At 37.2% G+C, this 144179-nt stretch overlaps 2 protein-coding genes across 2 annotated transcripts; one reads left to right on the plus strand and one right to left on the minus strand.

The window, feature by feature from the left end:
• Positions 1–19157: 19157 nt before the first annotated feature.
• Positions 19158–23393, plus strand: LOC127105300 (thylakoid ADP,ATP carrier protein, chloroplastic). Its single transcript, XM_051042468.1, has 10 exons — positions 19158–19615; positions 19712–19768; positions 21315–21377; positions 21461–21517; positions 21599–21682; positions 21874–21942; positions 22016–22128; positions 22224–22393; positions 22650–22728; positions 23008–23393. The coding sequence occupies exons 1-10, from the start codon at positions 19274–19276 to the stop codon at positions 23114–23116; spliced, it is 1143 nt and encodes a 380-aa protein (XP_050898425.1). The 5' UTR covers positions 19158–19273; the 3' UTR covers positions 23117–23393.
• A 909-nt stretch (positions 23394–24302) lies between these two features.
• Positions 24303–83615, minus strand: LOC127104826 (receptor-like protein 9a). The gene is given in 7 exon segments (XM_051041973.1): positions 24303–25796; positions 25798–26608; positions 46911–46979; positions 54708–54783; positions 59747–59910; positions 68909–69052; positions 83186–83615. Coding segments are annotated over 7 exon segments (2991 nt in total). The 5' UTR covers positions 83595–83615; the 3' UTR covers positions 24303–24478.
• Between the last annotated feature and the right edge of the window lie 60564 nt (positions 83616–144179).

Consider the following 144179-nt stretch of genomic DNA (forward strand, 5'->3'; position numbering starts at 1 on the left):
ACAGAAGTTAAGGGCAATGGCACCTCCTTTCTATCCTCCAGCATGACTGCGTTGTATCGGTAGGGAACAACTTTGTCTGATACATACGGGATGGGACCCGCTGGCTTTATTACAAGAGCTGGCGATGCTTTCTTCTTGCTGCCATCATACTTGATAACGACATGCTCAGGAATTTTAAACACAGGGGTGATAACATCGACTTCATCCTCATTACGATTCTGAAGTATTTCAATCATCCCTTGATCTATCATCTCTTAGATGTCCCTTCTTACCTGATAGCATCCTCTCTCATTTATAGTGCACACCTGGCACCTATCATGGTTATGCTCGTAGTGGATGTGTTCACACAACAGCTTATGCATCTCAACCAAGGGCTGCCTTATGTCATTCACATAAAGAACTTTGTACTTGCAAGGGCATCCCTGGACCATGTTAACAACTTCTTTCCCATGCTCGGGCAATGGGTTCTTCTTTACATTTGGACCTACGTCCTCAAAAAACAATATCCCACTTCTCACAAGGTCTTGCACATTGGTCTTCAATGGGTAATAGTGAAGGAGAATTGCGATCCAAAACGCAGCGGAAATTAAAATTTTCTCCTTTAGAGATCCTTACGAATGGTCATGATCAGTGATAGAATATTTACCTCTTGTGACGATTGAAACCTTTGGTGCAGATCTCTTGTGACGATCAAAACCTTTGATGCAGATCCACGGAGCGATCACGAACGTTGAACGATGACAACGTCTCTACTCAGTCCACACGAACGGATTCCTTCAATCACAGTGCTAGCTGGTACGAATGAAGGCTTTGAGTGAGAGAGAGAGAGAGAGAGAGAAAACGAAATTAATGCAACCGCAATGAATGCTTCTGCACAAGGGTTCTATTTATAGAACCACTTGTGTAGGCTTCAAGCTAAAAAGCCCACTTAAGTGTATTTTGGCCCATATCTTATAATATGCCCAAAATCACTTAAGCCCATGGTACCTTACCATATTTCGTATTCTACTTAAGTACACCGTACCTTTACGATGTTCTACAATTCACTTAAGGGCACCGTACCTTACGGTGTTCCTTAGTTACTCTATCTCTCATCAATCCGTCCTTTGTGTGTGACCCTGTAGGTTTTCGTGACGTTGGCAATTATATTAAATCACGCATTTAACATAATAAACAGTGAGCGGTATCTAGCAACACATCACTGCTACCCAAGACACGAAAATATCATGTGATCTGACAAAACCTTCTGTGATAATACTTATGTGTATAATTACCCTTTTGCCCTTATGTCTATATTGAACACAAGGCATAGACCGTGTCATCCTTGTCCAGTTCAATATTGGGCCCATAGACATTTATCCTGTTATGCAGGATGGGCAAATTCCATCTAGGTCACTCATGTCCCTCAGCATGCTTCGTGGAGTACCCATCAACTGTCTTTATGGTTATCCAGTTACGGACAACGTTGGATCAGCAATAAAGCACTCGACTCTACATCTAGGGTCCATAGTGGTTTCAGGTCGAAGAGTGGTATACACCATTATCACCATGAGAATAACTTATGACACATTGCATAACTTTCTATATAGTATTCTCATAGCGGGTCAATCCGGTATAAATATTACTCCTAATATTCATACCTATGTTTAAGACTTGATAACTCTTTATCCATGATCCATGAAATGTGATCATCAGTCTACAAACATAATAGTCTTAATGCTTTAATGTTATCCCACTTCACACTAAAGCTCGACTACGGATACTTTAAGAATAGTGTCCTTATGTTTAATGTGCTCTCATGATTAAGTCACACTTAATACATTAAACGGACTATCTATTCCAGGGACTTTATTAATCAACCATAATAAAGAAAATGCCTTTTATTATTAATAAATAATTCGATACAAGTACCAAAAGTATTGGCCTCAAGGGCTTACACCAACAAATAGTTCTCCACATCATGTCCGGGAGCACTAGAATGATATACACAATAAAGTTTGGGCTTATACCACCATTGAGGATTGGTTGGTACAGCGGGAGGATGTCGTGGAGTTATCAGCTTCCTATCGATCAAGGAAGGATAAAGCTCAGCATATGTCATCGGAATCGGGTCAAAAGTTACCCTCTTCCTCTCGTAGTTGCTGGTACTGGTGTTATTATTGTTACGAGGCTGGTAGGCCTATTGTTGTTGACGATGTTGACGTTGTTGATGAACTTCTCTAAAAGCAGGTGCTATATGAGCCACCTGGTGTTGGTTGTTAGTTTGACGGACTTCCTTCCTTCTTACAGGGGGCCTTCTTTTAACATGAGAGGACACAACATGAGTCTCTCCCTCTTTCTTCCTAGCAAAGTCTCCATACTTCTTTGTTGAGGAACCATCCTCTCGAGATAAACGTCCTTCGCGGACCCCTTCTTCTAATCTCATCCCCATATTCACCATTTCGGTGAAGTATGAGGGAGCACTAGCAATCATTCTCTCAAAATAGAAAGAGCTCAAAGTCTTTAGGAAGATCTTTGTCATCTCCTTCTCTTCCAGGGGTGGCACTATCTGAGCTGCCAGTTCTCGCCATCTCTGGGTGTATTCCTTGAAGGTCTCCTTATTCTTCTGGGACATTGCCCTTAATTGGTCCCTGTCTGGAGTCATATCCATATTATATTTATACTGCTTAACGAAGGCCTCGCCTAGATCGTTGAAAGTGCGGATGCTTGCACTCTCCAGCCCCATATACCACCAGAGTGCAACACCTGTTAGGCTATCCTGAAAGTAGTGAATCAGTAGTTGGTCATTGTCAGTCTGTGTTGACATCTTACGAGCATACATCACAAGATGGCTGAGGGGGCATGCATTTCCCTTATACTTCTCAAAGTCAGGCACTTTGAATTTAATAGGGATTTTCACGTTGGGCACTAGGCACAACTCAACAGCACTTTTCCCAAAGAGGTCATTACCCCTCAAAGTCTTCAGTTCCTTGCGCAGCTCAAGGAATTGATCTTTCATTTCATCCATATTCTCATAAACATCCGGATCCTCAGACGGCTCGGAATGATAGATGGTGTCTTCAACACGGGGAAGGGTGTGCGCAACGGGAGGTGGCACAGACAGGACCGGGCTAGATGCCGGCATAGAAGCGAGAGTAGGAGCGAAGCCCTCTGGCATGAAATTAGATGGAATTCCCCAAGGGAACCCAGCTGACATAGTCGGAGCGAAGTGGGTTGTTGCAGCAGGCGCAGTTGAAGTCGCTATCTCAGATATGATCGTCCTCGTGGGAGGAGTTACATGAGTTGGCGAAGCTTGGCATTGTGCGGCCAGGACTGACTCCATCATGGCAGTCAGTCTGGCAATCTCTTCCTTCAAGTCTCTGTTTTATTGCTCGAGATGTTCCATTATGTTCGGATGATTTGCTCTGGTATTATACCGGTGCATCAGCTTGTCTTCAAAATAAATGAAGAGCAAAGAGTTAGACCACTGATCAAAAGCTTGGAACAAAACCTGCTTATGCATATGATGCATGCAATGTTTGTGCATATGATTTGTTTTTTATTAGCGGAACTTTATAGAGATCTATTTGCAAATATTTGAAAATATTAAACTTTTTAAGACATATATGGAATACTCATAGTAATAATATTTGGAAACTTTTTACACCAAAGAAGTAATACAGTTTTTGGTAACCAAATACAATACAAAAGAAAAGGAGAATGAACATCCTATAGAGCCCTAGAAACAATCGTCCAAAGCCTTCGAGATTGGAAGATAGGTTGCACAAAGCCTCTTCACCTCTCTCTCATAAGCTGCTTCCATATCGGCCTTCTCCTTGGCAAGCTGATCATACTTCCTCTTCCAAAACCTAGATGAATGAGGAAGAAGATAAGTAACCACATCATCAGGCTCATCAATAACTTGATGCTTTAGAAACTCTATCACTGCATCCTTATCTTTGAGTTGCTGAAGAAGTTCCTCACGCTCACGAACCCATGCACGCGAACGGTCTTCATCTCTCAACTCCTCTACTCCTTGGTTTAGGAGGGTTGAAGGCCCAACCATAACCATGGGGGTAGGTCTTGGATATTCGTATGACATTCGGTACTCAAGAGCTCTCTTCCTCACCCAAGCGGTGTAAGCCTCCAAAGCAACACAGTTCTTCGGACCAAGCTCATTCCTCCCTTTCCTATGAACTTTGCGCCAGGCGTGGACCATCCTATCCTTCAAGTTCTGGGATCTTTACCCTCTTGAAAGAACAAGCCTTCCAACAAAATATTGTTAGGTTTATCCTTTAAGGGGAACCCAAGATGACGGCGAGCCAAAGCAGGATTGTAGTTAATTCCACCACATGTACCAAGAAGAGGCACATTGGAGAATTCAACACAAGAATCAATAATCTGAACGCCATCATAAACACGATTGTACCAAGAGATATCATCATTAGTGAGAGACATGAGTCTCACAGACCACCGTAGACATCCCTTGTTCTCCTTGAAGGCAAGCATCTGAGGCAAGTGCGAAATAAACCACTTGTACAACAGAGGCAAACAACACACAATGGAACTACCACCCTTTGCATTCCTCATATGCAGAGAGAAATAAGTGTCACCCAACAGAGTCGGAACGAGATTAAAAGAAGAGAAAATCCTAATAGCGTTCACATCCACGAAGTTGTCGATGTTGGGAAATAACACTAGCCCATAGATGAGGAGTACAAACAAGGCTTCAAAAGCTTCTTCACTCATGGCCTTCCCAAACAAAGTAGCTTTGGCAATCAAAAAAACAGATGGGAGACCTTGAATTCCACCTTTGGTAGTCATATTAGCAACAATGTCAGATACATCTACATGAAGCGTATCAGCAATCTCTTGAGAAGACGGAATCTTTTCCAAACCACTGAACGACAACTGGTCAAGAATAGGTATACCCACATGATAGGCATACTCCTCAAGTGTAGGCAAAAGTTGGAAATCCAGAAAAGTGAAATACCGATATAGAGGATCGTAGAACTGCACCAACACACTCATCAGACCTTCATCCACCTTAGTAGAAAGAATAAACAGAAGTTTCCCACGGTGAGCTTTGAACTCCAAGAGCTCTAATACATAAGATGTCAAACTCCTTAACTCTTTCAAGTCGGGTTGTCTGAAACTGTACTTCTTCGTATTCCTTCTTTGCTTATCCATGTCTGAAAATTTGCAAATAAACCTCTTAAGTTCCTTGAAAACTTTTATTGTTGATGATATGGATGCATATGAATGCATGAATGCATGGATGCAACAATCACACTCAAGGATCAAGCAAGTCACACCAAACAAAGGTCACGGGATGGCTCACGTCATTGTCAATATCAATCATCCATTTTGGTAGATTATGATTTACACCTTATCAATCATCCATTTGTTGTAAGTCACGAGCATGGAGTCTCGGTTAAGAACCACCAAATGGGAGTGTACTATGGTTAAACCTGACAATCATGTTCTAAAAAGGTCCCCATAGTCATCATCTCATTATTCGGATATTATCGGATAAAATGACTACTCGTCCTCCAAAAATATTCTCAAGAGGGACTCTTATGAGTGTAGTATCGTGTAACAATCGCCTCAAGTCTTACACTTGAACGACCTTCACACTACGTCCTAAAATAGGCCAAGATGGGCTAGGTATCTAAGGTCTTTGGCTTCTAAGGTTTATATTGGAAAGAGTAATGCCTACCCACGACTACTCGTGTGATATTATTGATCCCAACAAGACCTTCACTAAGTGAATGGGCTTGCAAGTCAACTTGTTAAGGAATAACTCCACACAAGTCAATAAGATTATGCCATTCTCCTATCATAAGTGCACTCGAGTTCGGGTACAAAACTCATCTCACAAGAAACCACCAAGCATACAAGCAATTAATATATCAAGCAATTCATACATTACAAACAATACAGTCATCCCAAATTTGCACAAAAATATGTCACCGATAAATATAAACCTACAACACACATAAGTAAAAAGTAGGCTAAACCCACTAGGAAGCATGTCCCCAGCAGAGTCGCCACTTTTCTGTAGCGGAGTTTTCGTTACCTTTAGGTTTATTGACTATACCAAAAGCAAACATACAATTCGAGTCGCCACCGCACTTTTATTTGTCCAAAGGAAAGGCTAAAAAGCGAACAAAAGCCAAGGTAAGAAGTTTTTCAAATCAAAAACTAATAAAAATGTCAGAGATTCGGGTAAGGGGGTTGGTTATGAAATGGGAAGGTTTTACGCACCCAAAACATCCTTAGTACTCTAAGGGAACCCTTTTTGCAAATATGTGTTGTAGGTTGGTATTTGTGAAAAGATTTGTGCAAAAGATTGGAGGGATGAGAAGAGAATAGATTATATTTACAATTTTTGTTTGAATGGATGAACCCATTGCCTACGTACCATCACAAAGGTAGGATCAAAACCTCGTAGTTTGGGGTAAAAATCTCAAAGATTGGTGAATTGATTTGATCAAAAGCCTTAAGGTCTTTTGTTATCAAATGGAGAAAACTAAACCTAAACCAACAATCCACCATGTGAGGAAGGCTTCAACATACTAGTGAGGGGTTAACCCTATAATAAGTATGGAAGACTTATAATCCAATCACTAAGGATAAGGTGAGGTTTACATCAACCACTATGATAACTCAAACCCATGACTAATGTTTTTGAAAATGTTTAATGAAGGTGGCCATTGGAACCATAAAAATAACTTGAAGTGAGTTATATTTAAAAGTTAGAGGTATTTACAAAATGAAGTCAAAGTTGGATTAAGATTCATTCACAATGAGTATTAATGAAAAGATTTTGAAAAGTCAAAGGCATAAGGCCTAGATTTCTAGTTTGAAAATAATGTCAAAGTTTTGAAAACGATTTTGGCTTTGGGTTAGAGTGGAGAGAAGAAGAGAAGGGCTAGTCCTAAAGTATACAAAGATAAGAGAGAAAAGATAAAACCCTTGGAGTTCCTTTTCTTGAAATCATAGAGATGATTCAAGATGCTCCTTTCCTTTGGACTTAGCACACAATTAAGAAATTAAACAATTTAGATTCAAGCTCATAGGATCTTAATTTGGCTTGTCTCTCTCAACTTGGCTACTCATGACAATGGTCCTCTTTACTATCTCAAAATGGAATCCCTATCACACAAGATCAAACATCAAAAAGTTCACAACACAATAAGGGGAATGGACAAAGAATAAATTTAGATGAGAAGTCCTTTAAAGTCAACTTTTGAAATTTAGCATTCTAAAGGCATGAGGCCTAGTTGCTCTTCAACAAGTTTAACATTCTAAAGACATGAGGCCTAGTTGCTCTTGAACTCCTTTAAGCATGGGTATGTCCTAATTCTAAGTCCTTTCTCCTTTTTGCATTAGGTTCACATAAAACAAAGACAAAAAAACACAAGATAACAATATATTTATATACAATAATGAACTCAAATGAGCAAAGGAAAAAGTGACATAAAACATAAAATATGTGCTCAAGTGAGCAAAATAAAAAGCAATATGAATAAATGAGCAAGAAGTAAATTGCATTAAAGTAAAGGGCAAGAAATTAAATGCTCAAATTAAAGTTAGTAATTAATATGGTTATGTTAGTTTGTCATAAGACAATGTAGCACTATGTTAAGCAATCGTAAGTGGACTAATGTAGTAGTCACACCTATCTGAGGCCGGTCAATAAAACTATATGCAAATAAACACAAGTTAGAGATCATGACTAGTAAGTCAAGCTCCACAAACTTGTCATGCCAAAATAAAAAAAGGGAAGAGCCTTGTATGGACTTTAGGTTTTTTGCTTGACCAAGAAGCAACCTATCTTGGACACAAAACAACTCACTTGATCTTGGATCAAGTTGAGTTTGGTTTGGATCAAAGAAGGTTAAACCTCTCATTTGTCAAGACCCACCATAAGACATTAACTCATTGGCCAAATTATAAAAAGAAAGGGATGAAGATGAAATGAATGGAAAGAGAATTCAAGTATCAAATTCAATTGATCAAATGTGAACCAAGTCATCATCAATCAAAGCCAAACAGAAGAGAAATGAAGATTACAAGTCAACAAGTCAACCATAATTTTTTGGTAATTTTTGAATTAAAAATAAATGCAAAATAAAATAAACAAAATATGGTCAAACCTCAAATTTAATTCAAATTAACTTCAACAAGTCCAATTAAATTCTCATAGGTCTAACATGGTCAAACAAACTTTGACCAATTTTTTCAACAATATTTGAAATAAGAAACTATTTAAAAACAATTAAAAATAATGGAAAATAACACAATATGAATTAAAATCTCAAACAAATCTCAAATCAAATAAGAAATTGATGAGACTATTTTTCATTAACTTATCATGATCCATAAATGTTAGGAAAATATTTTTGGATTTTTCAAATATCAAAAAGTATTTAAAAATAAATTAAAACTATAAAAAATCAAATAATTCACAAAAAATATTAAATGAAGTCACAAAAATAATTAAAAATCAACATATGAAACTAGACTTTTCAAGATTTTTTTTGGCATTGGTCTCATATTTTTGTGACTTCAAATAAAATATTTATGAATTTTTGAAAATAAAAGGAATTAACTGAAATTAAAAGAAAATAGGAATAATAGAAAAATCCAGCGCCACAAGATCAATTCATTAAATGATGTGGCAAAGATCAAAGGCTCAGAGGCGTGGATGCATGGTACGCTGGAGTCAAACGCGTGACATGTTGCATTAAAATGAGTAAACATCAAGAATGGTCCAGATTATAACGTGGCCAATCAATCCAAGGGCTGGAAAGTGCACACGTGGTGATGGTGGTGGAAACCACCATCTTCTCCGATGAGATACCAGATTCCGGCCACCATGCGCAGGGAAATTTTTTGTAATGAAAATGAAATGTAAGGACATCAAAATGAAGCTCAGGTGATGTACATCACCACTGTAACCATGGATCATCCTCACTCTTCCTATCTAGAGAGAAATGTGAGATGGAAGATCATGGTATGTCAACTAAAAATGCTTGAAATGGACAATTAAGACCACCACTGGCCTGTCTCAAGTGAGAGGACTTCAGAAAACCACATAAACCAAAGAAAATCACATTGAATTGCAAGATCTAGATCCATAAAGTTTGAGGTTCTACCTCTAAAATGAAGCTTTTAATGCCACGAATTCTACAAGATCTTGATCTGTTTTTGCTTTGGAAGTGTGATGGAGATGATAGGTTAAGGAATTGAGCTTTGAAAATCAACTAATGATGTTGAATTCAAGCTTGAAAAAGAGAGAGAAAACTGAAAATTCCTTTGGTGAGGGTTGGGATTTCAATTCTGCAGCACTTCAGGTCTCCACTTGGTTAAAAAATGAATGAGATTGAGCACTTATTTATAGCTGAAATGTGGCTGAGATCATGCTTCCCTCGTGTGTATGGGATTTGAATCTTCCTTGCATGGGCCTGTATAGGCGCATGTAAGGCCCAATGATGGGTGCAAAAGCAAGCTGAACTCAAATGAAATGGAATTGGATGTGTAATTGAAGTGGAATTGGCTTGCACATGAAGTTTCAACATGAAATGCAAAAATGAACATAAAGAGAAAGCTCTTCGAAACTCGCACATGGAAAGTCCAAAAAAGTCATGTGAGTAATGGTTGGAAAGCCCTTGAAATAAGTAACAAAAGTCATGTTGGGCAAAAATTCATTTTACATTTGGAAATTAGTGAAAACTGGCTGTGAAAGTTTTGGCACAAAACATGTCTAAGTCACCCTTTGAAAATTTTCACCAAAAGTAAGCCTCTTCAAGCCCCTATGTTTCAATGATGCAAGCTTCAAATGGAAAAACCTAAAACATCAAAGTTGTGGATATTTTCAATATTCTCAATATAGACTCAAATTTTGCATCATTTGGATTTTTAATGAAAACGTTATGGGCATTTGAAGTTGGGCACTTTTTCAAATTCAATGACTTAGGTCCAAAATGACCTATAATGTTTTGTATTATCACATGTATTTCTTTTAGTATTATGAAATTTTGTCCAACATAACATTTTAATTATACATCTTAATCTTTACAATGAATTTGGTATCACCTCAAAATCATAAAAAATAAGGAAATTAGGTCCTTGGGAAGTTGACCCAAAATTACAGTTTCAGTCAAAATGACCTATAATGTTTTGAAATGAATGATGACCTTCCAAGTTTCAAATCGATTTTTGATGAACATTAAAGTTGTTCATATGGTTCTAAAGAACATTTTTTATCTTGGGGTCATCATCATTTGACAAACACATCAAACGTTGTATCTCGGTGGATCTCAATTTAATCAAATGACTTGACTGGTCAACTTTTCAAGGCCAAACTTCCAATCTTGATGAATGAATGATTTAGGGGCCTCACATAGGCTCATATATGCATAAAATAGTGAATTAAAGAACTTACCTTGATTAAATTTGATCATAGGTTGAGGTTGCTTCATGGACAAGGCACAGTTAAGGCAAAGTTGAATTAGGGTTTCCTTGGGAAACAATCCTCAAGCCCTTTGGGTTATCTTGATCAAATTGGCAAATTGAGATACTTGGGAGACATATATGATGATTAGGAAATTTGTGGACCATTTCCATGCTTTTTCTCATCTTCATCTAGCCATTTCATTGAGCTTAGGAGCCTCCTATGAGCATGGGAACACATGATCACTTGAGCTTAAAAAAAAAGGGTTAGTGACATATTTTTGTGCTTTTGGTTAGTAATCAAATAAGAAAAGCAATAATATACAATACAAGCATGCTTGGCGGTCTCAAAACACTCAAACAAGTCCCAACCCTAGGGTTAAGGAGCCAAACATGCTATGATCCTTGAGGCAATGCACTGAGAAAAGATATGATGCCATGAGGGATCTTAGGGTCAAAATTAGGGTCTTACAGTATCAAATACTGAAGAGAAGAACATTACAAGTAGTTATTTTACATTTAGTATAAATAGGAGTTCTGGTGTTACGATTCGAGGTGTTATGTTGAATTCACTACAAAAACTCACAAACTCAAAGTACCCAAGCGAAGCGAGAAACGAGTTTATCTGAGCGAAATGTATGATTTTTGAACACCATTTTATTTAACGCAAAATTTTCACTTTAATTTATCTTCTTTGCAGTCCTACTTTCATTTCTTTGTTATTTTTTGTCACTTTACATTATTCTTTTATAAAGTTTGTCACTTAGTAATAGTGAAATCCCTTTATTTTTTCAAACAATCTACTTTTTTTGCACTTTTTTTTTTACTTTTTTACGTCTAATTCCTTTACTTTCCTACACAAATCTCATAAAAATATTTAGTACTATGTCCTAGGATTATCTGGTCAATGATGTAAATAACCTTTTATAAGAGACTAGCGCCTATTTACTAAACTTCACAGTAAACAAATTGGAACATCCAATGGGACTCTGTGCTAAAATGTTTTCTCTATTGTAGATATTAGATTTTTATTTTATAAAGTGTTATGCGTACATGAAATGTTATGAATATTTGCATGCATTTAAGAAGTGGAAAATCTTTACGAAAAGTGACGTGTCCTTCTATGGATAACTCTAATTCACAAAAACAATCCTCAAAATGTAGTAGAATAACCAGTCGTATCGACGGTTGAAAAGGCAATTATTTTAACGCCTGTTAGGACAACCGTTCATGTGGTATCATCAATGCCAGTTGCATCGATACCGTCTTAGGGGATGATTCCCACAATGCAGCCAGGGAGTTCTCCTTTTAACCTTACAGTTGTAAGACCTGTGTTTAGTTTTTTGATGCCAATGAAATAGGGAGTACTCTTATGGCATGCCAATGTCGATGATGACTATCCTTCACACTAACATGTCAATATATAGTGATAATGCAATATCCATTGGGCCATCATTTAATCCCTATAATGCCTATGCTTCAACCACAAACAATATGGTTCAACTAGGAGGGATATGTTATATCTCTCAAGTGTCACCATCATTAAATACGACATCTATGATGGCTATGAGGCAACATATGGATGAAAGCAATCTTGAAATGGTTAATACATTAACCCAACAAATGGGTACAATATTCAATCCTCTGATTACAAATATTAACCAAATATATGAGTTGTTAGTCAATCAAATGGGTATAACAGCCAACTTTTTTGGCACACCTCAGATTCAGACTCGACCAAACCCTTAAATATCAAATGTTAGGCAAGTCAAACACCTGAAAATGGGATGGCCCAAGTGAACTTAGGCCAACATCCAGGATTTCGACCACTAGAACCTACCCTAAGCGCTTCAAAATGTTCAACAAAATAACTTTGGGGGGCGTAACAATATAACTAATGTGGTCGAACAAATTTTGTCCCAGAATGTCCTTAATGTGGGTCTCCATATACCCAATTTCATATCCCCTTTGTTAGAATACATTTGACAAACATAACTTTCTAGGGGACGGAAAATTCCCAAGTTCGATGGTGACACTAGTGAGTCTACAGTCGAACATGTCGCTAGGTATCAAACTGAGGATGGCGACATAGAAAACAATGAGAATTTGAAAATGAAGTATTTTCCCAATTCTCTAATGAAAAATGATTTCACTTGGTTTACCACACTTCATACGAACTTGGAGTCAATTAGAGATATTGTTCCATGAATAATTCTACATAGGCCAGTCAAAAATAAGTCTTAAGGAACTGGCTAGTGTTAGGCAAAAAGTTCCTGAGTCGATTGATGACTATTTGAACAAGTTCAGACTTCTTAAGGCATAATACTTTACACAAGTCCCTGAATATGAGTTAGTCAAAATGGCTGCATGAGTGTTTACCTTGGATTTTGTTAAACAAGCGCCAGTCTTCCAAAACTGATAATTTGGTTACTTACATGATTAACTAGATTGATCCTAGAACATATGTGTATAATTCTTGTTTAAAGTTTTTCTTACTAGTAAGTTCTTCGAAGATAATGTTGAATTTAAAAGTAATGCCAAGAATATTTTTGAAAAGTATAAAGAAGGAAAATAATTTTGACGGGAGTGTAAATGGAATGAAAATGACTTTAATGTAAATAGATTGACATTGAATGAAAATATGGTGTTTCATACGTACATATTCTCAGAATATCTTTTCTCAATAACACTAGATACTTTGAGTGATTTTAAGTTTGGTACAATATTGAACACCCCAAATCCTAATGATAAGACTCTTATTTATACTACTTCGACAGTATCGTAACAAATGGTTTTTTCTCCAGAAAATAACACCTTCTCGCTTGCATGTGTTTCGCCTTTCATAGGCCTCCACGTGTCCTTTGAAGGAACAGATAAGGACAAAATATGGTTATTAGCCTCGTTTTGAATTATCTTCGTCAAACTCATCTTCGAATCATTTCAGAAACTTCTAAGTCCTATTATAATGATATTTCGACAGTATGGCAACTTCTTTGCCAAGTTCCAGTCGAAAGACTTTGCCTAACTTCCTGTCGAAGTCAACTTGGATTTTCCAAATATTTCCTTAAGTTTTATACTTGAATTTTTATATCTTTTTTAGCGACAAAATTGTAACTAACAAATTGCCCCCCAAAAATGTATTTTTTGGCCAAATGGAGAAAGGGACATTTTTTGAAAGCTTTGACGCGATAATACTTATTGCTGTGACATCATGGTCATCACAACCACTTTTACAAAACGTATCATCAGAGACGTGTAAACTACAAATACCATCATCTTCCCTATATTGTGGGAGTAGTGTATCAACTAAAAGGACAACGCCTGCTCAACCAATGAAAAACATACACGCGTCCCATTACTCGTTTCACTTATCACTACAAAGGAAATGTGAACAAAATTTTCTCCCTCTATAAATATTATTCATCTTACTCCTTTGAAAACTTTTCCATTCTTGAGCTTATAACCTCTAATTCTATTGCGAGTCTTTCTTAGAAACAACTCACACAAGCTTTTCCTCTTCCAAAGTTCAAATCTTCAACAATGGTGTCTTCAAAAACCAAAAACAACAAAGCTGGCAAGCAACAAAAGGATTTCTTATCACCAGTAACCCAGATTGCAAAACCATCGCTGGTAGGAAATCCAGAATGCGTTCCTGAACCTCCTCTCCTTAAAGAAAAGCAAAAAATCTAACAATCTCATGTATTGATTCCTCTCACAATTGCTGGTAAAACTCATGTGTATATGGGTCCCTTGCTTGACCCTAATGATGATGCTGAAAAACTCAAAAAGTTTTTCCCTACTTATCATTGTACAAAATCCTTAGCCAGTAAGCCAAAAACTGATGATGAAGATAGCGTTAAACTTGATTCCCAAGTGAAAACTGTAGACGATAATCAGGCAAAGTCTTCGACTGAAGCCTTAAAAACAGAAAAGCATATTAATCTAAACTATATGAGTGAAGCTCTTAGAGTGTTTTGCTCTTGCCCTTTGTCAAAAGACCCTAAACTCTATCTCGCTTGGCTTACCAAGTTTGAGAAGGAGAAAGCCCAATTTTGGAAAGAAATAGGTATTTATGACATGATTAAGTTATCGGTAGTAGGGCCAGGATATAGTCAAAACATGTTAATAGCCTCTTTATATTTTTGTGATAGTACTCACAATACTTTCCATTTCCCCTACGGAATGTTGACTCCTACCCTTTTTGACATTGCTGTTATCGTTGGTTTTCAACCAATTGGAGAAGTCTTTGACCCAAATGATATGAACGAAAACACCTTCAACTTTGATACCAACAAGGCCAACTTTACTCACTATATATCTGACCATCACAACACTAAAATGATGAAGTTTCTGACGAAGAGAATATTGCCTTCCTGGAACTTTGGTTATCACGCTGTATTTTCTGCTCAAAGTCTCTTCAAGTGGCGAAGAGACTTTCAACCTTGGCGAACCAACTGCATGTTGGACACAATATCTTCCTGAGTCAACTGATATTGGGTTCGCTTGATGAGTCTCTAGGAGAAGATATCAAAATTTTGAAGACTTATCAACCAGGGACAAACCTGCTACTGGCTGGCCCATATTGGTTACTCCAATTATGGTTAAATGCCACTTTTGAGCCTTCACTCCCAACCCACAACACCATTAATGAAGAAAATGAAGATATTAAGAACCTGCAAGTTGAAGGAACACACATGGTTCATCTGACCCCAAATGACGAAGGATCAAGCTTACAAGCTTCTTTTTCTAGATATGTGATAATGTTCACAAAACACTACAACTTCACTCCTTCTATGGCTCCGTTCACCGACAGAACCCATGACCCTCAGTGGTTCACCAGAGAATTCCCTACCCCTTCAATCAATTAGGAAACCGAATCCTTGTCCATATGAGAGGCGTTTCTCACCCCTAGGTTGATTACCTCCAGACTTAGACCCTCAAAGAACCAGATAACCTTGGTTAGCTATCAGCCTAATCTTGTCTCTCGAAAATTTGGCCTCATCCAATTAATGCCCAAATCCCTCTGTGGCATAAAAATCACTCTCTGTCTTTAAAACATGAGGTTCACTGAGGATGAATGTGACAAAAATCTATCTTTGTATACCGAAGTTGTTAAACTCACTCCCATCTCTTTTCGACCATCATTTTACTGTACATAAGAATTTGACATTTGATGGAAAAACTACTACACCAACAAAATATTCGACGTCCCTGCCCTTACTCAACATATAACTGATGCTTTTACTTATATACAGGATATGCGCAAGAAATGTACAACAACTCATATCACGGATATTTAAGCATTCCATAAATACTTTGAAATTGTCTACATGCCTGATAACCTCAGTCGAACCATTCGTGAGGCAACATTTATTTTAAAAGAAAAGTTTATAAAGAAACTTTCTAACTTAAAATACCTTTGTGCATCAAGCGCGAAAACATGTATGAGTTAGCTTTTAGACTCCAACCACCAAAATTCCCATGATTGCCAAGCGTTGATCTTGGCTTAGCATTTGGACCTCCATTTCCAAAATGGTTCGTCTGTAGGAATCCAATAAAATTCCTTCAACAAGATTACCCAAAACTTTCCAAACGGGTGGTTTCGGCTAAGCTCACTCCTTGGGACTCGAACCCACTCCAAAAACCGTCACTCGTATGAGACTCTAACCCACTTAGAGTATCTTTCATTGTATGGGACTTAAACCCACTTAGGTGTCCACGTCTCTATGGGACTCGAACCCACTTATGAGACCTCTCCTCTATGGGACTCGAAGCCATTTATGAGGCTCGAATCATTGCTGTCACATCCATAATTCTACTTTACATAAGCATCTCAATTGGGATGTGCACAATCAAGGGTTGTTTCCGAATACGTGATTAGGTTCCAACATCAACGTGATTGCACTCATCAATCACTAGGTGATCACATTCACCAAAATTCTCATATTATCTCAACATGTTCCATACAAAGTCTATTGGTTCTTAATTCAAGCAATTACTCGTCCACGGTACACACCGAGGTACCTTCGTGTCCAAGCATCACCCCCTAAGTCATTTTCATAACCTAAGTTATATTTCTAGTTCATTCACCCAGTTACAAACCTAGGTTTACCTCATTTTCCATCATAGTTAATTCAACCATTTTGCATTCAACACAAACAACATTTCATAACATAGTTCATAACATAAGCATAAGAGTTCATCATTACTCCTCAAGCATTAATAAACATAAATGCATGATTTTGCTTCATAAAAAGATAGAGCACTATATCAACTTTCCAATACATTCAATCGTGTCTCATTTCGAGTTACGAAACCCAAGATACATTATTTCAATATTGTTGAATTTCTCATATCAACAGATCTTGCTAAGCGAGAATCTCACTCGCTCATCGAGATTGACATCACAACAACTCCAAATCTCACTTTAAAACCCCTTTTTCTTCAATCCTTAACCATCAAAGCCATACCCAATCATACCCTATCATACTCAATCATTTCATATCATGAATTTAATATCATATAAGAACACATGTACAACCATAGTTCATCATTTCTTAACATGATTTACAAGTAAAAATCCTGATTCATTACCAATATACAATTGGAACACAAGTATAATTTCCTCTTACCAAATGGTAGAACATTGGACTAACCTTCCAATATGCCAAACTTCATGTCAATCGAAACTATGATTCTCGTTTTATGGCGGAAATATGGAATCAAAATAACTTTTAAAGTCTGAGCACTCTCGCTTATCGAGCCCTGGCGAGACGTCAAAGTCAGCTCTTAGCAAGGCTCCAACGAGGTCAGGAAGAAATGCATTTCCTCTCAATATCCCTTGTCTCTCTTAGCAATGACAAAGCGATCTCCAAGTGATCATTCGCTCAGCGAGGTATCTCTCTAGCTTAGCAAGAATAACATAAAAGCTTCTACTACAGTTATTGATATGCTTGCTTAGTGAGCAGTCCTCTCGCCTAACAAGAGTTTTGAAATAAAGGTAATAACAAAGAGTAACATGTTGGAAAAAATGAACACTCAACATTATAATGACATGGAATCAACACAAACAAGCACACAAGACAACAAACATCATCACATATCATTATATGGAATCAACAACATCAAGTATCATGGGTCAACACTTAAATCATACAAAACAACAAGTAGAAAACATACGAACATCAATTTTCATGATCAAAGTAAAACACATAAACCCTAAGTTCCCATTCATGAATTTTCCCTATCCAAAAGCTATATCTATCTAAGAATCCACCTTGATGAGATGAAGATGATGAAAGTTGAAGATGAAATTGGTGATGATGATAGTGATGATCATTTGTTCCTCTTCTTCCAAGTTTTCTTTTCTTCTTTATCTCTTCCCTTCTAAGTATAAGATAGAAAAATGAATGACAAAGGAGGGGGAAGATAAATATCTAAAGAGATATTTTGTCCCTAACAACCATTTATCATTTAATTATTATATCAAATGTCCTTTCTTGTACCAACTTTTACACATTAAGATAATTGAGTAAGGATTAATCTTCTTCCGAGTCCACTAATTACACAACAAACTACCGAGAAGGTTAAAAGATGATTCGGGAAAAGATGAAGGTATCACATAGTGGAAAGAAGAGTTGTCATGATAAGCGTAGAAAGGCACTCGAATTTCAGGAAGGAGGCCATGTGTTCTTGAGAGTCACTCAAGTGAATGGGGTTGATCGGGTGTTGAAGTCTCAAAAATTTACACCTCCTTTTATTGATTTGTATCAAATCTTTAAACGAGTCATCAAAGTTGCCTATCGAGTCGCCTTACCACTATCTCTCTCAAATCTAGTGTCTTTCATATTTTTCAATTCCGTAAGTATGTTCCTGATCTGTCCCACGTGATTCAACTAGATGATGTGCAAGTGAGAGATAAGTTGACTTATGAAGCATCACCCTTGCAAATTGAAGATCGTTAGGTAAAACACTTAAGGGGTAGAGAAATTCCTTTGGTGAAGGTTGTGTGGGGAGGATTTGTTGCAGGGAGCATAAAGTGGGAGCTAGAGAACCAAATGAGGAAGTCTTACCTAGAGTTTTTCCTTTCAGATAAATTTTTGAGGGCGAAAATTCTTTAAGTGGGAAGAGTTGTAATGCACCGATTTTTATTCTCGTATTTTTTAATTTTATTTGAGCTTTTAGAGTCTGTTTTAATATATTATATGTTATATATTACTATCTTTGTTCTTTTATATAAGAGACAATTCATTTTTTAAATTTATTGAATAACTAAAGTAATTGGTTGATTTATATACTAGATATATTGATTATTCAATATAAATTATTTATTAAAAAAGAGAGGTAGTATATCAAATCTATTATTTATATCATTTTTTGAATCTTAAAAAAATATAATTTATATTTTGAATATCCAAAAATTAATCCAAATTAAAATGCATGAAATTAGACCGAATCATATTTTTTTAATGAATTAAGATACGTAAATAAATTTATATTTAAATGGGATAACTCAAAACCGATCGAATTCGAACCACGAAATATCCTTATACAACCCTCCTTTTCTTTATATTTTAAAATTCTTTATCTAACCATAATTTTAAAATTGAAACTTGCTTTCAAATAATGTTATTGGATTAATGTATGAAAATATTTATATTGAAAAATTATCTCTAATTTATAAAATTATTATTGTTTAAAATTTGTAGTTTTGAATAGACATTAACCTGTGAGTGTGACTAAGTAAGATTGTGATTTGAGAAATGGTGGAAATGGAAATGAAGCTTAACTGATTCTCAGATCTCTTTCAATAGTCTCCATCCAGTTATTCTTTATGACAGACACAAACACCAAAACCGCCGCCACGTGGCGCAATATCCCGAACCTCCTTCACTCCTCTTCTCACGACGTCGTTTCACCCAACCACCTCTTCAACGATGCCGTCTTCAGTTTCACCGGCGGAAATGCCGTTCGTCCTAAATTCGCCAGCGTCTCCGCGTCGCAAACCAAACCTGGCAAGGAATTCAGGCCGACGGTGGCTCAGCTTCTAAAACACCCGCTCGCCGTTGTCGCTCTTGTTCCCAAAGATGCCGCTCTGTTTCTCGCCGGAGCTGTTGCTGGTGCTGCTGCTAGGACCCTAACTGCTCCACTTGATCGTATCAAGCTTCTCATGCAGGTTGATTTGCGCTTTCATTTGTACCCTCACTCGGCGTTGTTGTTTTGGAAAATTCTGTTTCTTTGATGTTCAGGAAACGACATTGCGTTTTTGCAGACTCATGGAGTGAGAATAGGTCAAGAAAGTGCGAAGAAGACAATTGGTTTTATTGAGGTACTATAATTACCCAATGATTTTTCTAGAAATGTATAAAATATTAACTTGTTAAAACAAATAATCATTCATATTATCAATATTTCAAATTCACATTATTGACTTAGATTCAAATGCATAACTTACAAGTAACTTAATGTCATTTTAGTCAATGCAAATATCAACAAAGAGATGAATCTGATTAATATTTTGTAGTTTCAAGAATCATTTTGGAATATGGTTAATGTAGAGGACTAGGCTGAAAATCATACAATTTTAGCGATCAAATTGAATATGCGCTGTTGTAAAGTAGGTTGTCAGCATTGCTCTTGTCACTTATAGGGTTCAAAATGAGTTATAATTTAATGTTAACTAAAGTACTTGATTCTTTGTAAAAGTTTATGCAGTGCTTGGGTTATACGTGAAAGTTTATTGTTGAGTTATGTGTTTGTAAATGCTTGACAAAATAGGTTTGTTTCTGGTTAGTGGTTAGTAAGTTGTTTAAACTGTTTCAGTATTTTCTCTTCAAAATGTAGTAGACTGGTTAAATTAAATGGTTAATACTTTTAGCTGTTGAGACATTAGGATTGTTGTTATTCTACATATGATCATATCTCTTATTGTTTGTGTTCTCTTCCCGTTATTTTGTATTGAAACCGTGTAATTCAACATAATAGTAGCTATCTATAAGAGAGGAACATGTCATTTTTTTGCTGTGTTGGCTGTTTTGCCCTTGGAGTGTAGTTTGGATTACAAATTAGTCAAAGAGAGTGGATCTTAAAATATTACCACCATTATGGAACATAAATTCTGAATTGCCAGTCATTGCATGGGATTTACGATTTGTTTTCTTTCTTTCCATGTTAAATGCTAAGGGAGTTAAAAAGAACATAAACTATATGAAAGTCATATCTACGATACATGACTTATATTTTCTGTACTCCCTTTGTTACCATCTTTGACATCTTATATCCGAGAGCTCCTCAAATAACTTGGAATTGGAACTTGTTTCCCTCAAATGAAGTCTTTAATCTGCATGTTCTGCAGCCACTGATCCTGTGATTCACCCTATGCTAGACTTGAGTATTTATTCCTTAGAGGAAAAGAAAGAGAGTAAAAACTGTTTATTACTAGATAGGACTTTCACATGTTTATTGTATTTTTTAAATTTGTGATAACATTTAACATTTAAAAGTAAGTTGTAAATCTCATGCACGACTTGTATTCCATGATTATGTTCTAGATGTACGACTTGCCTTTGATTAGTAATTGTTTTAAAGTCTACGCTACTTTTGTAATTAGTATTCCAGTTTGCACTCTAAAGGTTAAAAGAGCCATCAATTTGCCTCTAATTTTCTTTTCGACACAAATTAACTCTTTTTTTTTTCCAAAAAATTAACTCCTTTCGTCAAGGATTTTACATTTATTTTTCTTGTACTGTAAGTTAATGGCCTCCACAAACTCCTTGATGATAACTTTTGCCCATATTTGATGGATTTGGCTCTTTCCTTACTTATCAGAACATGACCTATAAATTTATTGGAGCTTACGTTGACAAGATCTGCAGGCAATAACAATGATAGGGAATGAAGAAGGCATTAGAGGTTACTGGAAGGGTAACCTACCTCAGGTTTGTGTCACTAGGTATTTCTGCATATATATCTCTTATAATGTTGTGTAGTCTTTTTTATTTGTTTTAATGTTTCTTTCCAGGTTATTAGGGTTATACCTTATAGTGCAGTCCAGCTCTTTGCTTATGAAATTTATAAGGTTAATCACTAACTATCTTTCACGAGTTTGTTATACCAAACATTGCATGCTCAGGTCTAAGTTATACTTTTGGATTTACAGAAAATATTCCAGGGAAAAAATGGTGAGCTCTCTGTTGTGGGAAGACTTGCAGCTGGTGCTTTTGCGGGCATGACATCAACTTTTGTAAGTAGTTCATTGTGAGACCTATCCTTATATGGTTTACAATTGCTATTGAAATGTTTATGTTTCCCATTGAAAGGTTTAGTGCTTGTATTAACTCTTTTGAGCAATTCTTTTCTTTTTGTAAAGTAACTTTTTCTATTTATCTCATACATCAAATGTCAATATATCTTTCTTTGTTTATATCCATGTAGATAACTTATCCATTAGATGTCCTGAGATTACGATTAGCTGTTGAACCTGGGCGTCGAACAATGACAGAGGTATGAGATTAGCCTGTTTAAGCATTTTCCTTAGATCTCCTTGATTTAATGAACCAAATTGTGGCTTTTCTAGGTCGCCTTGAGCATGGTAAGAGAGGAAGGTTTTGCATCTTTCTACTATGGCCTTGGGCCTTCTCTTATTGGAATAGCTCCATATATTGCAGTTAACTTTTGTGTTTTTGACTTGTGAGTTCATTAGTAATCTCTTTATCTTTTAAGTACATTGGAGTTTGGATGTTGACATCGAAAATTAAAACATCCTAACCTTGTATGCGTAATAGACTAAAGAAGTCGTTGCCGGAGAAATATCAAAAGAGAACTGAAGCATCTCTAATCACCGCCGTGCTTTCAGCATCTCTTGCCACACTTACATGCTATCCTCTGGACACAGTTCGAAGACAGATGCAACTGAAGGGTACACCTTATAAGACAGTATTAGATGCCATTTCAGGTTAGTTGGGATGGCTCAACTTTTCTTTTTCTAGCCTCATCATTTTATAGCGCCATGGACAATCCTATATTTGTGCATACATTTATAGTTTAATAATTTGAGTTAGTTAGAAATGTATAAGATTAATTAATTTCCTTTATTGGTGCAAAAATTGCAATATTCTTTGGTTGTAAGCACATACTGATGGAGAGTTGTTGAAGTTTAAATACTTATGTCTTCACATATAACTGTCGTATTAATTTTTTGGTTGATGCAGGTATTGTGGCACGGGATGGAGTTATTGGCTTGTATCGCGGATTTGTGCCTAATGTCTTAAAGAACCTACCGAACAGCAGGTATTTGTGATCTCTTTATTTCTAATCAATTACATTTCCTTAAATTCCAATTTTGTTGATGGTTGATACATAAATAACATCTTGTGACGTTCAGTAAATTTGCTGAAAAATAAGCAGAAAACATCCTATTTGAAATTGATTTTTTGTTTAAGATTGCTATTCCCAACCCACTAAGAGCACACACAGTCACACACAACACAACTATGATATATTTAACTAATACAAGTAATTTATTTTACTTTGAAGTAGATTGTGATTAGTTACCTGATATTTTTGCAGCATCAGGCTTACCACATATGACATTGTCAAACGATTGATTGCAGCTAGTGAGAAAGAATTTCAAATGATTGCAGAGGAAAACCGCAACAAATTAACGAAACATCCATAGCCAATGAAGGTGAACTTAGGTTATATATTGATTTAACCATATTTTCATGGTGAACATTTTTTTTGCAGAGTAAATGCTGCAATAAAGTCATCCATTATTTGTGGGAATTGCTTTAGCCATACTGCTAGCAGTGATATATCATTATATCTTTAGAAGGGCGTCTAAATTTTGTAGGACACAAATTTGTTCTAGGTGCACTGTATTGCTCTATTCTTTTCCTTAATGTAGTTTAGCTGTAATTTATTTATTAGATAAATTTAATGGAAGTTTTACTAAATGATATGGGTTAACTGATAAGTATGATTATCTCTATTGGTTTCATCCCTCTGGGTCTAGTAGAAAAGCAAGGAATTGTAGAGACACAATATTTATGTATTTAATGAATATCTAACAAATAATTGAGCACCGATGTAATTGGCCGGACATGCTAGATCTATCAGAAAACACTTTTGTTGTGTTACAAGTGATAAACTGTGTGCTGGTCAAAGAAATGTGTGAACCGTTGAGAATTGATTTTAGTTTTGTGGCTTCTGCACTAAGCTGTTCTATTATTCGTGGCACAATATCAACTAGTTCATGGATACTTCTGACAAGTTGTGAAAACGAAACTGGTTGCAAAACAAATATCAAACACACAGAATTAAGAAGAAGACCATGGATGAAGAAGGCCAGCATGGATGCAAGATTATGAAAATAGTAGAGTCAATGAAATTGATGATCGGATTTCTCATTTTGCTTTATTTTCAGACCATGATCCCATTTCTTTTCATGATGCCATCAAAGAGACAAAGTGGAAGAAGACCATGGATGAAGAGATTTAAACAATAGAGAAAAACAACACTTTGGAATTAACAAATCTTCCAAAGGGACACAAATCTATTGGGGTAAAATTGGTCTATAAGACAAAATTCAATGCAGATGGTAAGATGGATAAATACAAGGCTCGATTGGTAATCAAAAGCTATAAGCAAGAATATGTGATTGGTTATAAAGAGGGATTTGCTCCGGTGGCTAGACTTGACACAATCGAATTGGTTATTTTAGTTGTAGCTCAAAATTTGTAGTCTATTTATCTTAAGTCGGCCTTCTTACATGGTGAATTGCAAAAAGATGTCTATGTTGAGAAACCATTGGAATATGAAAAGCAAGGGAACGAGAAGAAAGTTTACAAGTTGAGAAGAAACCATTGTTAATTGCATGTGTTTCAACATATACAAATATCTTGAAACCATTATAGAGAAATACATCACACAAACAACGGTAACACAATTTATTACATGCTTCCAGAAAGAGCATACAAAGTCTACAAAAGAACTTAACATCAAACAGACTGAAATTAAAGGCTTAAACAGATGGAAGTTCTCAATACAATATTGGAAAATTTGGAAAACATTTACGTATAATCTTAGTCATGAAATAAAACCAGGCCATGCGCCAATGTGCATTGATGTACAACACTGTAATGATGCTTAGTAGTATTGTTATATAAGATGCTCCAAAACTCCAATAAAATGATATCATGTCCACTTTGGTTTCCTTTTCTCCACTATCAATGGATTGTGATGAAGGTGGAGATGCAACACCTACACACTTTCGGTTAAGGAGTGGTCCACAAAGACCGGGATTACCTTTGTAGTTTTGCTCGTCAAAGTCTCCAAATTGTCCTGTATTAGGTGGTGTTCCAGAAAAGTTGTTGTATGACACATTGAAGTTTGATAAGAAGTTCAGCTGGGTTAGCTCATAAGGTATCTTACCACTCAAGTTATTGTATGATAAGTCAAGACTCTCTATCTGAGTAAGATTTGAAAAGGTGATTGGAATCGGACCCGACAGGTAATTATGTGATAGATTCAATGCTCTAATTTGTTGTAGATCTCCAATTTGAGAAGGGATGATACCTATTAGTTTATTGCAAGACAAATCTAATCCAGTCATGTTCTCTAGGATTTTACCCGTGTAAAAGTAATAATTATTCTTTGTTCTGAACTCGACTTCCAAATTTAGGTCTTCATTCAATAGACCAAATAAAGGCGGTGTAGTTTTTATATCATAAAAAATGAAGAGGAGAAGTTGAGATGAAAGGGAGTCCTCCAACAAGAAGTACATTGAGAATTGAAAATCAGGACCATCATCATCATCATCGTTATCATATTGTCCTATTCCAAATGACAGATTTTGGAAGCAAGATGGTATTGAACCATTGAGCCTGTTCCTTGATAGATCCATTATGTCCATCTTTTTTAATTGACATAGTGAAATTGGAATATCTCCTTCCAAATTGTTCCCTCCTAGTAATAGAACACGTAAATTTGAGAGCTTATCCATCCAGTTAGGAATTTTACCTGAAAATTTGTTCTCACTCAAGTCTAGAAGTTTCATACGCGAGCTTCCAGAAATTTCAAATGGTATAGGTCCAGAGATATTGTTATTTTGCAAATACATGTACTCTAGATTATACACACTACTGAAATTTAGGAGTGATCCAATCAACTTGTTTTGTGAAAGATCCAAAATTTCAAGACTTGTCATGTTGGACATCTCAAGAGGGATATAGCCTTGTAATAGATTTTCAGCCATAAGAAGTGCATACATTTCAGAAAAAAACCCAATTGAACTCGGAATTGTGCCTGAGATTGAATTATTGGATATGTCTAGCACTCCTAATTGTGTATTGATTCCCAAGGGTTCCACTAAAGTTGTTATTATTAAGAAATAACACATCCATGTTCATCCAATTCGAATGTTTTGGAATATTCCCATGTAGAAAGTTGTTGGAGAGCTTCAAGTATCGTAAATGATTGCATTCTGTAGCCAGGTCTTTTGGTAAATCACCCGAGAAAGTATTATGAGACAAGTCCAACCACTGAAGTTTTTTCATCTTACCAATTGATGAAGGTAGATTTCCTTCAAATTTATTCCATGAAAGTTTCAAAAATATAACATTAGAAAGGAATGTACCAATATCTTTTGGAAGCCAGCCACTTAAATTGTTGTTTGATATATCCAAATATTGTAAGTTATCGTTTTGTTGCAACCGACTTGCGAGTGACCCAACTATTTTGTTGTGGGAGAGGTCAAGCAATATCAAATTATATTGATATGAAAGAAAACTAGGAATGACATTTCCTTTGTCCATATTCAGGTTGCAGTTTCGGATAACCAGATATTTCAATTCAAACTTAGGAAACCACTTTATGTTTTCAGTTTCAATATGTGCTCCAATGCTCTCTGATGAAATATATAAACTCTCAAGTTCGGAGTGATTAGCCAATGTGCTCAATAAAAAAAATCCTTTCATGTAATTTGCATAGAGAGACAAGTATGTCAAGGACGTGAGATTGCCAATGAAGGATGGGAACTTACCACTGAACACATTATTGGCAAGGTTAAGAACTTTGAGGTTTGTTAAGTTTCTTAAACACTCGGGAAGTTGACCACCAAACATGTTATAGCTGATATCTAGCTCTACCAAATCCTTCAATTTGCATAGTCCTGTGATAATTTAACAATGTCAAATTTATACTTTGTATTTTGAATCCATCTTAATAAACATATATACCTTGATCATTGTGGATAACTGATATATACTGTTGTTAAAAGACCACTTTATATCATGTTTTTTGTCGTTAAAATGGACTAACGTATATTCAATGTATGACAAAATTAATATGATAACTAAAAGGTGATTAAATTTGTGGATATGATTATACTTATAAGTAATGGAAGTGTAAGCTGAAATTAGAAATAATAGTGGCTTAGAGAGGAGGATATCAGAGATGTTCTTATTTGTGAGTGACGGGGTAGATGTGGGGAAATTGAAAGAAGAGATAGGAAGAAGTGTTCTCGATCGTCTAGGGGTCGGATTTGATGCTGATTTGTTCTTTTAATGTTAGGGTTTTGGGCGGTAGGATAAAAAAAAGTAAGGTGAGAGATCTTATTTTAGCTAAATTTTAGATTTTTTGGCGTTTCAAGAGACCAAACTTCATAAAGTCGCTGACTCTCATGTTCAGTCCCTATGGAGGATTCATTTTGTGATCAGAGTTTTAACCCTTCTATGAATAATAGGGGTAGTCTCCCCACGATCTGGTGCAGTTTGAAGGATAGAACAGTATTCTCGTTCATGGGTACTGGATTTCTTGGTGTCTGTTTGGAGTAGAGTACTTCTAAGGTGGTTTGCTTCGTGGTTAACGTTTACTCTAAGACGGCCTTGGAAGATAAAAGGGTTATGTAAGTCAGTATTTGTTTATGTAAGGCTAAACTTGTAGGAGATATCTAATATGTTTTAGGAGATTTCAATTTTTGTTTTCTTTAGGAGTAAAAAATGAGACAGTACATAATGGTTCTCCCAACTATTCTAGTAACTTGAAGTGTTTTGCCTTTACTAGTTTCATCTCGTAGATGGGTATGTGTTGATCTTCCCCTTTTAGGAAGGAATTTCACTTGGCTCCAACCTAATAGAGGGTCAGTTAGTAAACTTGACCAAATCCTTTTATCCGATGGGTGATGGGATCATTAGGGGAAGATGGCTCAGTAGGCTTTCCCCAGGGATGCCTTTGATAATTGGTTTGTCATTCTAAAGTATTCCAATCATATGTGGGATCCTAAGCCATTTTGATTTAATAATCATCGGTTATCTCATAATAATTTTTCACAGTTGTTCCTTAACTCCTAGTTTACTTCTTTGATTCATGGAAGAAAGACTTTTTATTCTCATGGGAAAATTTATATATCTCAAATCTATCTTAAAAGATTGGAATACACATGTGTGTGGTAATCTTGATTACCATATTGAGTCCTTTAGATAGATGCTAGCTAACTTGGACTTTCTGATAGATCACAGGGCTTTGTATGAAGAGGGTATTAGGGCTAGGTCTTGAGCTATTGTATATTTTTTGTCCTTGTTAAGGACCAAAGATTCTCAAATATTCCAAAGATCTAAAGTTAAGTGGCATAAGGAAGGTGGTGCTAACACTACTTTTTTTCATGGTTACGTTAAAAGTAAGAGTAGGAGAAATGTTATTTTAGCCCTTAAGGTTCGTGATGGTTGGATTTAAGGGGTGATCGAGACTTAGCAAGAGGTTTTTAATAATTTTACTGACCTCTTTAAATAGCTAAATGTAGAGTAACCTTGTCCGTCTAAACGGAGTTCCCTTGCATTCTCTTTTTGTTGAGGATAACATTGCCTTGACTTCTCCCTTTCTTCTTGAGGAGTTAGATGAGGTAGTGGTTAAGTGTGATGGTAACAAGATCCTTGGTCCTGGTGCTTTTAATTTCTCTTTTCTGAGAAGGTTGTGGAAATTACTAAGGGGAGATTTAGGGGTTATGTTGGTTCAGATTCATCGTTTTGAATCATTACCATATAGCTTTTCCTCTTATTTTGTAACCATGATCCCTAAGGTCTATACCCTTTCTCAATTGGCTGATTTCTAACCTATTTCTCTCATATGATCTCTTTAAAAGTTTTGTCCAAAGTGTTGGCATCTACACTAGGGTTGGTGATAGAGAAACTTATTTCCCTTTATCAGACGTAGTTCCTGAAATGGGGGTTGTTGTTTGATGGAATGGTGGCAATGAATGAGGTGATTGAGATGGCTAAGTGATTTTAAAAGGCTTGTCTAAATTTTAAGGTGGACTTTGAGAAAGCTTATGATTTAGTTAGCTGGAGCTTTCATGATTACATGATTATTAGGTTTGATTTTAGTGATAAGTGGCGGTCTTGGGTGAGAGCTTATGTGTTTGCTAGTCATCTTGTAGTGTTGGTGAATGGTTGTCAACATAAAAGATTAGAATTCAATTGGGTCTGAAAACAATGTGATCCTCTATCTCATTTTCTTTTCTTGCTTGTGACATAAGGGCTTAGTTGTTTGTTTTGAATAGGGAAACTGAGTTGGATTTTTTTCTTATGTTTTAGGGTAGGATCCACTAATTTAGTGGTTTCCAATTTTCAGTATGTTGATGATACCCTAATTTTGACATACCCATCATTTGAGAACTTATGGAGTATACAAGTTATTATTCTTAGGGGTTTTGAGCTAACTTTGGGTCCCCGGGTTAATTTTCTTAAGATTAGTTTGATACGAATTAATGTTGATCATGTCTTTCTAGAGTCTTTTAGAGATTTTCTCTATTGTAGGATTGAGTCTCTTACATTCAGGTAACTAGGTTTCCTTTAAGGGATAACCTCGTGTTGGAAGCTACCTTGGACTCTCAGTTAGTTTGATGGAAAAAGGCTATATTATTTGAAGCATATGTATGTTAGATTGGGGGCTGAGTGATCTTTCTTAAATATGTGTTTAATGTTATTCATATTTTATTCTTGTCTTTTTTAAAAATGACAGTGAATATGCAGCAAAAGATAGTTAGGATTCAAATGGGATTTCTTTAGGGGTGGAGTGAAAGGGTACTTTAAGATCTTGATAACCGACATTTTTTGAGTTATTACATGTAACACCCCAAAATTTGCCCTCCTCATTCATGCATTCACTTTTTAGGTCATTTAGCATTTCATGCCATATTGCATCGTGTCAATCAGAATTAGCTCCAAGAAGCTCGAACATCATCCAGGACACTTTGTGGGTTCTACTTAGACGGTCAATCAACGCAAGGAATAGACTTGAGGTACTACCAACAGGTCCAATTGGGGCCTGTTCACCGTGCAAATTGCCAGACTTGAAGAAGCAAGAATCGGCTGATGAGCTGTCATGCTCGCTAGGCGAGCAGATACTTCGCCTAGCGAAGAACACTGTCATGCTCGCTAGGCGAGCAGATCCTTCGCCAGGCGAAGGGCGCGCATTTCAGAAAATATCAGAAAGCTTTGGGCCTCAGCTGACCTCATCCCAAGCCCATTACCCACGAAATCAGTCTATAAATATTGAAGTTTCAGTAGAGGAAAACACACTTGGAGTTACACAGGGAGAACCACGGGAGAAAGATCTTGAGAGAAGGAGACCTAGGAATTACTCTGCAGCAATCTTCAGGCAGCTCTGAGGAGTTCACTCCGAGTCACACGCTCTTTTGCCTCCGCCTCACGCAAACCTAACAGAGCTTTACAAATCCAGCCGCGCCGTTCGATCGATCTCTCTCATCAGGTATGCCTTTGTTCCTACTACTTTACGCCTTGAATTTGAATATTATGAATGTATGAGGTAACATCAGGTGTTGCCCACGGGTTTATGTTTGTGTATAAATATATGAACAATGCATCAAATGTTTTAATAATTTCGTTTCTGAGATGAATTCCATAGGGTTTGGAGTCCTTAACATCGTGCAGGTATCAACGAGAAATCCAAAACCCGCAGGCCCTCGCTAGCCGCTTCGCTAGGCGAGCCTGTAGCGAAGCTTCGCTAAGCCTTCGCTAGGCGAAGCAGTCGCGAACGTGACAGTATTCGTTTTTTTTTATTCTAACCTGTCTTGTGTTTCCATGGCATTGTTTTCTCTTGATTTCATCCTGTTGCTCTAACCCTTTGTCGAGTTTCGTGAGGGCTCACATGGCTTTTGCAAAGACACTCGCGTGGTTTCCCACTTTATTTGTGGGATACCCCCTGGAGTTTTATTCTGATTATTCGTGTTGACTGATTTCCTTTGACGGTCCAGCTGGAGAGATTTCAGGGTTTCTTGCTCCTTTAACTGCTATAACTTCGGATCTTTATCCATGTGGTAATTTTTTCCCTTTCTCGTACTTTATCGCTTTCTTAGCTGGAAGACCTCGATAGGAGGCAATGTTTGAGCCCCTTGGTGGCATTTTACTTTGAGATACTTGTTTTGTGTTTTGTATCCCCAGATGTAACGCGGTTCCTTCGTCAAGGACTGCCCGTTTGCCCTCGCGCATCACAAACCCTAAAACCCATAACACACGTTTACTCCTTCTACTACAGGTGAGTAAGTCTCCAAAGGTCGAACATCCGGTAGACTGCGTAGTAACGTCGTTCATCCAAAACCCATTCCATGACCCCGTAGTTAGCCGAACTACGACTTGCTCTTATTCTCATTCCAGATGAGATACGTAGGCATAAGACGCGATGTCTTAACGAACACACTAACCCCCAACCCATAGGTCAGCCGAGCTACGAAGACTCTGATTCTCATATTCAGATGAGATACGTATGCAGTGGATACGACATCCGCACGAGTCATTTCTCTTAACCTTTTAGTAAATAGTACATTAGATAAACCCACACCCTTTAGACAAAAACCACAAAAGTGGATCCCGTAGAGTACTACGGATGCGTAGGGGTGCTAATACCTTCCCTTCGCATAACCGACTCCCGAACCCAAGATTTGGTTGCGAGACCCCGTCTTGTCCTTTCCTTTTTTCAGGTTTACTTCGAGCGTTTCCTTTCCCTCCTTTGGGATGAATAACGCACGGTGGCGACTCTTCTGTCATTCTCTTTCGCCGGTTGTTTTTTCGCACACTGTATTTTTCAGGTTGCGACAACTGGCGACTCCACTGGGGACTTTAAGAAGTTGACCTCTTGCTGGTCCATCTTCCCTAAGCGAGTCCCTCCTAGCTTTTGTAGTTTGTTTGTTTATTGGGTGTTACAGCTTTTGTACAGTTATTTATTTACCTGCTTTACCTTATTGCATTGTGTACATATCATTGTTGTATCTGTTGGCTGGCTATGGCTGCTTGGTGATCTTTGTGAGATGAGTTCTATACCCGAGCTCGAGTGCACTTAAGATAGGAGAATGGCATAGTCCTGTCAACTTGTGTGGAGTTATTCCTTAGCGAGTTGACTTGCAAGCCCATTCACTTGGTGGAGGTCATGTTGAGATCAATAATGTCACATAAGTAAGTTGTGGTTAGACATTACTTGTTCCAATATAGACCTAAGAAGCCAAGGACCTTAGTTTACCAAACCCATCTTGGCCTATTCGTAGGACGTAGTGCGAAAGTCGTTCAAGTGTAAGATTTGATACGATTGTTACGCGATACTACACTCATAAGAGTCTCTCTTGAGAATATTGTTGGAATACGAGTAGTCGTTCCTCTGATAATATCCGAAAGATGGGATTATGACTATGGGAACCTTTTGTAGAACATGTTTGGCAGGTTTAAACCTTAGTACACTCCTTTTGGGTGGTTCTTAACCTAAACTCCATGCTCGTGACTTGCGACAAACCCTTGATTCATGGTTGATCCGATCAGGTATCCTTAATATCAATGAAACTCGGGTGTTGATAAGGTGTAAACCATAATCCGCCAAAATGGGTGGTTGATATTAAGGATAACATGATCCATCCCATGACCTTTGTTTGGTGTGCTCTTGATTTCTCTCCAGACAGTGCAACCTGACAGATGTTCAAGATACAGCAATCCTGATTGACATGCCACTGCATTGCATTCACATCATCACACCATTTGCATTCATATCATTTAACACATGTTTATCCTTTTCAAGGAGGTTTAAATCTTCTTCTTGATTCTAGTCGGGGTTTTCTTTTTACACTGTTTATCAAATGTGAGACTGGAATCAAGGGGGTAGAATACTTTTGGAATTGATAAACATGTCATTGCATTTGTATAGTCATCCGCATGTCTTGCATAACAGGTACCGCCACAGTGTTCTCAGTTTGTTTGGTGTCCCACTAGCAGGATAGCTGACTCAGGCATTCACCGATACGGTACCCGGAGGAACCAACAGAGAGTAATGGAAAGCCTACAGGCAGAGCTCGCCGAGATGAAGATTCGCATGAATCAATTCATGGATTTGGTTCAAGGGGTGGCTCAAGGACAGCAGGAGCTTAGATTATTGGTGCAGAGGGATCCCCCTATTACTCAACCGGAGACGTTGGCTGATCCTCCAGCTGGAGAGGCTAATGGACCCAATGGACCGGGGCCTATTCCAATCCTACATGTCACCTCCGGTCAACAACCCATTCAGGATGGTCAGGATGATCAGTTCCCCTTACTTCAGGAAGACTTTGGCATAGACCCCATGTTTAGGAGATTGGAAGAAAGGTTGAAGGCAGTGGAAGGACAGAATCCTCTGGGAGTAGATGTTGCTGACTTGGGGCTGATCCCAGATGTGAGGGTGCCACCGAAATTCAAGGTCCCGATATTCGACAAATACAATGGCAGCTCTTGCCCCAAAACTCACGTGCAAGCCTATTTCCGTAAAATGGCTGCATACTCTGATGACGAGAAGCTACTTATGTACTTCTTCCAGGATAGCCTAGCTGGAGCATCCTTGGAATGGTATATGAGGCTGGACAGAGCCCACATCCATTGCTGGAGGGATTTGGCAGAGGCTTTCGTGAAACAGTATCAGTATAATACAGACATGGCTCCGGACAGAACTCAACTTCAGAATCTGTCTCTTAAAAGCAATGAGTGCTTCAGGGAATACGCTCAATGCTGGAGGGATACAGCTTCCCGTGTTCAGCCTCCTATGTTGGAAAAGGAAATGGCCAACATGTTCATGAATACGCTGCCTGGACCTTACTTGGAGCGTCTGGTGGGGTGCAATGCATCCAACTTTGCTGATGTGGTCTCTACTGGAGAAAGGGTGGAGAATTACCTAAAGACATACAAGATCCAGAGTGGAGGTGGATCCTCATCAGGGGTGAAGAAGCCGTTCATTCAGGGACAGAAGAGGAGAGAAGGGGATGCAAATGCCATATCTTCTTATCAGAACAGGGATAACCGGAGGAATAATTTTCAGAATTATCATCAGCAACCGTATGTTGCGGCTGTAACCATTCCAGCTGCAGCACCACTACAACAACAACAATCATAACGTCAACCAGCTCAGTATCAACAGCAGCAGCAACCGGGTAACAGACCCGCTTATCAACAGAGGCAAAGGATGATGGACCGGCGTTTCGACACCCTTCCAATGTCGTACGCCCAGTTGCTTTCTAGTCTTCAACAACTACAACTTGTGCAATTACGCACTCTGGCTCCTCCTGTTGGTAGACTTCCGGTGGGTTACGACGCCAACGCTAGGTGTAGCTTCCACTCTGGGGCACCTGGCCACAATATTGAGAACTGCAAAGCTTTTAAGCACGTAGTTCAAGACCTCATAGATTCAAAGGCCATCGACCTTGAACCAGCTCCGAATGTCGTCAACAATCCCATGCCCCAGCATGGTGGTGCGAACGTTAATTTGGTAGAGGGAGAAGCCAAGTCCATTAAGGATGTGTTGAAGTTAAAGACTCCATTGTTGGATATCAAAGGATGTTTGCTGAAGGCCGACGTTTTCCCCGGTTGTGGGAAGGGTTGTTTGGATTGTGCTACTCAGGGCGGAGGTTGTTTGAAGCTACAGCAAGGTATCCAGGCCTTGCTCGACAAAGGTATCCTCCAGGTTGAGGATTTGTCTGTCCAAGAGTCTGTGGAAGGGGTTGAGAAAGAAGGGTTTGAAGATGTTGCTGATGAATTCGCAGATGTTGTTCCTACTGTTTCTGTAATCCATAATGATGTAATTGAACTTAATTCCGATGTCTCGGATGCTTGCATTTCAATGAATGAAATTTCCGAGTACGACTGTGATATTGCTACTATCACTATTTTCTACCCAACTAATCAGATCAGTGCGCCAGAAGCGCAACCCGTGCCACCAGTGCGACGATCTACTATGACCATCACAACCCCTGGTCCTTTACCTTTCACTAGTGAAAGGGCCATTCCGTGGCATTATGGGGGAAGCGTGTATACGCACGATCATAGGGTGGAACGGCCACTGCAAGTAGAAGAGGGTCAGAAGCCTGAACTTGACGGTCCCACAGTGGATAATGTGGGAGGAATCGGGCGATTCACCAGGAGTGGTAGACTGTTCTCACCACCGGTTACCCAAGCTGATAATGTTGATGCTGTGGCGAAAGCCAAGGGCAAACAAGCCGTGAATGGGGTACCTCTGCACCCCAGGGAGGTTCTGAGCCCACTTTTGCAAAGGATGTGGACGAGCTTCTGAGAATCATAAAGAAAAGCGATTACAAGGTAGTCGATCAGTTGATTCAGACTCCGTCCAAGATATCCATTCTCTCACTCCTATTGTGTTCGGAGGCACACAGGGAGGCACTTCTGAAGGTTCTTAATGCTGCTTATGTACCTCAAGAGATCTCGGTAAACCAACTAGAAGGGATCGTTGCCAATGTGCATACAAGCAACGGGTTAGGTTTTACTGATTCTGACTTAACACCAGCCGGACGCAATCATAACAAGGCTCTGCACATCTCGATGGAATGCAGAGACACCGTGCTATCGCATGTTCTGGTGGATACAGGCTCCTCTCTCAATGTGCTACCCAAGAGAGCCCTGTCGAAGTTAGAAGTAGAGGGTTTGGTCTTGAAACCTTCAGATCTTATTGTGAGAGCCTTCGATGGTTCTAAGAGATCGGTGTTTGGAGAGGTAGAATTACCAATTCTGATTGGATCACAAACCTTCAACACTGTCTTCTACGTGATGGATATCAGTCCTTCCTACAGTTGCCTGCTGGGTCGTCCTTGGATCCATAATGCTGGGGCAGTCTCTTCAACTCTACACCAGAAGATTAATTTTCCGGTCAACGGACGAATTATCACCATCTGTGGTGAGGAAGACATCCTGGTCAGTAACCTGTCTACGTTCAAGTATGTAGAAGTAGAAGGTGAAATTCATGAGACTCTGTGTCAGGCTTTTGAATCAGTTCAAATCAAAGATGCAGCTCCGGTGGAAGAGGTTAAAGCGGGTGCCTCTATCTCATCCTTTAAGCAGGCACGGGCCGTGGTGGATTCAGGTGTTGCTCCCGGTTGCGGGCGTCTGTTGGAATTACCAGTGAAAGAAGATAAGTTTGGGATTGGATATCAGCCAGCTCTGACTTCTACAACACTTCAGGGGCCGATCACTTTCTCCAGTGCTGGCATCATTCAGTATGGTCAAGTCTCTGCAGTCGACGAAGAAGATGGGGATAGTGATTGTGACATTGACAACTGGGTGCGTCCGAGGATCCCGGGTGAAGTCATCAACAATTGGTCTTCTGAGGAGATTATCCAAGTCACTCTTCTTGAAGAGTAATTTTCTTTGTTTATTCATGCATATCCAAGTCTTACGTTCCGCCCAGGGCGTAATGACTCATTGTAGGGCCCGTCTATGTGACACTTGCATTTTTATCATAAATAAAGGACGCATTTTTGCATTCAAATATTTCGTTCCCTGTCTTTCTATTTTTGCAGTTTTTCAAAATAAAAAATGGCAATGTTTTGTTTAGTTTTCACTTCTTGTTCACACTCATAAGCACATACCATCACTCATGCAGATGCACATCACCGGATCCTATTGATAACGGTTCTGCTATGGCTCGCTTCGACTTTGAAAATCCAATCTTTCAAGCTGAAGAAGAGGGTGATGAAGACTGTGAACTCCCTGAAGAACTTACCAGGTTATTGAAACAGGAAGAAAGGGTCATTCAACCGCATCAAGAGTCTGTTGAAGTGATTAATCTCGGCACCGAGGACGCCAAGAGAGAAATCAAGATAGGGGCTGTTTTGGGAGATGATGTGAAGAAAGGGCTGATTGAATTGCTGCAAGAATACGTTGACATCTTCGCCTGGTCTTATCAGGACATGCCTGGGCTGGACACAAACATCGTGGTACACCGCTTGCCTCTCAAAGAAGGTTGTCCTCCGGTCAAGCAGAAGCTCAGAAGAACAAGACCAGAGATGGCTGTCAAGATAAAGGAAGAAGTGCAAAAGCAGTTGGACGCAGGGTTTCTAGCAGTCACCAATTATCCGCCATGGGTTGCAAACATCGTCCCAGTACCTAAGAAGGATGGAAAGGTACGAATGTGTGTCGACTACCGGGATCTGAACAGAGCTAGCCCTAAAGATGATTTCCCATTACCTCACATCGACGTTTTGGTGGATAATACAGCTCAGTTCTCGGTATTCTCCTTCATGGATGGCTTTTCTGGCTATAACCAAATCAAGATGGCACCAGAGGACATGGAGAAGACAACATTCATAACCCCATGGGGCACCTTCTGCTACAAGGTGATGCCGTTTGGTCTGAAAAATGCCGGAGCAACATATCAGCGAGCGATGGTGACTTTGTTCCATGATATGATTCATCATGAAATCGAGGTTTATGTTGATGATATGATTGCCAAATCTCAGACAGAAGAAGAACATTTGTTGAATTTGCAGAAACTGTTTGAGCGTTTGAGGAAATTCAAACTGAGACTTAACCCGAACAAGTGCACTTTCGGGGTGAGATCGGGAAAATTGCTGGGTTTTGTTGTTAGCGGAAAAGGGATTGAGGTGGATCCCGACAAAGTAAAAGCGATACAGGAAATGCCAGAGCCAAGAACAGAGAAGCAAGTCCGTAGTTTCTTAGGGAGGTTGAACTACATTGCAAGGTTCATCTCTCACCTAACAACCACGTGTGAGCCAATTTTCAAATTGCTGAGGAAAGATCAGGCTATCAGGTGGAATGAAGATTGTCAAAGGGCTTTCGAGAAGATAAAAGAGTATCTACAGAAACCTCCGATCCTTATACCTCCAGTTCCTGGGAGACCTCTGATAATGTACCTATCAGTGACTGAGAACTCGATGGGGTGTGTATTGGGACAGCATGACGAGTCTGGTCGAAAAGAGCATGCCATATACTACCTTAGCAAAAAGTTTACCGACTGTGAAGTCAAATATTCGCAGCTTGAGAAAACTTGCTGTGCTTTGGCCTGGGTTGCTCGCCGACTGAGGCAGTATATGTTGAACCATACTACCTTGTTGATTTCTAAGATGGATCCAGTGAAGTACATCTTTGAGAAGCCGGCTCTCACCGGACGTGTTGCTCGTTGGCAAATGATTTTAACAGAGTACGATATCCAGTATACATCCCAGAAAGCCATCAAAGGGAGTATTCTGTCAGACTATCTTGCTCAGCAGCCGATTGATGATTATGAGCCGATGAAGTTTGAATTCCCTGATGAAGACATCATGTTCCTCAAGATGAAAGACTGTGAAGAGCCAGTTGTTGAGGAGGGACCTGATCCAAACGAAAAGTGGACTTTGTTGTTTGATGGGGCTGTCAATGCTAGAGGAAGTGGAATTGGCGCTGTCATTACAACTCCGAAAGGTGCCCACATGCCTTTCACCGCTCGTTTGAATTTTGAGTGCACAAATAATGAAGCTGAGTACGAGGCCTGTATTTTGGGTATTGAGCAAGCCATTGATCTGAGAATCAAGACTCTGGACATCTTCGGAGATTCAGCTCTGGTGATCAATCAAGTGAATGGTGATTGGAATACTCTCCAGCCCACTCTGGTCCCCTACAGAGACTACACGAGAAGACTGTTGACTTTCTTCACAACAGTAAAATTGTATCATATACCTCGTGATGAGAACCAGATGGCAGACGCACTTGCTACTCTATCCTCCATGATCAAGGTAATTCGTTGGAACCATGCTCCCAGGATCGATGTGATGCGCCTTGACAGGGCCGCGTATGTGTTTGCTGCTGAACTGGTAGTCGATGACAAGCCCTGGTATCACGATATCAAGTGCTTTCTGAAGAGTCAAGAGTACCCTGCAGGGGCATCCAACAATGACAGAAAGACTTTGAGAAGATTGGCAGGTAGTTTCTTCTTGAACAAAGACGATGTGCTGTATAAGAGGAACTTCGACATGGTTTTGCTCAGATGCGTGGACAGACACGAGGCGGACATGTTAATGCAGGAAGTTCATGAAGGTTCCTTCGGTACTCATGTCGGCGGACATGCAATGGCTAAGAAATTGTTGAGAGCGGGTTATTACTGGATGACCATGGAATCAGATTGTTTCAAGTATGCTCGGAAGTGTCATAAATGCCAGATTTATGCTGATAAGGTGCATGTACCGCCGAATCCTCTGAATGTGATGTCTTCGTCGTGGCCGTTTGCCATGTGGGGTATTGACATGATTGGAAAGATTGAGCCGACTGCTTCCAATGGGCATCGCTTCATCCTTGTTGCCATCGACTATTTCACCAAGTGGGTCGAGGCAACATCGTTCGCGAATGTCACCAGACATGTGGTTGCCCGTTTCATCAAGAGAGAAATCATTTGTCGCTATGGGATTCCCGAAAGAATCATTACTGATAATGGTTCTAATCTCAACAACAAAATGATGAAGGAGTTGTGTCAGAACTTCAACATTCAGCATCACAATTCTTCCCCTTACCACGCCCTAAGATGAACGACGCTGTTGAGGCGGCAAATAAGAACATAAAGAAGATTGTGCAGAAGATGGTCGTCACGTACAGAGATTGGCATGAGATGTTACCTTTCGCCTTGCATGGGTACCGCACTTCAGTACGTACATCGACCGGGGCAACCCCTTACTCCCTTGTGTATGGTATGGAAGCAGTCCTACCTGTTGAAGTGGAGATTCCTTCTCTAAGAGTCTTGTTGGATGTCAAGCTAGACGAAGCTGAATGGATTCAGACAAGGTTCAATGAGTTAAGTCTTATCGAAGAGAAGCGAATGGCAGCCATTTGTCATGGGCAGTTGTATCGGAGTCGGATGAAGAGAGCCTTTGATCAGAAAGTGCGTCCTCGTTGTTTCCAAGTCAGAGATTTAGTGTTGAAAAGGATCCTTCCTCCTTAGACAGATCACAGGGGCAAATGGACTCCTAATTATGATGGACCGTATATTGTCACCAAGGTTTTTGATGGTGGGGCCTTAATGCTTGCAACTATGGATGGTGAAGACTTCACTTCCCCTGTGAACTCAGACGCAGTTAAAAAATACTTTGTATAAAAACAGACCCGCTGGACAGTAAAAAGAGTAGTCCAGGCAAAAATGGGCGTCCCGGCGAACCAAGAAAATGAAAAGGTTCGAGCAAAAATTAGGGACAAAAATAAAAAAAAGATTGTACACCCGGTAAGTTGAAAACCTGAAAAGGCAACTTAGGCAAAAATGGGTATCCCGGTGGATTGAAAACCCGAAAAGGGCGATCCAGGCAAAAGTTAGGGATTAAGCGAATGACTGTGTTCTGAGTAGTTCTGAATCTCATCTCGTGCCAATGACTGGAAACTTTCGAAAGGTAGGAAACAGTCCAATCACCTTCTCAGAAGGCTGATCATCTGGAGGATCTTGAAGACGGGCAAGTCATAGCAGAATTGGAACCCAATAGAAATCCATTTCATATTGCCATTAGATTAATTTCTGTTTTTATCTTTTGTGCGATTACCTCTTTCCAGGGATTGCTTCCTGATGTAAATGCCTATTCAGAGGCCATTCAATCAATAAAATCATGTTATTCAGTATATCTCTGTTTTCATTTTCATTTTACTGTTTTGTTTGCAAAAATGACGTCCGAATTTTTTGATAAACATTGCATCATGACACATAAGGGCTTTACAGGTACATGCTTAATAAACATTTAAAATTGCTGTAAATTTTAAGTGCTTTGGATCGTCTATTCAGAACAGATACCCTCGGGGCATTTCCTTAAAATCCCCTGCGGATGATCGTGAATATCTTCCCCAGTGAAGTCACCAACAGACAAATTCGGTGTCTTATCCCTGCAGAGCTGATCAGAGCGTTGGATTCCGCAATCCCCAGCAGGTTCTCACCATTGTACTTCCTCAAGCGGTTGTTTCAGGACATACACTCCCTAGCAGAGTTGACAGTGCCAGACTGTATCTTCCCAGCAGAAGTGGCTGCTCCTTAGAGTTCGATGCCAGATCGATAATCCCAATGCCAGATCCAGGGTTTCTTTCCTTGAAGCAGAACCTCGGTACCGTATCAGTGTTTGCTCCCCCTGCTGAGTCATTTCTCGCATATCGCGGTTGCCAGAACCATTGTAGCTTTCCTCAGCAGCAGGTTTCCAATGCCATCCTCTCCCCACAGAGTTTATGGTGGTGTGTATCTCCAGCAGCCTTATGGAAATCATTCCCCAGCGGATCCCCTTGCCTCGGCTTGGCATTCTACCCAGCATTTCGCATCTCTGCATGTAGAATCATATTGCATTGCATCCTTCCAAATCGCGTAGCATTTCCATTTTCATGGAGCATTACGCCATTGAAAAATTCAAACATACGCATTGTAAGCATAAAACATTCTTGATATCCCAAGTGATAAGCTGGAAGTGGTTTCCAGTACTCAGACTGAAGATTGTTCATGACTTACCTTTGTTATCCCCAGCAAGTGTCATTGGCCCATGCGCCGCCTCTATCATCATTCTCTATCTCTGCCGATACTGACAGGCATGAATGTTCCGGTATCCAGACCGAAGTGGCGTTCAGGCCAGTTTTCCGATATTCAGATCGAAGAAGTTTCCGACGATCAGGTCGATGCAACTTGTGGCGTTCAGGCTAGTGTTCCGATATTCAAATCGAAGTGGCATTCAGGCCAGTTTTCCGGTGTTCAGATCGAAGTGGCATTCAGGCCAGTTTTCCCGGTATCCAGACCGAAGTGGCATTCAGGCCAATGTTCCGGTATCCAGACCGAAGTGGCGTTCAGGCTAGTTTTCCGATATTCAGATCGAAGAAGTTTCCGACGATCAGGTCAACGCAACTTATGGCATTCAGGCCAGTTTTCCCGGTATCCAGACCGAAGTGGCATTCAGGCCAATGTTCAGGTATTCAGACCGAAATGGCATTCAAGCCAGTTTTCCCGATGTTCAGATCGAAGTCATTTCCAGTATTCAGACTGATGAGCGGCATTCAGGCCGTGGTTATTTCTGTGTTACCATTTATTTTGGTATTCAGGTTAGCATTCTTTTTCGGTATTCGGACTGACTCTCACCGTACCAGACGGATTCTTCTTTCAAGGCATTGTTACTTCACTTCACTTCAGTGCAAATTTTTGGGCTTTTATTGTATTCAATCCCTTGATACCTCGAAAGTGCGAAAGCCGCCGCTATCTTCTTTTCGGGTCCCCGGTTGATTGAATAGGGGTAGCTGTAACACCCCAAAATTTGCCCTCCTCATTCATGCATTCACTTTTTAGGTCATTTAGCATTTCATGCCATATTGCATCGCGTCAATCAGAATTAGCTCCAAGAAGCTCGAACATCATCCAGGACACTTTGTGGGTTCTACTTAGATGGTCAGTCAACGCAAGGAATAGACTTGAGGTACTACCAACAGGTCCAATTGGGGCCTGTTCACCGTGCAAATTGCCAGACTTGAAGAAGCAAGAATCGGCTGATGAGTTGTCATGCTCGCTAGGCGAGCAGATGCTTCGCCTAGCGAAGAACACTGTCATGCTCGCTAGGCGAGCAGATCCTTCGCCAGGCGAAGGGCGCGCATTTCAGAAAATATCAGAAAGCTTTGGGCCTCAGCTGACCTCATCCCAAGCCCATTACCCACGAAATCAGTCTATAAATACTGAAGTTTCAGTAGAGGAAAACACACTTGGAGTTACACAGGGAGAACCACGGGAGAAAGATCTTGAGAGAAGGAGACCTAGGAATTACTCTACAGCAATCTTCAGGCAGCTCTGAGGAGTTCACTCCGATTCACACGCTCTTTTGCCTCCGCCTCACGCAAACCTAACAGAGCTTTACAAATCCAGCCGCGCCGTTCGATCGATCTCTCTCATCAGGTATGCCTTTGTTCCTACTACTTTACGCCTTGAATTTGAATATTATGAATGTATGAGGTAACATCAGGTGTTGCCCACGGGTTTATGTTTGTGTATAAATATATGAACAATGCATCGAATGTTTTAATAATTTCGTTTCTGAGATGAATTCCATAGGGTTTTGAGTCCTTAACATCGTGCAGGTATCAACGAGAAATCCAAAACCCGCAGGCCCTCGCTAGCCGCTTCGCTAGGCGAGCCTGTAGCGAAGCTTCGCTAAGCCTTCGCTAGGCGAAGCAGTCGCGAACGTGATAGTATTCGTTTTTTTTTATTCTAACCTGTCTTGTGTTTCCATGGCATTGTTTTCTCTTGATTTCATCCTGTTGCTCTAACCCTTTGTCGAGTTTTGTGAGGGCTCACATGGCTTTTGCAGAGACACTCGCGTGGTTTCCCACTTTATTTGTGGGATACCCCCTGGAGTTTTATTCTGATTATTCGTGTTGACTGATTTCTTTTGACGGTCCAGCTGGAGAGATTTCAGGGTTTCTTGCTCCTTTAACTGCTATAACTTCGGATCTTTATCCGTGTGGTAATTTTTTCCCTTTCTCGTACTTTATCGCTTTCTTAGCTGGAAGACCTCGATAGGAGGCAATGTTTGAGCCCCTTGGTGGCATTTTACTTTGAGATACTTGTTTTGTGTTTTGTATCCCCAGATGTAACGCGGTTCCTTCGTCAAGGACTGCCCGTTTGCCCTCGCGCATCACAAACCCTAAAACCCATAACACACGTTTACTCCTTCTACTACAAGTGAGTAAGTCTCCAAAGGTCGAGCATCCGGTAGATTGCGTAGTAACGTCGTTCATCCAAAACCCATTCCATGACCCCGTAGTTAGCCGAACTACGGCTTGCTCTGATTCTCATTCCTGATGAGATACGTAGGCATAAGACGCGATGTCTTAATGAGCACACTAACCCCCAACCCATAGGTCAGCCGAGCTACGAAGACTCTGATTCTCATATTCAGATGAGATACGTATGCAGTGGATACGACATCCGCGCGAGTCATTTCTCTTAACCTTTTAGTAAATAGTACATTAGATAAACCCACACCCTTTAGACAAAAACCACAAAAGTGGATCCCGTAGAGTACTACGGATGTGTAGGGGTGCTAATACCTTCCCTTCGCATAACCGACTCCCGAACCCAAGATTTGGTTGCGAGACCCCGTCTTGTCCTTTCCTTTTTTCAGGTTTACTTCGAGCGTTTCCTTTCCCTCCTTTGGGATGAATAACGCACGGTGGCGACTCTTCTGTCATTCTCTTTCGCCGGTTGTTTTTTCGCACACTGTATTTTTCAGGTTGCGACATTACATACCTTAGTTTTTCCTTATTGCTAGTTTCATTGCCTCTTAAGTTGTTACTTTTAGTTCGTTTTAGTTGTTTTATAGTATTTTTCTTGGAGCATAATGGGTTCTCCCTTTAGTTGTTTTGATGTGTTTGATGCTTGATTTAAGGTTAACTATGTCGAGCAAAGGAAAAATTGCAGTAGTCAGCAACTGGGAGTGCATGCTAAAGCAAAAAAGATGAACTCAGCCAAAGAAGAAAAATGGAGAAAGCAACTGGGTTCCTAGGGAAAATATGGAATGATTGATGTATTGGAAGGAATATTTGCTTTGTATTGAAGGAAATTCATTTGAATCAAGTGGATAAGATCAAGGGGAGCTAAAAGAGAAAATATGGTACAATAGTACAACCACTACTATGCATTCTCTGTAAGAAAAGGACATGTCGTCTGCGCCCTGCTGCGGCAGCCTGTCACAAGACACCTTATCTCCCATAATTATTCCCTTATACCTGATTCCTTGCATGCTAAGTAGAAGGAATGACGTGAAGACGCTGATTCATGTAATGGGCTTGGTTTGATTTCCTTATTTTAGGTCCATGATCCAAGACATCAAAAGAAACATTAGTGAAGGCTTATTAATAGACATTGATGGAGATTGATAAAGAGAGTTCAACATTATTCAAAATCACATTACAAAAGATAACAATGTGAGGTTAGTGGAGAGAAAAGAGAGAGTTTCTTCTTCTCATCATTCCCTATACCAGTTCCTGAGCCCTGGCGTGACTGGAGTCATCTCTTGTTGATTATACATCTCAAGAAGTCTTCAAGTTACTCTTAGGTTTACATTTCTTTTTTGGTATTTGTTTAAGATCGCATCTTTTGAGAACCATGTCTGTAGTTTGAACTCATCTCATCATGAGCTAAACCTTTTGTATGTTGAGCAATGAGAAGTTAATGTTATGATGTTTTTATGTTAAGTGATGTGTTATTTAGTGTCTTGTTTTATTATGTATTAACTTGCTTGCAAATCTGATTCTTTGGGTGATCAACTTAGAAAAAGATAATAGCTTATTATTGTGAGAGATCCAACAAGTGGATTTCATAATAAAAGTAATTGAAAAAAGTAGCATAGAGATATTCACTTGATTAGTTCACTTAGAGATAAGGAACTACAACTATAAGGGATCTTAGAATACAAGTAGACTTATTTTAGGGTTATAAGTGTCACTTAGAGATTCATTCTCTTGCCTTAGAAATGCATGTTTTGATGTTGTAGAAATACACCTCTAAATCACTTTGACATTTCATGGCACGACACTACACATCATGAGCCCATAGTTATTTCACTAAAATTAATGGACCTTGGCTCAACATGCATTCTCTTGATGTCATTTTACTCTCACCTTGCGGTGTTTAGATATGGTTTAAAGAAGAAAAGTTGAACTTGTGACATTCATATATTATTTTTTATCCTTACTCATGCTTAAGTTCAAAAGATAGTTTCTTACAAAATCAATCTAGGTAACATTCACTCCCTGTGGGTACGATATCCTTACTTTTTATCACTAGCTACTTTTAAACGTACATGTATACTTGCATGTGACACATTTTCAAGCAATAGATCTTGGGCTAAGTGAGTTGATGTTTGTAAACCTAAGAGTAAAGATGGTTTGGGCTTAGTGATCTTCGTTTGGTCAATTTGGCTCTTTTGGCCAAATAAAGATGGAGGTTGATCTTGTGTTCCTCTGCTCGTTGGTGTGGTAGTCTTGCATTTAGATACGGTGGTTCAGTTGTATCTTCCTTGTGTGAGGGTTTGTCATCGGTTTTATGTTCTATTTCTGATCGGTGGAAATGAATGTCTCTTCTTAGTTCCTAAGGAGATGATCTCTCTGATTGGTTTTTGGATGGGATCACTTAGAAAGTTGGATCGGGTATTTAGACGTCCTTTTGGGCAGACCCCATGGATTGGGAATATCCCCCTAAATATCAGGTTTATATGCTTTTACCATTTTTCAACATCAAGAGGGAGTATGGGTGAGATTATACGTTGGAAGGATGAATTTTTTTATATTTTAGATATGAGGTGGTGGAGAACATTCTTTGCCCATGAAGAACCTTTGATATATGATTTCTTATTTGTCCTCTAAGGTATAATTTTGAAAGATATTCCTTTTTTTTGTTAAGTAAATTTTTTTTATATAATTTTTTTTGTTTTTTTAGAATTGGTAGCTCACTCGTGACTATTATACTACCAACTAGGGGTGACAAACGACGCCCTACAAAAGTCCAAAAAAAATAGGGTGGGGCAGAGCAAACATTATGTAGGGTGAGGATTAAAAATCTTGATTTTTCTTGAAAAAATGAGGGTGGGACGAGGCGAGTTCGCAGGTACTACATCTTTTTAATCTAAAAGTTAAAATTTATGTTAATATCCGCACTCACAAAAGCCCACAAGACGAGACATGCATAATAGAGGGTGTGAGACTAAAACTTTGACTCACCCCACTAAGAAGTGCGGGAATACAACAAACCCGATTCATTTTACCATCCTATTAGCAAAGGTTTTCAATCAATATTATACTATGCATAGTAAAATCTGAACTTTATAATGTTCGAGGTATGTAGTTTGAATTCTTTAAATAAAATAATTAAATGGCTATTAGTACTACTAGAATAAAAAGAACAACTTTAAAAAGTTGTATATAAGGATAAAAGTATTTTTAAGTTTATCATGTGACATTAAAAGATAGTTGTATATAAGGATAAAAGTATTTTTAAGTTTATCATGTGACATTAAAAGATAATATGATATTTTAAATTAAGAAATGTATGTATTTTAATTCTAATCATTCTTTTCCCAAAAGTATTCTTTGAAGCAATTATGAGATGATGTCATAATTTGTAAATCAAATCAAACCAATTAACTATTTGTGTACACATTATATTTGTTTGGTAGTAGTAATTAATACCTTCGATTGAGCCGGTCATGAAATTATCCCTTAAGTTTAACATTTTCAAGTTTTTCCAATTTTGAACATCTGCATCAAAAAAGAAAGTAAAGGAAACCCAACATTAAAGATGATTTTCAATAAAAACAATTAAATAATTTATAATATAAAATTATATTAAAGAATACAAGTGTGCACTTCAACAAATCAATTAGAAAAATAAAATGATTTGTTAGATTTAAATTTTTTTATCTATATTAAGAGGATTCAAAGTAATTCATTCTTTTACAACAAAAAGATCATGTATGTTGCATTTAATCCATCCAATTGTAGGAGGTTGCCAAAAAATATCAATGGTCTTCTTGATCCTTGGAGAATGAATGTTGATTGAATCTCTTAAGAGCGCATAATCTAACCATGGAAGAATTGAAAGATTTTGACGTATGATTTCATGATATTAGAACATTATGGCCAAACAAGATTTCCCATGCATAACCTTGCCTTCAAATCTTATCTCGTTTCTAGCATTCCAGATAACATGAAAAATATTAATCAAACAGAGTTGAAGATAACTTGCACTTGAGGAGACTAGTTAAAATTCACGACTTTCCAACAATCCAAGAGGAAGCTCATGGAGAAATGAATGTTGAAGGAAACAGATAACCACTTTTAGATGTTATAGGCAAACTGACAGTCAAAGAACATGTGGTTTGTGTTTTTAGTATGGCTTTGGAAAAGAGAACACATAGAAGTAAATCAAATCCTCTATGATTAGATTATCATCAATATGCATTATAGTATCCATGATTCTTCAAACCAAAAGAGACTTCCAAGGGGGGATACTAATATCCCAAGGAAACTTGCACCATAAGTCACAAGACTTGGGTTTATCAAAGAAGTTATATGCTTGTTTTAGGATTAGAAGACCGTTATCAGATCGAGACCACACCAGATTATCTTCAATGTCCTCCAAAGGAATGTGGAAATTTAAAATATATGAGAGAATATCAGAAAAAGAATTTTGAAATTTCAAGGGGATAGACCAAGTCTTGTTAACCACGAACTCACCAACAAGAGAAGTAAGAGTGGCATGAAAAATATCGGGGATGTTGTTTTTTGAACTAGAGGGACTTTCATCCATGTGTCAAACCAAATATTAATTTGACCACCATTTCCAAGAATCCAATGAGAGTTGTCTATGATAGTACTGAATTGAGATTTAAAGCTACTCCGAGAGTATGAATAAATATGATGAGCAATGGCCCTATTTCTTCTGAGAACACTAGATACAAGCAACATAACTAAACTTTTCTTAGATTGAAGCATGGACCAACACATATGAAGGTTGGAATCTTCTAGAACCAACAGAAGATGAGACCGATGAAGTCAAGAAGGAATGAAATAAACTAAAGGAAGATGAATTGTTATGCTGTGGACATATTCTGAACACTTTATCTGATTGTCTTTATGATCTATACAATGATACCCAATCTGCAACAAAGATTTGGAAAGAACTCGAATTCAAATTCAAGGTTGAAGAGGAAAGTACGAAAAAGTTCTTAATATCTAAATACTTTGATTTTAAAATTTTGGACTCTAAGTCGATTCTTGAACAAGTACACGAGTTACAGGTTCTCGTGAATAAAATAAAAGTTATAAAAATAGACATTTCAGAAGCTTTTCAAGTTGGTGTAATCATTGTAAAATTTACACCTTAGTGGAAAGGATACATGAAGAAATTGTTGCATAGTTATGAGAATTTCTTGTTGGAGAAACTTCATAAACACCTTCACATCGAGGAGGAAACAAATGCTAGAGAAAAGTTTGTGTTCGCTGGATACTCTAAAGCGAATGTTGTGGTTGCAAAAGTAAAGACGAAACATGATGGCATGAAGAATCATCTTGGCCATAAGAAGGAACATAACAATTTCAAGAACTCTAGCGGACAAAAGAGTGTTGCTATGTGTGCGACAAACCAGACCACTTTGCTCGAGATTGCAAGCATAACAAGTCCAAAAACAAAGTTAATATTGTTCATGCCAATGACGACATAATTGCTACGGTGAGCGAGATTATGGTAATAAAAGGCAAAGTGAAAGAATGATGGTATGATACATGTGCTAGCGTGCATGTTTTTGATGACAAAGAAGTATTTAAAACCTATTATGAAGTAAATGATGGACAAGAAGTGCAGATGGGAAATGAAGTACGATATAGATTCGTCGGAATGGGATCCGTCGAACTAAATTTCACTTCTTGAAAGATTTTTAACTCTTGTCAATGTACTTCATGTCCCCGACATGAATATGAACCTTGTTAGTGGGGACTTGTTGGAAAAACCAGGTATTAAGTCTGTATATGAATCAAGAAAACTACTATTAACATGTAATGGTGTATTTGTAGGAAAATGATATTTCGCTGAGGGAATGATCAAACTTTGTACTACCAATAATATTATTAATGAAATTTCTAATTATGCTTATGTGCTTGAATATATTTCTTTATGTCATTCTAGATTAGCACATATTGGTATTAGTACTATGAATAGACTAATTAAATCTGGGTTGATCTCATATAATAGTCATGATTTCGAGAAATATGAAAAATGTGTTAAATAAAAAAATGATCAAGAAACCTTTCAAAAGTGTTGAAAGAAAATTAAATTTGCTTGATCTTGTGCACTCTGATTTGTGTGAGTTTAATGGCATGCTAACCCTGAGGGAAACTAGTATTTCATAACCTTTATCGATAATTTCTCTAGGTTCACACATGTATACCTTTTAAAGCATAAAATGACGCCTTTAATGCCTTTAAAATTTATAAAGCCGAAGTAGAAAATCAATTAAGTAGAAGTATCAAAGTCCTTAGGAGTGATATGGACGGTGAATACTTTTCTACATAATTTAATTTATATTGTGAAGAATATGACATTATAAATGAATGTTGTACACCTAGTACACCACAACAAAATGGTATAGCCAAGATAAAGAATCGAACATATCAAGAAATGATAAATGCTATGTTAATGCATTCTAAGTTTCCATTTAATTTGTGAGGTGAAACATTACTATTTGCATGTCATATAATAAATATGATTCCTTTAAAGCTAACTGGTATTTCTGCATATGAGATATGGAAATGTAGATCATCAAATATCAGTTATTTTAGAGTGTGGGGGTGTGTAGCATATTACAAGAATATGGATCCTAAAAGAACTAAAGTGGGTCCTCGAGGGACCAAATGTGCTTTCTTAGAATATGCATCCAATAACAAAACATATAGACTTTTAAATAAGGAGTTTAATGTAATTGTTGAATCCCGAGTTGTGGAGTTCTTTGAAAACCTTATCATGAAGGATAAGGAATATGAGATTCCCACGAATAAAGAATCTTGTGATGAAGATTCTCCATAGATTATTGAAATACAACCCAAAAGTATTTCACATATTGTTAAAAAACAACCTGAGCCTAGGATAAGCAAAAGAGCCTGAAAATCTATTGTTCTAGGACCAAATGAAATTGATTATCAACTCATTTCTTTTTATCTAGTTGAAGTAAATTGTGAGAATGATGTTCATAAGATACTTATTATTCTTCAATTAGAGGATGATTCTAGAATCTATAAAGAACCATTGGCTTCAAGGGAATATTCTTTTTAGAAAGATGTTATCCAAGATGAAATAGATTCAATTATTTCAAACCACACTTGGGAACTTGTCGATCTTCCAAAGGGTTCAAGGCCTATTGGTTGTAAATGGGTGTTTAGAAAGAAGCATCATAGTGATGGTACATTAAACACCTACAAGGCTAAATTAGTATCAAAAGGGTTTAGACAAAAAGAAGGTGTTGATTATTTCGACACGTATGCACCAGTAGCAAGGACGACGACAATAAGAGTATTGTTTGCATTAGCTTCTCCGAATGATCTTATAGTTCATCAAATGGATGTTAAAACAAAATTCTTAAATGGAGATCTCTATGAGGAAATCTACATGGAACAACCAGAAGGTTATGTGCTTCCTGGAAATGAACAAAAGGTATGCAAACTTGTCAAATCCTTATATGGTTTAAAGTAGGTACCAAAACAATGGCATCAAAAGTTTTACTCTATCGTTCTTTCAAATGGATTTACTCCAAATTCTTATGACAAATGTTTGTACACAAAGGTGCATGAAAACATTGTAATATTTTTGTGTCTATATGTTGATGATATGTTGATCATTTAGCAATGAGATGAATGGAATTTTAAAAACAAAGTTTTCTAACTTCTATATTTAAGATGAAAGATGGTGGACTAGTTGACACTATTTTTGAGATCAAAGTAAAACGAAATAGCGGGGGTTATGAACTTAGTCAAACACATTATATTAAGAAAATGTTAGATAAGTTCAAACACCTGCACTTTAAGGAAGTAAACACTCCCTTTGATCCTAGTGTCAAACTTCAAAAGAACAATGGAAGAATTATGACCAATTGGAATATGCAAGTGCAATTGGATGTCTAATATATTTAATGTAATGCACCAGACTTGACATAGAATTTGCAGTTAATAAGATGAGTATATTTACTAGTAATCCAAATGGTGAACATTGGAAGGCCATAACTAGGATTTCCGATTACCTCTTAAAGACTAAAAATATTGGCCTTCATTATGGTTGATTTCCTGCCATACTAGAAGGGTATAACGATGTGAGTTGAATATCGAGTGTTGGAGATCATAAATCTACAACTGGGTGGATATTTACATTAGTTGGAGGTGCGATTTCTTGGAAGAGCAAGAAACAAACATGCATTACTCTTTCGATCATGAAATTAGAGTTTGTGGCTCTTGCTTCCGCTGGTCAAGAAATAGAATGGTTAAGGGACCTTCTGTTGGAAGTTTCATTGGCTAAAAACAATATTTTGAAAGTGTTGATATATTTTGATAGCCAAGCCATCCTAGCAAGAGCATTCTTTCATGAGAAAATTGATAAAGGATGGGATCATTTCACTGACATATATACGAATAAGCTATAATTTAGTTGGTCTTTTTATTAAGTCACTGGCCAGAGACTTAGTAAAGACTACCTCGAGAGGTATGAGATTGAAACTCCTTCCATAAGGGTTCCGACAACGGTAACAACCCAATATAAATTAACAAATCTTAATCTTAGATTCAATGTGTAACAACAAGTCGTTGATTTGGATGTTTGTGCCACATTCTATGACAATATTGACTATTACATATTGAGGATTGAGTTTTTTCAAACTCTTAATGAAGTTCTATATCGGGGATATTCATCTCAAGAAATAGATACAAACTAAACTTCACCTATATGAATTTCTAGATAGTGTCATCTCAAATTAAGAGTTGGAGTTTCTCTCGTTAGAAATTCACGAAATCAGAAAAAGCACATGACCATAAATATTGTTATGCGAGAGATGTAGGAGAAAAACCATTAAAGAGTGTGTGTAAGGTAACATCGCTATAATCACAAGGGATAACGGTTCAAAGCATTGCTACCTAACATTTCGATTAGACTTTGCGTTATCTTTACTAAAGTTAAGTTCAAATCGAAAGACACTTAACTTTATTAACATTCTTTGTTTCTCTTTTCTGGAATTGGTCTTGTCATTATTAGAACAAGTGGGAGATTGTTGTAATTTATGAACAATAAATGTCCATGGATATGTTCCGGAATGACAAGAAAAGTAGAAGTGAGTAAATGCCAATAAATACTTAGGAAATAGTCTCACATAGAAAGTGACACTCACATTAAAAGTCTTTATAAAGAGTTATGTCAATTAACTCAACAGAAGGACAAAAGAGTATAAAGTGTTACATGGACAAGTATGATGGTCTCAAGCATTATGCCACTTGTCTCCTCCATACCCCCCATCGCAGGTGTCGCCACCAGCGACACCGGCTCTGCCTCTGGTACCGGGTCCGAGGGCGTGTGCGTAGATGCACTGGTGGCGGCTTGTAGGAGGTACTTGAACACTTAGGCACGACGTATCAGAGCAATTAGGCTACTCGCGACGTTATACGGAGGCGTCAGTGGCGCTCAGGAGGCTGTCCTTAGGTCAACATGTAATAAACGGTTGTTGCTCTTATTTTCTATCGTTGCTTGAGTTTGAATTTTGAATTCGGAAATAGGCAACACTTCGTGAAGTGTTGCAGAATGAAGATATGCAGCTCTTGGAAAATGTTACTGCAGGCGAAACAACACAACTTTTGGTAAAATTGTTGCTGAAAGGATGTTGTTTTATCAAGGATCGCAACCTTGTGAAACAACACAAATATGACATATAAATAAATCATTTCGAATTCAGAAATCACATCACAAAATACATATCATCTACAGAAAATTTTAGATTCTCATCCCTACATTCGAGTTTTCATCCGTCTTGTGCAAACTCGTAGGGGTGTACATGAGTTGGGTCAACCCACAAAATTCGGTCAAACCCACCCAAAAAAATCCAAAAAAGTGGGTTGGATCGGGTATTGGGTGGATATGGGTTTGAAAATTAAAAAACTCATTAAAAAAATCGGGTTTCGGGTGAAACCGGACCCAAATCCAAAAAACCCATTGACCCACAAATCAAAAATTTATTATTACAATTTTAATGATTTTGATGAATATTATCTTAGTTATTGCAATTTTAGTCTCTTAAGATTTAATATTTTTGTGAATAACGACTTTAACTAATTTTGAATGTTTCACCATGTAATATTTTTGATGCTAATACAATTTTATGTCACACCACTTTAATTTGTTGCTAGTATTTTATAATAATTTTATTAATTGATGATATCATTTATTATTTTATGATGCTAAAAGATAGTAAAAATAAGTTATTTAATTTTTTTTAAGAAAATATAAATACTGAGTAATTTTTATGAAAAAAATATGATGACTCATCATTTTGTTATTTAATATTAATAAAAATAAAAATTATTTGGACAACCCACTATCCAACTCAATCCAACCCGAAAATTAGTGGGTTTGCCCAAACCGATCCATTGGTGTAACGAGTGATTATTTTACCTAACCAAAACCGAAATATCCTATATGGATCGGGTATTTAGTTTGACCAAACATAATACAAACCGACCCACGTACATCCCTACAAACTCAAGTATAAGTTGAATTATCTTGAGTATTAATCTTGCATGGAAACTCTAAGACATTCAAGAGTGCTTGAGATACTATAAGAAAAGTGATTCATTCGCAATTCCAGTCTGAATCCATTCAATCTTAAAGCTTTATCTAACAATAATAAACTCAAAAGAACATATAACCACAGTTGAGAGCTAAAATCATAGCGAAAGGTTGTTTAAAAAACAAAAATGGTGTTGCTAGATATCGAATTCAGGATCTCTATGCTTTTCACTACTGTTATTTAAAACAATCGTGATTATTTTTCTGTTATGATATATTAATTTCTTTTTAAAAAGAAAATTTACCATCATCATGTATTATTTAATTAGACATTATAAACCTCTCAACTTAAAGCTATTATTGAGAATATAATCTTTTATGTTTTAGATTGTAAATTCTTAAACAAAAACTTAATTATTCAAGAGCAAGAAACTTTGTAGCAAAATTATAATATAGAAATACTTACTTTAGTTTTGCTATAAGTAACACTAAAATTTCCGTCTCTAAATTCGTGTATGTGAAAACAAGGACCACATTGGATGTATATTTTGTTTCTCTCTTCTAATTAATTGTATTAATTAATTTTTTTTAACTATTAGATTTAAACCAGAATGATGACTGAAGGAAAAATGCAGGAGATGATCTTATCGGTAAAAACAATAATAACAATAAAGTACCTTCAACATGCAGATTATTTGTAAGTTGATTACCACTCAAGTTCAATTGTTCCAGTAGGTTAAATATAACAAGATATCACCCCTTAGACCGTTATATGAAAGGTCTAAGGTCTCCAACTCTTTTAGTTTAGGAAATCCTTCAAATGAAATAGATTAGACTATGAAAAGTTTACACTTCTACCAAATATATTCTACAATGCTTTTTATTTTCTACACAAATATTTTTTTTAATTACTTTATTTCAATATTTGCAATTGATAAGTAAACATGGCTGAATGAAGAAACAAAATAAATCATGTGAAATATTAATCATCTAATTAAAATGCTTTTGTTTCAAAGTTTAAAAAATTATTCATGAGAATATGGTTATGAGAGTGCAATGTTCTCATATTTGATTCAAGTTTTAAAGTTAGTTTTAAGATATCTTTTATTCTAAAAAATCTTCTTTACACCTATTTCTTTTTTTTTTTTTTGAAAATTTTACTATCCTACAATCTTTCTGCCGGCAAAATTCCAAAGTACCACTCATTTCTATATACATACTAATTACCATTGTTTCAAACAAATTTTTATTTTGTATAAAACAACCATCCATTTATTTAAATAATAAAATATAAAAAAAATCACCAATTACAGTTCGACTTTGTATTTAAATAATAAAAAATTAGTTAATTAAAATAATTATGTTAATATAAATTAATTTAAATTATTTTATTATAATTTAAAAACTAATTAATACATATTTAGTATTAATTTTAATATTTATTTTTAAGTATATTATTTAATATATATATTTATTATTAATATAAAATTCTTAAAAAAAATGAGCCTCCCTCTCAATTTGGGAATGCTCTATTTATTTTTATTGGGGCCGACCATTCATTGGACGGACACTCTTATGAGACAATTGTTTTTATATGGAAAGATGGTATTTTGAAATATTATTGTTGTAGTGAATATATATAGGGTAATATTGCATAGTAGTAAAAAATTCTTTTTATTTCAAAGCTAAGACGGTGTGAATATAACATTTCCATAAAAATAATTTTAATCATCTATAACATTCCACTACCACTTACATTAACTATTTTTTTTAATTATAAATTAAACAAATTTTATAATTTATTCTTAAAAATTTAAATTTCTATCAACAAATAAATTGGAATAATATAACTCTAAATCTTGAAACAAACACATCGTCGATATAAAAAAATCATCATAGTACTAAAGATTTTATAAAACCATCCATAAAACTATTTTTTTTACATTATTAATTTGTGATTTTGAGACAACTCTAGAGAAATAAAATTGATAAAAATACAAATGTGACTTAAAAAATTTTAATTAATTTTTTTTTGTTAATTTAAAAATAAAGTAGTTTAAAACCTACAGTTTTAAAAGCCTTGAGTACTGATGTACTATAAAATATATTACATTTGTCCCTGTTTATATGAAAAATATATTATAATTTTTTTTTGTCATTTCTATAAAATTTCATTCAAATTCTTATTTGCATTGATTTTTTATACCTTTTAGCGTACTATTTACAACACACATTTTTTTATGGTGATTTTCATTTGACCATACTATTTAGCGTTGAAGTATAATTTAAATTTACAAGATAGATTTAAAATGTTTAGCATTTAACTTTCATTTAGTTGGGTTTGAGTATATAAAAAGCTCTATATAGTAAAATTGTTAGATCTTTTCATTATAATAGAATTTCAATTTTTTATTAGAGTTTGCTAGAAATTTCTCTCTCTCTCTCTCTCTCTCTCATTTCTCTTCCATCTTCATCGTCTTCATCTTCTTTCTCTTGTGCACCAACAATTGGTATTTAAAGCTCCGATTCAAATCTATGAGAAACACCAAGGAAAACACGAGTGAACGTGAGACATGTGCGATTGATTTCATTTATTGAATTCACGTTGAATTTACGATCAAAATCGTAACATAATCATATTTTTTGATTCTGCGGGATTGGAAAACACGGGTGTTTGGCGAGATCTGAGTGAATTTCTGCACAAGATCAAAGATGAAAGGTAAGCAGCCTAGATTGCCATTTGCATCAGAAGTAGCCCCAAGAGCAAAACATGCATTAGGAGTAGTGCATTCTGATGTATGTGGACCATTTGAAGTACCTTCACTTGGAGAAAACAAGTATTTTGTGTCTTTTGTGGATGGGTTCACAAGGATGACATGGGTAACACTTATCAAGTTTAAGCATGAGGTGGTTGCTGAGTTTTAGAAGTTCAAGGTGAATGCTGAAAAATAGAATGGTCTTGAGCATGAGGTGGTTGCTGAGTTTTAGAAGTTCAAGGTGAATGCTGAAAAATAGAATGGTCTTGAGCATGATGTTACTAATCCATACACTCCTCGGCACAATGGTCTTGCTGAAAAACGAAACAAAAATTTGCTTGATATGACAATAAGCATGCTGAAGGAGAAGAAGCTCCCTCACACCTTGTGGGGAGAAGTTGTTGTCACTCCAGCATATGTGCTCAACAGGTGTCCAACCAAGAAGCTGAAAAAAATTATTCTTTTAGAGAAGTGGACTAGAGATAAGAAAAATATGAGTCATCTGAAGGTGTTTGGTTCTATTTGTTATAAACATGTCCCAAATGCTAAGAGAAGGAAGTTGGATGACAGAAGTAAAGTTATGTTGCTTTTAGGGTACCATAATACAAGTGCTTATAAACTCTATTGTCTTGTCACTAACAAAGTTGAATTCCACAGAGATGTCATTGTGAAAGAATTAGAAGCATGGGATTAGAACAAGTCTCAATCCAACTCTGGTGCAGTGTTAACACCTGAGTTAACTTTTGAAGACATTTCAGACTCTGAAGAAGAATCTGCCTCTGAAGGAGATTCTGAGTCTGAAGATGAGTAAGAGTTTGAAGGTGAATTTGAGGCTGAAGAAGAGTCTGAAGGAGAATCTGACTCTGAAGGTGAATATGATTCTGATCCAAACTCTGGTTGTAATCGTGCCTTTGAAGGTGGTTAAGACTCTGAAGGTAGTCCAATATTTGATATTTTTCCAACATCTGAAGAAGATTCTGGACAAGTTCAAAGACCACAAAGAATCAGAAAAATACCAAGAAGATTTGTAGAGTTTGACATGTTGCAAGATACTACGATAGACTCTGAAGGAGAAGTCATTTAGTGTGTCATGTTGGTAGACTATGACTAGTGAGTACTTAAGAAACTCTCAAGAAGAAAGCATGGCTGAAGGCCATAAAATAAGAACTTGAGACTATAGAGAGAAACAAGGCTTGGGAGTTGATTGAGCTTCCAAAGAACAATAAATCCATCAGCATGAGATGAGTTTACAAAGTGAAACTAAAGCCAGATGGATAAATTAGAAAATACAAAGCAAGGTTAGTAGCTATAGGATTTTTACAGAAATTTGGACTTACTTTGAGGTGTTTGCTCTTGTAACTAGACATGAAACAATCAAATTGGTGATTGTTATAGATGCTAGTAGAAATTGATCTCTGATGCATTTAGATGTAAAATTTGCATTTTTGAATGGTCTTTTACAAGAGGAAGTTTATGTATCACAACCTCCTGGGTTTGTGAAAAAGAAACAGGAAGGGATGGTGTACAAGTTGCATAAAGCCTTGTATGGACTAAAAAAATCTCCTAGAGTATGGAATCTGAAAATTGATTCATTTTTCAAACTTCAAGAGAAAATGTGAAATGGAGTATGGCGTTGATGTTCAACATACATCTGATAGAAATATGATTATGGTGTGTTTTTATGTTGATGACATATTGCTAACAGAAAGTTGTTCATATGAGATAGTTAAGTTCAAAAAGGTGTTATTGAATGAGTTTGAGATGACTGATCTAGGAAATATGATATATTTTTTAGGGATGAAGATCATGTACTATGATAGGGGTATAATCTTGCATCAACTGAAGTATGAACTTGAGCTAATGAATTGCAAGTCTGCAATCACACCTGCTGAAACAAATCACAAGCTTGATTATGATGTTAAGGGTGATGATGTAGATGCTACAACTTTGAAACAGTTGGTAGACTCATTAAGACATCTCTGTAATACCAGTTGGAATTGTGAGTATGTTTATGAATAAACCAAAATGGTCACATTACCAAACTGCTGTAAGGATACCGGGGTATATTAAAGGGACTATGAGGTATGGAGTTTTGTTCTCCTCTAATGTTGAATTTGATTTAGAGCTGATATGATATTCAGACTCTGATTGGTGTGGAGACAGAGTTGACAGAAGAAGTACTTCTAGATATTTCTTCAAGTATCCGGGAGGTTTATTTATTGGTGTTCTAAGAAACAACCAGTTGTTGCATTGTCAACCTGGGAAGCTGAGTACATTGCATGTGCTCTATCTGCTTGCCAAGCTGTGTGGATTCTGAACTTGCTATAGGATCTAAAAATCAAGGTGAGTAATCCAGTGAAGTTGATGATTGACAACAAATCAGCTATAAGTCTTGGCAAGAATTCAGTGCTGCATGGAAGAAGCAAACACATTGACTCAAAATTTTACTTTTTGAGAAACCAGGTTTAGAATGTGGTGCTTGAAGTTGTGCAGTATAACACTCAAAAGCAACTGGCAAATGTGTTGACTAAGGCTATTAAGACTGAATATTTATTCAATTGAAGGATGAAATTGGTCTTGTTGACTTTAGTCTTGAATATGGATTAAGGGATGATGTTGAAGCATAATCTAAATTCACATTTAAGATAGCTTTAAATTGATTAGTATTTTACTTTCATTTAGTTGGGCTTGGGTATATAAGCAACTCTATGTAGTAAAGTTGTTAGACCTTTTCATTGTAATATGATTCCAATTTTCTATTAGAGTTTGTTAGAAACTTATCTCTCTTTTTCTTCTCTTTCTTCTATGTTCATCATCTTCCTCTTGTACACCAATATTTCCAACAAGTGTGACGATTAAAATCAAAATAAATAAAAGACTATTTTTGAAAAATATTATAAAATAAAGACTTGAAGCATGTATTATTTGAACTAGCGGTTATGTTATACCGTAAATTAATTAATAAAATTGTACATACCTTGAGGGGAGAAATTATTATCAATTTCATTATTACCGAGGTTCAATGCCGTTAAAGCAGTTAATCCTTTCAAATTTGAGAAGATGCTACTATTTAAACGATTATATGAAAGGTCTAATGTCTTCAACTTTTTTTGTCCAGAAAATCCTTCAAAAGAAATGTAATAAGCTATTAGAAGCTTACAACAATTAATAAATGAAAAAAATGTTTTTCAACAACATTACTTTAACATTTGCATTAATTATATCTTACGCAACATATAAAAAATAGCATTTATGCATACTTATTATAGAATATAAGTTAATTAGAATAGAAGTTAATTAGGGTAGTTTCAATTGTATAACTAATTTCTATTCATTTGTATGAAAAGTATAAATATGAATGAATTTCATTCCTGTAATGAGAAATATTCATTCAATAACATGTTAAGCTCGCTCTCTCTCATCACTTTTCACCATGAATGCACATCTCCATTGTATCATGAGAGCTTTCTCATCAAACATGGGATCATACAATTTTCCGCTGCATCAATCTCTCGTTCGTATCATCATCATCTTCATCATTTTCATCAAAGTTTTCCAATTTCAGAGAAACGGAGTTCATCGTTGCAGGCAAGAACTAGAAGTTTTTCCATCGAACTTTTTCAATTTTAGAGAAACTTAGTTCGTTGTTACAGGCAAGAACTGCAACCAAGCTACACCGATTAAGCTTCAAAGAAGCTTCCCTTTCTACCTCCAAATCAAATCTCCATTGGAATGCAGAGAATCAGCAATGGCGAATCTCGAAACTTCACTACAAGATGTGCAACATGAAGTTCAAACTTCACAAGCTACATCAAAACTCATGGTGTTTACAGGTTCGGCCAACACATTCACTCTAAAATTCTCTATCAAGCTTCAAGAAAACAATTTTTTGTTATGGAATCAACATGTTAAGGGTGTAATTCAGTCACACAAATTTCACAAGACCCTTGTAAACCATCGAATTCAGCCTATATTCAGATTGAAAATAATTGAATTACAAACATAATATCTGAAGCTTATGAAGAATGGATCGTGCAAGACCAAGCCTTGTTCATATGGATGTTATCAACAATTTCAAAGTCCGTGGTTCCTAGAGTACTCTCATGCAAACATGCATATGAGGTATGGGATAAAGTGCACAAGCATTACAATGCTCAAATGAAGGCTCTTGTTCATCAACTTCGTGCAGAGTTAAAGATGACCAAGAAAGGAACCAAGACAATCTCATAATTTATGCTTCAAATTATAGTTATTACTGACTCACTCATGGCTATTGGTGATCCAATCTCGAAGTGTGATCAAATTGATTCCATACTCCAGGAACTACCTAAAGATTACAGTCCTTTCATCATGATGGTACATGGCAAGACTGATCCAATGGACATCTATGACGTGGAAGGCCTATTGTATGTTCAAGAAGCTTAACTTGACAAATATCGTCAAGAAATTGTTCCACCAAGTGCCACAACCAATGTTGTTCAAGATGGTGGTAACACTTAGTATACTAGACATACTATCTCAGGAGGTTCAACCCATTACTCTTGTGGTATAGGCAAACCTACTCGAGAAAGAGGTCGACGCAGAGAAAACAACACCATTGGAAATCGTCAAACATGTCAGCTTTGTAACAAGTATGGGCATGCAATAACGGATTGTTGGTATATATTTGATGAATAAACCTACAATAACCAAATCTCAACCTCAAGCTTCTACATCCATTAGCATAATTAATGCTCAAGAAGGAAACAAGAGTCAAGACACATCAACTTACCATCTAATGCCTACCTGGTTCATCAGAACCAACTACATATACCACAAGGATTGGAATCTCAAGCATGGTTTGCTGACTCAGGTGCATCTCACCATATAACTTCTAGCAATTTAAATTTGCAATATATTAATTCATAAGTTGGTCCAAATAAAGCAATTGATGGAAATTGTGATAGCTTAGAAGTTCAGTCAATAGGAAACACAAATTTTCAATCCAATCTTGTGTCAAATTTTTGCTTAAAGTTAGATGATATAATGCACGTGCCTAAAATAACTAGAAATCTCATATTAATTTCAAAATTTACCAAAGATAATCAAGTCTATTTTGAGTTCCATCCTAACAAATGCTTTGTGAAATCTTAGACATCTCACAAAGTGTTGAATGTGGAATCTTCAAGGTGTAGCTTGAGGCACAAGTTATATACTTTAGGACCTGTGGCAAAAAATGTTGTTGTTTCCCATAAGCATGTCAATAGTGATAAACTAGATAATCTAGGCCTGGCTAAAACTTCCATGTGGCATGCTAGATTAGGACATTCTCACCCTAATACCATTCATAAAGTGTTGAATTTGTGTATTATATATGTCAATAAAAAAGAATCACTTGTATTTTGCAATTTACGTTTCCTTGGAAAAGCTAACAGGTTATATGAACCATTGTGTAAAACTAAACACAACTTTATTTGAACTTATCCATATTGATTTATAGGGGCCACCACCTACACCTTCAAGCAGTGGATCCTCCTACTATATTGCATTTGTTGATGCTTTTTCCAGGTACATTTGGATCTACTTACTCAAGCACAAAAGTGATGCACTAAGTGCATTCAAGTTGTTTCAAAGTTATATTTCTACTCAGTTCAATAGAAAGATCAAGGCAATATAATTAGACTTTGGTGGTGAATTCAAAACCTTAACAAAATTGCTTAACATACAAGGTATAATTCATAGACTGACATGCCCTCACACTTCTCATCAGAATGGAACAGTGGAGAGGAAACATAGACAAATTATGGAGATGGGGCTCACTATGCTAGTACATGTATCTATCCTAATCAACTTCTGGGATCATAGATTTACTAATGTGGAATAGTTGATCAACATGCTTCCTACTAGTTCCTTGTATGACCACAACTCACCTTTTCAAGTACTCTTCAATAGACAACCTGAGTATGATGCAATCAAAACCTTTGGATGTGCATGCTTTCCTCTACTCAAGCCATATAACAAAAATAAGCTGCAATTTTGAAGTGCTTAATGTACATACTTAGGGGTCTCACCAACTCACAAAGGTCACAAATGTCTCAACATGGAATGAAGGATTTTTATCTCTAAATATTTCATCTTCAATGAAACAAAGTTTCCTTGCAGAACAAGTTTCCTCAAGCAAGATGTCATTTCTCACACTCAACTAGGTCAATCATCCAAAACTACAAACTTGATGTTGTCCCCACCTAAGTGTAAATCCGATTCACACTTAAGTCTAGCCACACATACTCATGTGTCTACATGTCTCATAACACCAATAAATCCTGCAAACACGAGTGTTTCATCTAAAGACCACAATATATTACCTGATGCACAAAATCAATACACGCCATATGGACAAACTCAACCATTACCTCGCAAAATAATTCTTCACGTGTGTCAAACACTTTTCAGACTGCACCTAGTATATCTATTGCACCAGTCATCCCTTAGTCACCATCTATGTCAATTCCACCTACCCGACAAGTCCATGCCACAACTTCACGCGCTTGCGAGTAAACTATCTGAATCATTTTCACCATTCTTTCACACTCAGCTCAATCAAACCCCACTTCTATTTAATGACCATCCCATGCTAACTAGGGTTAAAATGGGGAAATCGGAACCTAAAGTATTCCTAGTTCATTTCGAACCAACTACAACTAAGAAAGCCTTGGCTCAACCTAAGTGGTTTCATGTTATGAAAAATGAATACGACTCTCTTATAAAGAATGGTACATGGGTTATGAAAACCATACCACCAGATAGGAATACAATTGGATGCAAGTGGGTTTTTAAAGTCAAAGAGAATGCATATGGTAGCATAAATAAAGTATAAAACATGACTAGTGGCTAAAGGGCTTTCACAAACAACATGGTTCTGACTTCCACGAGACATTCTCAACAGTAGTGAAACCCACCACCATTTGAATCATACTCATTCTAGAAATAACTTTCAAATGGGGGATACAACAAATAGACATTAACAAAGTGTTTCTCAACGGCGACTTAATATGTCAACTGAAGAAAGCCATATATGGTTTAAAACAAGTGCCTCGTGCCTGGTATGAAAAGCTTCATCAAGCTCTACTTTACTTTAGTTTCATCTCAAGTCAATATGATCATTCTCTCTTCATCTATCATCATCACAATATCACAATGTAAGCACTAGATTATGTAGATGATATCTTACTTACAGGGTCATCATCATCTCTACTCCAGAAACTCATTGACAAGTTATATACTACATTTATTCTTAAGAAGATAGGTATTCCTCAATACTTTCTTGGAATTGAAGTGCACAATCAAACAAGTAGGTCCATCATTCTCTCACAAATAAAATACATTAGGGATTTGATTTCTAAGGTCAGCATGACTGAAGCAAATGGTGTGAGTACTCCAATGTTTAGCACTTGTAAAGTGAGTAAGCATGTCAACAACAAACTTTCTGATCCTTTCCTTTACATATCCATAGTTAGTGTATTATAATATGTCACGTTGACTCGGTCGTCCATACATTGCTTTTTGTGTCAATAAAGCATGTCAATACATGTTTGAAACTCTTGAATTTCATTGGAGTGTGGTGAAATGCATACTCATATACCTAAGTGGCACGATCACTCATGGACTTCTCCTAGCCCTAACAACTTCCATGCATAAGATCTAATTACATGCATATAGCGACTCTGACTCAGTCAGTGATCCAAATAACAGGCGTTCGACTTCGGGGTTATGTGTTTTTTTGGGACCTAATATTGTAGTGTGGAATTCCAAGAAATAATCTCGAGTAACTCGTTCTAGCATGGAAATGGAGTATATAGCATTGAGTCATACAACTTCAGAGGTATTGTGGATTTAGTCATGGTTGTAGGAATTTTGCATTCCTTATCTTCTAGTAACTCTTCTTTGTGATAACCTTAGTGCTTTCATGCTACCACCACTATAACAAATAACGTTTTTCATGACGAAACTTTCACCTCGAACAATAGAAAACCAAGGTATAAAGTCAAAGCGCACTATTTTTAATTATTTTAAAAAATAAAACACCATACATTCCCTTAGTTTTTCATAACACCGGGGTGAAAAAACAACTCAATACAAGCTTCGATTCCCAGCTATCGTAGTTTATGTTTTTATTTGTTTATAAGGGTAAACAAAATATTTTAACCCTTCAATTTTCTATTTAATTGGGGTGTAAAATAATAAGATATTACTATAAAAATACTCGTTAAATAGATTTCACCCTAATCCTTACTAATATGAAGCCGCCCCAAACACGCAAGCATCATTCTTTGGGATGAATTGCAAGATATAAAAAATCTTCAATATTCTCCTATGTTGAACAAAATATTTTTTCTGCCCTTGGAATCTATCTCACATAATGGTGTTGATGTTGTCGTTGTTGTATTTTTGGAATAATCCTCAGTTAAATAAGGTAGCTCAACCTTTGTACAGTACTCAGTTGATAGATTGCAAGTGCAAAAAATCATTCTTGCTTCAACTTACACAAAGAAGAAAACTTAGCCAACAAAGAAGGGAGCTTAACCAACAAGGAAGTGAGCTTAACCTTTGAACAAAGAAGGGAATGCAACTAAATCTGGATATCAACGAAGATATTCAGTAATAAGAGCACAGATTTATTGTAAATAATTTATTTTAATATTCGTGTAAACAATGTAATTTAAAAAAAAAAGAATTATTCACCTCAATTTTCGTCATCACCGAAGTGATAGTAAAAAGGAGAAGATAAAAAACCTCGATTTTATAATAAAATCGAGGTGTTTAATAATCATATTTTACTATAAAAATACTCGTTAAACAAATTTTACCCTAAGACTAACTTATATGTAGCAGCCCGAAAGAGAGGAAATATTCATCATCGTCCATTTGATCATGAGTTGCTACTACAAATCTCTGAGATGGATTGCAAGTGCAAAAAATAAAAATTCTCATTGGGAAACAGATCTCTAGCATCTTGCATGAGATCTGGACATGAAAAATAAAAATTCTCATTGAAAAACAGATTTTACAATGTATTTTTAATATTCTGTATAAACAATGTAATTTAAAAAAAAAAGCTTATTCACCTCGGTTTTCTTCGTGACCGAGGGGATAGTTAAGCATTTTTTTACTATATTCAACGCCCTTAAATAAATCTTTGTCGCTCATTTAATGTTTATCAACGCTCAAGAATCTGTCATTAGCGATCCACGTGAAACCTAAGGGGCATCCATTGTTGGTGTAAGCCCTAGAGGCCAATATTTTTGGTACTTGTATCGAATTATAAAAGGTTTTTTCTTTATTACGTTTGTTTAATAAAGTCCCTAGAATAGATAGTCCGTTTAATGTATTAAGTATGACTTAATCATGAGACCACATTAAACATAAGGACACTATTCTTAAAGTATCCGTAGTCGAGCTTTATTGTGAAATGGGATAACATTAAAGCATTAAGACTATTATGTATATAGACTGATGATCACATCTCATGGATCATGGATAAGGAGTTATCAAGTCTTAAACATAGGTATGAATATTAAGAGTAATATTTATACCGGATTGACCCGCTATGAGAATACTATATAGAATGTTATGCAAAGTGTCATAAGTTATTCTCATGGTGATAATGGTGTATACCACTCTTCGACCTGAAACCACTATGGACCCTGGATGTAGAGTCGAGTGCTTTATTGCTGATCAAACGTTGTCCGTAACTGGATAACCATAAAGACAGTTGATGGGTACTTCACGAAGCATGTTGAGGGACATGAGTGACCTAGATGGAATTTGCCCATCCTGCGTAACAAGATAAATGTCTATGGGCCCAATATTGAACTGGACAAGGATGACACGGTATATGCCTTGTGTTCAATATAGACATAAGGGTAAAAGGGTAATTATACACATAAGTATTATCACATAAGGATTTGTCAGATCACATGACATTTTCGTGTCTTGGGTAGCAGTGATGTGTTGCTAGATACCGCTCACTGTTTATTATGTTAAATGCGTGATTTAATATAATTGCCAACGTCGCGAAAACCTACAGGGTCACACACAAAGGACGGATTGATGAGAGATAGAGTAACTAAGGAACACCGTAAGGTACAGTGCACTTAAGTGACTTATAGAACATCGTAAGGTATGGTGTACTTAAGTAGAATACGAAATATGGTAAGATACCACACACTTAAGTGATTTTGGGCATATTATAAGATATGGGACAAAATACACTTAAGTGGGCTTTTAGCTTGAAGCCCACACAAGTGGTTCTATAAATAGAACCCTTGTGCAGAAGCATTCATTGCGGTTGCATTATTTTCGTTTTCTCTCTCTCTCTCTCTCTCTCTCTCTCTCTCTCTCTCTCACACACACACACACACACACTCAAAGCCTTCATTCGTACCAGCTAGCACTAAGATTGAAGGAATCCGTTCGTGTGGACTGAGTAGAGACGTTGTCATCGTTCAACTTTCGTGATCGCTCCGTAGATCTGCATCAAAGGTTTCGATCATCACAAGAGATCTGCGCCAAAGGTTTCAACCGTCACAAGAGGTAAATATTCTATCACTGATCATGACCATTCGTAAGGATCTCTAAAGGAGAAATTTTAATTTCCGCTGCGTTTTGGACCGCGATTCTCCTTCATCCATTACAAAAGTATGCTGAATATTGAAAATCTAACCTATATGGAACATGAAGCGCTTGAAACATAAAGATGTTTGAAAAAGTTCTCTAAGATTTATTGTAAGAGCAGACAATTACTTGAGTTTAAGGTTTGTTTTCTTAAATATTTATTTGAGCACAAAATCATATATTTGAATATTGATTTTATTTATCTAACCCTTATTTTATTTTGCTTTAGAATCAAATGCATGCAAAGCCTTGAAGAATATATTTGCACCAACATTTGATCTTCACCCACCTAAGGAATTTGATTTTTATCTACATCTATAGGGAATTTGATTTTGGATAAACAATGTAATATTTTGGATAAACAATGTAATATTCTGGATAACCATATAACAATTTTCTTTAAAAAAAAAAGAAATAATCTTACCATCGATTTTGTTTGTAAACCGAAAGGTAAGATAAACTAAATTTCAAAATAATAAAAGTGCAACTGCTTGACTCGAACTCATGTTCATAGAACTTTACCTATCAATTTTATTTCCACCGAGGTGATAAATGACGAGTTTTCATGTCGTCCTTCGTTACCTCGCTTCTTTAGCCGAGGTATTGTACATTTCACATCCGAAGTAAAAAAATACTTTTCGTAGTAGTGCACATAATCCAGTTTTGCACGAACGAAACACATTGAGTTGAACATTCATTGTGTACATGAACAAATTGTTGCAAACAATCTTCAAATTCAACATGTTTCAGCTCAAGCTCAAATTGAAGACATACTTAAAAAACCTCTATCTACTAGCCTTTTTATGAGTTTTAGAGACAAACTCAAGATAGCTTCTTTCAAACAATCTTGATTTTGAGGTGGAGTATTAGAGAATAGAAGTTAGTTAAGAAGATAGTTAGGGTAGTTTCAATAACATAACTAACTTCTATCCCTTTGTATGAAAAGTATAAATATAAATGTCTCGAGCTTCATTCATGTAATGAAAAATATTTATTCAATAACAAGCTAAGTTTGCTCTCTCTTATCACTCTTCACTATGAATGGACACATCTATTATATCATGAGAGCTTTCTCATAAAAAAATGCTTATGATTTTTTTTTTGAATGATTATATTTATGGGAAATGAGCGCAGGTTTTGTATTTTGAGATGATGCAGATCAAAATAAATTCATTTCTATACATTTTAAAATCAGCATATTATTTAAAAGCTTGTGACATCATACAACTATTGAAGGAAATAATATAGCTCTAATACTCTAATATATAAGTTGTTTATAAAAAAAAATGGCATGTGACTAAAATTACAACAAGTGTGTTCCTGACATAAATTATCACTTTTTATAAGGGTTAAACAATTCCTGTGAACGCTATAAAATAAAAAATCAAAAGTAGAGTTAAACATATATTATTCGAGATAAAAACTATATTTATAACGTCTAATAAATAAACTATGGAGATTGAATGTACCTTGAAGGGATAAATAACCCATGAAGTTTCCACCGAGGTTTAAATTTATCAGCGCAGTTAATCCATTCAAATTTGTCAAGAAGCTGCTATTTATATTGTTCGAGGAAAGGTCTAAGGTCTCCAACTTTTTGAGCCTAAGAAAATCTTTAAAAGGAAAAGAAAAAAAAACAGAATGAGTGAATTTGAAATAATAACAGCTCAATTAGCACTACTCTCTCAACCGAAATAAAAGCATATATATATATATATATATTTTTATATTAAAAGACATTCCAGGTACATGAGACTATTCCACATTTTATGTTGTTGTTGATTTTGCTTTTATTGATTTTGTTATTGTTGATATATGTTGTATGTTGTTTAATGTATGTTGTTGTTGATAAAAGTTGTATGTTGTTGATGATTTTGTTTTTATTTATATATGTTGAATGTTGTTGTTAATGTATGTTCTTAGTAATAAAAACTAAATGTTGTATGTTGTTTAAGGTATGTTGTTGATGATTTTATTTGTTGATATATGTTGTATGTTGTTGTTAATAAAATTTGTATGTTGTTGATAATGTATACTGATACGTTGTTTAAGGTATGTTGTTGATGTATGTTGTTGTTAATATTGTTTAACGATATAACTTTTAAATTACAGTTTTATTATGTTCAATCATGTCATAGAAAATGAGTTTATTATATCGTATGTGGTTTGATTGTTTTTCCAACCTTTATCGAATATATAATATTTTGAATTGAATTAAAAGATTATAATATAAGATATTAATTTATATTAGAATAATAGTTTGCACTTATAATGTTATATAAGATTTTTTCACCTCATCATCCACATTTCGTTTTTTAATTGTTCCTTCCTTCATCCATAATTTTATTTATAAAGTAAATAATATTTTATAAAATAAATTAGAGGTGAAGAAATGGACGGTTGAATAATCAAATCTATGAATATATGAATGATTCATTTTGGAATATAGACTATGATCCCAATCTAAGACATTCTGAATTAAACTTACATATTAAGAAAGAATTTTTTTGGAAGTTTGTAATTCAAAGCCTATATAAAGGCAGCTAAGTTATGGTTTGTAGATCATCACTTTTGTGAAATCAAATACTAGAGATATATTCATTTCCTCTTGCTCTTTCTTTACTTTGTTTTTCTTGTCTTAGTTTAATATATGTCCCATTATTATCAAGTTGGTATTAGAATAGGTTAGATTTTACTAGTGTGAGTGTCAAAAATATTTTGAGTGTGTGAGAAACAAAAGAGTTTTTATTGTGTTAAAAATTATTGTGAGTATTTTTTTGATAAAAATGTGGCAAACAATTACAATTTTGTCTGGTCCGATCCAAAATCAAGTGTAAAATAAGATTTTAATTATCGCAAACTTTTGATGAGAACACATCTAAAAGCTCACATGGTTTGGAGCTCCGCAGACCCCAGTTTACAAGAAGGAGCCGATGAAGTCGCTCGTAGAAGGATTAGTTGGCACTTTCGCAAATTCATCAAGGAATTGATTACTCAAAATATTTGGCAAACTAGCAAATGCCAAGATTGCTAAAGAAGCGTGAGACATATTGAAGTTATCACACAAAGGAGTATAGGAGGGTCAGAAGTCCAAATTACAATCGTTGCATAACGAAATGTCTAATTCAGCCAGAAATCGTAGAACAATATTTTGCACGTGTTATAAATCTTGTCAACAAGATGAGAGTATATGAAGACGATATTTCAAATAGGAAAGTGGTGGAAAAGATTATGTGTATGATATCGATGAAGTTTGACATGTGGTTACTGCAATGATTGAGTCCCACGACATAGATACTTTGTCTGTAGCATGCTTACTAGGAAGCATTGAAAGTCATGTTTAGAAAAGACTAAGAAAGTAGAAAAGAAGAAGCTCTCAAGAATCGGGTAAATTTCAACAACACTTATGAATCAAGTTGTACGGTAGAAGAAAAAGGTCAAAATAATTAGAATAACAGAGGAAGAGGAAATTATAGAGGCAGAGACCGAGGAATTTATGGAGGAATAGGACGTGGAAACTTTAACCAATGGAGAGACAATAACTTCAACAGTTTCAATCTGGCGCATCAAGGAAAAGGTGAACATATCTTTGGATCTACATATCGTGGAAGAGGAAGAGGTAACTACAATCAAGAAAGAACAAATTATAGTTGTTATCATTATGGAAAGTTTGGACACAAAGCAACTGATTGCAAATAGAAACATCAAGCAAATGTGGCAAAAGGTTCGTATCAAAATACAGATGAGTACTGTGAAAATCCACAAAATTTATTTTTGACAAGTAATAAATTTTCAGAAGAAGAAAATATTTGGTATTTGGACCCTGAACGTAGTAATCATATGTGTGAAAAAAGGGAGTTATTTTCTTCTCTAGATGAAACAATAAATTCATTGGTAAAAATTGGAAATAAATCAAATGTTCCAATTTGGGGGAAAGATCGAATTTCTATGAGGTTGAAAGATGGATAAAAAAAATTATTAGTGATGTTTTCTATGCTTCTGGTCTTCATCACAATCTATTGAGTATGAGACAACTGTCAAAGAAAAGTTACATCATGTAGATTCACAATGGTTTATGCACATTGGTTGACATAAATGGTAGATTTATCATAAAGGTAAGGTGACATCAAACCATCTTTTCCCTTTGAAAATTTAACATGAAAAATTTCCATGCTTGAGTTATATTATTCCAAATGATGATAGGTTATGGCATATGAGATTGTTGAAGGAGAAGGGCGATCTAAAACGCAACGGAATTTAAAATTTCTCCTTTAGTGATCCTTACGAATGGGCATGACCAGTGATAGAATCGTTACCTCTTGTGGCGATTGTAATATTTGATGCAGATCTATGGAGCGATCACGAATGTTGAACGATGACAACGCCTCTACTCAGTCCACACGAACAGATTCCTTCAATCTCAGTGTTAGCTGCTACAAATGAAGGCTTTGAGTGTGTGTGTGTGTGTGTGTGTGTGTGTGTGTGTGTGTGTGTGCGTGTGTGTGTGTGTGTGTGTGTGTGTGTGTGAGAGAGAGAGAGAGAGAGAGAGAGAGAGAGAAACAAAATTGCAACTGCACAAATGCTTCTACACAAGGCTTCTATTTATAGAACCACTTGTGGGGCTGCAAGCTAAAAAGCCCACTCAAATGTATGTGGCCCATATCTTATTATATGCCAAAATCACTTAAGCGCATGGCACCCTACCATATTTCGTATTCTACTTAAATACACCGTACCTTACGATGTTCTACAATTCACTTAAGTGCACCGTACATTACGGTATTCCTTAGTTACTCTATCTCTCATCAATCCTTCCTTTTGTGTGTGACCCTGTAGGTTTTCGCGGCATTGACAATTATATTAAATCACGCATTTAACATAATAAACAACGAGCGGTATCTAGCAACACAACACTGCTACCTAAGACACGAAAATGTCATGTGATCTGACAAATCCTTTTGTGATAATACTTATGTGTACAATTACCCTTTTTCCCTTATGTCTATATTGAACACAAGGCATAAACCGTGTCATCCTTGTCCGATTCAATATTGGGCCCATAGACATTTATCCTGTTACGCAGGATGGGCAAATTCCATCTAGGTCACTCATGTCCCTTAGCATGCTTCGTGGAGTACCCATCAACTGTCTTTATGGTCATCCAGTTACGGACAATGTTTGATCAGCAATAAGGCACTCGACTCTACATCTAGGGTCCATAGTGGTTTCAAGTCGAAGGGTGGTATACACCATTATCACCATGAGAATAACTTATGACACTTTGCATAACATTCTATATAGTATTCTCATAGCGGGTCAATCTAGTATAAATATTACTCTTAATATTCATACCTATGTTTAAGACTTGATAACTCCTTATCCATGATCCATGAGATGTGATTATCAGTCTATATACATAATAGTCTTAATGCTTTAATGTTATCCCACTTCACAATAAAGCTCGACTACGGATACTTTAAGGATAATGTCCTTAGGTTTAATGTGATCTCATGATTAAGTCACACTTGATACATTAAACGGACTAGCTATTCTAGGGACTTTATTAAACAAACATAATAAAGAAAAAGCCTTTTATTATTAATAAATAATTCGATACAAGTATCAAAAGTATTGACCTCTAGGGCTTACACCAACATTGTGTCCCTTTCATTTTTCTGGCTTGAATTACCTATCATGAAAATAATATGTTTCTAATTTGCCTATTGTGAATATTCTAAATAGAGCATGTGAGACTTGTCGAATTGGAAAGAAGCATAGAGAATCATTTCCAACTGGAATGTACTGGAGAAGTTTAAAAAAAACTACTACAAAAAATTCATTCAGACTTGTGTTCAGGAGAAATACCAACACCTGGTGGTTGTAAGTAATTAATTACTTTTATTGATGGTTTTAATAAAAAGGCTTGGGTGTATTTCTTGAAACAAAAATCATAAGTGTGTGGTGCCTTTAAGACATTCAAGGAATTCATAGAAAAATAAAGTGGTTGTAAAATCAAAGCATTGAGAACAGAAAAAGGCCGAGAATGCCTCGTTGGTACAAATTTCTTTGAACAACATGGAATTGAGCATCAGTTAACAACTAGACACACACCTCAACAAAATGTAGTTGTTGAAAAAAGAATATAACAATCATGGATATGGGGAGATGCATGTTGAGGGCCAAACAAATGCCTAAGGAATTTTGGGCAGAAGCAATTGCTAATGCAATTCATATTTTAAACAAGTGTCTTACGAAGAATGTCCAAGAAAATACTCCAGAAGGATCTTGGAGTGGAAGAAGACCTTCAATCTAACACCTTAGAGGTTTTGGACGTGATGCATATGCTAATGTACTAGATCAATTGAGAAATAAGTTAGATGATAAAGGAGAAAGATGTATCTTTGTTGGTTACAGTTCAAACTCAAAGATTTGTAAGCTCTACAATCTAGAGACAAAGAAGGTGACTATTAGTCGAGATGTGGCTTTTTATGAAGGAGGAATTTGGGTTTGGTCCTCAAAGACACAATATGATAGTGACTTCAAATGATTACGAAGAGTAGAATGAACATAAGTTGTTTTGAAATGACAGATTTGGGTTGAATATCCTATTTCCTTGGCATTGAGGTAGTCCAACAAAATGATGAAATTTTTATTTCTCAAAAGAAGTATAAAGGTGATGTTTTGAATAAGTTTAAGATGGAGCATTCAAAGCCAATTTCGACGTCTGTTGCAGAAAAGTTGAAGTTGCCGAGAGAAAATGATGGAAATAGGGTAGACTCAACCCAATATAAAAGTTTTATCGAAAACCTGAGATATCTGACTGTGACAAGATCAAATATAATATATGGATTTGGATTTCTAAATAGATTCATGGAAGAGTCGCACATTAGTCATTTGCAAGGAGAAAAGAGGATACTTCTTGACTGAAGGTATTTTTATGCTAATAATAATGATGTGAAGTTTGTCGGATACACAGATAGTGACTGACAGGCAATACATAAACAAGAGAAAGCACACAAAGGTATGCATTTCATTTGGGTATTGGTGCAATATCGTGGTCTTCGAAGAAACAACCTATTGTAGCACTTTCAACAGCAGAAGTATAATATATAATAGCAACTAGTTGTGCTACTCAAATTGTATGGTTGAGAAGAATTTTAGAAATGATACACCAAAAGCAAAATAGTCTAACAAATATATTTTATGATAATATGTCAGCTATTGTACCAAGTGAGAATCCAATTTTTCATAAACAGACCAAGTATGTTGATATTCGATTTCATAAGATAAGAGAGTTGATAGTCGAGAAAGAAATGGTGATCGAATATTGTCTCACCGAAGAAACAATTGCATATATTTTTACAAAGTCATTAAAGATTAAGCTATTTTACAAGTTCAAGAAGATGCTTGGAATGAAAATTTTGAGAGCATTGTTTTTTCAGTCATTAAGATTTTATTTTATTGTGTCTTTTCCTTTTGGTTTGGTTTATATGTTCAACTAGTTTCAATTTGTTAAAGTAAACAATCATTTCAATCAATTTCACCTTTGTGTGTTATTGTCAAGGTCGAAGGACATTCAAAAGGAGGAAAAAGACTAAAGTTATCTCACTTCACTTTGATTGATGACACAAAAAGTGGCTTGATTTCTTACCAATATGAAGCATAATCTCCTTATGCTTCCTCTACTTGTTCCAATCGACATTTCTCATATTGATAGCAACAAATATCGCATCTTAATTTTTCAACTCAAAGGCTACAAATATCTCATATTAGTAAGTACGAAGAGGGGAAGCATCTTGATTTCTCATATTGGTGTGCACAATGAAGGCCTTGCAGATTCGCGTACAAAGTTTAGTATGACGTCGTTCGACGGATTTGCAAAGAGTTTGATTTTCCTTCAAACTTGTTTTTACAAAATCATTAAAGATTGAGCTATTTTACAAGTTGAAGAAGATGCTTGGAATGAAAATTTTGAGAGCATTGTTTTTTCAGTCATTAAGATTTTATTTTATTGTGTCTTTTCCTTTTGGTTTGGTTTATATGTTCAACTAATTTCAATTTGTTAAAGTAAACAATCATTTCAATCAATTTCACCTTTGTGTGTTATTGTCAAGGTCGAAGGACATTCAAAAGAAGGAAAAAGACTAAAGTTATCTCACTTCACTTTGATTGATGACACAAAAAGTGGCTTGATTTCTTACCAATATGAAGCATAATCTCCTTATGCTTCTTCTACTTGTTCCAATCGACATTTCTCATATTGGTAGCAACAAATATCGCATCTTGATTTTTCAACTCAGAGGCTACAAATATCTCATATTAGTAAGTACGAAGAGGGGAAGCATCTTGATTTCTCATATTGGTGTGCACAATGAAGGCCTTGCAGATTCGCGTACAAAGTTTAGTATGACGTCGTTCGACGGATTTGCAAAGAGTTTGATTTTCCTTCGAACTTGTTTTTACAAAATCATTAAAGATTGAGCTATTTTACAAGTTGAAGAAGATGCTTGGAATGAAAATTTTGAGAGCATTGTTTTTTCAGTCATTAAGATTTTATTTTATTGTGTCTTTTCCTTTTGGTTTGGTTTATATGTTCAACTAATTTCAATTTGTTAAAGTAAACAATCATTTCAATCAATTTCACCTTTGTGTGTTATTGTCAAGGTCGAAGGACATTCAAAAGAAGGAAAAAGACTAAAGTTATCTCACTTCACTTTGATTGATGACACAAAAAGTGGCTTGATTTCTTACCAATATGAAGCATAATCTCCTTATGCTTCTTCTACTTGTTCCAATCGACATTTCTCATATTGGTAGCAACAAATATCGCATCTTGATTTTTCAACTCAGAGGCTACAAATATCTCATATTAGTAAGTACGAAGAGGGGAAGCATCTTGATTTCTCATATTGGTGTGCACAATGAAGGCCTTGCAGATTCGCGTACAAAGTTTAGTATGACGTCGTTCGACGGATTTGCAAAGAGTTTGATTTTCCTTCGAACTTGTTTTTACAAAATCATTAAAGATTGAGTTATTTTACAAGTTGAAGAAGATACTTGGAATGAAAATTTTGAGAGCATTGTTTTTTCAGTCATTAAGATTTTATTTTATTGTGTCTTTTCCTTTTGGTTTGGTTTATATGTTCAACTAATTTCAATTTGTTAAAGTAAACAATCATTTCAATCAATTTCACCTTTGTGTGTTATTATCAAGGTCGAAGGACATTCAAAAGAAGGAAAAAGACTAAAGTTATCTCACTTCACTTTGATTGATGACACAAAAAGTGGCTTGATTTCTTACCAATATGAAGCATAATCTCCTTATGCTTCTTCTACTTGTTCAAATCGACATTTCTCATATTGGTAGCAACAAATATCGCATCTTAATTTTTCAACTCAAAGGCTACAAATATCTCATATTAGTAAGTACGAAGAGGGGAAGCATCTTGATTTCTCATATTGGTATGCACAATGAAGGCCTTGCAGATTCACGTACAAAGTTTAGTATGACGTCGTTCGACAGATTTGCAAAGAGTTTGATTTTCCTTCGAACTTGTTTTTGTTTGTTCTTTGTTTTTTTAGCCCTTTGAAAGTGGCTCCAAACTTAAATAAGGTATGGTTTGTGGTTTAACATTAGGTTTTTCAATATGGGAGTGGAGGTGGCAAAATGGATCATGTACGTTGAATATGTCCGTTTTATCTCTATTTTTTTTAGAATAGATCAAAGTTTTAGATTCGCATCCTTTAATATGCTTGTTCCACCTCACCCCATTTTTTTAGATTTTTGTGGACATGAAAATTTACTTACAATTTTATAACTTTTAAATTTGAAAGGTTCAATACCCGCCCCGTCTTGCTCTTACTTTTATGGGATATGATTCTCTCCCATGACATATGTGTGCGGTGGATTCTCAACCATACGATCAAAAGTCAAAGATATATAATATATAAAAGTATGAATTTTCAATGGGGTGGATGAACACTGCTCTCCCTTCAGTCAAATTCATACTGGAGGGAACCCTTTCCCTACCTTTATATTAGAAAGGTTCAATGCCCACCCTCGTCTTGCTTTTATATTAGGTGGGGCAAGGTTTTTGACCCTCAAATATGTCTGTTCCACTCAATTTTTTTAAGACTTTTGCGAGGTATGTTTAAACTGAAAAAACATACTTGTTTTGTAACGGTTTCTTATTTTTATTATAATAATTATTAATAATAAAAAATCAATTTTAATGTGGTTCATAGTTTTGAGATTTTGGTTCTGAAAATGATATGATTTATTTTGGTTTTAATGTAAATTGATATGACCATTTAATTGGGTGGTAATGGGTTTTAATGACTCTAAATTCTTGATGGTAGAATCAAGCCTATAAATATTCTTTGGTCCCCAAAGCTTTCTCTCATCAGAAAAGAAATACATCATCTATATTGAGAGAGCAATAATTTTGACATTCATGAATGTTACCGTTGGGCTGCTTTGTTAAACATGTATTTTGATTCTGTTCATATCCATATGATTTCATTTTTACTGATCATTATGTCTTATTATTCAATCTTTGAATTAAATTTTTGCATAAATTAAAATTGATTTATAATGTTATTATTTTGTTAAGCAATTGTATAAGAGATCTTATTTATTTAATTTTGTTCTCTCATATAATTGAGTTACTATGTCTAGTGATCGTTATAATTTTGATTAATTTGGATTAGCCACAGCATCCTTAAATTAATTGAGATTATTTTTTTAAAGTTTTGAGATCACATAAATTATTAGACATAAAATTGTAATTAATTATACGTGGTATAATGAATTTTATCCTACAGGAATTTTTATTATATTTGTATGATTAATTGGGATAAAATGTCAAAATATTTTCTTAACTTGCCCACAGGAATTATGAATTGGTACATAATTTGATAGTTTTATCATAAAGTATTAATTTTGTTTGAAAAATCTATCGCAATTTTTTTAAAATCTTATTACATTAAAATTTAGCCCACAGGTAATTTTTATGTTGCAAGATTTATTTTATGGATAATATTTATGCCTCAAATTTTGACATCAATTTTGTTTATCTTTTTAGCTTCTCAACCTGCTAATTTTTCTGATATCCGATGTGATATTCCCGAGCTCAGAGGAGATAACTATAAGGTGTGGAAGGAAAGAATTCTCCTTCATCTAGGATGGATGGACATAGATTATGCTATTAGGAAAGACGAACCACCTGCAATTACAGATGAAAGTACTCCAGTTGCAATCGCACTATATGAGCGGTGGGAGAGATCCAACCGACTCAGTGTGATGTTCATTAAGACTAAGGTCACAGGTGGAATACGTGGTTCTGTCGATCAGCATGAGAATGTCTGTGATTTGCTGAAAGTCATTGACGACCAGTTCGTCACTTCTGAAAAGGCTTTGGCAAGCACATTAATTATGAAATTTTCCTCCTACCGACTCACCAGTGTGAAAGGTGTGCGCACATAATGAAAATGCGTGACATTTTAGCTCAACTTAAGGAACTTGAGGTTGATATGTCTGACTCCTTCCTGGTGCACTATATTCTGAACTCTCTTCCGTCTGAGTATGGGCCTTTCAAGATCTCCTACAATACACATAAAGACAAATGGTCAATCAATGAATTAATGACCATGTGTGTTCAGGAAGAAGAAATGTTTGTAATGGAACAGAGTGAGAGTGCATTGCTGACAAGAACTCGCGGGAAGAACAAAGCTTTCAAAACTGACAAGTCATAAGCCAATCAGAAAGGGAAATTCAAAATACCACCGCAAGGTGATATCAAGAAAGAAGCAAAGTGTTACTTCTGTAAAAAGGGAGGACACATGAAGAAGGAATGTCCTGGATTCAAAGAATGGCTTGAGAAGAAAGGTAATTTATTCTCATTTGTTTGTTATGAATCTAATATGACCGATGTTAATATTAACACCTGGTGGATTGATTCTGGATCAACAATCCATATAACAAATTCCTTACAGGGTATGCAAAACTTAAGGAAGCTAGTGGGAAGTGAGTGGACTGTCCTATCAGGAAGCAGGATGGGCTCACATGTGGAAGCTATTGGAACTTGCAATTTAATTTTGAATAATGGTTTTGTTTTGAAATTAGAAAGGACCTTTTATGTACCAAGTTTCTCACGAAACTTAATTTCAGTTTCTAGACTTGTACCTTTTGGATATTTCTTTAATTTTAAAGACACCTTGTTTGAATTATTTTATAATTCAGAATGTGTTGGGAATGATATATTGTCTGATGGTCTTTATCGTATAAATTTACAAATCGATTCCATTTATAATTCAATGCATGTTCAAACTGGCACTAAGTGGTTTAATATTAATGAGAATTCTTCTATGTTATACCATCATAGATTAGGACATATCTCTATAGACAGAATTAAAAGGTTAGTAAAAGATGGGGTACTTAATACTCTAGATTTTGCTGACTTTGAAACTTATGTTGATTGCATTAAGGGAAAGCAGATCAACATCTCTAAGAAAGGTGCTAATAGAAGTTCAAGTATATTAGAAATAATTCATACAGACATATGATGTCCTGATATGAATGCACATGGTCAGAAATATTTCATCACTTTCATAGATGATTACTCACGATATATGAATATTTATTTGCTTAATAATAAATATGAAGCATTGGATGCCTTCAAAGTCTTTAAGGCTGAAGTTGAGAACCAGTGTGGAAAACAAATAAAGATAATGAGATCAGATCGGGGTGGTGAATACTATGGTAGATACACTGAGAGTGGACAAGCACATAGTCCATTTGCTAAGTTTCTTCAAGAACATGGGATTGTTGCTCAATACACCATGCCCGGTTCTCCGAACCAAAATGGTGTTGCAGAAAGAAGAAACTGAACATTATTGAACATGGTGAGGAGTATGCTTAGCAACTCTAATCTTCCTAAATCACTGTGGAATGAAGTACTAAAGATGGCTGTGTATATTCTAAACCGGGTTCCATCCAAGGCTGTCCCAAAGATACCATTTGAGTTATTTAAAGGATGGAAGCCAAGTTTATGACATATGCGTGTTTGGGGATGTCCGTCTGAGGTGAGGATTTATAACCCACAAGAAAAGAAACTAGATCCGAGGACCATTAATGGGTATTTCATTGGATATGCCGAAAGGTCTAAAGGTTATAGATTTTATTGTCCATCTCATACAACTAGGATTGTGGAGTCAAGAAATGCAAAGTTTCTTGAAAATCATTTGACTAGCGGGAGCGATCAAATCAAAAATTCAATTTCTGTGCATGATCATATAGAGTATGAACCTTCCACTTCAAGTAATAGATTGGTTACTATTTACAACATCCCTCAAGTTCAAATGGATGTTGATCAAACAATCATCGAGACTCCACAAGCTACTGATGATCCAGTAAATCAAGTTAGTCATCAAGATGATGAACAATTAGTTGAACAATAAGATCCACAAGAAAATGTTGATCAAACATTAAGAAGATCTACTAGGACAAGAAAATCAGCTATTCCTAATGATTACATTGTGTATCTACAAGAATCTGACTATAATGTTGGAGTTGAGAATGATCCTGAGAGCTTTAGACAAGCCATGAGTTGCAAAGAGTCAAATTTGTGGTATGATGATGAATGATGAAATGAATTCCATGAAAAACAACGATGTATGGGATCTTGTAGAGTTACCTAATGGGGCAAAGGCCATTGCTTGTAAATGGGTCTTTAAAACCAAGAAAGATTCATTAGGCAACATTGAGAGATACAAGGTCAGACTCGTTGCTAAGGGATTTACTCAAAAGGAGGGAATCGATTACACTGATACTTTTTCTCCTGTATCTAAGAAAGTTTCTCTTCGTGTCATCTTGGCATTAGTTGCACATTTTGACCCTGAGTTGCATCAAATGGATGTGAAAACAACCTTTCTTAATGGTGATTTAAAGGAGGAGGTTTATATATGAAACAACCTGAAGGTTTCTCTTCTAATAGTGGAGAGCATTTGGCTTGCAAGCTTAAGAGATCCATATATGGGTTAAAACAAGCATCTCGCCAATGGTATCTTAAATTCCATGAAACGATATCCTCATTTGGGTTTATTGAAAACCCCATGGATCAATGTATATACCAGAAGGTCGGTGGGAGTAAAATTTGTTTTCTCATTTTGTATGTGGATGACATACTACTTGCAACCAATGATAAAGGTTTTCTACATGAGGTGAAACAATTCCTCTCTAAAACATTTGATATGAAGGATATGGGTGAGGCATCTTATGTCATTGGCATTAAGATCCACGGAGATAAACTTCGAGGAATTTTGGGTCTATCACAAGAAACCTACATCAATAAAGTTTTAGAGAGATTTAGAATGAAAGATTGTTCACCAAGTGTTGCACCCATTGTCAAGTGCGATAGATTTAATTTGAATCAATGCCCTAAGAATGATTTTGAGCGGGAACAAATGAAGAACATTCCATATGCTTCTGTTGTTGGAAGTCTTATGTATGCTCAAGTATGCACAAGGTCTGACATTGCATTTGCTGTTGGAATCTTAGGAAGATATCAGAGTAATCCAGGTATGGATCACTGGAAAGCTAAAAAGAGGGTGTTGAGATATCTTAAAGGAACAAAAGATTACATGTTAATGTATAGGCATACGGACAATCTTGATGTGATCGTCTATTCAGACTCCGACGTTGCTGGTTGTGTTGATTCTCGCAAATCAACATCATGATATATTTTTATGATGGCTGATGGAGCTATTTCATGGAGAAGTACTAAGCAAACCTTGGTTGCTACTTCTACTATGGAAGCCGAGTTTGTCTCCTGTTTTGAGGCTACTTCTCATGGTGTATGGCTTAAGAGTTTTATTTCTGGGCTTAGAATCATGGATTCTATTTCTAAACCTTTGAAGATTTTTTGCGATAATTCAGCAGTTGTCTTAATGGCTAAGAACAATAAAAGTGGAAGTCGAAGCAAGCACATCGACATAAAGTATTTAGCCATTAGAGAAAGAGTTAAAGATAAAATAGTAGTTATTAATCACATTAGTACTGATTTAATGATCGTTGATCCTTTGACTAAGGGCATGCCACCAATAAAATTTAAGGATCATGTAGAGAACATGGAACTTGGGTCCTCCTTATGATTGTATACATACAGTTTATTAATAAAACTCTTATATTGTGATGTTTTCTCATTTTCATGCGCACATCGGTTTGAGAAAATATGTTACATCTGGACCAAGAGTAAACATTGGTTTATTCATCAAGTTAGTTACCACATTATAGATATATACTTGAAAATAGACATGTTGTAATACATAGATGAGACTACTCGCTTTAAAAGGGACTATCTCTATGATTCACATATTTATTTCTTGAGTAAGTTTTTCATGACTCTTTTATGCCAATAATCAGTTCTATGGACCAAGTGGGAGAATGTAAAGGTTTCTTATTTTTATTATAATAATTATTAATAATAAAAAATCAATTTTAAGGTGGTCCATAATTTTGGGATTTTGGTTCTGAAAAGAGTATGATTTATTTTGGTTTTAATGTAAATTGATATGACCATTTAATTAGATGATAATGAGTTTTAATGACTTTAAATTCTTGATGGTAGAATCAAACCTATAAATAGTCTTTGGTCCCCAAAACTTTCTCTCATCAGAAAAAGAAATACAAAAGTAGTATGAATATGCTTAAAAAAAAACTATATATATAAGAACAAAAGTAGTAGTACCTTGGTTGCCAAACCAACTTTGGAGTCCGATGTTGGACAAATCGAGAATGCGTAGCTCTACATATGGTCGGAACAATGAAGAATTTAACATCCCATTTGAGGAAATCAACAAGTATAGTAATTCTCTGATGGACAACTCAGTGATGTGTCCAGAAGTGATGTTAGAGCACTTGACTCTATTCCAACCACAACAGTTGCTACTTCTATCATCAACCCATGAAACCAATTCATTGTCAATGTAATTCTCAAAATCAGGATCATCATCATCTTTGACTGATATGATGTACTTCTTGATATCTAGTAGGCCTATTCTCTCATTCTCTAAGCATCCCTCGCATGATCCATCATTTTTTATTACTATTACTATCACAAAATATAAAAGTGAACTTATCATCAACCCCAACTTCATTTTTGAGAAATATGTATTGTGTTACAGTTTTCCTTAAATATCTATAATCATCTTATCTTTTTATATATATGTTAAAGTTGAGATTATTCTCCAAGCACAAGAAAGACTTGGAATTGACTAAAGATGATGACTTTTAAACCAAAAAAAAATCAACTCTTCTTAATATATAGACTCGTTAAAATTTTCTAAAAAGGCAACTGCAAGTAAGTAGTTATTTGTTATATATTTTTGTTAGAACATCTCAATATTTTAATATGAAATGAATTTGTGCCATACATATATAAAAACAACTTTTTTATTTATTTATAAAAACTATTTATGTAAATTTATTTATAAAGATAAACATTTGTACTATAAACTGCAAATAAATTATTTATCCGTTAAATAAAAAATGAAACTTATCATCAAACCCAACTTCATTTTTAAAATTATACCTACCTTATATTTTTATAGATAGGAGTTTCTATATGCAAGAAACTTCCTCGCAGCACAATTAAGACGACATGGAATTGACTAGGGTGGCTGAACTTTTCTTGCCTGCAATTAAATGCTTATTTGAAAATTAGTTTAATTTGACTTGTGGCTTTCAATAATGTAACCGACGCATATAACAATTTAGTCATAGTAGAATTGAAAAATAAACTTTTTTTTTTTAAGTTTTTTAAATTCTACTCATTCCATTTTAAAGATTTCAATAATATTGTCATATAATTTTTATTAAATTAATCTTGTTAATATATTAAAAATAATATATAAAATAATAATTAAATAACATAATTGAAAAAAATAATCATTTTTTTAATAAATTTTTTCTCCTTAAAACGACAATCATTTAAAAAAGAATGGAGTAACTTGCATTTCTCCTCCACAATGACTCATTCCATCGCAAATAGTAAATAGCTTTGTAAAAAGAAATTAAGTTATTTCACATTTCTAATATTAATGATTTTTCTTCTAATGTATGATTTGTTATTTATTATACTTCATCTTTTGAACTTTCTTTTTTATATAAATAAATAATGAAAAATGGTAGTGTAAAATCATAATGTATATTAATGATGAATATAAGTAAAAAAAGTCACAATTAAGTATTCATTTAAAATAAAAATAAATATAAGAAAATACTTTTCATAATTTATTATATTACAAACAAAAATATAATTAAAATGTGAATAGTAAAAAATGAGAAAATTTAAATTGAAATAAAATATTTATGTAACATAAATTCAAAAGTTATTTTAAAGGAAGGATAAGTAAGAAACTCATTCACTAGGATGTTAAGAAAATTAATTTAAATCGAATAGATTAAGGCTAGAATCGTGAAAGAACTCACTTTTCTTATAAGTATTATAAGCATCTCAAATATTTTAGAGTTGGAACACAAGAATACTCATGATAATTCAGCGTATACTCGAATTTGCACAAGATCGATGAAAACTCAAATGCAGGGAAGAGTCTATGGAATTTTAGTGAAGGAGATGTATGTTTTTGTTATATTTTTTCTGAATCCAGAATGAAGTATTTATATGTTATATTGGTGTTGTTTCACAAGGTTGCGATCATCGGTGAAACAACTTCTTTTTACCAAGAGTTACAAGCTTTTGTCAAAAGTTACATTGTCCTGCCTACTGCAACATTCTTCAAGAGTTGCATACTTTCATTCTACAACACTTCACGAAATATTGTCTATTTTCGAATTCAAACCTACTGCAACACTTCACAATTGTTGCATATTTCTGAATTCAAACTCACTGCAACACTTCACAAGTGTTGCCCATTTCTGAATTCAAAATTAATCTTCACTTGCATATTTTCTTGTCATTTTGGAACACACTCAAGTTATTAATTCTTAATAATTTACAACAATCTCTCACTTGTTCTAATAATGACAAGATCAATTACAGAAAAAGAGAAATAAAGAATATTAGTACAGTTAAGTATCTTTTGATTTAAAACTTAACCTTAGTGAGGACAACGCAAAGTCCAATCAGAATGTTAGGTAGCAATGCTTTTAAACCATTAATCCATATGATTAGACCGACGTTACCTTACACACATTCTTTAAGGGTTATTCCCATACATATCTCGCTAGCACTTATTTATGGTCATATGCTTTCTCATTTCATGAATTTTTCGTGAGAAAAACTCCAACTTTCACTTTAAGACGACACCATCTCGAAATTCACATAGGTGAAGTTCGCATTATATCATTTTCCATGAGACACATACCCTCGGTATTGAACTTTATTAAGAGTTTAAATAAAAACTCAATCCTCATTTTAAAGGTCAACATTATCACAAAATATTCGACAAACATTCAAATCAACGATTTGTTGTTACCATTGAATCTTGAGGTTAATGTTATGTTAACATAAGATTGTGTTGTCGCCGTCGTCGGAACTCTTACTCAAGGAGTTTCAACATCATGCCTCACGAGGTTGTTTTTACTGAGCCTCTAGCCAGTGTCTTAGTAAATGAATCATCCAAATTATAATTGTATCATATATATATATATATAATATTATATATATATAATATATATAATTATATATATATATATATATATATATATATATAATATATATATATTATATATATATATATATAAAATTGAAATGATTACATCCTTAATCAATTTTCTCACGAAAGAATGTCTAGGTCCTACTTGGTTAGATTTTCTGTTATACAATTTTTTGTATGCTCTAGGTAAAGTGGCTTGACTACCGCAATGTATCAACACCTTTGAAACATTGTCTTTAGCCAATCGAACTTCCAATAGAAGGTCCCTCAACCACTCAACTTCTTCACCAATGGAAGCAAAAGCCTCGAACTCTGATTCTATGGTTGAGAGACTGATCCACATTTGTTTCTTGCTTTTCCAAGAAATTGTACCATCGACTAGTGTAAATATCCATATAAATGCATATTTAGGATATTCAACACTTGATATCAAACTCGCATCAGTATATCCTTCTAATATGGCAAGCAATCTACCATAATGGAGACCAAGATTTTTGGTTTTCATAAGATAACCAAAAATCCTAATGATGGACTTCTAGTGCTCACCCTTTAGATTGCTAGTAAAATCTACTCATTTTACTAATTGCAAATGCTATATCGGGTCCAGTACATTGCCTGCACTTGCATATTCCAATTAAGCCATAATTCTTTTATTATTCTTTTGAAGTTTGACACTAGGATCACATGGAGTACTCACTTTCTTGAAATGTAAGTGTTTGAACTTGTCAAGTCCTTTCTCAACATAATGTGTTTGACTAAGTTCATAACGCCCAGTATTTCCCTTTACTTTGAACCCTAAAATTGTGTCAACTCGTCCAAGATCATTCTTCTTGAATGTGGAAGTTAGAAACCTCTTTGTTTCTAAAATTCCATTAATCTCATTGCTAATGATCAACCATATAATCAACATGGAGACAAATGAATATCACAATATTCTCACACAACTTTGTGTAAAAATAATTTTAACAAAAATTAGATGAAGAAGATTTTTAGATAATCATGCATGATTATGCAAGAAGGTTTTTAGATGAAGTGAAAGATGAAATTATGAGCAATTTAGAGTAGTATAGTATAAATTACAATGAGCACCTTATTTATATTCAGTTGTCTCAAATCTTCACTTGAATTTATATGCTAAACCTTCTTGATCAACTTCATTTTTGATATGCATGACACTTTTGAACCTTTTCTCTTTTGATAATATTTGTCTTCATCAAAATTGAACTAGATATAAGATTTATTCCTCACAATCTTCCCCCTTTTGATGATGACAAAATATTGTCTCCTCCTAAGTTGTGTGTCTCCCATAATTAATTGATGAATCTTATAATGACATAGTCAAACTTTTGATGTCACTGTTTCAGTGCTTGTTTTTGTTGGTGCAAAGGTAGAATAAAAGATGAATATTCTATTAAGAATGACGGCTACAAAACATGATTAAAAGTTACAATGATTGACACCCTATTTATAAGCCTCTAACAAACTTAAATATGAATCAAATCTAATATTTAAATCTAATATCTAACAAACTTAAATATGAATCAAATCTAATATTTAAATCTAATATCTAACAAACTTAAATATGAATTAAATCTAATAATTAAATCTAATACCATCCCTTAATTCATATTCCATCAAAACTTGTAACACCAATTCCATCACTTAATCTGAGAAATTGATCAGTCTTGATAGCTTTCGTCAGAACATCTGCCAACTGCTTCTGAGTGCTGCAGTGTACAACTTCTAACACTCCCCTCTGAACTTGATGTCTCAGAAAATGATACTTGGTCTCAATGTGCTTGCTTCTCCCATGCAACACTGGGTTTCTGGCAAGATTGATTGCAGACTTGTTGTCAATCATCAGCTTCAGAGGTTTGTTTACTTTAATCTTCAGATCCTGCAATAGATTCAGAATCCACACAGCTTGGCATGCAGTAACAGCACCTGCAATATATTCAGCTTCACAAGTTGACAATGCCACAACAGGTTGCTTCTTGGAACACCAAGAAATGGGACCTCCCAGAAATTTGAATAAGTACCCAGACGTACTTCTTCTGTCAACTCTGTCTCCACACCAATCAGAATCTGAATAACTCTGAAGTTCTGACTCATCCTTTCTTCCAGAAGGAAATAATACTCCATACTTCAGAGTTCCCTTGATATACCTCAGAATCCTGACTGCAGCTTGGTAATGGGACCACTTAGGTTTACTCATGAACCTACTAACCATCCCAACTGAATAGCAAATATCAGGTCTGGTATTGCACAAATACCTCAGAGAACCAACCAACTGTTTGAATGTTGTAGCGTCCACATCCTTTCCATCAGAGTCAGAATCCAGTTTCTGATTTGTATCAGAAGGTGTGACAACAATCTTACAATTCTCCAGTTCAAATCTCTTCAGAAGTTCTAATTCATACTTGAGCTGATGCAAAATAATACCTTTCTCAGAGTATCTGAATTCCATCCCTAGAAAGTATGTCATTTTGCCTAGATCAGTCATTTCGAATTCATTCATCAGAACTTTCTTGAACTTGGCTATCTCCTGTTCAGAACTTCCAGTCAGCAGTATATCATCAACATATAAACATACCAGAGTCATATTTCCTTCAGAAGTATGCTGAACATAGACACCGTACTCCATCTCACATTTCTGAAAGCCTTGCTTCTTGAAAAATGAATCAATCTTCTTATTCCAAGCTCTGGGCGCTTGTTTCAATCCATATAGAGCTTTGTATAATCTGTACACCATCCCTTCCTGATTCTTTTTCACAAATCCAGGAGGTTGTGACACGTAAACTTCTTCTTCTAATGGACCGTTCAGAAATGCAGATTTTACATCTAAATGCATCAGAGGCCAATTCCTGTTAGCAGCTATTGCAATCACCATTCTGATTGTTTCATGTCTTGCTACAGGTGCAAACACTTCAGAGTAATCTAGCCCAGGTTTCTGTAGAAATCCTCTGGCTACCAACCTTGCTTTATGTTTGCCAATTGAACCATCTGGCTTTAACTTCTGCTTGAAAACCCATCTGACGCTGATGACTTTCTTGTCTTTTGGAAGTTCTGTCAGCTTCCAAGTCTTGTTCCTCTCTATAGCATCAAGTTCTTCTTTCATGGCCTTCAGCCAGAGCTTCTGCTTAAGAGCCTCTTCTGTACTTATGAGTTTAGAGTCTACTAACATGGCACACTGAATAACTTCTCCTTCAGAGTCTACTTCAGTGTCTTGCAGCATGTCAAATTCTGCATATCTTCTGGGGATGCTTCTGACTCTTTGTGGTCTCTGAACTTGTTCAGAGTCTTCAACTTCAGAGTTTCTACCTTCAGATGGTTGACTTCCTCCAGAACTTTGACCATCTGAAGGTTCTGGCATATTTCCAAAGTCTGAATTGCCACCAGAATCTGGATTACCATCAGAGTCTGGGTCATCAGAGTCAGGATCATCAGAGTCTGAAACATCAGAGTCTGGAACATCAGATTCTGGATCACTATCAGAGTCAGAATCAACGTCAGAATTTACTCCAACCTCAGAAATTCTGAACTCTGACCTTTCTTCAGAAGTTCTAACATCAGAATCAGATTGAGACTTATCTCAATTCCAAACTTCTGATTCCTTCACAATCACATCTCTGCTGAATTCAATTTTATTGGTTTCTGGACAATAGAGCTTGTATGCACCTGTACTGTGGTACCCTATCAGAATCATCACTTTGCTTCTATCATCCAGCTTCTGTCTTCTGGCTTCTGGAACATGTTTATAGCAAACAGAACCAAACACCTTCAGATGACTAACACTTTGCTTATCTCCAGTCCACTTCTGTATTGGAACTATTTCCTTCAACTTCTTCGTAGGACATCGGTTGAGTACATACGTTGCAGTGGCAACAACTTCTCCCCAGAGCTTCTGAGGAAGTTTCTTCTCCTTTAGCATGCTTCTCACCATATCAAGCAAAGTGCGGTTTCTTCTTTCAGCAAGACCATTGTGTTGAGGGGTATAAGGAGCAGTAACCTCATGCTCAATTCCATTCTCCTCACAGAATTTCTGGAATTCTTTGGAGTTATACTCACCTCCACCGTCAGTTCTAAGAATCTTCAACTTCTGACCACTCTGATTCTCAGCCTTCATTCTGAACTTCTTGAATTCATCAAACACCTCGTGTTTAAACTTAATAAGGGATACCCATGTCATTCTTGTGAATTCATCAACAAATAACACAAGGTATTTATTCCCTCCAATCGATGCTACTGGAAATGGACCACACACATCAGAATGTACAACTCCCAAGGCATGTTTTGCTCTTGGAGCAGTTTCTGACGCAAATGGCAATCGTGGTTGTTTTCCTTCCATGCAAACTTTGCATGACTTTTCAGGCTTCTTAATTGCAGGAATTCCATGTACCAACTTCTTTGAATTCAGATGTTTTAAGCTTCTGAAATTCAAATGACCAAATCTTCTGTGCCACAGCTCACTCTCCTTCTCAGCACTTGTTGCACTAAGACATTCTGAGTCTGCAGTTCTGACATTCACCTTGAATGTTCTATTCCTTCCCTGTTCTGACTCCATAATCAACTTCTGATTGCAGTCATACAACTTCAGAAGATTGTCTTTCATGGTAACTGAAAAAACCTTTCTCAATTAATTGTCCCACACTCATCAGATTGCTTCTGATGCCAGGTACATACCACACGTTCTGAATCAATGCTGTTTTCCCATTGTTCAGAATCACTCTGACATTTCCCATACCTTCTGCATTAAGATATTTGTCATCAGCACATCTGATCTTTGTCCTCTTTTCAGAGTCAAAGTCAACCAGCCATTTCTTGTTTCCAGTAAGATGATTTGAACAGCCAGTGTCCATATACCACCAGTCTATCAGATCCATATCATCAGATTCAGAGGCCATCAATAGCACAGATTCGTCATCAGAACTTCTGGCTATATTTGCTTCTTCTGATTTTCTCTCCTTGTTTGACCAACAGTCTCTAGCAAAGTGACCAAACTTCTTACAACAGTAACATTGGATCTTCTTCTTGTCATACTTCTCTTTTCCCTTCTGAGCATTCTTTTGTCTATCAGAGGTTGAGCATTCTGACTTCTGACCACCATCAGATCTTCTCCTGGCTTCTGACTGCTTCTGATACCTCCTATCAGAAGTTGCTTTCAGAGCCTGCTGCTCTACTTCCCTTTCAGAAGTTCTCTCAGTCAAACGCAACTCTTGCGCTTCTAGACTGCTCTGCAGCTCTTCAATTCTCATGGTGCTCAGATCTTTGGAATGTTCTATTGCTACCACAATGTAATCAAATTGATAGGTAAGGGATCTCAATACCTTCTCCATGATTGTTTCTTCAGAAAGAGTTTCTCCACACGCTTTCATCTCATTAGTGATCAGAATCACTCTGGAGATGTATTCAGAAACTTTCTCATTATTCTTCATGTTGAGATTCTCATATTGCTTTCTCAAGGACTGAAGCTTCACCTTCTTCACTGATGCGTCACCACCATAACATCTAACCAGTGTGTCCCACGCAGCCTTTGCTGTCGTTGAATCTGCAATCTTCTCAAACACATTTACATCAACACATTGATGAATGAAGAACAATGCTTTCTGATCCTTCTTCCTTACTTCCTTCTGCGCGTTTTTCTGTTCATCCGTCGCATCTGCTGCTACCGGAACATAACCATCAGTGACAAGATCTAGAACATCTTGAGCACCGAACAGTACACGCATTTGGATCATCCAACGATTCCAGTTTTTACCGTCAAATACTGGAAGTTTGGTGTTCATGTTGCCGTTTCCGTTCATCTTTCTACCTTGCACAGTACACTCAGATTTCTCACACAGTGTTTCCCAACCCACAGAATTAAAATTCTGATCAGATTTTGTTCAAGATTCAACACGAATCTAAGAATCAAAACCAAACACACAAGACCTCACGTTCACTCGTGTTTCCCGTGTTTCCCAATGAATCCGAACCGGAGCTCTAGATACCAATTGTTGGTGCAAAGGTAGAATAAAAGATGAATATTCTATTAAGAATGACGGCTACAAAACATGATTAAAAGTTACAATGATTGACACCCTATTTATAAGCCTCTAACAAACTTAAATATGAATCAAATCTAATATTTAAATCTAATATCTAACAAACTTAAATATGAATCAAATCTAATATTTAAATCTAATATCTAACAAACTTAAATATGAATTAAATCTAATAATTAAATCTAATAGTTTTAATCCATACAAGGATTTCTCAAACTTGCCCACCTTTTGTTCATTTCGACATAACCTTCTAGCAGCTCCATGTAAATCCCCTCATCGAGATTTCTATTTATGAATGTTATTTTGACATTCATTTTAGGAACTATACGGTTATGCAAAGAAGCTAATGCAAACGACGCACTAATTTTTGTTGTCCTTGTTACACTAGTGCATATGTGTCAAATGATAAACACATTCTTTTGTTAAAAACACCATTGGTCATTAATCTAGACTTGTAGGTGTTCAGTGTACCATCACACTATGATACTTCCTTCTAAACAAGAGTAATAGGAATCTTACGAACAAAATTCTTACTATTTCCTTAAATTAGATCAAAGAAATAAATTGACTATCAATTTTGTTCGGTGCTAGATCCTTAGTCTTTCGGTCTCTCTTGATTATTCTAAGTTCGAGTTGTTTTCAACAAATCCATGAAGAATCTTTCTCACGAGATTCTTCATTAGTGACGAACTTCCAGTTTGTGTTTTTCCAATCCATGGAGAACCTTCCTCACGAGATTCTTCTTTTGTGGAAATCTCGAAATGCTTATCATTTGTGATAAGGTTCTCAAAATTTTCACATCTCATGATTCAATAGTTAGATTAGACTCTAAATTCAGAAGTCTTTATAAGTCATGATCCATTTTCGGATAATCATTATATTATATGCCTTATAATATTAAATCTCGTTGAACACAAACATGTTATTCTCATAGAATCCCAATCAAAATTCAATTGTAGAATTTGAATTCAGGAACTTTAATAAATTTAATCGGTAATTAACAAATTTCTAATTTAAATAATTTCAAATTACACGGTACATTTTCACTTCAAAATTAAATAATAGATTGAAGTTTATAATCAAAATTCATTTAAAATTATAAATTATAAATTTTTATAAATTTGATCATGATTAATAAATTCTATTTTAATAAATAGTTTCTAAATTACAATTTATTTAAAATAAGTGAAGGCGCAATAGTCATTCCTAAATCTTCGATAAGAGATAAGAATTTAATTTTGTTTTGCGGTAAATTATCTAATGTGATAAAAAAAAATCATATGCAAGATTCATGATACAAATAAATATTATATATGTAAATAATCATGCTATACCAAAAAAATAGAGTTCTGCATTTTAATAAATCACATTCATATTACGTACATGTATCACCAATTATTATTCAACTCCAGAACATTTATTATTGGATCGTGGTACATACATTACTTAACATAACTTTCTTAATTTAATATTATGTATAGTGTAATATATATAACATATGCACACAGATAGTTAACGGATTACAATACATGAACATTCATAACACCATACACCATATCAATTAAAATTCATATCCAAACATATGATACATAAATTTCTGTCTGATAATTAAACTAAAATATAGTCATTAATATTATAAAAGAATATCATCAAATATATTACTTTTTTTACTGTACATAACGCAGATGCATGGCAGGATATGTTTCAAACAGTATGACATAAATGATTTACAACATATACCATACTATTACTAAATCTTTTTAAAGCATGGTATATTTATAAAAGGTTCATATAATCATATATTAATATCAATTAATTCAAAATATTTTCATATTATTTATGCATTATCGAAAATCATAAAATCATGAACTTTGGTATGATATTAACCGATAAATTCTTTTTCTTTTATATTTAGGATATTGATATTATGATTTTCACAATGTTCTAATTTCTATAAGAAATAATAAAAACGTACTCGTATTCATGATGTAAAATCTTCTTGTATTTAGAATGTGTCTATGACATGACTATTTATTCTTTGATGCTTGAAATATAAGTCTCGGTTGCCATTATTTGACATACTTATAAGATTGTTAAAAAAATTAATTTAAATCGAATGGATTGAGACTAGAATCGTTAACAAAATCAGTTTTCTTATAAATATTTAAAGCACTCTCAAATATCTTAGAATTGAAACGCAAGAATACCCAGGATAATTCAGTCTATACTTGAGTATGCAAAAGACCGATGAAAACTGAAATGTAGGGAAGAGCATCTTGAATTTTAGTGAAGATGATGTATGTTTTTGTTATATTTTTTCTAAATTCAGAATGAAGTATTTATACGCTATATTGGTGTTGTTTTACAAGGTTGCAACTTCTTTCTACCAAGAATTACAAGATTTTGCCAAAAGTTACATTGTTCCGCCTACCGCACATTCTTCAAGAATTACATACTTTCATTCTGCAACACTTCATAAAATGTTGCATATTTCCGAATTCAAACCTACTGCAACACTTCACAAGTGTTGCCTATTTCTGAATTCAAAATTAATCTTCACTTGCATATTTTCTTATCATTTTGCAACACACTCAAGATTATTAATTCTTAACAATTTACAATATGGGATAATGTGACTTGAGGACGATTCAAGGGACATCCTAAGGGGCATTGAAACTTAAGTTCAACGTTCTTCTTCACCTCTTTTTCAGATGATTTTACAATTAGGGATATGTGTAACACCCCTAATTTATTTTAATATTTTAATTAAATATTAAGATATTTGATTTTGAATGTGGTATGATTTATTTTGATTAATGGTGTTATTTTTAGCGGGTGTTATAAGGGTATTTTGTTAATTTAATAATGATTGAAATAGTTGAGTTGAGAGCGTGAGATTTAAAAATTAAAATTATTTAAAATATTAGTAATAATTAATTAATTTTAATATATTTACTAATAATAAAAATAATTAGATTTTTAAGAATTAATTATAATGTTGTAACTAAATATTTATTTAATAAAAATATTTATTTAATTAGAATTTTTTAAAATAATTATTTAATTGAGATTATTTTATTAATAATAAAAAGAAATAGATTTTAACGTTGGGACTATAAATATTAAAATGAGGTTAAGAGCTAGGGTACAATAGAAAATTCCAAAATTTGAGAAACGACGTCTGAGAGTCGAAAAAGAGAATTTTGGAGAGGGAGGAACGTTAAAAAAAAAAATTGAAAGCTTTCGATTAAGGTAACGGGGATTGCTTACTATAAGGTGAATTTTTAGGCAGTAGTATGATGAGGGTTCCCTTACCCTCTCATTAGCGCCAAGAGTTTTTATTGGTTAACCCTATTTTATTTTAATCGTTCCCATATACGGTATGATTATATCTATATATTTGTATTTTGGCCAAATGTGATTTCCCTAACCCCTTTGGTCATAAATGTTAAAATTATGAATTTGTTATAATACATGTTATGTATGTATAATTGTTATAGTTTTTGGTATGGATCTTTATTACGATCTGTGACCAAGTGGGATAAGTCTCATTATATCAATATGTTATTTTGGGGAGTAAATGGGATTTGAGAAAACTTCCTTTTGATCAGCGTCAAATGATTTTGATGTTAATATTGTTGTATTTTGTTAATGGTTATTGAAAAATATTTTTTTTTAAAGATGTCAAAAAAGTTGTATGAAATCACGTATTTCGTAAAAATCATGTTTTTGTAAAAAAAAACGAGTTTCAGTTCGAAATCATGCGACTGTACGGAAAAAGTCAAAAATTGGAAACGTCGAAAAATTGAAAATTGGAAAAATTTAGAAAAGTCGAAAAATCAAAAGTCGGTCGTCGGCGGCGGTTTGACGATTTTGATTTTTTTTTGGCATTTTCAAGTTCTGGAGCGTCTTCTTTGACTTTCGTGTAATATCGGAGATAATTGCAACTCTTTTATCAGATTAAATTCATTTTTGAATAAAATAAAATATTTATAGTTTTCTTTTGAAAAATATGATAGAAAGAGGAAAATGGATGACTTTGGGAGCAATAAAATTGAGATAATTTTTAATTGAAATATTAATGAAACGATGATTATTTTTGGAGGCCTTTATTGGTATTATAAGGTTCATACTCGGAACCTATTTTGATGGATAATTATTTAAATAATTTTGGGTGATTTATAATTGTTTGGGTGAACTGTATTGTTTGACTACTAGCATTCTCATGCGCATATATATATATATATATATATATATATATATATATATATATATTATATATATATATATTATAATATATATATATATATAATATATATATCAGAGTTAGATGGGACTTCAGTCTATTCGGTGGCCTCATGTCTATTTGGTGGGATCACTGGTCTAGTTGAGAGACTGGAGGCGGATCTCAGTTCTATTTGGTGGGGATCGTCGGTTCAGGTGAGGGACTAGAGTCCGTGGAAGATATCAGTAATATGCCTCTGATATTCATAAAACTTGATATCGCATGCATATATGTGATGGAGTTGGTGCATAATAGCATTGCATATGTTGAGAATAATCTATTGTCATGCCCCAAATTTGCCCATCATTCAATTAATCGATACCCTCATGAGTTTCACATCATCTACACATCATAGCATGCATTTCATATTGCATAATGCCTGAAATGTCAACCAAAATAAATTTTAGGATTTACAGACAGACCGATCAAACTGATCCTCAAATGTACGTAAAATTAGCGGACTAAAATTTTCAAGATCGATCTTGTAGACATCAATTTTATTAATCTATGGTTCGCGTAGTTTAACTTGGTGTGATTGTTTTAATTTTTCGACTACTTTTTCGGTTGCATTTCGATCAGTTTGAGCCTTTTAACCAGTCAAATTTTATTTCAAAATTGGTTCAAACGTTGTATATTTCCGAGAGGTTTATTTCGCACTGATCATTTTGGTATACTCAGTTTAATTTTTCGAACATTTTCGTTTCCGAATTTTACTCATCTTGAGTGATTTTATTTTTATTTATATCTCAAAAAGTTCATAATAATTAATTAGAATTTTTTATGTTTTGGTTCCGATTTAATTTTATTTATATTAGTATTTTTTATTTAATTTAATTTATTTATAACTATTTTTATACTAACAACACTCCAAAGAACATTGTTGCTATAAAATAAGTTGGTAACCCTAATGTGTCCACTGTATAACCATACACTTGACATTGAAAGAAAGAGAATGAACCTTAAAAAATAATATAACAACAACGACAGCGCCCTCCCAGCTTTTAAAAAGTTGAAAAACAGAATAACGGAGAGGAATTTCTATGCATTTTAGTCGTTCATTGGCCTTTTCTTCATAAATGAACATGATACTCTTTCTTTCCATGAGAACAAATCCAACCTGCATCTATTCAACCTTCGTACTATAAACTCATAAACCTCACACTACCATACAACATCCAACATCGTCATTATCTCCTTTCAAACCAAAGAATAAACCTCACACTACCATACAACATAGAAAACACAAAGTCTCACTTCATGCATCACATGTAGAAACACATACCACTAACCTTCATGACCAACCACACAACTTCCACCATAAACCATAACCATAACTCTACTATACCTCACTCTTTTTTAAAGAAATTTTCAACTGGACTTCCTCTTTATTGCTACCACACTTCATCTCTCCAAACATCCAACATAAAACAAACCAAAACAAGAACACACAAGACACACACAAAGAGCAAAAACAGAAGCGAAACCAAGAAAATATTCGGTTGAGCTTTTTCATCGAACACCTTGCAAGCGAAACTAATATTCTTTATTGTCAAAAAGCATTCAACAACAAAACAACCGAAAATTCAGCAAGCAAGAAGTAGAAGAGAGAATAATCAAGAAGCGGTAAATTTGTCATTCTCATACTTTATTTTCAAGATTTTCTTTTAACCATTAAATTCTGAACTGAGTTAAAACGTACAATCAAACCGATTTCTAAATCACTAGCAAACGCAAACTAAGAATCCAAACGCGAAACTGAATCGAAACCGCAAAGATATGAATTGAACCGTAAAACTTGAATCATGAGTGATTGTTGTTGTTGTTGTCTTGTGAACTTGAATAAGAAAGTAAGTCGTTTTTGTTGCGCAAGAGAGATGAGCAAAAACACTTATCTGAAAGAAAAAAAAGCACTTGTTGTTGAAGCCATTTATGCTTTTCCATGTTCCATTATTTTTAAGCAACCAAAATTTATTCATTATATTTCTTTCCTTTTTTTAATTATGACTTATTTATTTGATTTTTTTACAAAAATAACCCACTTTTTCAAGGAAATTCCCAAAATACCCCTAGTTTCAAAAAAAATCTCAAAATACCCCACTTTTAGGAGGAGTCTCCAATTGAATTGACGACTCCTCTTAAAACTTGAATGGAGGCGCCAATTGGATTGGCTAGGGCAGGTGCCCTAGCCAATCCAATTGGCGCCTATGTGTAGGTTTTAAGAGGAGTCGCTAATTCAACTGGAGACTCCTCCTAAAATGCATTTTTTGTCTTATAAATAGATGCGTTGTGTGATCAATTGTTCCACATCTCATATAATCATTTGGCTATCATGTTTGGTGTTCGTCGCCGATACGGAAAGGTGATTTATGCGAGAGACAAACCTCAAATGCTGATGCTGTTTTGGAACATCACCACGTTCGATCAACTGAAGAGGGAGTTGGTTCGTTGGTTAGATGGGAAAATACCAGAAGGGGAAAAAATCAGAAGTATTGAGAGACTTGACAGTATCTTTGGTTGGGTGCGAATGAAGATTGATAAGGATGCTAGGGAAATGATGTTTGGTCGAGACGACATCAATTTAATTATTGTAATCAGTTAGAAATATTAATGTTTTCAGATGTTTTGTACTGATGTTTGTTGTGAACCTCGTTGTAACAAGAACTTAATGATATATAATGATTGAATGTTACAGAAATACAATGTTACAAAAAGTTTAAGACCTAGATGATGCTCCTCGATTGGGACAGTTGTTCTTGTTGTGTCCTGGTTGACGACAGATACTACATAATCTTATCATTTTATCTGTGGAATCCATCTCTGTTCTTATACGTGTGCTGTTTCGCCTTCCTTTCTTCTTTCTACGCATCTCGTCATTGTGCCAAACAATATCTCCTTCATATGGAGGCCAGTAATCCTCCATTGGTAGTACTGAGAAGCTTTGAGTATATACATTCATGATGGTGTTGGCCTTGTACACATCAGATAAATGGTTGTAAGCGTCTTGACGAGTATAAGTGCATGCTGCTATGACATGGGAGCAAGGTATGCGGAAGGCCTGAAATTTTCCACAATCGCACCAACTTCTGTTTAGTCTAACAGCGTAAGCTAAATTTGGTCTCCCCTCGTTGTTGCCCATTGTTTCCTGGACGCTGAAATTTTGTCTATGACGGTCAAAGACTGTTACAACGTGTGTGCTAGCTTTGATGCTCTCCTCTTTCATGACCTTCATGCAACATTCACTGAATACTTGCCCGGACATTAACACTGCACTCCATCTTTCACCTCTGGTTGCGAACATAGAAGCCAACCTATAATAGGTTGATCTTACCAAGGCGGTTATCGGCAGATTTCAAATTCCTTTGAAACTCTCGTTCATGCATTCCACAATGTTTGTTGTCATGTGGCCCCATCGACAACCTCTGTCAAATGCCCTTGTCCACTGCTCTACTGGTATGTTATTTATCCATCTCCCCGCGTCTTCATTAGACAGTCTAATTTCATCACGATAATATTGAAATGACGGTTGAGTTAAAGCATACCCAACATTCACCACCTTCTTGCGAAGATTCTTATCTTTTATAGCACGCATGAAGTTTTGTGCAATGTGTCTGATACAGTAGACATGTGTAGAAGGAGGATCATGTCATCCGTTGTCATGGTTGTTGTAGGCACTCTCAATGGCAGCATGTCTATCAGAAATCAAACAGAGATTGGCTTGTGGAGCCACATGCGTTCTGAGATGTCGAAGGAAGAAACCCCATCCACCAGCCGTTTCACCTTCAACAAGAGCAAAGGCAATGGGAAAGACATTGTTGTTGTCGTCTTGTGCAACCGTCATGAGCAAAGTACCCTTGTATTTTCCGTATAACCAAGTGCCATCAATTTGAATAATAGGTTTGCAGAATGCGAAACCTTTGATGCACGGGTCAAATGCCCAAAAGAGACGGTGAAATATTTTATTACTTGTAGCACATGTTCCGTCTGGCATCATTGCTGACACTGTCTCCATAATTGCCACAGTTCCTGGGACATATGTTTTTAGTTCCCATAAAAACCGTGGCAATTCCTTGAATGAATCCTCCCAGTTGCCGAAAACCTAATCAACAGCCTTTGTCCTCGCAATCCATGCTTTCTTGTAAGATGGAGTATAATTATATGTTGTTCTGATATGGGATATAATTATACTCACCTTCACTTATGGGTCTTTATTAACCAACGGCAGAATGTCTTGGCATATCAAAGTTGCGCTTAGTTTACGGTGATCTTGTTCAACGTTAGTTGCAATGCAACTGTGCGGTGGGTCTATTGAAGCAATCTCCCAAGAGTCGTTTTTCTTCTTGTAAGACGTAGCCAAACGAAACTTATAAAGCATGTTACGAAATTCGATAACATACCTTCTAGAATCAGTGTGTTTCACTGTAAAGTCAGCAAAGTTGTTCATGTGGAATTTTTTGATTGCCAGAACACATTCTTCTTTGGTACGAAACATGTCTCCCACCTTTAATTCGCCTTCTGATCTCGGATACGGATTATAGAAAACATTGTTGGATGTTTCATCGTCGTGAAGATCCATATTTGTCATATGTTGAGGCGGATTGTAGACATGACTAGGAGGTATTGGTAGTGGTTGATCATCATCTTCATCTTCGTTGTTCAGCATGTGATCAACCTGTATCTCGGTTTCCTCTTCTTCTTCATCAACGACATCCACTTCTGCCTCTGCTTCTGGGTTGACGTCATTTGACCATTGTCGATCATCTTCACCAGATTCGTCCTGACCGGTTAGTTGAGACTGTTGAGATGATATACATGGTTGAAGAGTAATGTACAACTCAATACAGTTGCAGCCTGAATGTTCATGACTAACAAACATGTATTCAACATCTTCATCGTCTCGTACCTTTAGGGGGAAAAAACTTGCATTGACCATTCTAAAAAAATATTGAATTTTGATATGTGATCTTTGACACAATACCCGATCCTATAAAGGATTGTATTCTTTTTTTCAAATGCAAGAAGGTTGCATTTCTCTTGATCGTGATTCTAATGGTATCAGTGTTTCGAAAATAAAAACCATGTAGCTCAGACTCGTATGTTTCACCGTTGCAGTGAACGTTGACACTGTATAATGATGAAGATGACATTGTGTAGATGAAAACTATTTTCTTACTGCAGATGAATGTGAGTGAAGTGTCTTGGATGTTGATAGTAAGACATTTAAATAGATGAGTGAAGTGTCTCACATGCTAGCTAGTTCGGAGTGACGTGTCGGACATGCAAGCTAGTCTGAAATGACGTGTCGGACATGCAAGATAGCCTGAGATGATGTGTCAACCATGCAAGCTATCAAGAAGTGACTTGTTCAGCATGCAGGAGACAAGACAGCCACGTGTCGGACATGCAAGATAGTCTGAGATGATGTGTCAACCATGCAAGCTATCAAGAAGTGACTTGTTCAGCATGCAGGAGACAAGACAGCCACGTGTCAGACATGCAGACACACACTCCAAATGGATTGGCGCCTCCACTTATTCCTTGCACATGGGCGCCAATTCAAGTGGAGACACCATGCATTCAGACCTCGAAACCAAGCAATCAGACCTAGGTCTTGCATGCATGTCCCTATGGAGGCGCCAATTTGAATGGCGACCCCTCTTAAAGGTGGTACATGGTCGCCAATTCAAGTGGAGACACCATGCAAGCACAACTTTTCATGCTCTCATCCATTTTCCTATAAATACATCCACTCCATTATACACTTCTTCCACACTATCACTCTCACTACTTACTTTACAATACTTCTACTACAATTTCATCTTCAACAACTTCATTCTAGTTTCATACTACACCAACCCCCCAACAAATGTCTATCCTCACAATGGACGAAGCACGTAGAGGAACCGTTGCAAACATCGCAACATATGTAAGTTTTTTTTCTTTGTTAACTTTTTATCTTTCATCTTCACCAATCCCATTTTATTTTGACATACCAACTTAGTCAAGTTTTTTATTCTTTCTTTTATAGGATGTATCAAGGTTTCGAACTCGGGTCCACGAATATGTCCATATAGACCCAATGATTCAACCTTATGTTGAACTCGCCGGTTTTGGTCATATTAGCAAGATTTTGTCTTGGTCCATAGATAACAAATTCATTCTAGCCTTATGCGAAAGATGGAGATCATAGACACACACATTTTGGTTCCCAACCGGTGAGTGTACCGTGACGTTAGAAGACGTCTACATGCTTTTAGGACTACCCATTGAAGGCAAGGCTGTTAATGGTAGGACCAACTATGCAAATTCAATTTGCATGAAGCTCTTAGACACTGATTTGTTAGATGATAATGCTAGAGGTCAAGGTATACTACTCTCACGCCTTAAGTCATACTATAATAGTTTATACTTAGATGAGCATTCTACCGAAGATGCTCGAATAATAAAAACTAGGTGTTACATTATGTTGTTAATTGGATCGTTTTTATTTCCCAAAGGTAGTGGTTCTAGCATGCATATTATGTACTTACCTCTACTTAGACATGTAGATAGAATAGGAAGTTACAGTTGGGGATTTGCTTGTCTAGCCTATCTCTATAGCTCCTTGTGCAAAAACTCCCACAAAGACACATCTACATTTTCTAGATGTGCTGTTTTGCTACAAGCATGGGGTTGGTCAAGACTACCGTCTCTAGCACCGGTCAATAACAACCCTTTCACTTTTCCATATGCACAAAAGTAAGTTGTTTAAATTGCTATATCTTTACTTACTTCCTTAAAGTTTATTACCTCAAACTAATTTTTTTTTACTTTTTGGTGTAGATGGTCAGCACGTGGTATGGGTTACAACAGATGTTCGAGACACTGTATTACTCAGTATCGCAACCTGTTGGATCACCTTCGACCGACAGCCGTAAGCAAAATAACTTAATTATTTCTCAACTTTTTCTACATTCATTATAATCATATCTTCTTTCACATTTCAGTTCATTTGGCGTCCATACCTTAATTTGGATCATGACCATGAGGTCAACGCTGAAGACGCGGCTGTATGGACTGCATGCACACCAATAATACGGTTCACAACTGTGGAGATGCACAACACCGATCGTGTGAAGCTGCAGTTCGGTATGGTCCAGAATATCCCAGATCCCCCAGCTAGCCTAGGAGAATGGCATCTGCGTAAAGTTAACGACCAATGGAACTTCAATCCATGGCAAAGCTTCGCAAGATCGGAGTGTCGCAAATGGAAGCACCGTCATGACCATGTCTTAACTAACGCAGTCATGCCAACTGAGGTAAAACCAAGTCGTACTTATATGGCTTGGTACAGCTCGGTTGGTTTTCATTTCATCGCCGAAGATATGTACCTATACGACCCACGCCAGGCAACTTACACACAAGAAGGATCAACATCTAACTCCCAACAACATTCTCATCCCGGTTACTCACAACCCCCTATCCGTCAAACTTTCCGTTCCACAAACACACAAACATACAACCAAAACATGTCATTCACCCAACCCCAATACCAAGAGCATACCCCATACCATCACCAACAAATTGACCATCAACCTGAGATCCAACATCGCTTCGCACCCACACCATCACCCTACCAAAGTCGCCTTAGCCAAAACACCAACCGCCCCTCCTCCTACCGTAGCCAAGAAGCCCAAACATCACAAAACCAAAACATTCAACAACCTTATCTCTACCAAACACCCCAACAACCTTTCCAACCTTTCCTCGACGCATCCTTCACACCCATGTCTCCCTTCAACCGTCTCGGTCTCCCATCCATGAGTCAACCACATCCCAACTTCTCTGGCATGGGTCATGAGCTCAGCTACGACGGTACACCATCAATGCATACTGAAGACTATGCTGACTTGTCTGAATACCTCAATGGACCTTCTCCTGTAGTTGGTAGTGACGCTCCTGGCCCCTCAGATGATCAAACACCAGTGCAGAATCGTCAACGTGGGTTAGGGCCAAGGGTTAGGGTTGCTAGAGGATGTGTGACCGGAGGTCGATTAGGTGATCCCGGTCATCACCATTAGGTTTCTTTGTGTAAACTCCAAACTTTATTAATATCAAGTCGTATTATATCAAATTTATCTTTCACTTATACCATAAAACACAAAAAAAATGCATTTTAGGAGGAGTCTCCAATTGAATTGACGACTCCTCTTAAAACCTACACATAGGCGCCAATTGGATTGGCTAGGGCACCTGCCCTAGCCAATCCAATTGGCGCCTCCATTCAAGTTTTAAAAGGAGTCTCCAATTCAATTGGCGACTCCTCCTAAAAGTGGGGTATTTTGGGATTTTTTTTTTAAACTATGGGTATTTTGGGAATTTCCTTGAAAAAGTGGATTATTTTGGTAAAAAAAACCTAGCTTAGTGGGGACTTTTATGGTCTCGACACAAGGCTTAGAAATAGTCATCGGTTAGCCTAAAAGTCTCCTAAAAAGGTTACAACTTTTTGAAGACCATGGGCCGTTAGATCAAGGATAAAGAGAATTTTCGTAATTGATTGATGTAACACCAGACCAATTATGTTATACTTAGAACATCATTATTAAGCCATGGATTCAAAAAAGGTTACAAGATCTCAGAAAGAGGCATGAACCTACTCAAGGAAAACACTCGATCAAGACAAATGATTGATGAAGGACCCTCAAATCACATAACAATAAATATTTTGACAATTGCTTTTTGGACAATAATTCTACACAATATTCCAGATCTCCAAAATCCTAAGCCTATACAATAAAAAAAGAGGAAAGATGTCTGATCAATGTACTTGTTCCTGAGAGACTTAGTGACTTAGTTTCTAGGGTTGTAGAGCTCGGTCTTTACTCTAGGTCTAACGTGAGAACCTTTAATTTATATGTTTCTCATTTTAAGTATGTAGATGACACCCTCATCTTTGTGGTCCATACTGTTGAGAACCTATTAAGTATTAAGGCAATTCTAAGGGGTTTTGAGTTGACTTCGGTTTTCATATTATTTTCTCTAAGAACACTCTTATAAGGGTTAATGTGGACCCTATCTTTTTGGACTTTGCAGGTGGTTTCCTCCACTCTAGGATTAAAACCCCCGTTTAAGTACTTAGGTCTGCTTGTGGGGGAATCCTAGGCTTGAAACTACTTGGAACCCTTTAGCCAGTTTGTTGACTAAAAGACTCTATCTTTGAAGCACAAATATGTTCGTTTGGATAGTCCAGTGATTTTACTTAATTCGACACTTAATGATATTTCATATTCTTTTTGTCTTATTTGAAGATGCTTGTGAAAGTTTGGTAGAAGCTTGTAAGAATTCAAAGAAGGTTTCTTTGGGGATGAGTAAATGGAGATACTAAGATCTCATGGATCAAGTGGGATAATGTTTGTAAACCTAAGAGTAACATATGGATTAGGAGTTAGGGGACTTTGTCTAATTAATTTAGCCCTTTCTGGCTAGGCGGAGATGGTGATTAGTTACACCTGCTTATGGTCTTTTGTGTGATATTCTACTGGTGGAAATATGCGTCTCTTCTTGGGTCCAAAGAGGATGATCACTGTGATTTATATGTTGATGACATCCTAAAGAGAGTGGATCAAGCCTCTAGACTTCTTTTTAGAAGGATCCTTGGGTATGATCCATTGCCCTAAATAACAATTTCCCTGGACTATTTTCAATGGCTATTCAACATGATAGGTTGGTGGGAGAGAATGGTCAGATGTAAAATGAGAACAATGTATGATATCTTAGGGGGAGGAGACCATTCTTTCTCCATGAATTACCTGTAGTTGATAACCTTCTCTTTGCTTTGAGGCTATAATTTCTCAGGATAGAGATAAGTAGATTTGGAAACATACAAGAGACGTCATATTCTTTGTTACCTCTACTTACCATGTTCAACCGGACCTTAATATCTATTCTTTGTCCTCTCATCTGGTTTGGAATTTAACCATTCCCCCTTATTTGTGTTAGTTGCACTCCTTCTAAGGTGGTGTTATTTTCTTGACAACTTTTTCATGATACTCTCTCTTCTAGTGAGAACTTGTTTAAACAGGGGTTGCTTATTGATTCTGAGAGGATCTCTTGTCTCATGTGTGGGGGTTCGGTTGAGTGGCTTGAGTAAAAAATTACAAGTTTTCTCGTAAACCTTATAATAAATATGATTTTCAAGTTTTATGTGAAAAATAGTCTTTCAACATCTGGCTTCCTTTCATGTATTGAATATAAAAAAAACCTTCAACATGCTTCACTAGGATAAATATAACTACAAACAAGATATTGTTTGTTTTCATCAATGTATTTGTTTAGATCACGTTCTTGACCGTGCCAAAACTAAAATGGCTGAAATCTAATTAGAACTCTTATTTATGTACTTGGATAAGTATTTATTCGAAGTACTTTGATTACACCATTCCACGTTGATGTGTGTTTAATATGTCAATAACAATTTAGGATTGTAAGGAACTACATGACCATTTAGAAGTTTGACTCAATTTTTTGTGAAGAAGAGTCTCTCCTTGCGTTTGGCTAGGTTTTGATGAAAACAAATACACCAAAAAAAGAAGAAAAAGATAAATACAACAATGACAATAAATGAAGATAAAGATGAAGACAATGATTGATCAAAGACAATTGACAAAGATCTTCAAAATTTAGGTTAAATGTCTTGATCTTTAAAATATCATCATCTCTTATATCACTTAAAAGCTTAGAAAATATAACTCAAACTTAAACTAAAATGTTTTAAAAGTTAAAATATAGAAACCTATGAAGTACAACCTTTAAAAGTGTGAATTTTCAAAAAAAAAAAAAGAAGTCTATAATCGATTACCAAAAGCTGTATTTGATTACCACTTTTTAGATTTCGAATTTTTCAAACAGAAGTACCAGGTAACCTATTTCCACCTTTATATAATGATTACTACATAAACAAATGTGATTTTCACGAAACAATGCTACTATAATGGTATGTAATGGTTCATGGTACATTTCTTAAGTGGAACTTTGGTTCATGGAGGTTTCTCTGCATGTATATATACGATTTAAAACTAAAATATGAAAACAACTTTAAAATAAAAAACAACATTAAAAATTAGATCTTTGGAATCAAAACAAAAAATTTCAAGTGTGCTTCATTTTTTCAAAATAATTTGAAACTTTGTAAACTTTCATAAACTAGAAAAAATTTCAAAACTAAAATAGATTATGAAAAAATAATATATTTTGAATTATGATATTGAGAAAATAAATTCTATAATTCTAAGATCAGATTTGACATTTAATAATCTAATACATTCTTTATTTCTCAACAAAGTATGAGTGCTTGTTATATTCCTAAAGTTTAATGGTAGTTTCTATTAGTACATCTTCATTATAAACAATTAGAAGACATATGTAGAAAATTATAAATTATAATAATTATAAAGAATTGTTTTCTTCCATTTATAAAAATGAGGTGAGTTGATGCTAGCTAATTTTTCGTTGGAGCAATAATTGCATACAATAAATCAAGAGTTAATGCTGAATTATAATTCCTTGTGTCGAAGCATGTTGCTCGACAGAGCAATGAAGTGTCGAATCACCTATTGTGTTGAGTTGTGTTAGTATTTCGAAATGTCGAAGCATGTTGCTTCACATAGAATTTTGACTTAGGCCTACTTTATGAGTGTTAGCTATTTTGGGCTTTTATAGTTTTGGGCTTTGACTTGAGGTCCAAGTTAACCTAAATCTATAAATAGAGGGAGTAGCCCTTATTTTTGTAATGTGGTGGATAGAGTATTCACAATATTTGTAATTCACAGTATTTTGCAGTTGTAAAGTGAATAAGAAGTTTTCCACAGTTTGTGGGCAAAGAGAAACTCTGCAGAATTCTAATTCTTCTTCTCCTTCATCGTTCTTTACACTCTTTCTTTCTCCATTGTTATTTCTTTTCATTGTTATTGTGTGGTTGATAACAATCTTGTTCATCAAGATTGATTGAAATCCTCCATAGATTTTGGGGGATTTTCAACATCTGGTATCAAGAGCTCCGGTTTAATCGATTCGTGGGAAGAAAATTACCATGGCAACAAATCATCCAAACAAACATTTTTCAACAAATCTTCCAATTCTCAAGAACAACAATTATGAGAATTTGTGCAAGCAGATAAATGTTGTGTTATATTATCAAGATCTTTGGGATCTTGTGAAGGAAGGAGTAGCAGCGCTTGAAGAAAACGCGACAGATCAAGAAAAGGTTGCACATAAAGAATTGAAGAAGAAAGATTACAAATCTTTCTTTATAATCCATCAATGTTTTGATGCAGATAACTTTGAAAAGGTTAGTGATGCAGAATCAGTGAAAGAAGCATGGGAAATTCTGGAGAAAACATTTGGAGGCTCGGAGAAGGTGAAAGAGGTGAGGTTACAAACTCACAAAAGGACGTATGAATTGCTTCAGATGGAAGACAATGAAAGCATAACTGAATTATTCACCAAGGTTACAAAACTGGTGAATCAAATCAAGGTATGTGGAGAAGTGTTGACATCAAGATCTGTTGTTAAGAAAGATCTTGAGGTCGTTGGCTCCAAAGTTCGACCACGTGGTAGTAGCCATAGAAGAGTCGAAAGATTTGTCAAAATTGACAAAGGAAGAGCTTCAAGGGACGCTTGAATCTCATGAACAAAGAATGGCTGAAAGAGCTGTAGGAAAGTCAAAGAGTGATATGGCTTTGCAAGCTCAATCAGCAAAAGAAAGAAAAGGAAAAGGAAGCTATAATGGCAACAAAAGGAATAGGAGGTTATAACAATTCAAATGGTCAAAATCAGCAAGAAGGAAACTGGTCGAATCAGAGAAAACCATGGAACCAAGGCAACCAAAGAGGTGGTGTTACAGGTAGAGGAAGAGGTGGTGGTCAAAAGTCAAACAAGAGTCACATTCAATGTTATAATTGTCAAAGGTATGGTCATTATTCTAGTGATTGTCCATAAAAGTAGAAGAATCAAGAAACTTATGCAAAGCTGGCGAAACAAGAAGAAGAAGAGACGTTGCTAATGGTTACAACAAGCGAAGAAGAGAGATTAAATGACCAGTGGTACTTGGACTCAGGATGCTCATCACAGATGTCCGGAAGGAAATATTGATTTGTCAACATAAATCCCTCAATGAAGAACATGGTGAAATTTACAAATAACAACACTCTAGCAGTTGAAGGTGTTAGTGATGTTCTCATTATGACAAAAGATGGCAAGAGGTCAGTAATTTCAAATGTGTTGTACATACCGGGCATCAAGAGTGATTTGCTCAGCATAGGGAAGTTAGTCGAAAAGAACTGCAAGGTGTCGATCGAAGACAAGATGATGAGAGTTATCGACTCAAATGGAAGGTTGATCTTGAAGGCTCCAATGTCTCAGAATAGAACCTTCAAGATTGAATTAAATGTGATGGAGCATAAGTGACTTGCAACAGCAGCCATTAGAGATGAATGGATATGGCATTATAGACTTGGCCATCTCAATTTCAAGGACATCAAACATTTGAAGAGAAGAAATATGGTTTCAGGATTACCAGAAATCGACATTCCGAAAAAAGTGTGTGAAGAATGCGTGCAGGCGAAGCAACATAAGAACAACTTCAGTAAGGATGCAGGAAGTAGGTCGAAGGCAATTCTTAAAGTGATATACTCTGATGTATGTAGTCCTCTTCAGGTGGATTCGATTGGAGGTAACAAATACTTTGTTACATTCATAGATGATTTCAGTCGAAAACTGTGGTCTTACCTGATCAAGAAGAAAAGTGAAGTGATCGAGGTATTTGCCAAGTTTAAATCTATGGTCGAAAGACAGAGCGGTCGAAAGATCAAGATTTTGAGGACTGATGGTTGTGGAGAATATGTGTCGAAATACTTCGATGCATTATGTGTGAAAGAAGGGATTATGCATGAGGTGGTGCCACCCTACACTCCACAACAGAATGAAGTCGCAGAAAGGAAGAATAGAACCATTATGAATATGGTTAAAAGTATGTTGAAAGGCAAGAATCTACCCAAAGAATTATGGGGAGAAGCTGTGTCGACTGCGACATATATTCTAAACAGATGTCTTACGAAGAAGCTAGAAGGAATCACATCATAAGAATTTTGGTTTGGTGTCAAGCCTAGCTTGAGTCATCTCAGGGTGTTTGGATCTATAGCACATAGACATATGTCAGATCAGTTGAGAAGAAAACTTGATGACAAGTTGAGTAAGATGATCTTGATAGGATATCATTCGACTGGGGGATACAAGCTGTTTGACCCAATGAATAAGCAAGTAGTGATCAGCAGGGACGTGATAATATATGAGCTTAAGGAGTGGGATTGGACTGAGAATGTCAAGAAAGATTCAATGAGAATCTATTGTGATGAACCAACTAGTGAAGTCGAAAGAGAAGTTCGATAGGAAGAAGTCAGAGGTGAAATAGGCACAAGCAGACCTCAAAGAACAAGACACATGCCTGAAAGGTTGCAAGAATATGTGATTACATCAGATGATATGGTCAATGAAGAAGGTGAGCTGGTACATTATGCTTTCTACGTAGATGTCGAACCTGTCAATGCAGCTGAGGCATTGAAAGATTCGAAGTAAAAGCAATGGACGAAGAGCTAAAGTCAATCGAAGTCAACAACACTTGGTCACTTATCGAATTGCCCCAAGACAAAAAGGAAATAAATGTGAAGTGGGAATACAAGCTGAAGTTGAATCTCAAAGGAGAAATAACTAGACACAAGGCGAGGCTTGTGGCGAAAGGATTTCTTCAGAAAGAAGGAATCAACTTCGATGAGGTTTTTGCACCTGTTGCTAGGATCAAAACAATCAGGTTAGTTGTTGGTCTAGAAAACATGAACAACTGGAAGATGTGTCAGATGGATGTGAAATATGCATTCCTTAATGGCCCCTTAGAAGAAGAAGTTTATGTTGCACAACCAGCTGGGTTTGTGAAACATGGTGAAGAAAGAAAGGTGTACAGGCTGCATAAAGCCATGTACGGACTTAAACAAGCTCCAAGAGCTTGGAACAAGAAGATATATGGCTTTCTAAGGGAGAGGGAATTTGTGAAGTGCAAATATGAACATGGAGTATATGTAAGAAGAAGCAATAGTGAATTGCTTATACTATATCTTTATGTTGATGACTTGTTGATAACAGGTAGCTACAAGAAGGAGATCGAAGACTTCAAAGGTGATCTCAACAAGGAATTTGAAATGTCATATTTGGGTGACATTTCATATTTCCTTGGCATCAAATTCTACAAGAGTGGTAGAGGTTTGATGATGCACAAAAGAAGGTATGCAGGCAAAATACTCAAAAGATTTGAGATCCAAGATTGCAACCCAACTTCGACTCCAACTGAGCCCAGATTACAATTCTCAAAAGATTCAGATGAAGATGATGTCGACCCAACCCAATATAGAATACTTATTGGGTCACTTCGATACCTATGTCACACAAGGCCTGACTTAGCGTACAATGTAGGTATGGTGAGTAGGTTCATGCAGATGCCAAAGGTATCACATCTAGCAACGACGATGAGGATACTAAGGTATCTGAAAGGAACTCTCGACTATGGCATTTTGTTTCCTGTAGCTGATGAAGGAAAAAATGAAAATTAGTGGGATACACCGACTCAAGTTGGTGTAGTGATGCTAAGGATCGAAAATCCACAGCTGGCTATGTGTTTATGTTAGGCGGTGCACCAGATGCTTGGAGTTCGAGAAAAGAGCCAGTAGTGGCATTATCATCGTGCGAAGCAGAATACATAGTTGCTTCTCTTTGTGCATGTCAAGCAACATTGATGGTGAATCTGGTCGAAGAGATAACAACGAAGAGTCATGGAACAATTACCACGAGGATCGACAGCCTGTCAACTATCAATTTGGCGAAGAATCCGATAGCACATGGTCGAAGAAAGCACATCGAAATGAGGTTCCATTATCTTCGAGAGCAGGTAGCAGATGGGAAGATGAATGTGGAACACTACAAAACTGAGAATCAGATTGCAGACATCACGACGAAGGGAATGCAGGTCGAAATGTTAAGAAGACTAAGAGCTATGATGAATGTATATAGCTTAGACACAATGAATTAGGTGGTGTGTTGAATTATAATTCCTTGTGTCGAAGCATGTTGCTCGACTGAGTAAGGAAGTGTCGAACCACCTAGTGTGTTGAGTTGTGTTAGTGTGTCGATGTGTCGAAGCATGTTGCTTCATACAGAATTTCGACTTAGGCTTATTTTAGTAGTGTTAGCTATTTTGGGCTTTTATAGTTTTGCGCTTTGGCTTGAGGTCCAAGTTAACCTAAATCTATAAATAGATGGAGTAACTCTTATTTTTGAAATGAGGTGAATAGAGTATTCATAACACTTGTAATTCACAGTATTTTGCAGTTGCAAAGTGAATAAGAAGTTTTCCACGGTTTGTGGGCAGAGAGAAACTCTACATAATTCTAATTCTTCTTTTCCTTCATCGTTCTTTACACTCTTTCTTTCTCAATTGTTCTTTCTTTTCATTGCTATTGTGTGGGTGTGTTCGCTGTGAATTTTGGCGAACAACCTCTGGTTTACCAAAACTTGTAGAATTGGGTTACTTGCAGGATCAACCACACAAATCCTAGGACATGTGCGGATCTAGATGGTCTTGAAGATGTCTAGAACCACTTTCATATCTTTCATTTTTGTTCTCTAAGTGTTTTACGTCGAAGGAATGTTGATTAAAGCGTTTAAAGAGATATAAATTTGACGAAATAAAGTAAATGGCAGGAAATAACTGACGAAATGTAAAGTGTCGAAAGAAGAAAATGTAGAAAGACAATTGACTAGAAAAATATACAGGGATTTTGTAAAGAAACTTTAAACTTTATAAAATAAACTTTGAAAGAATTGGTGTTTGTTTACACGTACATGTTCCAAATATGACTCTTTTCTCTCACACGGGTACTTTGAGTGTTTTCAGGAATTCTATACAAGTAATTTTTCACCCTTTTTCGATAACAACTACCCTATTTATATACAAATAACATAACTGTTACTAACGACCAAATCCTAAAACTGTGACACATGGCTTTTTTCCTTTCGCCAGATGCTTCCACGCGTCTTCTGCCAAACGTCACGATTCTTTGAATTTGAATTTGTACTTTAAGTCGAAAGGACGTCTTCCTTCAGACCTTTTGTCGAATTGTCGATATATTACAATGTTCTCCATGTCTGTCAAAGGTGTCTTCCCAGCTGCAGATATTTTGTCGAAATGTCGAAACCTCCATTTTGTCGAAGTGTCGAACCATACTTCTTAGCCAAACGTTTATCCCATGTCGTTATTTGTCGGAAGAAACATTTTGTACACCAAATCCCATGGCGTCGAAAACGCATGTATACAAATTGCCCCCCAGCAAAGACGTTTCGACTGTGTTTTCTGGAGAAACAGTCATTTGTTGTCAACCAATGTTTTTATGCCATGTCATTTAATCTTTATTAAATCCAGGTCTGATAATCTCAATTTCCAACACACATTCATCATTACACTTTCTCCAAATTGTCACGTCTAGCCCACGTTCAAAATCCACTTCCATCATTTCCTCACATCATGATTTCTTTTCACCTTCCACCTCTTTAGTACTCCCCTCAGAATTGGCCACGTGTCCCACTACCATCATTACTACTCCAAAGCGTTTCATCATCTTCTTTCTATAAATACCCATAAACCTTTTTCTTAAACCCTTTTCCGCTTCAAATTTCTTTCTTCATACCCATTTCTTAAGCTTTCACATTTTCCTGAGAAAAACTCCCAAGCTCTTCTTAGCAATGGCCACTAACAAACCTTCAAGCAGCCAACATTCCAAGAAAAAATAGAATCCAGCTTTCCCTCCTGTTCATGATTTGAAGGTGCCAATGACCATTGGAAATCAACAGTATGTTCCAGAACCTCCAAATGAGAAAGAGAAAGAATGCATCTACAAATCCCAGGTATTAATCCCTGTTCTTATTTCTGGAAACTGTCATGCTATGTTAGGTCCTCTTCCAAACCCAGAAATTAAACCAGATCGTTTAAGAGAATTTTTTCCATCTTACTTTCACACCAAACCCATAGGCGCTGGAAGAAACCCTCAGCCTAAAGAGAAAGTTGTAGAACAAAAAGACTCATCGAGTTCGACGGATATTGGAGAGTTGGACTTAGCCTATTTGAACCATCCCAGGATATTTAGAACTTGCCCATGGTCGAAAGACCCTTCCGACTACGTATCTTGGTTAGACAAAATCGAAAAAGTTAAAGGGGCTTTTTGGAAAGAGGTAGGCATTTTCGACCTTATCCAATTGTCGAGAGTGGGACCCAATATTTGTCCAAATATGCTCTTAACTTCTCTCTACTTCTGGGATAGCACTTACAACACCTTTCACCTCCCTTGTGGGATGGTCACGCCTACCCTTTTCGACGCAGCAGCCATTGTTGGTCTTCACCCCAACGGCATAGACTTCGACCCTACTGTCTTAAATGAAGATACCATTGCTTTCGAGACTAGCCTTGCCCCCTACTCCTTATTCATGTCCTATTATCACGACAAGAGTACCACTGAAGTTTCAGATGTCGAACACATAGCTTTTCTAACACTGTGGCTATCCAAATATGTGTTTTGTTCTCGCTCTCTCCAGGTTGCTAAGAGATTCATTACCATAGCCAATCAGCTTCATGCAGGCACCAAACTATGCTTGAGCGAAATGATTCTGGCGAACCTTTATGAATCTCTGAGTGAGAGCGTACATCTTATAAAAAACACCAAAACCCAAGGTAAAATCAACTTATCAGGACCTTTCTGGCTCTTGCAATTATGGCTCAATGCCACATTTGAAGCCAGTCTTCCGGTAGCACCAGAAATAGATGAAGAAGAAGTAAAAAATAGGACTGTCGAATGGCCAAGGTTGGTGCTAATAACGCCAACTGACGAAGGAATCAGCCTCCGACAAGCTTTCAAAAGCTATGTCATGATGTTTGCTAAGAGTTATCAATTTACTTCGACCATGGCACCTTTTGCTGATAGAAAAATTGGACCTAAGTGGTTTACCCAACAACTGCCTTTGGAGATGCAAAAGGACGAAAATATATTCCTGAATGTTTGGGAATCATTCTTAACCCCTAGGCTCCTTTTTTCTTACCGTAACCACACTAAAAACCAAATTGCTTTGATAGTTTATCAACCCAACCTTGTTTCTAGACAGTTTGGCCTAATCCAGATAAAACCTCGACCTATATTTCCCAAGAAAGGATCCATCATTTTTTATAACTCCCTTCATACTGAAGACGAAGGCAAAGAGCCGTCGAAGAAACTAGCTGATGATTCTCTCGACATTCGACCAGTCATATTTCGACCATCATTCTTATGCACTCCTGAGTTTGACGAGTGGTGGAAAGATTATTATTCCCACAGATTTTTCGACGTAGCTGCCTTTGCTACACATTTGACAAATGCTTTCGCTTTTGTGCAGGATCGGACCAAAAAAGGTATTCAAAGACACATTAGAGAAATACAGAAATTTCAAAAATATTTCGAAACTGTGTATAGACCTGATGATCTTAGTCGAACCATACACGAAGCAGCAGCAGAATTAAAACGCAAATTGACGGAGAAGTTTGAAAAACTGTCATTGCCCTCAAATCTTCGACCAGAGGAGCGCTATGACCTGGCTTTCAGTTGTCATCCCCCAAGATTCCCTCCTTTGCCAACTGCTGACTTTGGGGTGGCATTTGGTTTTCCACTTCCAGATTGGTTTGTTTGTGGGGACTTTATGAAAATTCTCCGTCAGCAGTACAAAAAACCTGCTGAGCGTGTGGTTCCGACTAAGTATCTTCTAGGCGAATACCCAGGACACCTTCATATTGGAATAGAACACGTTCGCGTGGAGGATCCCACTCTTGAAGGTGTTCACAGAAAAAAACACGAGATTTTTTTTTCTAACTGTATTATCATGTATTTCTTACACTCGTTTTTTAATCTCCTTTCTTTCTTTAGCCGTGAAGATCCCTGCTAAGAAAACTGTTGTCGAAGCGTCGCCCAGTGCTGCTAGGAAGCCTTCGACAAAGGTACAAAACTTTTCTCTTCTTATTTATTCTATTCCCTTTTTTTCAACAACTAACTGGCCTTGGTCTGCATGACTAGGTAAGTCGAAAACCCCCAACAATCCAAAAGAGAAAGAGTGAAGAAGAGAAAGAAGAGGATAAAGTCCCTAATGAAGAGTCTGGTGACGAATCTCCAGAGTTAATCCCTCCCCCTCAGAAGAAGAAGAAACTCACGAAGGTCTCTTCCCAAAGATCTATCGTTAAATCAACTAGGAAGGATTCTGCCAGTACTCCCCCTGCTAAACCTCAGTCGAAAGATACGGAGAGTGGGAAATCCAGCTTTAATACTGAGATTCCTGAGGTAATTTTTTATTTCGACAACATACGTTCGCCTTTCCTGCATCTTTTCTTCTAAATTTTAGAATTATTTTCAGGAACAAGTGGCTGTCGAAAGGACGCCTGAGAAAATTCTGGAGGAAACAGCCCCAGAAGAAGATATCCCCACAAGTGATCATGACATGCAAACTGTAGCAGAGTTCGACACTACAGTGGGTGAAGCTTCTGAAGATGAATCTCCTCCTCATCCAGTATTAAATGTTGCCCCTCAGGGTGATGACATTGACATGGAGGTTGTGGTCGAAGATGATCCTGAAGATGGAGCTGCCAGGGATGGGGACAACCCGTCGAAACAAACAGAGGCTGAGCATACTTCGACGCGAAACACTCCACTTACTCCTGACCGGACCCAAAGGAGTGGCAAATCAACTGGTTCGACCAGCTTCTCTCGCGAGGAGCTTGAAAATCTCAAAGTGCAAAGACCTTTGGAGTATCTGAAAGCCATGCTTAGCACCCGTTTTAATTTCCAGGATTCTTCGCAGAGTAGTTCGACCACTTCTGGGGCCACTTCTGAAGCACCATCACTTGGCAACATCTTGACCAAAATTAAAATGAAAATCCTTGATGTCGATTTGTTCAAAGTCTTGGAAGAGAATTCCCTTGCTCATATTGATCTTAAGAAAATTTTGAAGCAAGTGAATGTCCTGGAAGCTTCTGCTGAGATTGGAAGTTTTGTGATGGAGCTGATGACTCTCATTGACTTGGCCACTGCAGATCTCCATCGTCAAAGAGATCTCACCAATCAGATCTCCTCCAAGTCTGTAACTCAAACTGCTGAATGGGAAGCCGTTTCGACTTCGACTGACAAGGTTTCAAAATTGCAAAAGCTTTCTGAAACTTATGTCAAAGAAGTCGCTGCTTGTGATGACAATATCTGTCGTACGGTGAACTGACTTTTATTGGATTTGTAATCGCAATGTCGCGGTTAGCAAGAGTCGCCACCGACTTTTCTTTTATCCCATAAGGAAAGGTGGAAAAGAACAGGAAAGACCTTAATTTTAAATTCTTAGGTTCGGGAGGTACTTTATACAAAGGGAAGGTATTAGCACCCTTTGTATCCATGGTTCTCCATGGGCTCTTAATTGCTCAATCATTTATGTTTTCTTTGTTTGAAAAAGGTGGTTGATAAATGTATGAAAAATGTTTGAAAAGGAGAATTTAACTTTGTAATGATTCTTGCATGAATGTATACAAAGTGGTTATCTCATTTAGTTTTTTTGAAAGTAGTTTAGAAAAATATAACTTGACAATGATCCTAGTACGGATGTATGCTAAGTGGTGATTTTCCAAAAGAAGACGTTTGAAAGGTGTGGGGTGTGAAAAGCATTTTTTGGTATGAATGAGCAATTAAGGTTATACCTGTCCGAGGTCTTTCTGGGCATTTCCCATCCTTATGAGGGTAAAACTGACCTTACTATTGAGAAGTAAGTAGTTTTATCCTGGGGATGTAGGAGGGTCATCGTAGGGTCATCGGTTGGTCATTGAAGGCAACAGTAGTGAGGATACCTTAGCATTCGAAGGGACTATCATCATTTAACCGTAGGCTACACCGAAGGGTCATTGAGGGACAAAATCGTATTTTCGAAGGCAACATCCGAGGGACTATGATGATTTTACCGAAGGGTCTTTGCTAAGGATATCCCCATATTCGCGGGACATGACCGTAATATTGTAATCGTGGGGTAATAAGGAGAGGTCCGATGTCATTTATTTAAAGTCCATGTTTTAAGTCCATTAGGTAATTATGGTGATACCGCATTAAATCGATACATTAAAATCAACACATTAAAGATCAATACATTAAAATTGGTTAGGCAACCAATATGAATTTTCACATTAAAGTGACATAATTTAGAGTCCATCTCCATGAAAGTCTTCCCATGCATAAAGCGGTGTACCTAGCCGGTCATTTCTTCGGAAGTATGCTAGCCTTTACACCATTAACACACAGATTATAGCATTGAGATAAACACAATTGGAAATTGCATCACAAAATGAATATAACAGCCAGGAATTTAAGCAAAATGATGCAGAGTCATGATTAGGTAAGTATAAAACGGGCAACAAAGGGACAAAACAGCCCCTGTCCTGTTCGCTTCTGCTTGCTCGCCTAGCGAAGGCTCAGCGAAGGCTCGCTGCGGGCTCGCCTAGCGATGAGCTAGCGAGCGGCCACGGGTTTGAAATTATGACCTCAATCAGCAGCATGGCCTATGGCCTCTAACACATAATTATATGGTTCAGTTTCACAATGTTCAAGCACCTTTAAATTCTCATGCAAAGCTTCAAAATGTTTATGAATTCAATTATGATATCCTCCCCTAATTAAGAACATGAAGTGGTACCATATGCCAAAAGAGAGTACAAAACGATGTCACATGCAAATTAAGACACTAATGCGGTATCACATGCAAAATAAGAATGCCAAGTGATAATCACGTGTCAATTAATATCCTAAAGTGATATCATATGCCAATTAAGAACTAAAACGATAATAGTGAGGCAAACCTGTTTGCAAATCGAGTTGCAACCTTGAATTGGCGAGCCGGATTGAATTGGGCGGCGGTAGCTTCGGCACGGGTAAGCGGCCTTCAGGGTTTCCGCCTTCTGAACTCTTTGGATCAGCAGGGTTTCTGTGTTTCTCCCTCTGGATGCGTGTTTCCGTCCGTCTTCGTCCGTCTCTGTGTGTCCTTGTTCGTGGCAGAAGATCATGTATTTATAGTAGTGGCAATGGTGACCTAATGGGCTTAAAATGAGGTCCAAATTTTCACATTCTCGCAAGCTTCGCTAGGCGAAGGAATTGCTCGCCTAGCGAGCAAACTAGGTTTGAGCTTTTTCTGGACCTGATGCTTCGCTGGGCGAGTGGCATGCTGAGATATTCGCTAGGCGAAGGAATTGCTCGCCTAGCGAGCAAGCTATTTTGGGCCACTTTGGATTAGGCCTGCTGTGAGCTGGGCTTTTGTCCGTTTGATATCAGTGCCTTGCTGAACAAGTCAGAGGGTCTTGGAAAATGCTTTGTAATTTCAATGGGCAAATTTTGGGGTATGACAGCTGCCCCTGTTCAATATTCTTGCACCGAGAGAGTAGAATGGCATGTGCCGTTCGTGGTCTGGAGGTGAAAGATTATTGAACACTATAATGCCCCGAAAATTTGCGCTTGTCCATCAGTCTTGACGGAGATGGGCTTAGAGATGCCATCCAAGAAACTTGCTGAGGAAATTTCCAGATTGTGTCGTATGTTAGACGATATCTAGAGACATGGGTGTCACACCGGGTCATACATCAGACCGTATAGTGAACCCTCCATTATGCTGTTGACTTCGCTGGGGAGTTAGAGTATGCTATACTGCTGGGGATAAGGGATCAGAATGGATCATACGTTAGATCGTGTCTGAATACCAGAGTGAGCTGTTCATTAGGCGGATGACTTTGCTGGGGATGAAAGATCAGAATGGATCGTACGCTAGATCGTATCTGAGTTGCAGAATATGCCGTCTGCTAGGCGGAATCTGCCGAAGAGGGAATAGTCGTATACCAGCCCACCATTCAGGAATGTACCTGAGAAAGGGAAGTAGCCGTATACCAGACTACCATTCAGGAATGTACCTGCCCGAAGGTAGCACCTGAGCAAGGGGAGTAGCCGTATACCAGACTACCATTCAGGAATGTACCTGTCCGAAGGTAGCACCTGAGAAAGGGAGTAGCCGTATACCAGACTACCATTCAGGAATGTACCTGTCCGAAGGTAGCACCTGAGAAAGGGAGTAGTCGTATACTAGACTACCATTCAGGAATGTACCTGTCCGAAGGTAGCACCTGAGAAAGGGAGTAGTCGTATACTAGACTACCATTCAGGAATGTACCTGTCCGAAGGTAGCACCTGAGAAAGAGAGTAGCCGTATACCAGACTACCATTCAGGAATGTACCTGTCCGAAGGTAGCACCTGAGAAAATGAAGGTTTAACTTGGTCGTCCATTAAACCATACTTGAGTCGTTGAAGATCAGAAGGGATCGTACGCTAGATCGTATCTGAGCTGGAGGTCCAAATGGGTCGTACGTTAGACCGTATTGGAGTTGGTTAGGCTGTATCTGATAATATTTGCAGAGAATATCTGGGGTGGGCTTGGAGATGCCACCATTGGGAGAATGCCAGAACGAATGTTGACATGGAGTATATTTGAAAGGTGTAGTTGAATCCTGAATGTAACTGATACAGATGTCTGTCCGAATGGACCTTTATTTTGACTGTATCAAAAGGATAATTAACCTGAAAAATAACGTTAGCCTCATGCAATGTCATGATGCATGAGATGTTTTATGCTTGCGAACCTGGTATGCATGTATATGCATGTATATGAAATGATGTAAAGTGTATGATGCGGAATGAAGTAAATGTGAGCGCTGTATGCAGGTATGAAATATGAAATGATATAATGAATGCATTAGGCGTCTGAAACATTCTTCCAGGGGACACTACTGGGGGAATAGATCTCAGTCTGCTGGTCGGAGACATTGGTATTGATGGCCCTTCCTTAGCTGGGGATTTAGGTTCTGTCCAACGGGGCCTGGCTGGGGATAGAAGGGATGACCTTTCGGTAAGGCGATGCCGACCTCTTCTGGGGAATAATTGGCGTTGCCGGGGAATCGAATTAGTAACAGCCTCCTTGGAAAGCGTGGTTAGACCTTCTCCTCGATCCTGAAGTCGTGTAGTAATTGCTATTGCTATTTTAGGCACGCATTTTTGTAAACATGGGTCATATTCAAGTGCATAAGTCAATTCAAGTTAAATCAATGGACGTTTACGCAAACAAAACAGAAAAGGTAAAAACAAAAGCATCTTTTTGGCAATGAAATTGTATTGATTTTGAAAGAGGGCCTATAAACAGGCAATTTGTGTACAAGGAGACAGAAATCCTAGTAAGAGGAAGTTGTCAAGACAACAAAAAGAAAGCTATGCAGAATAAGTCCTATTGATTTTGATTCCACTACTGTCATTATGTCTTCAAGCATCTCATCTCCTGCTGTCGGATAGAAGTGATTGGCTTGTTCAGTCCCTGGAACTTGGTTGAAGCTGACAGAGAACGGGACATAGTCATACGCTTTAATCCCTAATTTTGCCTGGACCGCCTTTTCAGGTTTTCAGTCCACCGGGATACCCCTTTTTGCCCAAGCCGCCTTCTCAGGTTTTCGACTTGCCGGGTATACGTCTTTATATATTTATCCCTAATTTTTGCCCGAACCCCTTTGGTTCGTCGGGATGCCCTTACTTTTGCCTAGGTACGTCGACCTAGCGGGTCTCTTTTATGCGTAGTATTTTTTAACTATGTCCGCGTTCACAGGATGCGGGAAGTCTTCGCCATCCATTGTAGCAAGTATCATGGCTCCACCAGAGAATACTTTCTTAACCACAAATGGCCCTTCGTATGTGGGAGTCCACTTGCCTCTGGGGTCACCTTGTGGTAGAATGATACGTTTGATCACCAAGTCGCCTACTTGATACACCTGTCTCTTGACTCTTTTGTTAAATGCCCGGGTCATGCGCTTCTGATATATCTGCCCGTGACAAACAGCCGCAAGTCTCTTCTCGTCAATCAAGTTTATTTGATCAAGTCGAGTCTGAATCCATTCATCTTCGTCTAAGCCCGCCTCTTTCATGATTCTTAGAGAAGGAATCTGGACTTCCACTGGTAAAACAGCTTCCGCTCCGTAGACTAAAGAGAAAGGAGTTGCCCCTGTCGAGGTGCGTACTGAAGTGCGATAACCATGGAGAGCAAATGGTAACATCTCATGCCAGTCTTTGTACGTTACTGTCATCTTTTGTATGATCTTCTTGATGTTCTTATTAGCAGCCTCCACGGCGCCATTCATCTTTGGCCGGTACGGAGAGGAGTTATGGTGTTTAATTTTGAACTGCGTGCAGAGTTCAGTAATCATCTTGTTGTTCAAATTAGTACCATTGTCAGTGATAATTCTTTCAGGGATGCCATACCGACAAATAAGACTATTCTTGATGAACCGTGCCACCACATTCTTGGTGACAGAAGCGAAGGAGGCTGCCTCTACCCACTTTGTGAAGTAATCAATAGCGACGAGAATGAAACGATGTCCATTAGAAGCCGTAGGTTTAATCTCTCCAATCATATCGATGCCCCACATTGCAAAGGGCCAAGGCGCTGTTAACACGTTCAATGGAGCAGGAGGTACATGTACTTTATCCGCATAGATCTGACACTTGTGGCAGGTTCTGGAGTGATGGTGGCAATCAGCTTCCATGGTAGACCAATAATACCCTGATCTCAGAATCTTCTTGGCCATGGTATGTCCATTAGGATGAGTCCCAAAAATACCGTCATGCATGTCTTCCATAATCCTTTCCGCTTCCTTTTGATCCACACAGCGAAGCAGAGTCGAGTCATGATTACGTTTGTATAACACTCCATTACTCAGCAAGAATTTAGCGGAGAACTTCCTCAGGAATTTTCTGTCCTTGATGGATGCCCCTTCAGGGTATTCCTGAGCTTCTAAATATCTTCTTACGTCGTGGAACCAAGGTTTTTCCTGTACCTCCTCTGTGTTAAGTCCGTAACAGTATGCTGGTTCATCTAACCGTCCAATGGTAATCATGGGAGCTTCGCTGCCCCATCTGACTCTGAACATAGATGACATGGTAGCTAATGCGTCTGCCAGCTGGTTCTCCTCTCGTGGAATATGTTCAAATGCTATTTCTTCAAAGTATGGGATTAATGTCATCACCTGCTCTCGATAAGGGATGAGATTTGGGTGTTTAGTATCCCATTCCCCTTTGATCTGACTGATTACCAAGGCCGAATCTCCGTACACACTCAAAAACTTGATTCGCCAATCTATAGCAGCTTTGAGTCCAAAAATACATGCTTCATACTCAGCCATATTATTGGTACAATGAAAACATAGTCTAGCAGTGAGAGGCGTATGGTAACCTCCAGGAGAAATGAGTATAACCCCAACACCATGGCCCAATGCATTAGAAGATCCATCAAAGACCATAGTCCATCGGGATCCCCATTCGGGTCCTTCATCTGGTTTAGGTTTTTCATCATCAGCAACAAACATGACATCCTCATCTGGGAACTCAAAATTCATAGATTGGTAATCATCCACCGCTTGATGAGCCAAATGATCAGCCAGCACGCTTCCTTTAATTGCTTTCTGGGTAGTGTACTGGATATCGTACTCTGTTAAGATCATCTGCCATCTCGCTATTCTTCCAGAGAGGGCAGGCTTCTCGAACATGTATTTGATGGGATCCATCCTAGAAATCAACAAAGTGGTATGATTCAACATATACTGTCTTAGTCGGCGAGCAGCCCAGGCCAAAGCACAGCAAGTTCTCTCGAGCAGTGAGTATCTTGTTTCACAGTCGGTAAACTTTTTGCTCAGGTAGTATATGGCATGCTCTTTTCGACCAGACTCGTCATGTTGCCCCAATACGCACCCCATTGAATTTTCTAACACGGTCAAATACATGATTAAAGGTCTTCCTTCAACTGGTGGTATCAAAATCGGAGGTTCCTGGAGGTAGTTCTTGACTTTGTCAAAAGCTTCTTGGCATTCGTCATTCCATATCATTTCTTGATTTTTCCTCAGCAATTTGAAGATGGGTTTGCAGGTAGCGGTCAAGTGGGAGATAAATCGAGCAATGTAGTTCAAGCGTCCCAAGAAACCTCTGACTTCTTTCTCCGTACGGGGAACTGGCATTTCTTGAATAGCTCTCACTTTAGCCGGGTCAACCTCAATTCCTTTACCACTGACAATAAAGCCTAAGAGTTTACCGGATCTTACTCCAAAAGTGCATTTGTTCGGATTCAATCTCAATTTGTACTTCTTCAGCCTCTCGAACGGTTTGTATAAATGATCGAGATGCTCTTCTTCAGTATGAGATCTAGCTATCATGTCATCCACATATACTTCTATCTCATGATGAATCATGTCATGGAACAAAACCACCATAGCACGCTGGTATGTTGCCCCGGCGTTCTTTAGACCGAACGGCATTACTTTGTAACAGAAAGTGCCCCATTGCGTCACAAACGTAGTTTTCTCCATGTCCTCAGGTGCCATCTTAATCTGATTGTAACCTGAGAAACCATCCATGAATGAGAATAATTTGTGTTGGGCGGTGTTGTCTACCAGAACATCAATGTGCGGGAGCGGAAAGTCATCTTTGGGACTCGCTTTATTCAAATCTCTGTAGTCTACGCACATCCGCACCTTACCATCTTTCTTTGGCACTGGCACCACATTAGCAACCCATTGAGGATAAGAAGTAACAGCTAAAAAACCGGCATTGAATTGTTTCATAACCTCGGCTTTGATTTTCTCGGACATTTCAGGACGCATGCGGCGAACTTTTTGCTTGACAGGACGGCAGTCTTTCTTCGTAGGCAGCCGATGTACCACTATATCAGTATCCAACCCGGGCATGTCTTCATAAGACCAAGCGAAAACCTCTACATAGTCATGTAACATCCGAACCAATCTTTCCTTGACACTGCTTTCCAATCCTGCTCCTATTTTGACTTCTTTTCTGTCTACCTCAGTACCCAGATTTACAATTTCGAGGGACTCTTCATGCGGCTGTATAGTCTTTTCTTCTTGCAGTACCAATCTGGCAAGCTCTCCAGGGACTTCACAATCTTCCTCACTTCCATCTTCGGCTTGGTAGATCGGATTTTCAAAGTCATAATGAACAGTAGCGGAATTATTATCAATAGGATCCAGAGTGAGTACGGATCTGCAATTTGTTACGTGAGTGTGTGTAAGAAAACATAGCTCGTTTGAAAGACGACAGGAAAAATAAAGAGCGCAATATTTGAATGCGAAAAGGTCCATTGATTTATTGAATATGAAAATATGCTTATGAAATGACAAAACCCTTAACAAACTAGCTATTGTGCCCCGGGTATAGACACAATGCTTTAAGAAGTTCAATTAGAATTTGCAATACTAAATAGACAATAACAATTACTCCTGACTAAAGGAGATCGGGATAGTGTCTTCAGCCTTCCAATTATTGAGTCCGTCGCCAATTGTTGGGTAGATCCAACTATCCAGGTCGCAATCACTGTCAGCATCTTCTACAACATTGATTTGATCTTTGACCGTCTTCTCAGAGTTGAATCCCAGACCAGCTTTGTCAGACTTGTACGGTACGTTGATCAGTTGACCCCAGCCAGTACAGCCACCATCTTCAACCACAGCTTGAGCATCTTTCAGAGAAATCATAACAGGAGGAGCACGAGTAACCTTGGGCACACAGGGAGTTGGCTTAAGGACAGGATCGGGCGGAGAAACCACTTCAAATGACTGAGTTGGAGTCTCGAAGAATTCACCATCCATCTCAACGTATCTGAAGGTATGCACACTACTGACAATGTATTCCTCTTCCCCACACACGGTGACGATTTTACCCTCTATTGGATACCTCAGCTTTTGATGGAGCGACGAAGCCACAGCACCTGCCTCATGAATCCAAGGGCGCCCCAGTAGGCAGGAGTAGGCAGGACGAATGTTCATTACATAAAAGGTAGTGTTGAAAACTTGAGGTCCTATCTTGATAGGGAGAACAACTTCACCGTGGACAACACTCTTTGCACCATCGTAAGCCCGCACCACAATATCACTAGGCTTCAGTTCAACGCTCTTGCAGTCAAGTTTCTCGAGCACGGCTTTCGGTAACACATTCAAAGAAGAGCCATTATCGATCAGCACATGAGACAGGGTGATGCCTTTACACTCAATGGAGATATGCAGGGCCTTATTATGGTTCTTTCCCGCTGGTGTCAGATCAGCGTCGGAAAATCCTAGGCCATTGTCAACAGCCAAGTGAGCCACATAATGTTCGAACTGATCGACAGATGTTTCCTGAGGCACATGAGCAGTCTTCAAGAATTTTATCAACGCATTGGCATGAGATTCAGAAGATAACAGCAGTGATAACATTGAGATCTTAGATGGGGTATGCCCCAACTGCTCTACAACATCAAAGTCACTCTTGCGAATGATTTTCAACACTTCTTCCATTTCTCGTTTGGCAACGTCTTCAGTAGCATCTTCGACCGGTGTCTCTGACTGAGAAGGATTGACTGGTTCCTTTCCTCGAGTCTCAGGAGCTGGGGGTGAGATCTCTGGAGAGAAGATCCTTCCGCTTCGAGTAATTTTACTAGTCCCAACGATGTCATTAGGATTAGCAGAATCACCAACTTGCTTTACGCCATGGATGTAAACCTCACCTCCATAATTCCACGGAATGGCCTTGCCTGAGGAGTACGGTATTGGGCCAGGTGCAGTAATGATCAGGGGAGCTACCTTGGGCTCAGCAATGATCTTCACAGGTACCCTGGGAGCGGTAATCTTAACCGGAACTTTGGACCTTGCAATCATAGATATTTCTTCAATAGGGTTTTCCGCCTTAGAAACCCTTTCAAAGAGAATTGTACGGTCGTCCATCAGCCGTTGAATGCCATTTTTCAATTTCAAGCAGTCCTCGGCCCAAAGTGTGCAGAGATTGCAATCTTCAGTACAACCTGGAAATAAACCAGCTTGCGATAAATTCCGCTTTATGACCGGGAGAGGAGATGTTAAGTCCGCTACAGTAGTGATGAGAGAATCGTCATTGAGAGCATTAACAGCCTTGTCATGATTAGGCATAGGTGCATTGATGACATTAGGAGTCTCCGGAGGCTCGAACTCGATTTCCCCAGCATCGATCATGTCCTGAATCTTATTCTTCAACAGCCAACAATCGTTTGTATCATGCCCGGGGCTATCGGAGTGATATGCACACCTGGCATTGGGATTATAACGAGGCGAAGCAGTGTTGACATTTGCTGGAGGACCTCTGAGAGTGATTAAGTTTACCTTTAGCATGCTTTGCAGTGCTTGTGCTAAAGTCATATTGAGCTTGGTAAACTGCCTTCTTGGTCTGTCTTGTCTTTGCTGGAAGTTTTGAGCTGGCGGGGCTGCGATTGTCACTGCTCCAACGGCATGGTCACCATTTTTCTTATTATGATTCTTCTGACCATACACAGCATTCGATTCATTCTTCCCATGATAGGACTTCTTACTGCTTGTAGAAGTAGCTGCCTGTAACTTTCCACTTCGAATGCCGCTTTCCACCCGTTCACCTGTCAGTATAAGTTCAGTGAAACCTGATGAAGAACTCCCCAGTAGGTGGCTGTAGAATGGGCCAGTCAGGGTACCCATGAACAGGTCTACTAATTCTCGATCAGTCATAGGGGGTTTGACTCTGCCGGCCAAATCTCTCCATTTCTGAGCATACTCTTTGAAGCTTTCTTTAGATCCCATGGCCATATTCTGCAACTGCAGCCGAGTAGGTGCTAATTCAGAATTGTACTGGTACTGCTTGTAAAAAGCCGTTGCTAAATCAGTCCAGGTGCGGATGTCAGAGCTCTCGAGCTGATAATACCATTCCAACTGAGTGCCAGATAGACTCTCTTGGAAGAAATGGATCCACAGTTTCTTATCAGTGGTATGCGGCTGGATCTTTCTCACATAAGCCCTTAGATGCATCTGAGGACAAGACGCACCATCGTACTTAGTGAAAGTGGGGATTTTGAATTTGCGAGGAATGGTCACATCGGAGACCAGACCCAAACTTTCGAAATCCAGACCAGGTGTTTTCTGACCCTCCATGGCTAGCATGCGCTCTTCCAGCAATTTGTACTTATCATCTCTTGGAGAGTACTGTTCATTTTCATACTCCTCATCATCATCCTCAGGGTTAGAGAAATCAACATTCTCCTCCTCTGAATCATTTTCCGCCCCCTCTTCTGGGCCATTCGGGATTCCAAATTTGATTCCCGTAGCCTGTCCTTTACGCCTTCTGCCCGGGTTAATGAAGCTCACAGCTTTCTTGTCCTTCTTCTTTTCAGCCAAAAGAGCCTTCAGCTCCTCCTGCCCTTTGGATAAGCTTAACATCATCTCCTTGAACTGAGCATTCTGAGTCTGGAGATCTTTGACAGTCTGTTCGAGATCCATTTTTCTGTTTAAGAGGCAGACCGTGAGAATATGGTCTTTTAGAACACCTGTTATGCAATGTTATGTTATGCGATGCAATGTATGAAATGTTTTCAAGGACTTTTGGAATTTAACTCTGCATAAATCCCCAACAAGAGGGAAATGTTTTATTGCTACTTTTTTTTTTTTTTTTTTTTTTTTTTTTTTTTTTGATCAATGTTCATTACAAAAGGAGTAATAGTAAAAATACAAAGCTCAAGTCTCCCAGGGGCGACTTCTTTTCGGGCGAAGATATGCATTGAGTCTTCGTTCCTCATTAAGCTGACTGGTGAGCTCTAACACTTTCTTCCTTTCTGCATTGAACTGAGCTTCGAAAGTATCTCTCTCTTCTCTCAACTGGGTCCAGGATCTTTTCAATTCCTCAACATCAGTAGGCATATCTGGATAAGGAATGATCTGGGAAGTAGCTCCTTCGGCCTCTGATTCAACAATCAATGGTCCGACTGTAAGATATGGCATGACAAGTTCGTGAGCTCTGGCGCGTACCCATCTGAGGTAAGGCTCCATAGGAATAGAATTTTTCTTTCCTAAATTGCTTCTTTTCACCATGCCCCAAGCTCGTACAAACCTTTGGCGGAGACCTTGAGAGTCACTGTCATAGTCAAACACTGTACCTTGAATAATCATTTTATGTGGACCGTCTCTTCGAGCATGCCCAAACTGACGTAGGGCTAAGGCAGGATTATAAGTAATACCTCCTCTTATCCCCAGGAGTGGTACATTAGGGAATTCTCCACAACGGTCGATGAGAGTGACGTTTTCTCTGAGATTGGAACACCAACGGATGTCTGAATGGGAGAGTGCCATTATCCTTTGAGACCATTTCAGATTTTGATCATTCTTCAGGACTGATCGAGGGAGGTGCGAAATAAACCACCTAGACAACAAAGGTACGCAGCACATGAGAGTCCCTTGCCTCCTCATAGTACGAGTGTGAAGGGAATGCAAGACATCTCCAAGCAAGGTAGGCACAGGATTATGAGTGAGGAATATCTTAATAGCATTCACATCTATGAATTTGTCCGGATTAGGGAATAGCACCAAACCATAGATTAGCAATGCTAAAACATCTTCGAAAGCGTGGACATTCACAACTTTTAGGAATTCTCGGGCCTTACTTATCAGAAATTTGGCAAGTAAACCTTTCGTTCCACTCCTTGTTACCCAATTGGTCTCAATATCAGATTTTGTCATGCATAAAGCTGCGGCAACTTCTTCAGACTTTGGCATCTTTTCTAGACCACTGAAAGGTATTTGGTCCAGGATAGGTATCCCGAGCAGCTGGGAGAATTCTTCTAATGTGGGTACCAACTGATAATCTGGGAAAGTGAAGCAATGATGTTTAGGATCGAAGAACTGGAATAGAACTCTCATCATATCTTCTTTGAAACCGGTGGTAACTAAGTTGAGAAGATGACCATGTTTCTTGTGGAACTGAGCATGATCGGGGAGTTCTGACACCAAATCCTGGAGTTGAGGAGAGATCGTTACAAAATTGATCCGGATAGTCTTCCTGGAAGCCATAACCTGTTCGACAGAGCAAAGCTAAATTCCTAAGTCCTTGAAATGGTTAGTATAATGCCATGATGTTATGATGTTATGCAAGCACAAGCATGTCACACAACAATTATTCCTAGGTTTTAAGGCTTGCATGAGTTCCATAGGTAAGTACCCTCCCCACTGAAGTTTGGTTGGTTCAACCTGTCCTAGAATAGTAACCGGGTTCTAGAAGGATCTCAAATCATCGACCTTTCCTTAAGTCCACTTCAGTGCAACACCAAGTGGTTGACCGAAGCTTCCCTAAAGTCCAATCTCAAAGAGTGTAGTATCGAGTATCAACCAACCTCAGTCGGAACCGAAGCCAGTTATCTCACTACTTTCTAATGGCTAGGATGAGTCAATTAGGGTTCTAAAGGTCTGGTTAATGCTTTGATGACACCACGCGGAAGCCAAATTTTCCTCAAGTGAACATGAGGAACATCAGGACGACCAAAGTGTCACATTAACCGTAGCCATCATTTTGACCATTCCAGTATACGCCGGATAGTCGCGATGATCTATTGCTACTTACCTAAGGTACACTAGATCCGGGTGTAGGATCTTTCACTCAGACAATCCCTTAAAACGAAAGAACAAATGCAAACATAAATGATTTTTAAGGTGGACCTCTCTTTATAGTCCCCAGCAGAGTCGCCAGTTCTGTCGTACGGTGAACTGACTTTTATTGGATTTGTAATCGCAATGTCGCGGTTAGCAAGAGTCGCCACCGACTTTTCTTTTATCCCATAAGGAAAGGTGGAAAAGAACAGGAAAGACCTTAATTTTAAATTCTTAGGTTCGGGAGGTACTTTATACAAAGGGAAGGTATTAGCACCCTTTGTATCCATGGTTCTCCATGGGCTCTTAATTGCTCAATCATTTATGTTTTCTTTGTTTGAAAAAGGTGGTTGATAAATGTATGAAAAATGTTTGAAAAGGAGAATTTAACTTTGTAATGATTCTTGCATGAATGTATACAAAGTGGTTATCTCATTTAGTTTTTTTGAAAGTAGTTTAGAAAAATATAACTTGGCAATGATCCTAGTACGGATGTATGCTAAGTGGTGATTTTCCAAAAGAAGACGTTTGAAAGGTGTGGGGTGTGAAAAGCATTTTTTGGTATGAATGAGCAATTAAGGTTATACCTGTCCGAGGTCTTTCTGGGTATTTCCCATCCTTATGAGGGTAAAACTGACCTTACTATTGAGAAGTAAGTAGTTTTATCCTGGGGATGTAGGAGGGTCATCGTAGGGTCATCGGTTGGTCATTGAAGGCAACAGTAGTGAGGATACCTTAGCATTCGAAGGGACTATCATCATTTAACCGTAGGCTACACCGAAGGGTCATTGAGGGACAAAATCGTATTTTCGAAGGCAACATCCGAGGGACTATGATGATTTTACCGAAGGGTCTTTGCTAAGGATATCCCCATATTCGCGGGACATGACCGTAATATTGTAATCGTGGGGTAATAAGGAGAGGTCCGATGTCATTTATTTAAAGTCCATGTTTTAAGTCCATTAGGTAATTATGGTGATACCGCATTAAATCGATACATTAAAATCAACACATTAAAGATCAATACATTAAAATTGGTTAGGCAACCAATATGAATTTTCACATTAAAGTGACATAATTTAGAGTCCATCTCCATGAAAGTCTTCCCATGCATAAAGCGGTGTACCTAGCCGGTCATTTCTTCGGAAGTATGCTAGCCTTTACACCATTAACACACAGATTATAGCATTGAGATAAACACAATTGGAAATTGCATCACAAAATGAATATAACAGCCAGGAATTTAAGCAAAATGATGCAGAGTCATGATTAGGTAAGTATAAAACGGGCAACAAAGGGACAAAGCAGCCCCTGTCCTGTTCGCTTCTGCTTCGCCTAGCGAAGGCTCAGCGAAGGCTCGCTGCGGGCTCGCCTAGCGATGAGCTAGCGAGCGGCCACGGGTTTGAAATTATGACCTCAATCAGCAGCATGGCCTATGGCCTCTAACACATAATTATATGGTTCAGTTTCACAATGTTCAAGCACCTTTAAATTCTCATGCAAAGCTTCAAAATGTTTATGAATTCAATTATGATATCCTCCCCTAATTAAGAACATGAAGTGGTACCATATGCCAAAAGAGAGTACAAAACGATGTCACATGCAAATTAAGACACTAATGCGGTATCACATGCAAAATAAGAATGCCAAGTGATAATCACGTGTCAATTAATATCCTAAAGTGATATCATATGCCAATTAAGAACTAAAACGATAATAGTGAGGCAAACCTGTTTGCAAATCGAGTTGCAACCTTGAATTGGCGAGCCGGATTGAATTGGGCGGCGGTAGCTTCGGCACGGGTAAGCGGCCTTCAGGGTTTCCGCCTTCTGAACTCTTTGGATCAGCAGGGTTTGTGTGTTTCTCCCTCTGGATGCGTGTTTCCGTCCGTCTTCGTCCGTCTCTGTGTGTCCTTGTTCGTGGCAGAAGATCATGTATTTATAGTAGTGGCAATGGTGACCTAATGGGCTTAAAATGAGGTCCAAATTTTCACATTCTCGCAAGCTTCGCTAGGCGAAGGAATTGCTCGCCTAGCGAGCAAACTAGGTTTGGGCTTTTTCTGGACCTGATGCTTCGCTGGGCGAGTGGCATGCTGAGATATTCGCTAGGCGAAGGAATTGCTCGCCTAGCGAGCAAGCTATTTTGGGCCACTTTGGATTAGGCCTGCTGTGAGCTGGGCTTTTGTCCGTTTGATATCAGTGCCTTGCTGAACAAGTCAGAGGGTCTTGGAAAATGCTTTGTAATTTCAATGGGCAAATTTTGGGGTATGACAATATCCAAAAATGGAAAACACAGATGGCAGCACTTCAAGAAAAGATCTCTCAAGAGGAGAAGCGTAAGGCATCCATACAGCAACCCAAGCCGAGCGAGATTGACGAAGAATTGGGAGTGGGTATTCGACATGCTGAGAAAGCCCAGCAACTTAGTCAGGAGATTGAGACTCTCTCTACTCACAAGAGTCTTTGTGATCATCGACTCCAGTTTCAGAGGCAGAAATTCGCCACTTTGAAGGATACTTTTACCAATTTTAATTTGTAGTCGAATTTATTTAGCAACTCTCAGCCCTTTGAGGCTTTCTTTGTAATAACTTTTGAATGCCATTTTATTTGGCCCATCTTATCACAATTATGTTTGCACTTATTCCGTTACTACTTTTACTTCCTGCAATATTGGCTTGTATTTTTTTAAATACTTGCCATTTATCTTTAGGATTCTCTCATCCTTCCCTATTTCTTCAATCTCATACGCGCCATTTGAAAATATTTTCAAAATTTGGAAAGGTCCTTCCCACTTAGGAGACCATTTTCCCATTAACTTATCTTTTCGATCCATAGGGAGAATTACTTTCCAGACGAGATCACCAATTAAAAAGGTCTTAAATTTTACTTTCTTGTTGTAAAACCTTTCGACTCTCTCCTTTTGTCTTCTTATTAAATCTAGCGCGCGCAGCCTTTCCTCGTCTAGATCAACTAGTTCGTCCATCATCATACTCCAATATGTATCTGATGGGATTTCATGATGCCTTTGCACTCTAACCGACTGCAAATATATTTCGACTGGCAAAACTGCATCATGTCCGTAAGTCAACTTGAATGGAGTCGAATTCGTTGCCTCTTTGGGGGACGTTCGACAAGCCCACAAGGCTTGATCCAAAGTCTTATGCCAGTTTCTTGGTTTTTTTTCCCACATGCTTCTTAATCAAATTTATCACTACCTTATTGGCTGCTTCAACTTGCCCATTGGCTTGAGCGTAGTAAGGTGTCGAAGTAAGGAGTTTAAAACTTGTTTCTTGTGCAAATTTCTGCATGTTTCTACCAGTGAACACAGATCCTTGATCTGTGGTTATTGTTTCAGGTATCCCAAATCTGTGAATTATGTATTTTTGGATAAAGTCTATGACTGCTTCTTGATCCACATTTGCTAATGGTATAGCTTCAATCCATTTAGTGAAATAGTCTATCCCAACCAAAATGTACCTTTGTCCTTTTGAAGAGGCTGGTCGAATTTCTCCAACCAAGTCTAAAGCCCATCCTCTAAATGGCCAAGGCTTTATAATTGAATGCAGCTCACTTGCAGGAACATGAGGTATGCCTGCGTGTATTTGACACTCCTGACATCCTTTTGCAAATTCGACACAGTCCTTCAGCATTGTTGGCCAATACATTCCTTGTCGAAATAACAACCACTTCATTTTGTGACCTGCTTGGTGTGCGCCACACGCTCCACTGTGTACATTCGACAAGGCTATGTAGGCTTCGTCTTCACTTAAGCATTTCAACAAGACTCCTTTTGCAGTCTTTTTGAACAATTCATTTCCCAAAAGTACATAACTCAAAGCTCTGTATTTTATCTTTCTTTCTACTTTCTGATTTGGGTCTTGTAGATAATCCTTGATAGGCTTTCTCCAGTCCAAAATTCCTGAACCATCTATGTTGAATATTTCAAAGTTTTCTTCGTCACCGTATCCTAATCTTATTGACTCCAGATCTGATGGGGACAACCTGGTGGATACGACTCTTCCTCTGACTTCAATGGCTTCTTCTAACTTTTCCTTCGACACTTTGTATCCGGATGCTAGTTGAGCAAGATCGTTCGCTTCTTGATTCTCCAACCTGGGAATGTGCCTGAAGACGACATTGTCGAACTCCTTGAGAAGTCTGTTGGCTATTACAAAGTACATGATTAAATTTTCTTTCACGCACTTGTACTCTTTCGTCAACTGCTTTATCACCAGTTCGGAATCACCCATTATTTCGACTCTCGTTGCCCCCAATTTCAACAAGATTTCAAGTCCAACGATCAAAGCTTCATATTCTGCTTCATTGTTTGAACACAGACTTTCAACTTTGTACTTGAATTTTGTTGGAATTCTGTCAGGAGAAATAATCAACATCCCCACGCCCGTTCCTTTTTTATGACTGGAACCGTCGAAATACAATTTCCAAGGTTCTAATTCGACGTATTCCACATCTTCGTTTATAGAATGGTCGGCTATGAAATCAGCGACCACTTGCCCTTTCACAGCTTTTAACGGCAGATATTTCAAAGAGTATTCTGTTAAAGCTAAAGCCCATTTTCCAATTCGACTATGTAAAATAGATTTAGATAACATATACTTTATTATGTCGAAATGGGAAGAGATATATACATCGACAAGTTTTATATAATGCTTCAATTTCATACAAGAGAAGTATACACATAGACATAGCTTTTCTATAATACTATATCTAGTTTCAGCATCATTCAGAACTCTACTGAGATAATAAATGGCTCTTTCGACGCCATTCTCGTCTTCTTGACACAACATACTTCCTAACGTTTTGTCTGATGCTGAAATGTACAATCTCATACTTCTTTTTCTGCAAGGAGACATCAGGATTGGGGGATTAGCCAGGTATTCCTTGATTTTGTCGAAAGCCGCTTGTTGTTCTTGCCCCCATGCGAAGTCTTCCTTCTTTAGTCGAAGTAGAGGAGAGAAAGCTTGTGTCTTCCCACTGAGGTTGGAGATGAATCTTCTGAGAAAGTTGATTTTCCCTAGCAGAGACTGCAACCCCTTTTTGGTTGATGGCGCTTTCGCTTCCATTATGGCCTTGGCTTTATTTTCGTTTATTTCGATCCCCTTATTATGGACCACAAAGCCTAAGAAATCACCCGCCTGCACACCAAAAGCACATTTAAGTGGGTTCATTTTCAAACCAAACTTCCTCATCCTTTCAAAGGATTGTCGAAGATGATCTATATGACTTTTCCCTGAAACAGACTTAATCACAATGTCGTCAATATATACTTGCATGAAGGTTTCGATAAAGTCGTGAAAGATGGAATTCATGGCACGTTGGTAAGTCGCTCCAGCGTTCTTTAAACCAAAAGGCATTACTACCCATTCGTACGTTCCTATTGCTCCAGGACAACGGAAAGCCGTTTTAGGAACATCTTCTTCAACGATAAAAATTTGGTTATAGCCAGAGTATCCGTCTAACATACTTAAGTACTCGTGGCCGGCTGCAGAATCTATGAGCATTTCTGCCACTGGCATAGGATATTCATCCTTTGGGGTAGCCGAGTTTAAGTCTCGAAAATCAATGCATACCCTAAGTTTGCCATTTTTCTTAATTACTGGAACAATATTTGCGATCCATTCGACATACCTGGTTGTGCGGATGAACTTGCATTTTAGAAGTCTTTCGACCTCTTCTTTTATCTTCGACAGGATTTCTGGTGCGAAGCGTCTCGGAGTCTGCTTTACTGGCTTCTTTCCTTCCATTATCGGCAACTGCATTTCGACCAGACTTCTGTCAAGACCAGGCATTTCGTCATAAGCCCATGCAAAGCAGTCTTTGAACTCTTTCAGCAACTGGACTATTTCGGCCTTGAATTGGGGGTCCATTTTTGCGCTTATGTATGTTGGTCTATGTTCTGCCCCCACTCCTAAGTTTATTTCTTCTAATGGGTCCTGCGCCACCATCTTCTCATTAGTCGATACTGGATCTTTTTCGAACCCTAGAGGTTCATCGTCATAAATGGCGTCAAGCTTTTGGTGTTGCCATCCGCCCATTTGGTTGTTATCGTGATCTTCCGCAACGTCTTCTTGGGGACATTGTTTGTTAGAGTTCTCTTGGTTGGCTTTGACAGCCATATATTTTACTTCAGCCTCGAGGGCCTCTTTGAGTTTGTTTTCGGCTATGTAAGCCGTAATCTTTTCGATCGCTGATTGTTCACTCGTCATCGTCAAATTCGCTTCCCCATCCCGTCGGCGCTATATGGGTGGTTCCCCATACGTAAGTTTCGCCGATTACTTCTTTATCCCACTGGAAACCATGTGTAGGATGCAGGTACATGGAGCAATAGGCATTGTCTATCGTCTTCAAGTCGAATTCTGCTGGGCTGCAAGGGGGTATGTGAGCCAAGTTTTTGTCAAAGCTTTGGTTGTTGACACTGTTTACCTCTGTCATGAAGTAGCTTTGGTCAGCCTCGATGTTTTCGACGATCCCATCTGGCCTCCATATGGCTATTCGCTGATGCATTGAAGAGGGTACAGCTCCTACGCCGTGAATCCACTCCCTACCAAGCAGTAGGTTGTAGTTGGCCTTTGAAGCGATGACTATGAACATTGTAGGCCTTGTTATGGTTCCCACAGTTAAGTTCACTTGGATGACTCCCATAGTTGTTCCTATCTTCCCTTCATAATTCGACAGCACCATGTTGTGAGGTTTCGCGTCTGAATCGTCTTTTCCAATTTTCTTCAGCATGTAATGGGGCATCAAATTCACTGCCGCACCCGTTATTCATCACGTAGTAACAGACGGGCCTGTGTGCCATTGTTTCCTCCTCCATCTCGTCTTCTTCGTCTTCGACCTCCATGACTCTATCATAGTCTCTAGGGAGAACAGAGACCACGTTGCAGATCACGTTGAAGGATGATTCTGAGTCAGAGTTGAAACTGTCAGTTACTTCGTCATCTTCCTGCATCTTCGCCTTCGACGCCACTGATTCGACAACTCTTCTAGGATTGATCTGGAGGGAAGTCTCTTTTCTGCTCCCTGTCTGACGATTGTTGCTAGATTCTGCCCCGTCTGGTCCATTCATGTTCTTTTTTGCCATCTCTATTTCTGCCCTTTTCTGCCTTTGGAACCTCCTCCATTGGGACCTGGACATGGGGTTTTTGCCTTTGTAATTCTCTGAAGGGTATGGTCTTGGCTTGTGTTTTTCCATTTCCTTCTTGCCCTCCATCGACGCGCCTCTCCGAACCTCAAACTTTCCCCATTTCTTCTGCCCCTGGGCGTCTCTAATGGGTTGAACCCACTTGTCGTCCGTTGCTTTGTCAGATGGTTTATAGGTGTTTTGGCGTCTCTCTCCGTGCCTCCGCTGGTGGTGATCACTTCTCCTTGGGTCATATCTCACTGTTCCCCAATTCTCTTTCCTCTTGGTCTTATCTACCGCTTCGAGGTTGGTTGCTGCCTTCCTGTCGAAGACTGCACTGCAGCGTGGGCACAACATCACTTCGGTTTTCATCCTTTGGCACCTCTTGATGAATTCCATTAAGTTTTCCTCCTCTCTAGGATACGCCAGCCTTTGGTACTCTTTCCGACGACGCTCTTCGCCCTCTTCGGCCTGGTCCTTCTGAGATATCTCCACCATATTTACCCCAACATTTCGTTCGTCGGCGATGCTTAATTCGTTCATCTTTCTAATGAGTCTCTCTTCTTCGCCTTCGACGCCTTTTGGTGTTTGGTCGAACTCTTTCTCTGGGCAGCAGCACCAAGATATGGTCTTGGGACCATGTTTGTAACAACATTTGTTCCGATTGCTTCTGGGGTCTTCCATTGTCCTACGCAGAATCCCACTGATCACGGGCTTCGAAGGGCCGTTAGCGGCTTCCGCTTTGATTTTTGTGACTTCTTCACTGAAAGGCCCCATAGTGTTGACGCAGTTGGCGACATCACCCTTTTTCATTCGGTCAGAATCAAGGCCTTCAGCAGCCTCGTTTTCAATAATGAGGTTTTCAGTAACCTTCTCTTTCGTATTAGAGGAATGCCCAATTGCCACGACTGTTTCTTCGTTGTTGTCTGAAGAAGCATCTCCCCAACCGCTTGGTTGGATTGTGTTGATGTCGATCTGAGAGCTTGCCGGCGCATTATACTTCACAAGATAGTCATACTTTCCACTTGGCTGTCCCAAGCGGTCCCAATTCTCCTCTTGTCGAAACTTCATATTTTCGGCAGTATTGTCACCGTCCTTCTTGTCGAAACCTTCAGTAGTTTCCGTTCTTTTCTGGTTGTCGAAGCCTTCAGTAACTTCAACTTTGTTCTGGCTTGTGAGATCATCAGCAATCTCGACCATGTTGATATTTGTGTCGAAACTTTCAGGGGCCTCCACCATTTCCAAATTGCCATCAGGAGCAACTTCGGCCTCCACCATGTTCACGATGGATGGTTCAGCGTAGTGGGCTTCGACTGCCTGCATAGGATTCGAATCGATCCTCATTTGTTGTTTCGGTTTGTCACCAAACTTCAGCCTACCGTCACGGATAGCATTCTGAACGAGATCCCTGAAAAGGAAACAACGAGACGTTTTATGGCCCAGAAAATTATGGTATTTACAAAAACCTCTCTTTTTCTGTTGTTCCATAGGCGGTTCTTTAGCGCCTGGCGGTCTCATTAATTGACCATCTTTAACCAACAGATCGAAGATTTCGTCACATTTGGTGATGTCGAACGTATAAGTCCTTTTGGGGAACTTATCGTTGGTTTCGACTGGGTTTCCGTTCGACGGAGTTAGTACTTTGCAGGAATAAGATGGGCCTTGCTTTAGTTCTGCTAGGTCAATCTCTTGTTCGTCGAAGTTACTTGGTTCGTTTTCGTCATACTCATCATCTTGGCGAACCCCGACGTAGGCTACCCTCTCTTTTTTATTCTTATTTGCCCTGAATTTTTCGTCCCTTAACCTTTCGACCTGTCTCACTCTATCTGCTAATTGTGCCATATCCCTCAGATACTGGGTATCTAGTTTCTTCCTTATAGAATAATCTAGTCCCCCTGCGGCCATTTCGACCAACTCATGTTCTGGCACCGGGGTGAAACATCTAGCCTTCGGCAATCTGAACCTATTTAAATAATCATCTATTGGTTCGGAGTGTTTTCTCTTAACACTGGCTAATTCTTTTAGACTTATTTTTGTTTGTCCCATGTAGAATTGTTCATGGAACAGCCTTTCTAATTGGGTCCACGTATACACTGAGTTTGCAGGCAAAGATGTAAACCAAGTAAACGCATTTTTTGTTAAGGAACTAGGGAAATATTTTATTTTCAAATTTTCATTACGGGCTATTTCCCCTGCCTCGATCAGATAACGTGCCACATGTTCTATAGTGGACTCGCTAGTGTCCCCTGAGAACTTTGTGAACTTAGGGACTTTCCACCTTGGTGGCAGTTCTTCTTGCAGAATATATTCTGACAGTGGGGATGAGTAACTAGGCCTTTGTAATCCCATGTTCATCCCATTTTGTGCCATTATCGTTTCGACCATGGCTGCCAAATTGTTTTCGACAGGCGGATTATTATACTGTATCCGTTGTTGCAATACAGCATCCGTGTCTTGGCCTCTCTGGATTACTATCCTTCTAGGCTCTTGTGGAATAGGGATTTCGACACGAGGCTGTTCGACTACAGCCTCTTGGTTTCTGACGTTTGTTTGAGGATTATCCAACGGTATCTGGTTTATCGTAGGCTCTTCCTGGACCGCTACCACTGGGTTATGAACCGCTTGTTCTCTTTGTCGAGTTTGAGGGACTCCAAAGAAATCAGCAATGCACGTCATTTGCGCTGCCAACAATTGGTTTGTTTGGGTGGTGTTTTGTATTAAAGGGTTAAACACCGCTCCCATTTGTTGCGTCAACATCTGGACCATATCATGATTACTCTCGTCCATTTGTTGTCTAATTACATGCGCAGAATTATTCGTTATCGGCGGCACATAAAGTGGTTGTTGATTCAGTCTACTCATGTTTCCACCATACCCTGACCCTTGTAAGGGTGAAGACACGTTGGCCATCGAATCAGAATATATTAACGGGGAATTGTGTAAATTCGCCATTACCGAAGTTGGCATTCCAAAGGGTTGTTCCCTACCAGGCGGAGGCATGGTGAAATTCGTTACAAAAGGCCTGGAAGTGTTTCCCATAGGAGGGGGTGTCCCAACGGGCATTTGTTGTGCCCTGAAGGACGAACTAGGCGCGTTTTGCGATATTGAAACCGCTGGCATTGGCCCTGTTGACGAAGGTACAGCCTCTGACACAGGGACTGATCCTATATTGCCTTCTGTCGAAGGAACAGGATTGGATATTGGGATGGATTCGTTTGGATTATTTGGCTGGTTCGCCATTTTCCTTACCCTTGTTTTTTTTGGTATTTCTACGTCGGATACGGCTAATTTACCGCTTCTCAGTCTCATACAACGAAGAACAAACTTTGACTAACGGTTATCTAAATTTCTAGATTTCTGCACTGTCCCACTGGGCGTGCCAATTTGTTCGCTGTGAATTTTGGCGAACAACCTCTGGTTTACCAAAACTTGTAGAATTGGGTTACTTGCAGGATCAACCACACAAATCCTAGGACATGTGCAGATCTAGATGGTCTTGAAGATGTCTAGAACCACTTTCATATCTTTCATTTTTGTTCTCTAAGTGTTTTACGTCGAAGGAATGTTGATTAAAGCGTTTAAAGAGATATAAATTTGACGAAATAAAGTAAATGGCAGGAAATAACTGACGAAATGTAAAGTGTCGAAAGAAGAAAATGTAGAAAGACAATTGACTAGAAAAATATACAGGGATTTTGTAAAGAAACTTTAAACTTTATAAAATAAACTTTGAAAGAATTGGTGTTTGTTTACACGTACATGTTCCAAATATGACTCTTTTCTCTCACACGGGTACTTTGAGTGTTTTCAGGAATTCTGTACAAGTAATTTTTCACCCTTTTTCGATAACAACTACCCTATTTATATACAAATAACATAACTGTTACTAACGACCAAATCCTAAAACTGTGACACATGGCTTTTTTCCTTTCGCCAGATGCTTCCACGCGTCTTCTGCCAAACGTCACGATTCTTTGAATTTGAATTTGTACTTTAAGTCGAAAGGACGTCTTCCTTCAGACCTTTTGTCGAATTGTCGATATATTACAATGTTCTCCATGTCTGTCAAAGGTGTCTTCCCAGCTGCAGATATTTTGTCGAAATGTCGAAACCTCCCTTTTGTCGAAGTGTCGAACCATACTTCTTAGCCAAACGTTTATCCCATGTCGTTATTTGTCGGAAGAAACATTTTGTACACCAAATCTCATGGCGTCGAAAACGCATGTATACAGGGTGATAACAATCTTATTCATAAAAATTGATTGAAATTCTCCATAGAATTTTAGGGAATTTTCAACCGTTAAGTCATGTTCTATATCATGTAAAAGTAACAAAGGTATTTACTAATGATTTTTTGTTTAGACTTTAGAAAGGATGAGTTGGTTTTGATTTATTTTCTAATTTTCTGAATAATTTTGTTGAAACTATGAACAAGTGGCTTGAAAAGTGAAAGCAACAATCATAGGAAAAGATTAAGAACAGGAGAAAGTCATCTATTTAGACTATGAATGTGCCATTCAATTCTAAAACTCATGCTTATCATATTCTACACAAATAAGCTGATATTTATTGATAAGCAGCACCCATAGACCTATTTGTATTCTAAATGTGTATCGATTATTTCTTATAAGCAATTGAATATATGTTTATGCAAGAGATTCAAAATAATAGATGTAGATGAGCCTCGTTATTTATGATATCAATAAAGAATTGGAATGTGCCATTTTCTAACGATTTTTATATTCTAACTATCCGTATTATTAGATATTTGTCTATCCGTATTATTAGATATTTGTTAAGAATGTGTGGTTGGGCCTAACTCAACCCTACAAAACCGGTTTTGATAGAGTGAGGATTGCCCCCACTTATAAACACATGTTCATGCCATATATTGTCCGATGTGGGACTCTTAACACACCCCCTCACGTCCAGGACTGGACATCTGGAGCGTGAAAATAAATGGTGGGTGACCCGATAGCGGAAACCATAGTAGGCGGCCCACCGGGTCTTAAACCAGGTTCTGATACCATGTTAAGAATGTGTGGTTGGGCCTAACTCAACCCTACAAAACCGATTTTGGTAGAGTGAGGACTGCCCCCACTTATAAACACATGTTCATGTCATATATTGTCCGATATGAGACTCTTAATAATATTAGAATTTATTTCATACAAGATACATTTAGAAGAAGAAGCATATTCCATATTATGAGGACATAAATTCTATAGTTCTCCAAGCTAAATTAACTTTTGAGTTATACTCTCAATTTAGAGTATTGAATGTTAAAAGGTTTAGGTCGATATCTATACGAAAATATTTAACCTCCTAATGGTGCCACCAAATCAATCACACTTTTGGAAGAAATTAAAATATACTTGATTGTTTTTATTTCTTTTAAAACATATCATTAAATCGATTCACTAATCTCTTCTATCATTATTAACCTAATCTTAGTTATTGTCAATTATTTTTGAAAGGATTATATATAACAAATAATAACTAATAAATTCACAAAAATTAATTCATCAAATTTAATAACTTCAGTAGATTAAATCTATTATTCCCTCTGTTACTTTTTAATTGTCCAGTACAAAATTCAATATCTTATTAATTGCATTTTTGTAAAATTATCCATAAGTAAAAAAAAATGCAAGTGGTCCATGCTTGTTTAATTGGAGGTGGTGTGTTCCATATATATATATATATATATATATATATATATATATATATATATATATATATATATATATATATATATATATATATATATATTATATATATATATATATATATATATGTCACAAACTTTGGAATTTTTTATCAAAATATTCATATTTTCAAAAAAAAAAATTTAAATAACTTACATTTCAAATAATTTCCTAAAATAATCCACTTTGAAGAACTGCTGTCAGATGAATTGGTGTATGTTCTCTAAGTTAAAGAGGTAGCACCAATTGGATTG

The sequence above is a fragment of the Lathyrus oleraceus genome, chromosome 7, assembly GCF_024323335.1.
Source record: "Lathyrus oleraceus cultivar Zhongwan6 chromosome 7, CAAS_Psat_ZW6_1.0, whole genome shotgun sequence".
Classification (NCBI taxonomy): domain Eukaryota; kingdom Viridiplantae; phylum Streptophyta; class Magnoliopsida; order Fabales; family Fabaceae; genus Lathyrus; species Lathyrus oleraceus.

What these genes read in the sequence shown, in the direction of transcription:
- LOC127105300 (XM_051042468.1), top strand. Translation starts at nt 19,274, where the DNA reads ATGACAGACACAAACACCAAAACCGCCGCCACGTGGCGCAATATCCCG. An exon ending in GGAAGGGTAACCTACCTCAG is followed by an intron (nt 21,378 to 21,460) that starts GTTTGTGTCACT and finishes GTTTCTTTCCAG; the next exon opens with GTTATTAGGGTTATACCTTA. An exon ending in AACTTTTGTGTTTTTGACTT is followed by an intron (nt 22,129 to 22,223) that starts GTGAGTTCATTA and finishes TATGCGTAATAG; the next exon opens with ACTAAAGAAGTCGTTGCCGG.